Source organism: Balaenoptera acutorostrata, chromosome 4 (genome assembly GCF_949987535.1).
Source record: "Balaenoptera acutorostrata chromosome 4, mBalAcu1.1, whole genome shotgun sequence".
Taxonomy (NCBI): domain Eukaryota; kingdom Metazoa; phylum Chordata; class Mammalia; order Artiodactyla; family Balaenopteridae; genus Balaenoptera; species Balaenoptera acutorostrata.
The window spans coordinates 93,465,680-93,609,858 of record NC_080067.1 but is presented as its reverse complement, the minus strand read 5'-3'; the positions used below and the strand labels follow the sequence as shown (position 1 = coordinate 93,609,858).

Sequence of the window (144,179 nt, the reverse complement as noted above, 5' to 3'; positions counted from 1 at the left end):
CCTATCACACGCACCTTCCCTATGTCCTGGAAGAGAATTTATGTCCACTGACCTCAGCTGTATTTCTATGTGCTCTCTCTCTTTTTCTGACTAGATCTAATCCAAAATTTCCCCTAAATCTAACATTTTACTCACCCAGAATTTTAGGGATGTTTCTGCAGATAGGAAACCACATGACTAGCCTCAAGCTTCCAGAAGTGATTATGCTTCTCACATTCTCCTGAATCCTGTAAAACACTCTGTACTACTCAGAAACACAGGTTACACTTCAAAGAAGTAGATTCCAAATTACACAAAAAAGCATATATACATCTATATCAATGAGTTTCATAATTATGAGTCAGATAGCTGGGTTCAAGTTCTAATATATAAGAGATTAATGGGCAAATCAATTACCTACCCTTGCTCCCTCTTCCTCACCTGTAAAGTGGGGGAAAATTATCACCTCCGCATTGCGATGATCAAATAAGATAAAGTATAGTTAAGTATTGCCTATACTGTAAAGAGCTGGAGAGAAAATACCCCCAAGGCAACCATTCTAGGGTTATGCTTTACCAAAGCTATTCTCTGGCCAAAATCTTAAAGAGGAAAGGGTCTGGATGTTTGTTTTTGATAGAATTGTACAAGTTAGGGTACAATTCACAAGCAATTATGGGTAGAGACAACCCTGAAGAAATAGATTACATGGTGAAAATTTTAATAAGAAAGGGGGAGGATGTTGTACCTCTAAGGCAGCTGGGAAGCAAGGAAAGGGAAGAACTGGGAACTGGTCTAGGTAGTGAAAACATAACAAAGAGCTGGGCCCCTGTATTTTCCCAGCAGTGCTACACAGGTAAGGTACAGTTTTTATATTACTTTCAACAAAGAGTTCCATTTACCCTAAAGATTTTGCTTTTTGTTCACCTCATCTGCCCAGAAAAACTTTCAAAGTGCTAGGCTAAGCATTGTTTCCTTATGAGTTAAAATAAGTAATTCTCTTATAAATATTTAAAAGAAATCACCATAGTATGCCTTAATATAGCAGTACACATATCGAAGGAAATTTCTACAATCACAAATATAGAAATGTATGTGTAAATGTGCTCCAAGTCCTCCAGAACTACATAAGTGCTACAATAGCTTTAAATACATTCTATCAATTTCTGGGACAAGAATCCCATTACAAAAACACAAACTGTGTTATTTAAAACAAAGACATCACTCAACCAAAGAAATGAGTCACTTCTTCAAAAAAGTAGATCACTGACATGGAAAGCTGATACACACAGACACACACACACACAAATATCTGCACACACTTGTATATTAATTATATGTCTATATAAATACATAGATACAGATGATATATAGATATTACATAAAAATCTAAAAATTAAAGTACATTTGACCCTTCAACAACATGGGTTTGAACTGCAGGGGTCTACTTATACATGGATCTTTTTAAATAGTAAATACTACAGTACTATACACATGAATCTGTGGCTACAGAGGGCCAAATATAAACTATATTTAGATTAACCCCTGTGTTGTTCAACAGTCAACTCTGTGCACATTTCTTTTTTCAATTCCATAATCCTTTAATGCAATTTTAAGAAAAGATGTTCCTTTTAAAGAAGCACTTGGATAGACATTAGAACAATCTGCTTGAGAAAAGGAAGCAGTAACTATTCTTAAGAAAATTTATAGCCCATATTTTTTGATTCAATGAATATACAGTCTTGTTAATCTGGTGAAAAATTAGACAAATCTATGTTCCCTTAAAACAGATGATTGTCTGAAACTAATTACAAAGTCAAGTGTTTGTGTAATTGTGTAAACATTTCTTATAAATTAGTCATTTTTCCACACTGTCAAACAATCTGAGACTTAAATTTTCAGGTTTCCATCCCCTGATTGGCAAGTTATTTACCAAAACAAAACCCCCAAATCACTATACACTGTAATTAAATGCTTGCATATGCTTTGAAGATAAAGCAATGATTACAAATTATTCAAAAGCATTAATTTAGGAATAAGTCCAATAAATACACTGATGCACAGGTGTTTCAGGTAGAAATATGCCACTTTTCCTAACCTGTAATAACAGCTGTAGTGATTACAGCTAGTTTTAAACACTTTCTGTTCTGGAAAAGGCCAACAGCAAGAGCTGGTGGCTCCTTGAAATGTAAACATATTCTAAGATTTTGCTGGTTCTGTTTTTACTATAATTGTCTTGTCTTTTCTCTCCCTCTTTCCCTTCCTCAGAACAAGATATCAAATAGGTTGGCGTGACCGGAAAAAATAGTCACCTGACAATCAGAAATTCTTAAAGTTGGTGGGTAAATATTCAGTATTAATGTCATTAATGTTTTCATTCACTTATTCATCTATCTATGCATTCAGTCACCAAACATTTATTGAACAACTCTTACAAGTGCAAAATTTTTGAGCCCAAAAAGATGTTCAGTTTTTTATCTCAATCAAGTCACACTCTAGTATGCACATAAGGGAGGAATACTATCCAATCACTGAAGAATTAAAATGATATTTAATTATTGATATTTTAAAATTAAATAATCTGGGAGAGACCTTCAAGACGGCAGAGGAGTATGACGTGGAGATCACCCTCCTCCCCACAAATACATCAGAAATACATCTACATGTGGAACAACTCCTACAGAACACCTACTGAATGCTGGCAGAAGACCTCAGACTTCCCAAAAGGCAAGAAACTCCCCACGTACCTGGGTAGGGCAAAGGAAAAAAGAAAAAACAGAGACAAAAGAATAGGGATGGGACCTGCACCTCGGGGAAGGAGCTGTGAAGGAGGAAAAGTTTCCACACACTAGGAAGACCCTCCAATGGTGGAGACGGGGGATGGCGAGGGGGGGAGCTTCGGAGCCACGGAGGAGAGCGCAGCAACAGGGGTGCAGAGGGCAAAGCGGAGAGATGCCTGCACAGAGGATCAGTGCCGACCAGCACTCACCAGCCTGAGAGGTTCGTCTGCTCACCTGCCGGGATGGGTGGGGGCTGGGAGCTGAGGCTCGGGCTTCGGAGGTCAGACCCCAGGGAGAGGACTAGGGTTGGCTGTGTGAACACAGCCTGAAGGGGGCTAGTGCGCCACAGCTAGCTGGGAGTCTGTTGGGAAAAGGTCTGGAGATGGTGAAGAGGCAAGGGACTTTTTCTTGCCTCTTTGTTTCCTGGTGCGCGAGGAGAGGGGATTAAGAGCGCCACTTAAAGGAGCTCCAGAGATGGGCCCAAGCCGCGGCTATCAGCGCGGACCCCAGAGATGTGCCTGAAATGCTAACGCTGCTGCTACAGCCACCAAGAAGCCTGTGAGCAAACACAGGTCACTCTCCACATCTCCCTTCCCGGGAGCCTGTGCAGCCCGCCACTGCCAGCGTCCCGTGATCCAGGGACAACTTCCCCGGGAGAACACACGGCGCGCCTCAGACTGGTGCAACGTCATGCTGGCCTCTGTTGCCGCAGGCTCGCCCCGCATCCGTACCCCTCCCTTCCCCCGGCCTGAGTGAGCCAGAGCCCCCTAATCAGCCGCTCCTTTAACCCCATCCCGTCTGGGCAGGGAATAGATGCCCTCAGGCGATGCACACGCAGAGGCAAGGCCAAATCCAAAGCTGAACCCCAGGAGCTGTGCGAACAAAGAAGAGAAAGGGAACTCTCTCCCAGCAGCCTCAGGAGCAGCAGATTAAATCTCCACAGTAAACTTGATGTACCTGCCTCTGTGGAATACCTGAATAGACAACGAATCATCCCAAATTGAGGAGGTGGACTTTGGGAGCAATGGTAGACTTGGGGTTTGCTTTCTGCATCTAATTTGTCTCTGGTTTTATGTTTATCTTAGTTTAGTAATTAGAGTTTATTATCATTGGTAGATTTGTTTATTGATTGTGGTTGCTCTCTTCCTTTTTTTTATATATATATATATATTTTTTCCTTTTTCTCTTTTTGTGAGTGTGTATGTGTATGGTTCTTTGTGTGATTTTGTCTGTATAGCTTTGCTTTTACCATTTGTCCTAGGGTTCTGTCTGTCCATTTTTTGTTGTTGTTGTTGTTGTTTTAGTAAAGTTTTTAGCACTTGTTATCATTGTTATCATTGGTGGATTTGTTTTTTGGTTTGGTTGTTCTCTTCTTTCTTTCTTTCTTTTTTATTACTTTTTAACTTTTTTATTTTTAATAATTTTTTATTATAATAACTATTTTACTTTATTTATTCATTTATTTTTCTTTCTTTCTTTTTTTCTCCCTTTTCTTTTGAGCCATGTGGCTGACAAGGTCTTCGTGCTCTGGCCGGGTGTCAGGCCTGTGCCTCTGAGGTCGGAGAGCCGAGTTCAGGAAACTGGTCCACCAGAGACCTCCCAGCTGCACATAATATCAAATGGTGAAAGCTCTCCCAGAAATCTCCATCTCAACACTAAGACCCAGCTCCACTCAATGACCAGCAAGCTACAGTGCTGGACACCCTATGCCAAACAACTAGCAAGACAGGAACAGAACCCCACCCATTAGCAGAGAGGCTACCTAAAATCATAATAAGGTCACAGACACCCCAAAACACACCACCACAGACGCGGTCCTGCCCACCAGAAAGACATTCAGCCTCATCCACCAAAACACAGGCACCAGTCCCCTCCACCAGGAAGCCTACACAACCCACTGAACCAATGTTAGCCACTGGGGGCAAACACCAGAAACAACGGGAACTACGAACCTGCAGCCTGCAAAAAGGAGACCCAAACACAGTAAGTTAAGCAAATGAGAAGACAGAGAAACACACAGCAGATGAAGGAGCAAGGTAAAAACCCACCAGACATATATTGTATATCAACTATACTTCAATAAAAAATTTTTAAGAAATAATTGAAAAATGAAAAAGAAATTTGCTTTTTAAAGTACACTATTAAATACTGAAAAGACAAGACAAAGACTGGGTTGAAATACATGAAAAACATACAAATCCAAAGGACTTGTGTCTGTAATATATAATGAATTCTTACAATTGAATAATTAGAAGATAAGTAACCCAATAAAAATGGGCAAAAAAGTTAAAACATACTTCACCAAGAATATTGTATGGATAGCAAATAAGTATATTAAAATGTGCTCAACATCATTGGTTATTATAGTGATGTAAATTAAAAGTGCAATTAAACACCCACTAGATTAACTAACATTAAAAATTTAATCACACCAAGTGATGATGAAAATGTGGACCAATTGGAACTCTCAAACTACTGGTGGAAATGTAAAATGTTACAAGTGCTTTGGAAAACAGTTTGGAAGTTTCTTTAAAAGTTAACTATACAGAGTCAGTGTCACGATGGCGGACTAGGAGGACGCAGAATTCGCATCTCCTCACAACTAGGGCACCTACCAGGCACTGGTAGGGGACCACGGACACCTAAGGGGACGGGAGGAAACCCCAGCGACTGGTAGGATGTGAAGTGTGAGGGGGAGTGAAGGGGGAGGAGAAGTGGAGGAGGGATGAGACTGGCGCCCCTGAAGGGCAGCTGGGAGAGGGGAAAGGATCCCACGCCCGAAGGGGGAAATTGGGGGACCATTGGGAGGGCAGAGGACCAAAAGGGAGCATGGCCAGGTTTCCCCTGCCCACTTAGACCCCCAGGAACCTGTTGATATCCCGAGCCTGATCCTCTGCCCACCTAGGCCCCCTCCAGCCACACAGGCCCTGAGGGAGTGGGAGGGAGGGAAGGGGGAGCAAAAGTAAAGGCCGGACCTCCAGGACCAGCACCCCTGAGAGGTGGCTGGGGGAGGGAAGGAGTTCCTACACCCAATGGGACCCACCCACGGTTAGGGGTCCAGCGGCAATGGAGGAGACCCTGGAGGAGATGGTGGGGGAGAGGGGCACGAAGGAATGGAAGGGAATGCAGCCAGTGCTTTCCCTGTCCACTTAGGCACCAGGAAGCCTGCTCAGCTCCTGGGCCTAATCCTCCGCCCTGCGAGCCTCCCTCCTGCCATGCAGAGCCCAAGCCCCGCCCCTACACCCCCACCCAGGGCCCCACCTCTACACTTGGAGACCCCCCCTCCAATGAGCTGGGCCTAAACCCCACCCACACACCCTCATGTAGGGCCCTACCTCCAAACTCCAAAACTCCACACTCTAGAGGCCCTCCATTCAACATGCTGCCTCTCCCCTTCTGCGCAGGTCCTAAGCAGAGGCCCCGCCCCACGCTCAAACGTCACCCCCCACCCACCTAGGTCCCGCCCCACACAAAACCTCACCCCTGCCTAAGTTCCACTCCCCACCTAAACTCCGCCCCCATAGCTAAGGCTTTTTTTTTCTTCTCTTTTTTCCTCTCTTACACTGGGGTCCTGGTTTACCTTGTTGATTCACTGTTGTTGATCCCTTTCTATTTTTATTTTTCCTAATAACTCTTTTATTTTTCTAATTTTATTTTATTCTTTATACTTTGTTATTCTTCTGTTCCTTTTGGCTTGTTACCCCCCTTTGTTTTTTCTTTTTTCTGTTGTGGTTATATTTTACTTTGTTGCAGTTGTTTCAAATACAGTTTTATTTTTCCTAATATATTATTTATCTTTCTCATTTTATTTTGTTTTTTATTCTTTGATATTGTACTGCTCATTTTTTCTATTTCTTTCTTCCTTTTTTTTTTTTTTTTTTTTTTGCCATGATATGAAGCTTGTGGGATCTTGGTTCCCAGGTTGGAGGTCAGGCCCGAGTTCCTGTGGTGGGAGCTCTGAGTCCAAACAGCTGGAATAACAGAGAACCTCAGATCCCAAGGAATATCAAGCAGAGTGAGGCCTCCTGGAGGTCCTCATCTCAGCACCAAGACCCAGCTCTATCCAACTGTCTGTAAACTCCAGTGCTGGATGTCTCAGGCCAAACAACCAATAAGACAGGAATGCAGCACTACATATCAAAAAAAAAAAAAAATGAAATGACAAAAAAATTTCTTAGAGACGAAGGAGCAAGGTACAAACCTACAAGACCAAATAAATGAAGACGAAATAGGCAAACCACCTGAAAAAGAATTCAGAGTAATGATAGTAAAGACGATCCAAAATCTCAGAAACAGAATGGAGAAAATACAAAAAACATTTAACAAGGATCTAGAAGAACTAGAGAGCAAACAAACAGTGATGAACACACAATTACTGAATTTAAAAATACTATAGAAGGAATCAATAACAGAATAACTGAGGCAGAAGGACACATAAGTGAGCTGGAAGATAAAATGGTGGAAATAACTGCCAGGGAGCAGAATAAAGAAAAAAGAATGAAAAGAATTGAGGACAGTCTCAGAGATCTCTGGGACAACAGGAAACGCACCAACATTTGAACTATGGGGGTCCCAGAAGAAGAAGAGAAACAGAATGGGTCTGAGAAAATATTTGAAGAGATTATAGTTGAAAACTTCCCTAACATGGGAAAGGAAATAGCCAGTCAAGTCCAGGAAGCACAGAGAGTACCATACAGATAAACCCAAAGAGAAACATGCCAAGACGTATATTAATCAAACTACCAAAAATTAAATACAAAGAAAAAATATTAAAAGCAGCAAGGGAAAAGCAACAAATAACATACAAGGGAATCTCCATAAGGTTAACAGCTGATCTTTCAGCAGAAACTCTGCAAGCCTGAAGGGAGTAGCAGGACAAATTTAAAGTGATGAAAGGGAAAAACTACAACCAAGATTACTCTACCCATCAAGGATCTCATTCATATTCGACGGAGAAATTAAAACCTTTACAGACAAGCAAAAGTTAATAGAATTCAACACCTCCAAACCAGCTCTACAACAAATGCTAAAGGAACTTCTCTAGGCAGGAAACACAAAAGAAGGGAAAGACCTACAAAACCAAACCCAAAACAATTAAGAAAATGGGAATAGGAACATACATATCAATAATTACCTTAAATGTAAATGGATTAAGTGGTCCAACCAAAAGACATAGACTGGCTGAATGGATACAAAAACATGACCCGTATATATGCTGTCTACAAGAGACCCACTTCAGACCTAGGGACACATACAGACTGAAAGTGAGGGGATGGAAAAAGATATTCCATGCAAATGGAAATCAAAAGAAAGCTGAAGTAGCAATTCTCATTTCAGGAAAAACAGACTTTAAAATAAAGACTATTACAAGAGACAAAGAAGGACACTACATAATGATCAAAGGATTGATCCAAGAAGAAGATATAACAATTGTAAATATTTATACACCCAACAGAGGAGCACCTCAATACATAAGGCAAATGCTAACAGCCATAAAAAGGGAAATCAACAGTAACACAATCATAGTAGGGGACTTTAACACCCCACTTTCACCAATGGACAGATCATCCAAAATGAAAATAAATAAGGAAACACAAGCTTTAAATGATACATTAAACAAGATGGACTTAATTGATATTTATAGGACATTACATCAAAAAACAGCAGATTACACTTTCTTCTCAAGTGCTCATGGAACATTTTCTAGGATATATCATATCTTGGGTCACAAATCAAGCCTTGGTAAATTTAAGAAAATTGAAATGGTATCAAGAATCTTTTCTGACCACAATGCTATGAGACTAGATATCAATTACAGGAAAAAAACTGTAAAAAATACAAACACATGGAGGCTAAACAATACGTTACTAAATAACCAAGAGATCACTGAAGAAAGCAAACAGGAAATAAAAAAATACCTAGAAAAAAATGACAATGAAAACACGATGACCCAAAACCTATGGGATGCAGCAAAAGCAGTTCTAAGAGGGAAGTTTATAGCAATACAATCCTACCTCAAGAAACAAAAAACCTCTCAAATAAACAACCTAACCTTACACCTAAAGCGATTAGGGAAAGAAAAACAAAAAAACCCTCAAAGTTAGTAGAAGGAAAGAAATCATAAAGATCAGATTAGGAATAAATGAAAAAGAAATGAAGGAAACAATAGCAAATATCAATAAAACTAAAAGCTGGTTCTTTGAGAAGATAAACAAAATTGATAAACCATTAGCCAGACTCATCAAGAAAAGGGAGAAGACTCAAATCAATAGAATTAGAAGTGAAAAAGGAGAAGTCACAACTGAAACTGCAGAAATACAAAGGATCATGAGAGATTACTACAAGCAACTCTATGCCAATAAAATGGACAACCTGGAGGAAATGGACAAATTCTTAGAAAAATACAACCTTCCGAGACTGAACCAGGAAGAAATAGAAAATATAAACAGACCAATCACAAGCACTGAAATTGAAACTGTGACTAAAAATCTTCCAACAAACAAAAGCCCAGGACCAGATGGCTTCACAGGCAAATTCTATCAAACATGTAGAGAAGAGCTAACACCTATCCTTCTCAAACTCTTCCAAAATATAGCAGAGGGAGGAACACTCCCAAACTCATTCTCTGAGGCCATCCTCACCCTGATACCATACCCAGACAAAGATGTCACAAAGAAAGAAAACTACAGGCCAATATCATGGATGAACATAGATGCAAAAATCCTCAACAAAATACTAGCAAACAGAATCCAACAGCACATTAAAAGGATCATACACCACGATCAAGTGGGGTTTATCCCAGGAATGCAAGGATTCTTCAATATAGGCAAATCAATCAATGTGATACACCATATTAACAAATTGAAGGAGAAAAACCATATGATCATATCAATAGATGTAGAAAAAGCTTTCCACAAAATTCAACATGCATTTATGATAAAAACCCTCCAGAAAGTAGGCATAGAGGGAACTTACCTCAACATAATAAAGGCCATATATGACAAACCCACAGCCAAGATCGTTCTCAATGGTGGAAAACTGAAACCATTTCCACTAAGATCAGGAACAAGACAAGGTTGTCCACTCTCACCACTATTATTCAACATAGTTTTGGAAGTTTTAGCCACAGCAATCAGAGAAGAAAAAGAAATAAAAGTAACCTAAATTGGAAAAGAAGAAGTAAAGCTGTCACTGTTTGCAGATGACATGATACTATACATAGAGAATCCTAAAGATGTCACCACAAAACTACTAGAGCTAATCAATGAATTTGGTAGAGTAGAAGGATACAAAATTAATGCACTGAAATCTCTTGCATTCCTATACACTCATGATGAAAAATATGAAAGAGAAATTAAGGAAACACTCACATTTCCCATTGCAACACAAAGAATAAAATACCTAGGAATAAACCTACCTAAGGAGACAAAAGACCTGTATGAAGAAAACTCTAAGACACTGATGAAAGAAATTAAAGCTGATACAAACAGATGGAGAGATATACCATGTTCTTGGATTGGAAGAATCGACATTGTGAAAATGACCATACTACCCAAAGCAATCTACAGATCCAATGCAATCCCTATCAAACTATCAATGGCATTTTTCACAGAACTAGAACAAAAAATTTCACAGTTTGTATGGAAACACAAAAGACCCCGAATAGCCAAAGCAATCTTGAGAAAGAAAAACAGAGCTGGAGGAATCAGGTTCCCTGGCTTCAGACTATACTACAAAGCTGCACTAATCAAGACAGCATGGTACTGGCACAAAAACAGAAATATAGATCAATGGAACAGGATAGAAAGGCCAGAGATAAACCCATGCACATATGGTCACCTTATCTTTGATAAAGGAAGCAAAAGCATACAATGGAGAAAAGACAGTCTCTTCAATAAGTGGTGCTGGGAAAACTGGACAGCTACATGTAAAAAGAATGAAATTAGAACACTCCCTAACACCATGCACGAAAATAAACTCAAAATGAACTAAAGACCTAAATGTAAGGCCAGATACTATAAAATTCTTAGAGGAAAACATAGGCTGAACCCTCTATGACATAAATCACATCAAGATCCTTTTTGAGCCACCTCCTAGAGAAATGGCAATAAAAACAAAAATAAACAAATGGGACAATGAAACTTAAAAGCTTTTGCACAGCAAAGGAAACCATAAAAAAGACGAAAAGGCAACCCTCAGAATGGGTGAAAAATTTGCAAACGAAGCAACTGACAAAGGATTAATCTCCAAAATATACAAGCACCTCATGCAGCTCAATATCAAAAAAAACAAACAACCCAATCCAAAAATGGGCAGAAGCCTAAATAGACATTTCTCCAAAGAAGCTATACAGATTGCCAACAAACACATGAAAGGATGCTCAATATCACTAATCATTAGAGAAATGCAAATCTAAACTACAATGAGGTATCACGTCATACCAGTCAGAATGGCCATCATCAAAAAATCTACAAGCAATAAATGCTGGAGTGGGTGTAGAGAAAAGGGAACCCTCTTGCATTGTTGGTGGGACAGTAAATTGATATAGCCACTATGGAGAACAGTATGGAGGTTCCTTAAAATCTAATAGAACTACCATATGACCCAGTAATTCTACTACTGGGCATATACCTGGAGAAAACCATAATTCAAAAAAGAGTCATGTACCACAATGTTCATTGCAGCTCTATTTACAATAGCCGGGACATGGAAGCGACGTAACTGTCCATCGACAGATGAATGGATAAAGAAGATGTGGCTGATATATACAGTGGAATATCACTCAGCCTTAAAAAAAAATGAAACTGAGTTATTTGTAGTGAGGTGGATGGATCTAGAGTCTGTCATACAGAGTGAAGTCAGAAAGAGAAAAACAAATACCATATGCTAACACATATATATGGAATCTAAGAAAAAAAAAAAAATGTTCTGAAGAACCTAGGGGCAGGACAGGAATAGAGACCAGACCTAGAGAATGGACTTGAGGACACGGGCAGGGGGAAGGGTAAGCTGGGACGAAGTAAGAGAGTGGCATGGACATGTATACACTACCAAATGTAAAATAGAAAGCTAGTCGGAAGCAGCCACATAGCACAGGGAGATCATCTTGGTGCTTTGTGACCACCTAGAGGGGTGGGATAGGGAGGATGGGAGGGAGGGAGACGCAAGAGGGAGGGGATATGGGGATATATGTATATGTATAGCTGATTCACTTTGTTATAAAGCAGAGACTAACACACCATTGTAAAGCAATTATACTCTAATAAAGATGTTAAAAAAATAAAAAAAATAAAATCTAAGCAGAGTGTTTGAACATAAAAAAAAAATAAATTAATTAAGTAATCTGGTATTTTCTATAAGATTTACCAGTACAGGAAAAAATGATTACAAAAGCTTAAAATAACACCTTGATATTTAAATATTCTTCTTGGTGTACAATTTTATTACCTACGGATGTTAAAAACAATCCACTTGCATAGGTAACAGCAATGATGTGGATCAGGATCAACTTGCCTGATAGGAGTTAAATAAGCAATCATTGTTGGGCTAATTCTGCCTTCCATTCCATCCCCATCCCTCAAATGGCAGATATAAAAAAGATTTTTATATTAGTTAGAAAGAGCATCCTCTTTTCCTTTCCTGGTGACCTGGTTTTCTATCTTTAGAGATCATATTTCAAAAGTAAAATTAAGACCTCTCAATGTAAGTTAGAAAAAAAAAATTTTTTACAAAAGCAATCATTCTAGAAATTTGAAGTCACACAGAAAGGGATATTTTGGTATCAGTTTTCCACCATCCAATAGGGGAAAAATACTAGAGAAAAATGAACAATTTACAAGTTCATCTTTGAATTATTATGTATGTATTGTAATTGCCAGATTTTAAAATCATTGCCAAATCAACATAACAAATATAATATTGTATAATATCTTTGTTAAAAATTTCAAATTCTGAAACAAAATTTTCTCTTTAATTTGTTGACGTGGTGTAACTTAGTAGAGACTTGACCTCCTATTGCTGTAAATGCCTTTACAAAGATAATAGATAACCAGTTTCTATAAATTGGGCTCTGGCTACCTAAAAGTAATATTCCCTACTTTTCTTTATTCAGATGCTTTTATGAAAGATGAAAGAATCAGGTGGAGTAGGGAATATGGATTTGGGAATATGCAAAGAATAGTGATTATGTGGGGCACAATAGGATGGAAGGATGCAGGGAAGGGAGAAACTGCATTAGCCTGGACATTTAATTTCCATTTGGAAGAAGGAGGAAAACAGATCATTATGAAGTTTCCACCACATGTCAGGCCCTATCATAATCTTACTTAATGTTCGTGGCAACTGTGTGAGAGAGTACTTTTTCCCATTTTACAAATGAAAGAACAAGGATAAAATAAAACATTCAAGATCCCATAGCGACCAACCTGGGAATAGAATCCCTATCTGTATGATTCCAGGACCTGCCTCCATTCCCTTCTGGATAGAAGAGGGATCTGATAAGAAGAGATTATTCCAGAAAACAGGAACTATTTGTATGCTGGTACCAGAAGACTCTGAACAAACTACAGAAATGTAGTTTATTCTTCAATGACTCAGTGATGTTTTAGTCAAAATACTGGCTATTACATTGAATATTATTTTTTGCACTGATCTTTATGTTCTAGCATGGGAACTTTCTCAATCAATGTAACCATTGTTAAACCATCAAAGGAGTTAAGAATTCTTGTTCTACTCAAATAGCTCCTTGCTCTAACTACAAAATGCTTTTCATAGCCTGAGAAAATTCTGAGATATTAATGAGTGTATGCATGTGACGTCCCTTGAGTTCCTTGCAAAAAAGGGCTAAGTATAAAAGTTATGTTATTCTCTTTTTTCTCCTTTCATTTGATGTCTTGCCTAAGTGACTGTGACTTGTTGATTCTGCTAATCTCCAGAAAAATGAAGCCACCCTTCAATGCCTAAATAAAAACAGAGGTCAGTTAATGGTTTAAGTTCTACCTCCCAGCTTCCAGGAACAAAGAGAGGGGCTTTGATTTCATTTCCATAAGTTTAATGTGTATGCATTGTCAGATTAACTTAATAAGAATTCACAAACTAGCGTTAAGAGCAGGTTATGTGAGAATTAGAGAGATTGTCCTGACAAAATCTGAGAGCTACCTTTCAAGAATCCAGGAGGTAAAGAGGGGGAGCTGGGGAAATAGCTGTTAACGGAGCCAGCAATATTCCAAGTGAACATATTTAATTTTATAAAACATTGAAGATTTCATCAATGTGGTGACCCAGAAGACAAACTCAGAGGAAAAAAATGTCTTTTTGACAGGGAATGGGTTGTTTGTAAATGGATTTTAAGTTCACTAGATTTGTATGCATTTGTTATAATATTACTTAAAAAGCTAATCATGTAATTTATAATTAACAGGAGATAGTCCCTCTGGATCAAGAAAAGAATTTTAACTCAATATGTAGAGCCGTTGATTCTATTTTTCAACTACACTCAGCCTCTTTTTATCCTGTTCTCTCTGCTTTCTCACCAGGACCTTCAGCCTCTTTTTCTACTGGTTTCTTTCCATCAACATTTAAACATGATCAATGTGTCATTCGTCTAAAACAAATAAGCAAATAAAGCCCTCTCAATCCCACAACCTCCTCTACTGATTGTCCAATCTAATCTTTCATAGCCAACTTTTTCTTGAAAACATTTTCTTTGTGTTTTATACAGAGTAAAAAAATATGTATTTCTCTTATGAAATAATGTTCTGCTAGTACTTGATGCATTCTTCTATTATAACCTTTATCACATTACATCATGATTGTTTCCATCTATATGATGTATCAAGATTGCTTTCATTCATACGTGGTTTGTAAATCCATAGTCCCAATCTATCCTTTTGTCCTGCAATCTAACCCAAGATATCTCTAACTACCTATTGGACATCTTTATTAGGCATCTCATAGCACTCCACACTCAGCTTGTCCAAAACTGACTCATCATCATCCCCCACCCCAAATTTACTTTTTTTCTCAAGTCTTCCCTATCTCAATGAAAGACAGCTCCATCTACTCCATTTTCCAATCCAGAAATCTAGGTATCCTTTATTTCTTCCCACACTTAGTAGCTAACCACTACATATTGCCAATTTATCCCCTAAATACTGCTTGGGATACCCATTTTCCTCCATCTCACTATCTCTATTCTAAGGCCATATCACCACTATTTCCCTGAGTTACTGGAACTGCCTCCTTACCCTCCTATCTACTTTACAACTTGCTTTAGAATGATCTTTCCTTTCACTTCGCTGCCAAAATCCTTACCCATTGCCTGTATAACAAATGATCGATTCTTTAAACATGGCTTGCAAGTCCCCACCTATATCTCCAGTTTCATTGCTTATTTCTACCTCCTAGACAAGCCTATTCTAAAGTGACAGAGATTTTTTTCTCATTCTTTGACCTACCACATTCTCATGGTGAGACCTGCATTTTTGTAGTTCCCACTCTTTAGAACATCCTTCTCCCATTCTCCCCTCCAACCTAAGAAATCCTTAACATCCTTCAGGTCTCTGCTTCTTTCTGGAAGCCTCCCCTTGGTGTGTAGACAAGTTTAGGTTCTCTTCTATATGGTCCCATAAAACCTTTATTTCTTCTAAGTTACTACTCATCAGATTTTATTTTAATTCTTATGTAATTCTCTAGCTTTTCCAATAGAGTTCATATTTTTTAAGAAAAGAAAGCATGTCTCTTCCTGATCTTACTCTATCCCCAGCTTCTAGCACAGTGCCTTACAATTAGTAGGCACTTAATAAAATTTGTATGTAAAGGATCATATCCAAAATAAAAAGTAATATTATTTAAGCATACAAATTCTTGATAGTTAACTGTATCACTTTCTTATATCAGAGAACACAGATTCAGATCCCTCTGAATAGCATGACCATATAATTGTTGATCCACACCAGGACATTTTTGACAGCAAAGGGGATAATATTGATGAATTAAAGATCAACACGGGTAAACTAAGACTGCTGCAGGCAAACCAGGACATGTGGTCACCTTCCCTTAGGAGGAAGGCTGATAACATAAATAAATAAAGCACAAGCATGTCTGTTTTGTCTGGTGGTGGGTTTTGGGAATGTTCTATTGATCTGGAGATTGCAGTAACTATGCAGCTCCTGATAATTGTCGCCGTGTTGGAATTCAGACCTAGTCTTACCAGATCTTCTGATTTATCAAGAAAAATAGAAAATCCTGATTTTATCTGAAATATCCTAATGTTTTAATGTTGTCAACTCATTTTAAAAGTCTTAAAACAAACCTTCTAAGTATGGACAGGAGTTAAAATCAAAATATGTAATCACCTACATAATCCAGACACACAGACATCAGTGAAAGCCACTGCATAGGAGCAGGGTACTCCAGGCATTACACATTTAGCTGCTGAGTCGTAAGGAGGTTCAGAAAAATCCCAAGAAAGGAGCCCAGGCAACCAGGATATTAGGAGGATACTCAGGAGACCTGAAAGCATCTCAATATTCTAAATCCAGTAGAGCCACACCTAACTATCATTCCTGGTATAGATATAAGAAATATTTCATGAGAACCCCTAGAATGTGTTTGTTAAAACCCAAATAACTGAGTTACTTCCACATTAGTGTGTTGATTTTTATTTCCTACTCATTCATCACAATCACCCCCTAAATGCTGTCTGTGTTTGATTTCCCCTATATTAGGTATTAAAGGTTCAGAATTTCATGCTCCCTGCCTCTACTACAGAGTTTTACTAGACAGCTGCAAAACAAGTACCATTAGTTGCCAATGCTTAAATCATCAGTTTGATGGATATAACTTTGGTTGGAAAGATTTAGCACAGCTTCTACTTCCCCATCCACGACTCCTCACCCACAATTTGCCCATTAGTGATATCTGTCTAATATCATAGTTCAGTCTGCAAACTTTTGCTTAGTCTGGTAATAATGCATTCGAAACGGTTTCATGATCAAGGACTGGATGAGTAATTGATCGAACAGCTTGTGTTATTTATATTCTCCAAATGTTTATAAAACAGATTTACAAACATGATTATGCTAAGGATATAATTAAAGAATGAGTCACAAAGAATCTCTGAGATCATCTAGCCCAGCCTCTTCACTTTACAGCTGAGGAAACTTCACCTGGGGGAGGCTGAGCAATTTATTGAAGTCACACAACCTGCCAGATGCAATGTTTAAGTTCTCTCAGTGCCAACAAAGAGTTCGCCAGTGACAGAAGTTTCAGCATATGGGTGGGGATGGAGGTAACAGGATTTGGGAGAGGAATTTGGGAACCAGAAGTAGTTACTAGCTGGTTACCAGACAGTATCTTTAAAGAGACAAATAAACTGCCAGTGACCTAACCACAGAGCTGAGGCAGACTTCCTGCTGAGGGATTAATTCCTTCACAGTCATCTGAGGAACAAAGTGGCATCCACCAGGAAATGCTTCTGATCACAGATCCACTGGGTAGTGGAGATTTTTCAGCCTTAATTTTGTTATTTTATTTCTATCTCTAAACTTCATACTCTAGTCATTCACCTCCCCTCACAGCCTCATTTCCATTCAGTTTTGATCTCCCCTTTGCCTTTTGCTTTCTCCTTAATGATGTTTATCTCATTCCTTACCACCATGCCCTGGTATTCCAAAGAAATGTTCTAGTTCCCTTAAATTTTCCCATGGAATACTCCATTTATCTCCTCATCTCTACTGAAACCTGGATTTCCTATAGCAGCACCACTTCTCTCAACAGCTTTCCAAGTGAGCACTTTTTATTCTCCTTCTTGCTTCCTGTTCCATGGCTCACCAAGTCATCCGAAGCCCAGGTCATTCTTGAGTTATCTTGGGGTCCTGTCTTCTCTGTCTCCAAAACTGTGTTTCAAAAATAACTTCAGAGGCCATCTCCTCCTCTTCGTCTCTATAACCACTGCCTAGTTCATGCACTTAAAGTTTCTAACTCAGAACATTGTAATTGACCCTTGAATGATCCCTCCACTTCCAGCTCCTTCACATTCAGCCCATTCTCCACAAGGCCACCAGAGTTTTCTGTCTAAAGCACAAAACTGATAAAGTCACTACAGCACATGTGTCCCATCATTTACCAGATAAAGTCAAAATGGCTTAGCAGTAAAAATACTTATATGCTTTGACTTGGTGAATGAAATTAGAGGAACTTATTCTTAAATAATCAGATATATGGAGAAATGTTTATTTTCAATAATAATGTTCTCTGTAGTGTTTTTAGACAAAACTCCCCCAAAATGAAATAAACCTGAATGTTCCCAAATAGAAAAACTGTCCTAAATTTTAGAATATTTATAGGGTGGATTATAATGTAACGATTAAAAATTATGTTTATAAAAATTTCTATTGCTAGCCAAAATGTATAAATCTACTATAACCTAACTCCCCAACTGATTACAGCTAAAATCTCTGGACAAAAATACAGAAAGTAATTACCTGAGGATGCTGAATAGTGTACAAAAGCAGATTAGGGAGGGACAGTCAAAGCTAGAGGAAGGAATCCATATGAGTGTGAATTTCCCAGGATTTTTCTCCTCTTTTCCCTCATGATATAAATTTGTGAGTGTACCCCAATCATAGAAATGTAGTGGTGACACCTAAGACGCCAAAAGAAACCTAACCTTTTGGACCAGTGACCAGGGCTAAAGGTCCTCTGCAAGACAGAAAGTGTAGAAGAACCCGATAGAAAAGAGAGCTGAAAAAGGGAATTCCTTAATTCTACGTATAAATCAGCAAAAGTCCTGAGCTCATGTCTGAGTTGTGAGTGCATAGGGAAGACCCACAGTAATGTAGAAAAAGCTTTGAGACTTGAACTATAATATAAAGCACCATCCGAGTCCCTGACTTATCCCTGCATGGCATATAAGTGGCACAGACCCAAAGCAACGTGGCAAAGGTTTGCAAACTAAGCTGATATTGAAACCACTACTAAATAAGGTGAGAAAAAAATTAGGATCTGACCCTAAACAAGTTAAATGCCTGCTCAAACAACAACAAAATTAACATTGTCAATAGAATTTTAACAGAACCCGGATTCTCAAAACATAATGTTCAAAGTGTGCAGTAAATATCCAAAAGTACTCAACATACAAAAATTCCAGAAAATATGATGAATTAGCAAAAGAAAAAACAATCAACAGTTGCCAAGCACAAAGCAACTTAAAAATTGTAATTGTATAGAATGATTATTCCTCTATTAGTTAAAAGTAAATACACTTGAAATGAATGGAAAAATAGAAGTTTTCAGTAGAGAATTAAAAACTAATAAAAATGAAAACTTTACAACTAAAAAAATACAATATGTAAAATTTTTTTAATTCACTTATGAGTTCAATAGGATGGAGACAGAAGAGAATCTGGGAATTTACAGAGATACCCAACTGAAATTATCCCATCTAAGGAATGGAGGAGACTATATTGAAAAAAAAAAAAAAAAGCATAATAAAGCTTTAGATACCTGTGGGACAATATCAAAAGTTCTAACACTTTGTCCCTCAAGTCCTATAAGGAGAGAGAGAAGAACAATGGTGTAGAAAACAATACTTGAAGAAATACTAGCTAAATTATCCCCAAATTAGTGAAAGACATAGATTGAGAGATTCGAGAAGTTTAGTAAACTCTAAACAAGATAAACTCAAAGGAAATTATGTCCAGACATATCATGACCAAACACAAATACCAAAGATAAAGGAAAAATCTTCAAAGTAGTGAGAGGAAAATGATAAATTATATTTAGGGAACAACAATTCAAAGGACTGCAGTTTTCTCACCAGAAAATAGTAAAACAAATATTTTAGATATTGAAAGAAAAGAACTGTCAACCCCAAATTTTATTGTCAATGAAAATATCCATTAGACATGAAGGTGAAATAAAGATATTACCAGATGAAAGAAAACTAAAAGAATTTGTTGACAACAGATCTGCTCCAAATGATATACTAAAGGAATTTCTTCATATTTAAGAGAAGTAAAGCCAATCCTACACAATCTCTTCCAGAAAATAGAAGAAAAGGAAACTCTTCCCAAATCATCTTATGAGGCCAGAATTACCCTTATGCCAAAACCAGACAACAACACTAAAAGAAAATTACAGACCAATATCCCTCACAAACATAGATACAGAAATTCTAAACAAAATAATATCAAATTGAATCCAGCAATATATGAAGAAGATAATACATCATAACCAAGTGGTGTTTGTCTTGAAATGCAAGGCTGGGCAAACATCTGAAAATCTATCAGGGTAATTTACCATACCAACATTCTAAAGATTAAGAAACATATGATCATCTCCATAAATGTAGAAAAGTCTTTGAAAATTTTCAACATGCATTCATGATCTCAGTAAGGAATACAAAAGAAATTCCTTAGTTTGATAAAGGGCATTGTGATGGTTAATTTTGTGTTTCATATTGACTGGGCCGAGGAATGTCCAGATTAAACATCATTTCTGGGTGTGTATGTGAGTGTGTTTCCAGATAATATTAGCATTTGAATCAGTGGACTCAGTGAAGTAGATTGCTCCCCTCCCAATGTAGTGGGCATCACTCAATCCATTGAGGGCCTGAATAGGACAAAAAGGTGGAGGAAGGAGGAATTTACCCTTTTTGCTTCCTGCCTGTTTTCTTCAGCTGGGACATCAGTCTCCTCCGGCCCTTGGACTGGAATTTACACTATTGGCTCCCCTGGTTCTTAGGCCTTCAGACTGGGACTGAAATTACACCACTAGCTTTCCTGGGTCTCCAACTTGCAAACAGAAGATCATGGGACTTCTCAGCCTCCTTCCCTCATAATTGTGTGAGCCAATTCCTCTAAATAAACAAATAAATAAATATGTGTGTGTATATATATATCCTATTGATTCTGTTTCCTTGGAGAACCTTGACTAATACAGTCATCTACCAAAATACATACATACATTCATACATACATACATAAAACCATAGCTGACATAATACTCAGTGGTGAAGCCTGAATGTCTTCCTCCTAAGATCAGGAACAAGGCAAGGATGTCCACTCTCACCACTGCTATTCAAGGTCATACTGGAAGTCCTGGGCAGTGCAATAAAGCAATACAAAGAATTAAAGGGAGTACAGATTGGAATGGAAGAAATAAAACTTTATTTTCAGATATCATTTCCTACATAAAAAATATCAAGAAATTGACCAAAAAGCACTTATCACTAACAAGTATAACAGTCATGAAATACGAGGTCAAAAATGCCTAGGATCATCATCCTCAAAACTAAAAACACTAAAGAAAGAATCAAAGATTGAATAATGGAGAGATAAGTCATGTTGTTCATGAATTGGAGAACTCAGTACTATTAGGATGTCAATTCTCCCCAGACTGATCAATAAGTTCATTACAAACTCAGTCAAATTCCCAGCAGGATTATTTTGCAGATAACTGACAAGCTGATTATAAAATTTATATGAATAAGCAAAGGAACTAGAAGAACAAACTTTTTGAAAAGAAAAACATGAAAGTTGCATATGGTTTGATTTCAAGATTTACTATAAATCCACAGTAATAAAGACAGTGTAGTATTGGTGAATGGATACACACATAGGTCAATGGAATGAACAGAGAGTGCAAAACTAGGCCCATACGCCTATGGGCAATTGACTTTGACGGAAGTGCAAAGCTGATTTGATGGAGAAATGATAGCCTATTGTACATATGGTGGTAGAACAATTAAATACACATATGAAAAATAATGAACCCTATACCTTCCTCACATCTTATATAAAAATTAACTCATAGACCTATATATGAAAGCTAAAACTATCAAACATAGAAGAAAGTGCAAGAGAAAAACTTTGTCCTGTGGGTTAGACAAAGGAATTTTAGATATACCAAAAGCACAACCCATAAAAGAAAAAAGTTATAAATGGACCTTATCAAAATATAAACTTTACCCTGTTAAGAGAATGAAAAACAAGCCACATACCGGGAGAAAATATTTGCCAATCACATATTTGACGAAGGACTTGACCCAGAATATCTAAAGAATTCTGAAAACTTGATAATAAGAAAACAGACAACCCCATTTAAAAAATGGGATAGAGTCTTGAATAGACACTTCACCAAAGAATATGGATCCAAATAAGCACGTGACAAAATGCTCAACATCATTCATTACTCATCAAGGATATACATATTAAAACCACAATGATACATTACACATCTATTAAAATGGTTTCAAAATACTGTTACTGTCAAGTGCTGATGAGGATGGACAGCAACCTGAACACTCATACCTTGCTTGTGAGAATGAAAAAGAGTATGGCCACTTTGGAAAACAGCTTGCCAGTTTGTTATGTATCTAAATATTAATGATCCAGCCATCCCACGCTTAGGTATTTATCCAAGGGAAATGAAAATTATGTTCACACAAAAACCTATATGAATATTTTAGCATCTTTGTTCGTAATTGCTGAAAACTGGAAGCAACTCAGATGTCCTTCAGCCCATATATGGATGAGCCATCTCTGGTGCATTCATTTAATAAAATGCTAATCAGTGATAAAGTGGCAACAACATGGGTAACTCTTAGATGATGCCATTGTATGATATTATGGAAAAGGACAAAATGATAATTACTGGTTAGTGATAAATTAGTGATTGCCAGTTTGGGGGCTGGTGGAAGGATTAACCACAAAGGAGAGGTATAAGGGAATTTGCTGGGGGTGGTGAGGGAACTGCTCTGTATCTTGATTATGATGGTGGTTGTACAACACTATGCACTTATCAAAGCTCACAGAACTATACATCAGAATGAGTGACTTCTACTGTATGTAATTAATAAAATATTTTAAATTAACGTGTTTGGAAGAATGTTTAATTACATGGGAAGTTGTCATTAAAAATCAAGAAACAAAAGTATTTCCCAATTGTGTGAAGAAAGAAAATCAACAGAAAAAAAAATACTTTAAAACATTAGCCACAGGAGGTGTCATGTCACGATGGACAATTTATGGATGAATGTTATTTTCTCCTTTCTCCTTATTTTTCCCCAAACTATCTACAAAGAACATATACTGCTTTTAAAATCAGAGAAAAATAGCCAATGCTATTTAAAATGAATGATCTTGGCTCATAACTGTACATTAGATTTCCCATATATCCTATAGATTTCTCAAATATGTATACGTATACATGTATAAAGGTAAATCAATCCTCTCTCTGTCCCCAAATCTTCTTAGTCATCTTTGCTATCTCAGGAAAGGTTCATCATCCATCCAGTCTCCCATTTCCCCAGACTAAAATTGACCATTGGCCCTCCCTGTTTTCCATCCACCCTCCCTACTCTACCCACCTTCCAAATTTCCTGTTGCTTTAACCTCCAAAGTATCCCTGAATTCACTTATTTCCACCTCTACTGGTACTGCCTAGGGCTAAATATTTTTCACTAGAACACTGCAACATTCTCCTATTACATTTCTCTTTGTTTAAAGTGACCTTTTCCCAATCAGACCTCCACTCCGCTATCAGAGGAATCTTTCCAGAAAACAAATTTGACCATGTAGTTCTTCTTCTTAAAACATACTGGCGGCTACCTATTGCCTGTGAAATGAAGTTCAGACTTCATTGTACGAAGTCCTTCATTACTTTAAATAGTTCACTAATGTCTTATAATTAAATAAATGAATGGGCAAATAGAACATATTACACTTGGAAGATATATTTGCAGAAGACATAAAAAGAAGATTTGTTCTGGTCCCTTCAGCCCTATTCTCCCCACCCCCTCAACTTACAAGCTTCTCTTATGTTTCAGGAGGAAGCATTTAAGACCACAATATGAAATTCCTGCTAGAAGAGGTTCTGTACTCAGGAAAATCAGTCAGCTCAGTACTTACTCTACACTCTGTTCTTTTTAACTTTCTCCCCTCAGGACTTTATTGGGGAAGGAGATCCAGAAACAGACCTACACATCAATTGTCCATTGTAACATTCATACCTCTCTAAGCACTCTCATGAAGAAGGGGTGAACTAAAGAATGACAAAAATGTATCTTCATTTTCTGTGCAAAGTTAAAAATTAAGGTTGCTATGTGCTTTATAATTCTACTTATAATGATGTAGCATTTATACTTTGGTCTATTTTATTTTATAAATTTATTTATTTAGTTAGTTAGTTAGTTAGTTTTGGCTGCATTTGGTCTTCGTTGCAGTGCACGGGCTTCTCGTTGTTGTGGCTTCTCTTTGTGCTCTAGAGCCCTAGAGCACGGGGTCTAGGGTACGCGGGCTTCAGTAGTTGTGGCACAGGGGCTCAGTAGTTGTGGCTTGCTGGCTCTAGAGTGCAGGCTCAGTAGTTGCGGCGCACGGGCTTAGTTACTCCGCAGCATGTAGGATCTTCCCGGACCAGGGCTCGAACTCATGTCCCCTGCACTGGCAGGCAGACTCTCAACCACTGTGCCACCAGGGAAGTTCCTATACTTTCTTTGGTCTATTAAAATAGCATTTCACATACTTATTTCCATTTGCAACCATATGATCTGATAAGACCATCATAAAAACTTGGTTATTGTAAGGTATTATATCAAATCAGGTACTGTCTCTTTGTATTATATATTTAGGTCTTGTGGGCTTCCCTGGTGGCGCAGTGGTTGAGAATCTGCCTGCCAATGTAGGGGACACGGGTTCGAGACCTGGTCTGGAAAGATCCCACATGCCACGGAGCGACTAGGCCCGTGAGCCACAACTGCTGAGCCTGCGCGTCTGGAGCCTGTGCTCCACAACAGGAGAGGCTGCGATAGTGAGAGGCCCGCGCACCGCGATGAAGAGTGGCCCCCGCTTGCCGCAACTAGAGAAAGCCCGCGCACAGAAACGAAGACCCAACACAGCCATAAATAAATAAATTAAATAAATAAATAAAATTTTTTAAAAAAATACAATATCTGTTTTGAGCACCCTAAATCTGAGACGTCTATGCAGCCCTCGGGTGGATCTTGTCCGTAAGCAACTGGGGACCCATAAATGGAGTTCAGTCAAGTGATTTGGGCTGGAGATTATATTTTGGGGTGGTCTGTATCAAGAATGAATGAATAAATAAATAAATAAATAAATAAATAAATATACTATTCAATTTTTTTAATATACTCACAAAGTTTTTAGTTTACTCACAAGTCATGCAACCATGACCCTAGTGTAATTTTTTTAACATTTTCATCACGCTTTTTAAAAACATGCCCATTAAATCACTTCTCATTCTCCATTCCCCCATCTCATCATCCCCAGCCCTAGAAAACCACTAATGTACTTTTCCATCTCTATAGATTTGCCTTTTCTGGACATTTTATACAAATGGAATTACACAAGATGTGGGGTTTTTTGTAACTGGCTTCCTTCACTTAGCAGAAAATTTTCAAGTTTCTTTCATGCTGTAGCATGTGTTAGTACTTCATTCCTTTTTATTGATGAAGAATATTTCATTCTATGATTATACCACATCTTATTTATCTATTCATCAGTTTATGGACATTGGGGCAGTTTCCACTTTTTGGCTATTATGAACAATGTTGGCATGAACACCCATGTACAAGACTTTGTAAATGTACTTCATTCTCTTGGGAACGTACATAAGAATATAATGACTGGACTATATGCTGTTTGTATAGTTAACTTTTTTTTTAAACATCTTTATTGGAGTATAATTGCTTTATAGTGTTGTGTTAGTTTCTGCTGTATAACAAAGTGAATCAGCTATATGCATACGTATATCCCCATATCCCCTCCCTCTTGTGTATCCCTCGCACCCTCCCTATCCCACCCCTCTAGGTGGTTGCAAAGCACCGAGCTGATCTCCCTGTGCCATGCAGCTGCTTCCCACTAGCTATCTATTTTACATTTGGTGGTGTATATATGTCAATGTTACTCTCTTACTTCGTACCAGCTTACCCTTCCCCTCCTTGTGTCTGCAAGTCCATTCTCTACGTCTGTGTCTTTATTCCTGTCCTGCCCCTAGGTTCATCAGAACCATTTTCTTGTTTTAGGTTCTCTATATATGTGTTAGCATACGGTATTTGTTTTTCTCTTTCTGACTTACTTCACTCTGTATGACAGACTCGAGGTCCGTGCACCTCACTACAAATAACTGTTTCGTTTCTTTTTATGGCTGAGTAATATTCCATTGTATATATGTGCCACATCTTCTTTATCCATTCATCTGTCGACACTTAGGTTGCTTCCATGTCCTGGCTATCGTAAATAGTACTGCAATGAACATTGTGGTACATGACTCTTTTTAAATTATGGTTTTCTCAAGGTATATGCCCAGTAGTGGGATTGCTGGGTCATATGGTAGTTCTATTTTTAGTTTTTAAAGGAACCTCCATACTGTTCTCCATAGTGGCTGTATCAATTTACATTCTCACCAACAGTGCAACAGGATTCCCTTTTCTCCACACCCTCTCCAGCATTTATTGTTTGTAGATTTTTTGATGATGGCCATTCTGACTGGTGTGAGGTGATACCTCATTGTAGTTTTGATTTGCATTTCTCTAATGATTAGTGATGTTGAGCATCCTTTCATGTGTTTGTTGGCAATCTGTATAGCTTCTTTGGAGAAATGGCTGTTTAGGTCTTCTGCCCATTTTTGGATTGTACACGTGTACAATATAGTGATTCACAATAAAGAACAAATGTTTTTAGTTTTGATGAAGTCTAATTCATCTTTTCTCTTTTATACATCATGCCTTTTGGAGTACTATATAAGAAACTTTGTCTAAGGGCTCTAAGATTTTCTTTTTGTTATCATTTTTTTCTAAAAGTTTTATTAAAGTTTTAACTCTTAGATTTGCATCTATTATCCCTCTGGAGCTAATTTTTGTTTATGGTGTGAGGTAAGAGTTAAGTCCACTTTTTTGCATGTGGATATCCAGTTATTTCAGCACTATATGTTGAAAGATGATTCTTTCCCACTGAGTTGCTTCAAGCCCTTTGTCAAAAATCAGTGCACCTACATGTGTGTATTTCTGGACTCTATTCTAGTCTATTGATTTATACATCTATCTTTCTGTTAATACCACATTGTGTTTGCTGAAGACCAATAATAAATCTTGAAATCACATGGTGTAAGTCCTCCAACATTGTTCTTCTTTAAAGTTTTGTCTATTCTGTATCTTTCACATTTCCATATAAATTTGAAAAATAGCTTGTCAGTTCTTACAAAAAAAAAAAAAAGCCTGTTAGAATTTTGATGGAGACTGTTGAATCTGACAGATGAAGACTGTCAACTGGGGAGAACTGTCATCTTAATGTTGAATCTTCCAATCTCTGAGCACCGTGCTCTGTCCATTTATTAGATCTTAATTTATTTCGCTCAGCAATATTTTGTAGCTTTCAGTGTATAGGTCATGGAAAGCTGCTTTATCAAATTTATAACTTAGAATTCCATATTTTATGTTAATGTAATTGCATTGTCTGATTATTCTTCACTAATGTATATAGATAATACATCCTGCAACATCACTAAAATTATCTATTAGTTTTAAGTACTTTACTTGTAGGTTTCTTAGGATTTTCTACATAGATGATAATATGTTCTGTGGATAAAGATGGCTTTTCTTCTTTCTTTACAATCTCTATATTTTTTAATTCCTCTTCCTGACTGATTGAAATGGCTATGACATATAGTAAAATGTTAAATAGAAGAAATAAGAGTGGACAAACTATTCTTATTCCTTTTTTTTTTTTTTTGGAAAAATCCCAAACCTTTCATTTTACTCCTCGCCTGGTTCAGCCCAGACGTGAGACACCTGAGCTTGGCAAACACGGTACAAATGTCCGCCCAGGCCCTCAAAGAGTCAGGTTAAGTGCGTGCAGAGGCGGCCCCTCCCTGACACCCCTCAAAGTGCATCGAGGATGGCCCCGTGTAGCCCCAAAGCGGGGCCCATCACACTTCTGACAAGTCCAGGGCCAACAGGCGGGGGGCAGCCACTGCTGGGGACCCCAGGCCAAGGGTACAGCTGCGAGGTTTGGCTTTAGTGCAAAAGGCCAAAAACTATTCTTATTCCTAATCTAGGGGAAAAGCATTCAGTCTTTCATCATTAAATATAATGTTAGCTGTAAATTTTTCAGGAAACCCTTTATCAGGTTGAGAAATTTCTTTTTTATACCTAGGTTGTTGAGAGTCTCTTCATCATGAGTGGATGGTGAATTTTGTTAAAGGCTTTTTCTGCATCTATTGAAAGATCATATAGTTTTTCTTTTTTATTCAGATAATTCGGTGGATTACACTGATTGATTTTCAAATGTTGACTCCAACTTATAATTTTGAGATAAAACCCTACTTGGTCAAACAGTTCTTGCTTCCCATGCCAATCAACATTAACCCTACCCTACTACTCTAGGCCCAGGCCTTGTATAATATCTACAACTGACCTTATATAACATCTGTAAAAATCCCTGCAGGCATATTTATAAGCACTTGAGTCTATAGTTCCTTTGAATCTTTGCTTCTACTTTCATGATGGTTGGAGGAGAGAATATGGTCCTCGAGGTACAAGTGGGAGAGAAGAGGAAAAAGGAAATACACACAAGGAAGCAAGATTCTACTTTAAAATGCAACCTGCCTCGGTATATTATACAATAGCAATACATGTATTATAATCAGAATAAAATAAAATATAGAAACAGTATTTACATGTATTGGCCATACATAACAGACACACACACTCAGATTTATTTAGAGAAAGATCGTGAGACTGTATACAGCTTTGCCTAATAATCTCCTTTCTTGCCTTTTTTTTTGCTTTGTTTCAGTTTTGTTTTTGTTTTTCTAAATAGTATCAACCGTTTTTAAGTGCACAGTTCAATAATGTTAAGTATATCCACAATGCTGTGAAATATATCACTAGAACTTTTTCATCTTGCAAATCTGAAGTTCCATACCCATTAAACAACTCCCTGTTCCACCCCACCCCCAACTCTTGGTAATCATCATTCTACTTTTTGTTTCTATGAATTTGAGCATTTTAGACACCTCATATATGTAAATTAAACAGTATTAGTCTTTTTGTGACTGGCTTACTTAGCATAATGTCCTCAAGATTCAACCATGTTATTCATGTTGTAGCACATATCAGAATTTCTTTCCTTTTTAGACTGAGTAGTATTCCATTGTATGCACTTACCACATTTTGTCTAATCTTTCATCCATCAATGGATATTTGACTTGCTTCCATTTCTTGGCTGTTGTGAATAATGCTGCTATGAACATGGTGTGCAACCTCTCTTTTAAATACTATTATCGGGGACTTCCCTGGTGGCGCAGTTGTTAAGACTCCGAGCTCCCAATTCAGGGGGCATGGGTTCGATCCCTGGTCAGAGAACTAGATCCCACATTCAGGCTGCAATTAAGAGTTCACATGCCACAACTAAGGAGCCGGCAAGCTGCAACTAAAGAGTCCACGAGCTGCAACTAAGGAGACCGTCGGTCGCAACTAAGGAGCCCGCTGGCTGCAACTAAGGAGCACACGTTCCACAACTAAGACCTGGTACAACCAAATAAATAAATAAAATTAAATCAAAAAGAGACTGCACATTGAACTACATACATGTCTAGTGGCCATCATTCACATCATAGTTACAATAAAATTGCATAAAAAATAAATAAATAAATATTTTGATAATATCTAGCTCAATGTAACAGAGCTGTATTCACCTCTTTGACAAACTTCTTCTACTGAATGGCCAGTCTCTCTATTTAAAATTTTTTATTTATAATATTTAATAGATTAATTGAGTGATTCTCAATCAAGCGTGGTTCTTTATTCCTTAGGATATTTGGAATCATGAGAGGAAGTTTTTGTTTTCACAATGACTAGAAAGCACTACAGGTTTTTATTGGGCAGGGCCAGGATTACTAAGCACCCTGTGATGCAAGATAGCCCTAGTGAATGAAGAATAAAGACATACCAAGAGTTCCAACAGCACTTCCCTTGAGATATATTAGCCATTAACCATGTGGATTTAAGTTCATTAAACTAAACAATGTTTAACTTTTTACTATGTCTAATTATTCTGTTGGTAAGTTTTCAAAACTATTTTTTTAAATAACCATTATTTGCTTTGCTGGCGCACAGGTTGCTACCTGCAGGGAAGATTCTTCCTAACAACAGAATCATTTCTTTGTGAATATGTCCAGGGAAAATCATATTTGTATTATAGGAAGAAGAAAAGTATGGGACACCTTACTTGTCACATATTTTTATAAATGATAATTCTGGCAAAAAAAATTTAACAGCAAAGTCAGCTTTGATAACTAGAGCTGGAGCATACACTGAATATGAATTGTTTACAGGTAGTAATTGCAATCTCCTTAAGAAAACAGGCCATGTTGGTTGGGATCATCACTGTATAACCAGAGCCTAGCCGACAGAGATACTTAAAAAATATTGAATGTTGAAATAAGAAATAAGGAAAAAGAACAAGATAAATAGCAGACTGGAAGGATTACAAGTGAGAGACGTTCCAATTAGTCACTGATGCATTCTCCTGCTGGGTCCTGGGTTCTTCAGAAACACTGATGGAGGAAGGATGGAAGTGAGACCTAAAGGCCTCCATTGTCGGTATTTAAGTGCCTGGGGAAGGAGTTTCAAACAGGCAAGAACTGAAGCCTGATCCTGTGATGGAGCCTGGCACTGGACTTCCAGGGGTGTCAGGTGGTGAGGCCCAATGGCTCCTCCCAAGGTTTCCTTAAGCCTCGGAAATGGGCATATATTTGTGAAGAGTTTATAATACTGATCTTTTGAAGATAGTTCAGGGTTCCAAAAGTTGTGAATGTTAAAGTACTTTGAAGATAATAGTGTTGGGAGACTTCAAGATTTGCAGATGATGGAAACAGGAATAACTTCTATAGGCTTGTGGATGACAGGACATTGATATTGCTACCTGAATATTCTGCAGCCATGATGATCACACTTACTTTGTAGGGAAGTACAAAAAAGAAGCTTTTCAGGGAAGCTTTTCAAAAACTGCAAAGCTCAGAGATTCTGAATGAACTGGGGCGGGACCCAGGCATCTATATTTTTTGAAGTTCCCAGTTGGTCTTTAGGTTAGGTGTACTGGTGAATGCTCAGAAATAATGCATTGTGGATCATGAGGTCTGTGGCTGGACCTAAGAGCATTAGAGAAAGTACCTAATGTTTGGGGGTAAGAATATTCGGAAAGCAATAGCTGGATAAAAGAGAATGTAGGGCATTTTTCATAATTTTATGAGTTATATTTCAAGTACTGGTATTTTCCACATCCTTTAGAGGCTAGTAGATTTGTGGGAAAAGCACAGAATCTGCAATCATATACCATGGATTTAAATTCAGTCTTGTCCACTTACAAACTGACTCACTTTTAATAAGTTACTCAAACTCTCTCAACCTGATTTTTATCATCTGTAAAGGGGAAATAATAATTTAAAAACTGAAGAGTCACTGGGAAAGGAGGAATCACTGTAATGCCCATGCTAATGCCACTTATTGTTAAATTCTGAAAGGCCTTCCTAAGCTGAAGTCATTTTCAATTTAGGAACTTTGTCCACAGATTTAATTCCAAAATAAGAGTAAAGCTGGTCAGGAAGCATGGTGACGATGAGAGCAGAAACGAAGGGGTATGGAGGCAGGAATCTGAAGTAAGATCTCCATGATTCAAGGTTAAGGGGCCAAATAGGAGAGAAAAGTAGAATTTAGATACAAAGAGGATTTGAGGCTAAAAAAAGATAACAGGACTTCCTCTGAGGCGGTTCAAAGATTAGATAAATGGAAGTTACAGAGACTGGAAGAACTGAGTCACTCCAAAGCTGGGCTTTTCCTCTTCGTGAAGTACCTCGCAGGGCCACCCGTCCCACTTACCACCCCACTTGTGCACAAAGCTCCATATTCATAATTGAAGACCCTACGTTGGATGTTTTAAAAAGACAAAGGAACCATCATTTCCATTATAGCTTCAAATGAGGAAAAAATTTCTTTTCTAAACAACATGGCCAAAAAATTTAAACACGAGACTCCAGAAAATAAACAAAGAAAATATAGTCTTGCCCTAATGACCAGGAAGCACCCCAGCAGAGGACTAAAGCAGTTTATGTTTTCCAAAAGCTTGCATTGCCAGCTTGGCTACCTTAAAAACAGGACACTGTGTCTGTGAAATTGAAAATAAAAAACAAAACATATTATGGCCTGTTCATTTCAGACTTCTACTTTGCACTGAAGCATTTAGTTGAAAATAATTTGACCTTCCATCTGTGAAGCCATTGTTTTCCATGGACTTGGTCATACAACTATTCAGTGGTGGTTTTAGTTTCATCACCTTCTTTATTATAGTTTAATATCAGTGTTTTATTATCTATGTAGAAAGTAGGACTGAGAACTGTGACCACATTCATCACATTTCTACGATGAGAAAGCGTTTAATGAGCTTCACATGAAATGCTACCTTGAGGAAATGTCACAGTTAAAACTGTACATATTCAAAATATGTGAAATCTCCCACCAAAAAAACAAAACCAGGTACACTTGGAGTATTGTCACTGAGGTTGGCATTATTATGACTGTTGTTCAGTAGCTCCACCTCCCCCATCTCCTCATGTCCGTGTATTGCTCACAGCTAGCACTGCATGATCACCCACTCAGTAGATGAAAAACATTGTACGAATATGAAAGCTCACCCTGTGACAACACTTAACACTCTTAAAGTCCTGCTTATTTATTATCTGCCTGCCACTTCTTACACTTCAAGCCCTTGAGCTTAAAAACCTTAAAGGAAAGTTTTTCTATACCCCACCTTCAAGATATTTTGTGAAAGGTGATAATATTCAAGAATATTATATGATACACATTGTCTTTCTCTTCACTTGGCTAGAGGAAAACAAGAGATATAAAATAAATTTAAAGGAAAGAAAAGTAAGATAAATAATACCATTGAAGCAGATTTCAGGTGGGATATCATCTTAGTCTCCTGAAACAGACACCATCCCTGCCACTCCATGTGTGGGGTGTGTACAGAGCCTAGGAGCTAGCTGGGATGCTGGCACTCTGGCACAGTTTTTTCTGACTCTGATGTCAACCTGCAAAATAGGTCAGACTCTGAGGCACACCAGTAGCATGCATATAATCGTTACGGGAAATTTATGAGTTATTTACTCAGCAAGCTTGAAAATATCAAAGGATGAATTTGGCTCTTATTAGCATGAAGCCTTTTAAAATGACACTCAGGAAATTCTTTTCTGCTCTTTCATTTGCAATTCATCTCCTGAGTACCTTTGTACCACATCTTGAAATTACAGAACCACCCACAAATTTCATCCTCTTCTTTTAGACAAATATTTATTTTGCCTGTCCTTCTATGCCCAAATATTTTGGGTGGGATGGAAATGAATGTCACATACCTCTTTCAGGCTGTAAGTACTTAATTATGAGATGTGCTCGGGAACTGTGGCACTAGCCATAGCGTCAGTCACGAATTTTGGAAGGCGGGGTCCAGATGTAGGGAGTAGCTTTATTATTTTTTAAGTTCGTGCTGGAAAACTAAGGCTCAAATGTGGTGATGTGGCATGAGGACTGAGAATGTTGTCACACCGCTGAAGAGCAAGGGCTTTCCAAGTGCTCTACCCTCAGACAGCCTTCTGGAAAGTGAGCTGCATCAAACGGATTCGGGCTCCACGGCAGAGGTTCTGTGTGGACTCTCCTCTGGACAGTGGCCCCAGGCACGAGAGCTGGGGTTGAAATGGGCTTCCCCACAGTAGCACCAGTTCTTCCCAGGAATCTGTACCCCCTCTCCACCCAGCTGTGTGCAATCCACAGAAGCTATGGGAAGGAAGGATACACATGTCTCGGGAATTAGCTTAGAGTTATCAGAAAGAACCCCTTCTCTTGGGAGATGGAGCATACAAAAAGGAAAAGGCCACAGAGAGGAGAAAACATGAAAGTGAGCTAAATAAAAATATTCAAATGCTAAGCAGAAGAAAAAGACTCAAATCTTGCCTGGCAAAGCAATCATCTGGAAGAATTTGAAATACTGTGGAGGGTCGAACAGAGTAAAGGAGGAAAGAACTCCAGTTCTCCTGTGACTCTGAGACCAGTTTAATCTTGGACAAATCAATTAGCTTTTCTGGGTTTCATAATGTGTTCCTTAATAACATTTGTGAAGTGCTTTAGAGCTAACAGAATGTTTTTATACACCTTTTATCTTGTAATCATCACTATACTGCCATGGAGTGAGGATGAGAGAAGGAGGAGAAACATCATTCAGTTGTTACTATAAATCAGGTTCTGTTCTAAGTGCTTTACATGTGTTCACTTATGAAACAGCAAGTATTATTAAACCCATTTTGTAGAAGAGAAGTGGAGGTGAATGGGGTTACATAATATATTATACCTGATGACCCTCTGTGAGTCTTGATAGAAATCAAACTGAGTCAGTCTGGTTTCAGAGTCCAAAATCAAATGTATTATTATTGCTATGTTCACAGGTCAATGCTAAGAATATGATGACAGAGAAGCACTATAGAAAGAATTCTGCAGAAATTAAATCCTATTTTCTCAGCCTCCAAACTGCTTTCCTCCTGTAAATGAAGCATTGTTGAGAGCGCCATGAACTCATGTCAGTCAACCTATGTAGGAAGTGTCATCAAAGAACTCACGCACTTTGCAAAAGTACTTCATACTACCCAGAACACTGGGAAAAGTCACTGCTATTATTCTTATTGTTTGGTTGATTAAACCAAGGCTTCCTATTTCTTATTCACACAAATATAATGAATGAGGTGAACAACTATAATGTAGTTAAATCTTGGTGATAGCGAAACACAGTGTAATGTTCCACAAACACCTTTTGGCTGAGTTGAATTCAGAATTTCCCCCTTATTACATTCCCTGGAAATTCAATTTGTAGGAGTCATTAAAACTCTTATAAAATACTCTGATTTTCTCTTTCCTCTCACATGGTCCTTGAAGTTAGGCATAGCCATGTGACTTTTTTAGCCAAATAGGAGCGTAAGTGACATATGTCTTTTCTAAGCAGAAGTTTTAAGAGTCAGTGTGTGATTAGCCATGTTCTCCTCTTTCTCTATGTCATGGAGACCAGCAAGGCTTTGCAGGGAGTGTGGTAGGACCTTAAGTAAGGAGACATGGAAGAGTATGCCCTGCTGACCTGCTTTAGATGTTTAGTGTGAATGAGAAATCATCTTTTACTGTGTTAAGTCACTGAGATTTGGGGACTGTTGTTACTGCAGTATAATCTAACCCTTCCTGACTGATACACAGCCTATTAGTCAGAGTTCAGTGCAAGAACCAGAAACCACTCTACATATTATTTTAGCATAAATGTTATTAACAAAGTGAATAAGGTGCTACAAAATCATTGGGAAGCTTTAAAGAGAAGGGTTTAGGCCAAAGGGTACCAAACTAGCCTTCAGAACAAATCCATCCCTGGCACCTGTTTTTATAAATAAAGCTTTATTGGAACACAGCCACGCCAATTTATTTATATATTGCATATGGCTATTTTCAAGGTACAGCAGAGTCGAGTAATTGCAACAGAGATAGTATGGTCCACAAAGCCTAAAATATTTACTCTCTGTTCTTTATAGAAGGTTTCCTATCGCTTGCTTAGGCTAAGCTTTCTGGAATGGCTTCCAACAAGATTCAGAACCTACCAACTTAGGAAGCTACTGATTCTGAGGCCACAGCTGAAGCTCTGCCAGAAGAAATAAGGCAATTATGCCCCAACTCCATCTGCCCAGAAACAGAGAGAAAGCTGAAGAACAGACACTGGAAAGCTGATGTATGAAAACCTGCCTATTTGACAGAGCTGCCAAAGATAGCATCTGCTTCACTTCTGCCTCCAAAAGTGCATGCAGGTAAACCTAATTGGTGGAACCCACTTATCCAGAATTTGAGCTTTTTGGCTGTAAGAAAGTATAGAGTGAATTTTTTAGCTTTCTAATTTCTTTTCTAGAAGTACAATGAAAGAGGGATTGAATGAACCAATCCAGAGTATTTGGCTTACAGAACTGTTTACTGTTCTCCTATTTCTGGGGGAGTCCATCCCCTTTATAACTGCACATGAATCCTTGCAATACATACTTCCTTATTTAAGCTAATTTGAGTGCATTCCTTGTCATCATTAGAACTTGAAATCAAGTTACAAATAAATGAGTACTATCTCAATTGTATAAAAATATACATATATGTATGCTTTGCATATTCAGTGATGTATCATTCACAGCAGTTACTAGGTAACAAGTGGTTAATGATTGTACATTACATTAACTTTTCAAAAACCTTCTCAGTCTATCCATTTCTCTCTACATCAAATGAAATTCTCTCCATCTGAGTTTTAAGACAGTCAATCTGGCCCTATTCTATCAAACCATGTGACTATTAACTCTTAACTAGGTTTCCCTGACTCTGATCAGACTGGTCGGACTGCTTACCTTCTATAAACTGTGTCTTCCCCAATGTTTTCCTTCCTTTCCCCTTTCCTTTCCCTCCAGCCCATCTAAATTCTTCAGAGCCAATTCTTGAAGCAGCTGTCTATGTTTGTTGTCTCAGTTCCACCCTGACATCCAGTTCCATCAGTCCTTGGGACAGCAAAGTCATCCACATCATTGAATTAGTGGATGTCATAGTCCTCCTAGTACTTGACCCCTCAGCCACATTTGAAACTGTCAACTAGTCCTTCCTTGTGACAATACTCTTTGCCCTAAGCTTCTGTGGCAACACCCTTGTCTGCTGTGCTCCCCTCACCTCTGCTGGTAAGCTTGCTTTCATCCTTTCTTAGTCAGAACGGGCTGCCACAACAAAATACCACAGACTGGGTGACTTAGACAACAGAAAACAGAAATTTATTTTCTCACAGTTCTGGAGGCTAAAAATCCACGACCAAGTTGCCAGAAAATTCTACTTGTGGTGAGAGCTCTCTTCTTGGCTTGCAGACAGCTGCCTCCTTGCTGTGACCTCACATAGCCTTTTCTTTGTGCATTTTTGAAGAGAAAGCTCTGATGTCTCTTCCTCTTCTTGTAAAGATACCATTCTATCATATTAGGTCCCACTTTTATGACCTCTTTTAACCTTAATTACCTCCCTAAAGGCCCTTTATACCAACACTGTCACATTAGGGGTTAGGGTTTCACCATATGAATCGAGGGAGGAGAGACAGTACACATTCTAGTCCATAAAACTTCCATCTAGGTACTGATGGTTTCTCAAACCTCTGACCTAGGCTCTGCCCTCTCTGTATTCTCTTCCTTAGGTGAGTTTGTCCAAGATGATAGAATCAATTACCGTTCTCACACTGATGATTCACTGTGGTTTATGGTCTAGACATGAGGAAGATTAGTCTCCCTCACTCCTTTTGTTTTCTTCCATACAGAGGATGCCCATTCATAAAACACTCCTGGCTTCTCTATAATCCCTTCTTTTTGTTCCCCAAGGAAGGAGAGATTATTTTTCAAATGCTAATTTTGAGAAGAATAAACCAGGAATGCTTAGGTCAGCACTTTTTTCTTTCTTTTTAGAAACTAGACAAAAAGAGCACATATTCTGTTCTCTTCTTTGGTTCTGTAAGTTTCCAGGCATGGGGTCCACCCATGTATGGTACAGCACTACCTGGGACAGGTGGAGTAAGTTCATCTATTTGTGGGGTTCACTATTAATAAACAGTGCCCACAGTAAGAAGCCATGTTCAGCAATATGTCTTATTAGTTAGAAAAACAGTTTAGTTCTCCATCTTACCTTTAGATTTCTCTCTCACTTAAATTTGAAATTTAATAAGGAAAGTGACTCTCTATATTGGGCCAACAAACAACTCTCATAGAATGCGTTCTGTTTTCAGATCATCCACCTTACACACTTCAAAAATTTTTATTGAACTATGTACAGATACTATACTATGTACTGAAAATGCATACATACATTCTCAAAGAATAAGAAAGCTAGCTCTTGCTTATTCATTTATTCATTTGATCAACAATTATATGTTGAGCATCTGCTCTATGTGCTTGAGATACATAAATTAAAACAAATGGATTATGACAAAGAGGGTTTTTCCTATGTTTTCCTCTAAGAGTTTTATAGTATCTGGTCTTACATTTAAGTTTTTAATCCATTTTGAGTTTATTTTTGTGTATGGTGTTAGGTAGTGTTCTAATTTCATTCTTTTACATGTAGCTGTCCAGTTTTCCCAGCACCACTTATTGAAGAGGCTGTCTTTTCTCCATTGTATGTTCTTGCCTCCTTTGTCATAAATTAGGTGTCCATATGTATGTGGGTTTATCTTTGGGCATTCTATCTTGTACCATTGATCTATATTTCTGTTTTTGTGCCAGTACCATACTGTCTTGATTACTGTAGCTTCGTGGTATAGTTTGAAGTCGGGGAGCCTGATTCCTCCAGCTCCGTTTTTCTTTCTCAAGATTGCTTTGGCTGTTCAGGGTCTTTTGTGTTTCCATAAGAATTGTAAAATTTTTTGTTCTAATTCTGTGAAGAATGCCTTGGTAGTTTGATAGAGATTGCACTGAATCTGTAGATTGCTTTGGGTAGTATAGCCATTTTCACAATATTGATTCTTCCAGTTGGTGCTTTGTGATGACCTAGAGGGGTGGGATAGGGAGGATGGGAGGGAGGCTCAAGAGTGAGGGGATATGGGGACATGTGTATGCATATAGCTAATTCGCTTTGTTGTGCAACAGAAACAACACAGTATTGTGAAGCAATTATACTCCAATAAAGATATATTAAAAAATAAAAAAAAAATTTAAATGGAAACAGATGCATATACTTGTGGAACTTTATCTTATTAGGTGAAGAGAAACAACAAATATAATAAATGAACTACATGATATATTAGATAGTGTTAGGTGAAACAACAATGAAAAAGAAACAATAGAGGAGAGTTAGGAGACCAGGATAGTTGAGACTGTGTTGTGATTTTTAATAGGTTGATCAAGGTAAGTGTTGTTGAGTGGTTGACATTTGAGCAAGAAGTGGAAGGAGGTAAGGAGTTAGTTAGCCTTGTAAATACCTGGAGAAACTGTATTTAGACAGAACAGCCAGGGCAAAGGCCTTGGACGACAGCATGTCTGGCATGCTGTGGGAACTGTAAGGACCTATGTATCTGGAGTAGAGGGAGCAAAGGGGAGAAATACAGGAGGTGTGGGTAGATACAACCTTGAGGCCAGAGCGTGTCATGCCTTTCAGGCCATTATAAGGACTTTGGTATTTAATGGAATCACTCTGGCTGCTGTGTTAAGAATGACTCATTGCAGGGAAGATAGAATCTGGGACACCAGTTAGGTGGCTTTTTCTGAGAGAGGAGAGTGGCTCAGGCCAGGCTGGAAGCAGTGGAGGTGGCAAAAAAATAGTCAGATTCCGAGTATAGTTTGACATTAAAGCCAGCAGGATTCCCTGAACAATTGGATATAAGGTGTTAGAAAAAAGATATAGGTGAAATCAAAGTTGCTTTTGCTTTTGTTTTTCAATTTTTAGCGTTCCATCTTATTTTCTCTTTTGGCTTTTATTTTGCTCTATTTCTTTGAATCAATTACTGTTTTACTTGTTTCTTTAGGAATTACGATACGTTTCCTTTATTTATCACAGTGTATTTAGAATACTATTGTTATCACTTCACATGAAATGTAAGAACGTTTGAACAGTATAATTCCATTTACTCCCATCCTTTATACTACTGACATCATAAGTTTTACTTGTATCTACATTGTAAACGTCATAAGAAAAAAAAAAAATTTTTTTTTAAGCCAGCAGTTGTCCATTAAAGAAATCACAAGAAGAAAAACATAGATACTCGTTTATACTTACCCATAGATGTACCATTTCCCAAACACATTATTCCTGCCTGTAGATCTGAATTTCCATCTGGTGTTATTTTCTTTCCTCCTGAAGAACTTCCTTTAGTATTTCATGTAGTACAGGTCTGTTGACAACAAATTCTGCCAGTTTTTCTTTATCAAAAAAAGTCTTTATTTTACCCTCATTTGTGAAGGATGTTTTCAGTGACTATAGAATCTGAGTTGACAATACTTTTTTTCAGCACTTTAAGGGTGTTGTTCTTATCATTATTCCCCTGTATGCATTTTTTTCCTCTGGCTATTTTTTATGATTTCAAAGGTTTTTGAAACCTTTTGTTTTTAGCAGTTTGATTGTGATGTGCATTGGTGTGGCTTTCTTTTTATGTGTCCTGCTTGGGGTTTGCTGAGTTTCTTACATCTGTAGGTTAATGTTTTTATCAAATTTGGGGAAAATTTGACCATTATTTCTTTAAATATTCTTCTGTCTCTTGTTCACTCTTTCCCTTCTGGGACTCCAATTTCATGTCTATTATACTTCCTGATATTCAATAGGAATAGTTGCAATAGGTCACTGAGACTCTATTCCTTTTTGTTGTGGTTGATGATGATAATCTTTTTTTCCTCTCTCCTATTGCATCATTTTATATTATTATTTCCTATAAATTCTTATTAAAATTTTTTCCAAGTATATGTCATGTTTAACAATCAATCCCAACAGCCAAACATTCCCTAGTTTCCATGGTGGTATGGAGGAAAGACTTCTAAGAAAAGCACCTAGAAATTTTATAGCTGCTTTTGGAAGAAGATAGTTATCTCTTTGCCAACAATGAACTAAATTAAAGTCTAGTGTGAGAATTTTGGCAAATATGTGAAACCTTGTTGCCATGGATTTGAAGGATGCTTCAAATAGCAAATTGAAAGACATTTCTGTATTGGGTATTCTATCCAAAGTGTAGCTCAATTAGTTATACAACTGCATTCAATGATATTTTACTTATTTTGCCAGGATTTGAAGTAAGTAGCCATTAATTTGTAATCTATTATTATAGTTACAAAAACCTCAAAATATTTTCAGTGGGCACATTCTGATAAATAAAACAACATTCATTAAAAAGAAAAATATTTTAAAAAATAAAAAGAAAAATATTTACTTCCTACCCTCAACCACCTCCTTTCATTCTCCCAAATTGCTTCTTATGAAAGGAGTTTTTGTTGCTAGTTGTTGTAGTAGTGATGCAGGCTTGCTGCCTAATTCTCTATTTCTCACTTGACTCTCAATCACAGGGCCCAAATAAGGTGATTAAAAACAAGACTAAAGCCCCAGTGTTTCTTATGCATTACAGAGTCACTACGTGATCTAAATCAGGAGAGTGCCTCTCTGAACATTATTTATCAACAAGGCCCTGAAGATGTCATCTTGGATTTTACCTGATTTAAGCGAAGTGTTGATTTGTTGCTATAATCACAAGAGAGGATTATAGAGATGGGGACATCCAAAGGTTAGGAATGAGAGTGGAAATCTTCTCTGAAGTGAGTGTGGGAATCAGGCTGTTAATTCATTGTTGGATGATTATTGCAAATCCAAAGTATGTGAGTTGGGAACGGCGGGGCGGGGGTGGTGGGGGGAGGTGGGAGAGAGCTACTGAACTACATATGTCACTAAGGGACTTAAAAAAGGCATGAAAGACATGATTCTTGGCCTTAAAATTCTCAGAATCTATTAAAGGAGACAAGACACATGCAAATACACACAAGGAAAAGAGACAAAGAAAGCTGTGTACAAAATCGAGAATAGAAAAATATTTTAACTCGAAAAAATAGATTAAAATTCTAGAAGAATTTGTTTTTCAGTATCAGAATTATAATTGGTGTTTTTAGCCTCTCTTCCAAATTATGAGTAATGTCTTTTATGACAGAAATAATACATTTATCAAGATTTTTAAAAATTATGAACTAATGTATCAAAAGCATACATTTGCATAATAGAAATCAATTAGTGAGTATCTGTTGCAAGTCTACTCTGTGCCTAGCATGTGCTGGACACTGAGTACTACTGAGGAGCAGAAGGGCCAATCTCTGTTCTCAAAGAGCTTACACTCTCGTAGAGGATATAAAGCTAGGAACACCAGAGCAATAAGGCATCCTGTGCAACAAACTGTAAGTCAAGGGGGTAGAAGATTCATTCATTGATTAATTTTCTCACTAATTATTACATACCTTCTGTAGCTATAAAAGAGTTGCAAAAGAGTTGATCCTGAAACTCACGGAGCTTATAGTCTGGTAGATGTAAACTGATGTTGACCAATTAACCATAATAGGTGAATGTAAGCTCCACTTCCTCCCTTGATTTCAGTATAAAATCTTCTTAGTTGTTTTTCCCTACCTCACTGATCACTCATTTTTAATCTCCTCTCCTAATCCTTGAGCCTCTTTTCTTTAAAAAAAAAAAATATGCTTGGTCCCTACTATGGGTTGAATCACGTCCCTCTAAAATTCATGTTGAAGTCCCAATCCCCAGTACCTCAGAATGTGATCTTATTTGGAAATAGGGTTGTCACAGATGTAATTTAGTTAAGATGAGGTCATAATGGAATAGGGTGGGCTCCTAATCCAATATGACCGATGCCCTTATGAAAAGGAAAAATTTGGATGTAGACACACACACAGGGAAGATGTCATGTGAACATGACGGCAGAGATCAGGATGATGGATCTACAAGACAAGGAACACCAAAGACTGCCAGCAAACACCAAAAGCTAGGACAGAGGCATGGAATGGATTCTCCCTTACAACATTCGAAGGAACTAACCCTGATCACACCTTGATCTTGGGCTTCCAGCCTCTGGAACTGTAAAACAATAAATATCTGTTGGTTAAGCCACCCATTCGGTGGCATTTTCTTACGGCAGCCCTAGCAAATTAAGGCAGTCTCTAAGTAATCCCATTTGTTTCACAGTTTTAAATACCAGATCTATGCCACCACTTCCCAAATTTACATCTTAATCCCAGAACTTCCTTCCATCCTCCAGACTCATGTACGTAACTGCCTACTGACATTCCTATTGGAGGTCTTAAAAACATCTCAAATTCAACATGCCCAAAACTGAAATTTTCATCTCCTCCTACAAAACATGTTCACCCACAGCCTCCCCTGTCTTACTAGATGGTGGTACCACCCTCTTGGTATTCAGGACAAAACCTTGGTGTCATTTTACTATAGACTGAATTGTTTCTCCCAAAAAGTTATGTTAAAGCCCTAACCCCCAACGTGATATTATTTGGAGATGGGGCCTTTAGGAGGCAATTAAAGTTAGATGAGGTCATGGGAAAGGGCCCTCATGGTAAGATTAGTGCCGTTATAAGAAGAGACACCAGAGAGCTTGCTTGCTCTCTCTCTCCCTCTCTCTCCACATGAGGACACAGCAAGAAGGCAGCTGTCTGCAAGCCAGGAAGAGAGCTCTCACCAGAATTCATCCATGCCGATACCCTGATCATAAACTTTTAGCATCCAGAACTGTGAGAAAATAAATTTCTGTTGTTTAAACCACCCAGTCTATGGTATTTTGTCATGTCGTCCTGAGCTAAGGTACCACCCTTGACTCCTGTCTCTCATACTTCATAGTCAATCTTCCAGAAAGTCCTGTTGGGTCCACCTTCAAAATATATCCTTCTGCTCACTACTTCCACTGCAGTCACCCTGATCTGAGCTACCGCCTCTCTACCCTGGATTCCTGCAATAGTCTCTAACTGATCTTCCTGCTTTTACCCTTAACCCCCTCAGTCCATTCAACACAGCAGCCAGAATGAACATTTTACAATGTAATTCACATGGTATTGATCCTCTGCTCAAGACCTGCAATGGCTCCTTATTTTCTTCAGTGGAAATGTCAAAGCATTTGCAATGGCCTAAGCCAGGTGTTCTGACACCAGATTTTTCTACGCTGGCATATTCTCCTCTACCACATTGATGGAACAATGAATTAAAATATCTCAGATTCTAGAAGGTATTTTGAGTTAGAATTGCATTAGTTGAATTGTCATATCTGTGAGCCTCAGTTTCTTCATCTGTAAAACAAGGAGGTTTAAATAATCTGTAAAGATCCTTCCAGCTCTAACACTTACAATTTTTATTAACAAAAGAATTTACTCTGCTATGTGTAGTGCTGACAACTGTATTGAAGGACCCCAAAATGAAGTGACTATTTTGTAATTATTGAGTTGATCTAATCAAAGCAGACAGCACACTAGGTAATATAATCCCTGAAGTGAACTGTATTCAGTGAAACTTATTCAGTTTACATTCAAACAAATCAGATAATTAGATAACCTCAGCCACTATGTAAGAAACTAGTATCTTTAGACAACATGCATGTTCATAATGGGCTGACCACATTTCACATGGATCAAGAGGACATACATACATGCAAGAACACCCACATGTTTATACTGATATGACTAGTATGAATATGTTAGACTTCACATCAAGAAAAAATGGCTAAAAAAACTTGACTCGGGCCTTTTAAGACGGGAAATATTTTTTAAAGGCACATTTAGTTAGCATTAAATTAAAAACAAGGTGATAAAATTCTTTTTAATTTGCTAAAAATGTTTTCATAAATACACTTGTTTTCCATTTATTTCATCAACTTAAAGATTGTTTTTAATATTTAAGCATTTCTTTATTTCTGAACTTGAAAATTGTTTTAAAGAATCTCTATTAATCTTCTCCTTGCTCCCTCCTCTCCAGGTACACTACCTGCTTCTTATTCCTGGAGCACATCAGGCACACTCCTACACAGGGCCTTTGCACTGGCTGTCTTCCTTCAGATGTACGTATGACTATCCCCCTCACTGCCTTGAAGCATTTGCTAAAATGTCACTTTCTCAATGATATCTTCCTTTCATTCCACACTCATGATAACACTTATTCTTTCCTATTTTTTACCCATAACACTAAACACCTCATAACATACAATATAATTTCTATATTTTTATGTTTTTATTTATTTTTGGTCTCCCTCTCCTGCACCAGAATGTTAGTTTCATGAGGCATAGACCTTTGTTTTCGTTCACTGATATATCCCAAGTGCCTAGAATAGCACCTGGAATATAACTGGTGTTCAACAAATATTTGTTAACTGAGTGAATCTGACAATGTTCTAAAGTATTTAAATCTAGATGATGGCTAATAAAGTCTTTGAAAATAGTAAAGTACTGGAAACAAATAAATCAGTTTGTGATAGGGTGATATTTAGATTGAGAAAATATTTACAAATATTACACTAATGTTTTTATTTAATTTTTTATTGGCGTATAGTTGATTTACAATGTTGTGTTAGTTTCTGCTGTACAGCAAAGTGAGTCAGTTATACATACACATATATTCACTCTTTTTTAGATTCTATTCCCATATAGTTCATTACAAAGTACTGAATAGAGATTACTGTGCTACTCAGAAGGTTCTTATTAGTTATCTATTCTATATATAGTAGTGTGTATATGTCAGTCCCAATCTCCCAATTTATCCCTCCCCCCAACACTAATGTATTTTAATTGCCTCTTTAACTTGTGATTCCTAATACCCTCCCACCCCAATGCTAAACCTTGAATATTATTGTCCGATGAAAAGAGTGGGCAGATAATTGACTTATTTATTAGTATGATAATAAATAGGCTTGAAAACCAATTTGGAAAAAGAAATAGTTTTTTCTAAATTTCACTTCCATATTTAGCCAAGCATACTCAGACCATAGAGTTCGTATCATGGAAAAGACCACTGTCCAGAAAGTAAGGTTATGCCAAGGGTTTTGGTGCCCTAACATAGACGGAAAGAACCTTCTCCACGCTTGACACCAGGAGGTATTTTAGATAAGGGAAGAGACACACTGAGAGCAGATACTACTTATTTATGAATCGGGAAAAACAGCCTGAAAGAGAACAGTTCTACAGCCATCCATAGCGTGGTTAAGAGGGTGAGAAAACATGACAGGCAAAGAGAGGGTCAAGTTGGTACTCCTAAAATATCCTCAGTTTCTGTGTGGTATTTTTTCCTTTTTTTTTTTAAGATTTTTCTTTTTTACTGAAGTATAGTTAATTTACAATGTTGTGTTACTTTCAAGTATACAGCAAAGTGATTCAGCTATACATATATAATATATATAATATATACATATATATATACACATACATATATATGTATATATACAATATATATTATACATATATACATATATAATCATATATAATCTTTTTCAGATTCTTTTCCATTATAGGTTTTTACAAGATATTGAGTACAGTTCTCTGCTATACAGTAGATCCTTGCTGTTTATCAATTTTATATATAGTAGTGTGTATGTGTTAATCCCAAACTCCTAATTTATCCCTCCCCCGCATTTCCCTTTGGTAACCATTAATTTGTTTTCTGTGTCTGTGTGTCTGTTTCTGTTCTGTAAATAAGTTCATTTGTATCATTTTTTTAGATTCCACATATAAGTGATATCATATGATATTTGTTTTTCTCTGTATGACTTACTTAATATGCTAATCTCTAGGTCCATCCATGTTGCTGCAAATGGCATTATTTCATTCTTTTTTATGGCTGAGTAATATTCCATTGTATATGTATATACCACATCTTTATCCATTCCTCTGTCAATGGACGTTTAAGTCGCTTCCATGTCTTGTCTATTGTAAACAGTGCTGCTGTGAACACTGGGGTACATGTATCTTCTCAAATTAGAGTTTTCTCTGGATATATGCCCAGGAGTGGGATTGCATTAAGCTCATACAGCTTAATATCAAAAAAGAAAGCAAACAACCCAATCAAAAAATGGGCAGAAGACCTAAATAGACATTTCTCCAAAGAAGACTTACAGATGGCCAAAAGGCACATGAAAAGATGCTCAAAATCGCTACTTATTAAAAAAATGGAAATCAAAACTACAATGAGGTATCATCTCACATAGGTCAGAATGGCCATCATTAAAAAATCTACAAATAATAAATGCTGGAGAGGGTGTGGAAAAAAAGGTGCCCACCTACACTGTTGCTGAGAATGTAAATTGGTGCAGCCACTATACAGAACAGTATGGAGGTTCCTTAAAAAACTACAAATAGAGTTGCCATATGATCTGTGTGGCATTTTTGATGAAATGAGAGGAAGTAAATCTACGAAGATTACCGTGACCTTCACACTCAAACTAATCCTCCATGTTTTGCTGGCACTTGCCTTTACCTACATCAATTAAAAGAGAAATTCTCTGTGAAGGTCTCTCATATGTGTTCATAAATCATCCAATTCTAGGTTGCTTCTGTGTCCTGGCTATTGCAAATGGTGCTGCAATGAACATTGGGGTGCATGTGTCTTTTTGAATTATGGTTTTCTCTGGGTATATGCCCAGGAGTGGGATTGCTGGGTCATATGGTAGTTCTATTTTTGGTTTCTTAAGGGACCTCCATACTGTTCTCCATAGTGGCTGTATCAATTTACATTCCCACCAACAGTGCAAGAGGGTTCCCTTTTCTCCACACCCTCTCCAGCATTTATTGTTTGTAGATTTTTTGATGATGGCCATTCTGACCCGTGTGAGATGATACCTCATTGTAGTTTTGATTTGCATTTCTCTAATAATTAGTGATGTAGAGCATCCTTTCATGTGCCTCTTGGTCATCTGTATGTCTTCTCTGAAGAAATGTCTATTTAGGTCTTCTGCCCATTTTTTGATTGGATTGTTTTTTTGATACTGAGCTGCATGAGCTGTTTGTATATTTTGGATATTAATCCCTTGTCAGTTGCTTTGTTTGCATATATTTTCTCCCATTCTGAAGGTTGTGTTTTCATCTCATTTATGGTTTTCTTTGCTGTGCAAAAGCTTTTAAGTTTAATTAGGTCCCATTTTTCTATTTTTGTTTTTATTTTCATTACTCTAGGAGGTGGGTCAAAAAAAGATCTTGCTGTGATTTATGTCAGAGTTTTTTTCCTATGTTTTCCTCTAAGAGTTTTATAGTGATCAAAACTACAATGAGGTGTCACTTCACACCAGTCAGAATGGCCGTCATCAAAAAAATCTACAAACAATAAATGCTGGAGAGGGTGTGGAGAAAAGGGAACCCTCTTGCACTGTTGGTGGGAATGTAATACAGCCATTGATACTATGGAGAACGGTATGGAGGTTCCTTAAAAAACTAAAAATAGAACTACCATATGACCCAGCAATCCCACTACTGGGCATATACCCTGAGAAAACCATAATTCAAAAGGACACATGTACCCCAATGTTCATTGCAGCACTATTTACAATGGCCAGGACATGGAAGCAACTTAAATGTCCATCAACCGAGGAATGGATAAAGAAGATGTGGTACATATATACAGTGGAATATTAATCAGCCATAAAAAGTAATGAAATTGGGTCATTCGTAGAGACATGGATGGATCTAGAGATTGTCATACAGAGTGAAGTAAGTCAGAAAGAGAAAAACAAATATCATATATTAACACATACATGTGGAATCTGAAAAAATTGGTATAGACGATCTTATTTACAAAGCAGAAATAGAGACACAGACGTAGAGAACAAATGTATGGATACCAAGGGGGAAGGTGGGAGATTGGGATTGACATATATACACTACTGATACTATGTATAAAATAGGTAACTAATGAGAACCTACTGTATAGCACAGGGAACTCTACTCAGTGCTCTGTGGTGACCTAAATGAGAAGGAAATCCAAAAAAGAGGGCATATATGTATACGTATAGCTGATTCACTTTGCTGTACAGTATAAACTAACACAATATTGTAAAGCAACTATACTCGAACAAAAAAAATATCAATCAATCAATCAGTCATCCACTCCTGTCCTTTCTCTCCGGCCCCCATACTGATGATCTTGGCTTGCTCAGATGCTTGACGGCACCAGCTTACCACTGCCACTTCTGCCAGGAACCACCAAAGGGAATTCCAAGGGTACTTTTTCCTAATGTTCACAGAGCACCCGACCCTCAGTACTCCAAAGCCTCTTCACTGAGCTAAACCATCAGCACTCCACTGTCCCCACCCTACTCATAAATCTCAAATTACTGAGATACCACTGTGTAGGCCTCAAAGTCATAGCCAAATGGCAGAAACTGAAGCAATCAAAGACATATAGTTGGTATGCATTCCCACATATTTTCAGAGTGTGCTGGGATGACTGCAGTAATCATATATGCATGACTTTAATGCAGAAGAAAAACAAGGAGGAGGTGAGTTTTGAGACAAATTCTTAAGGAAGATTGTAAAGCAGGAAGGAGTTTGGACATTCCAGCCAGTGGTAATAAAACAGTGCAAGCTAGGGGTCAGTTATCTGAGTCGTATAGAAGGAGCACATTTGTTTTTCTGGAGTAGAAACTCCTTGTCAGATGGACATAGAATCATTATACAGTAAAAACTGAAGGCAGCTGTGGAGGAATTATTTGATATACTTTCCTTAAGGCCAAATCTCCCTACCTCACAAGAAGAGTATTTCACACCTCTGAAGCAAAACTACATCCAGTATCACCTTTCATCTGAGATTATATATAGAAGCATATTTACTTTTTAACTATTTCCTCAGAAGAATTTTATCCCTTGGGAGTATTATTAAAACTATTGTAATGAAACTTCTCTACAACTGTAGCTACATTTGTAATGCTTGAGTAGTGCTTAGCTGAGGTACCATGACACCAGAAAACACAACAAATCCTTTGAAGGGACAAGGAGTGGCCTCTATACTTAGCAACACTGTCACTACATATATCAGAGGTTGAAAAGCCTCCTGGAAGAAGCTTTGAATAACAAGGAATTTGATTGACCTTTGCTGAAAACTCTGATAGGGTGGCTGAGTTTGACCTGCTGGCTAAGGCAGCGAGTATATTACGACAGAAGTATGAAATATGTGTGTGTGTGTGCATAGAATTGATTAGATAAATTCTGTATATAAAAGCATACGCATGTGCGCACACACACAGACACACGCACAAACATATCTATGTATTTGTGGGTGACAAACTCACTTTTGTTTGAGAACTTTTGGAGAGCAACTACCTCAATGACTCTAGATCAGTCAATCAATATTTATCGAAAAATACGTATATTATGTGTTACGTGAGGTGGGAGCTTAAAACACTATTTCAGACCCTCAGAGAACTATAATCTTTGTTTCCTTAGTGCAGCAAAGGCAGGAAGACAGAAGATGGGGCTTGGACCTGGCACACGTGCAGCCCGATGTTCACAGAGCTTGACAAGATCAAGCATGCTTCAGGCAATGGTGAGCACTTTCTTGCCAAGAGAAGGTCGGAAGTTTCCAACAAGTATGCACTTTTCCTCCTAGGAAATCCAAGGCAGAAACACTCACGGTGTGCCTTCAGTGATGGAGGTTTATGCCAGGATACAAGAACACAAAGTCACACGAAAGTTACCCCACCAGCCTAAGAATCATACTGAGATTCAAATGTATAGGACATTCAGGAAGCCCATAGAAACCCAGAAAATATGTTCAACATCTGCTAGAGGACATCCTGAATACTGGGACTCTCCCAGAAGTTATACATCTCAAAATAATAGATGTCAATAGGATGGTTTGCCATCATTATCTATCGTACACTCTTTGGGTAAGTTTTACTCCAAGCCACCTTGGAGGACCCTGAGCTCCCTCATATGCACCCTTTACATTTACCTCATGCCTCCATCTCTAACTCAATTGTATCTCATTAGTGTACCAGAGCTATTTTTGTTAAAAATCCATACTGCAGGAAAGAGCAGTTTCTGGCTACTTTCTCTTTCAAAGGTATTTGCATATGAAACAAGCCTTTGAGGCGACACAGCCTCCACCAGCCTGAAATACCAGACAGCACAGAATGAGAGGTGGGGAAGAATCCATGAGTTCACGCAGCAGGAGGTCACTTAGATAGAAGTCTGCCCACGGGTGACCTCATTCCATGAAACTGAAGGGAACGGGTATCACCTATCAGGAACCCGAGCAGAATCTCAGTCCTGGAAAGTGAAATGACAAAGCAAAGGTCATCAGTGGGGCACCAGAGCTCAGCCAGGTTATAAGCAATGTCTTGGGTAGGGAACAGTTAAATCTTCAGGGGAAAAGATGGATGAACTTAGCCGAAGAGCTGGGATGATAAAGGCAGCGGAAAAAAGATAAAATTAAAAGAAGCCAAATGGAGAAACTACAAAAGCAGGTGAAAAGCGAAATACCAGTATGGGCCATAAATCACGATTCGTGGCACAAGGGTCGTACTGGTGCTCTTCAGTCCTCCTCCAGTCACTGCCACTGCTGTCACCACTGGACCCACCATCACAGACTAAGCTTAGGCTTAGTCATGAATGAATAGGCACTCGTCAGGCAGTGGGGGAAAAATCAATGTGACTACAGCATAGGGTGGGCATAGCATAGTCGCAAAGATAAACCTTGTATGAAGAAACAAAAGATGAAAGTAAGTACACCACTGGAATAGACTTTAATAAAGCGTACCTCAGCTACATGAGACCTAGGTGAGAAATTCTTACTTCATGCCCACATTTATTTGAACAGTCAGGAAGAACATTCAGAAGAAAATTCATAATCACATTACATTCTTCACACTAAACTTAAAAAATACAAGACTCTCCAGACGTAGTCAGTGTTAAGTCGGCCTTAATGAGGCAGGGCAGAGTCTGTCAACTGATTCTGAAATTGAGCACTCCCTGCCCCCCGCCCCACCAGCCAGGCATGTCAGGAAAACACTGCATTAGTTGTCTCAGTTCATCAATCTAATAAATGAGTTCTCAAATGTCATTTTCCCTCCATATGCAGCAAACATTTCTCTATTATTTAGTTATGCTGTTTTAACTGGGTTAACTCTCAGTGCACCAGCACAGTTCCATCTGTGAGAGACGCTTATGCCACTTAATGTAGAGAAAGAGAGCGGCAAGAGAAAGGGGAGGACAGTTCAGAATGACATGTGGTATATGCTTGTCAGGATGGAAAAGAAGCATGCTAAATTCACATTTTTCAATTAGAGATCATAAAATCCGCTGGTGATATGCCTTTTATTTCATTAAGAGAAACATTATTCATCTAGAATATCCTTCAAAGCAAAATAAGCACTTTAATTAAATCCTACAAATGGGATAGTTTCCTGGTCTATTTGCCATAGGTAACAATTGTAATGGAGTTACGGAGAGCATTTGAGAAAAGAGTACAAAATGATACATGGAGGGTTTAAACCTGGGTGAAGTAACTACAAGCTGGTACACGGAATTGAAGGGTAACAGAATATGCCACCCCAAAACATGCTACTTTGGCATATTGATTATTTTTAGCGAAAGACAATTGAGAAGAAGCAGACATAAGAAAAGCTCTCTGCCCTTCACCTATTTGCCTAAAAGCAGGACATAAATTTGTAAAGATGTTCCCCCTCCCTTCTCTACCACAAAGGATAGAAGTTAACCACTGGAGACAACTCTAGACCCTTATCAACGCAGAGGAATCTACATAACAAACCTTGATAAAACTAGCCTTTAGCTACCACTAGTTTACCCATATTTGCCTTCCCCCAAATTTGCCATCCCTAGAAACTCAAAGTCCTTTTCCTTTGTCTTGTCATCTCTCTACAAAAATTATTTTTCTTCACTAAGATGCTATGTCAGCTCAAGTGCTAATCACCCCTCTGAGTTATTCATCACTGAGTTCTCTCCCATGTTTATGTGCAATCCATCTGTTATTAAACTTCTGTTGTTCTCTTGTTAATCTGCTGCGGGGTTTATTTCCAGTCTAATTTCAGGGCCCCAGACAATGAACCTAAGATGGTAGAGGAAAAATAATTTTATTCCTCCCTACGGAAACTTCTCATGTGCAGCAAAAATCCTGAATAGACAACTTAAAATGATTATAAATTTAATTATTAAAACATTGTGCTACTTCAGAAACGGTTAAGTCAATAGAAGAATATTTATTATTGCAATCATAAACTAAAAAACATATTCATGTAAAGAAATTTTGCCAAGCCCCAAAATGTATTAACTTTTTAAACTTAAATTAAATATGTTGTAAATCATTTTGCTTTATCATTATGAATCTGAATCAAGTTTTCCCGGCACTTGGTGGCTTTTCTATACATGAGCTTGATATACCCACCACTTTCACATGTGTAAGTATTGGGTGTGTATGATTCACATGAAATGTGGATCAATCCATTCAGAATCTACAACTTGACTGCAGATTGCTGACTTCTCACATAGGGACCATGGTTACCTAATCACGCAATTTATGTGATTAATATAGACAGCCAAACTGAATAAAATGCACTTCAGGGATTGAATCACCTTGTTTGGCTGCCTGCATTGATCAGATTTACCGTATAATTATAAAATAGTAATTTCAATTTGCACTAGCTCAAATATATATACAATATACACAGTACATTACCTTGTTCACGAAAATTATATAATTTTTGTGTTAGAGGGAACTTAGAGATTAACCCCTTATTTTACAGATGAAGAGACTGAGGACTCAAAATTTGCCCAATTCAATTAATGTAGCTAAATCAGGAGCAGAACACTTTCTGGACTCTGAATCATCTCAACTAGATTTTTAGAACCAGTGTGGTAAAATAGCATGTTATGCCACTTCGTTTCTAATCTTGAAACTACTGCTGTCATGATTTTAGGCTAGATGTTCTCATACAAGACGGCATGAATGGGTGAAGAAGTTGATCCTTCAGGCCCTAGCATGCCTGGGCAGAACCTTAGGCAGCCTGAACTGCTGGGCCAGCTGCCCAAGCAAATGTGCCTATTTATCCAAGTGAGCCAAACAAACACTGTCATCTATTAGTGCAGTGATGTGAAAGAATTGGAAAGAACTTGATCTTTAGTACTTGAGGCAATTAAATCTAACCTATCCATACCTCAGACACCTCCCCTGTAAAGTGATGGACTTGGACTATATTACTTGCACAAATACTTACCAAACAGTTCTTTCATTTATTACATTCTGCTAGATTCTTGGGATGATACTGTTATGAGTAAGACACAGTCCATTGTATTTGTCAGAATATGCAAGGGTATGCTGTGGTAACAAATACCAAAATCTCAGGGGCTTAACCTAACTCAAACCAATGTAATTCGAGGTGCCCTCCTCTATCTGGAACACGTGGCATCTGAGATGATGGCAACAGGGGAAAAGAAAAATGCGGGGGACATACCAACTCTTAACTGCTTGACTCAGAAGTGATGCACATTAATTTTGTTCTCATTTCATTGGCCAGAATTAATTACATGTTCCTATCCTAATTGCCAGGGTGGAAAATACAGGGAATCACATAGATATTTGGTGACCACTAAAAGCCTCTCCTTTATTCATGAAGAAAAAGATAGATGAATATACTTTATTTTATACCAACTTTATTCTAAGTTAAGATGCTGTACTTCTGTTTTTCCTTATACAGCTTCTAATAAGCATGATATTTGTTCACCCAATGAATCCTGGTTTATCAACCTCAAAACACATGGCAGTTGGGGGGATTCCTATCATAAAAACACAGTCCTTTGATTAGATGAAATATGACACTAATAATAATGGCTCACATCACTATAGCTCTTTGAATTTTTAAAATTTTTCACATATATGAAAATAACACCAACCTTGTATGAATCTGCAACAATAAAAATTTAAAACATGTTTAAAACACTTAACACAGTATCTAGCCATGGAAGGGCTAAATAAATATTAGTTATTATCACTGTCACAAGTGACATCATTATTGTTTTGTTGTTAGGTCTCATTTGATTCTCTGCAAGACATGTTTAACCTCGCTAAGGGAAGTTAGATTCAAGAGGCTGTCATTTGCCCGAGAATACACAGCTTAAATAAAAGAGCAGAGCTGTAAATCTAACTACTCTGATACCAAGTCCAGTCATCTCTGCACTTTTTAACAGGAAGAAGCAAAACAATTCTTTGTTTGGAGCCCTAGTTTATCTTTCTGATTGCTGAACAATATTTTAGTTGCACAAGATAGTGAGTTAACTAGGATATAGTTTGAGTCCCTTTCCTATTCTAAGATTTTAGCAATATCCAATTATTTTAGAATCATATGACTAACAGCACAAACATAACAGGTATAAAAGTATTTTATAAGGAGTAATGAACAAGAAATGGTTTCCTCCATCTTACCTGCTCATCTCTCCCATATTTGTAGAATAAAGTATTATTAGGGTGACTGTCTGGCACATAAGAGAAAATGGCCAAGGCAGCATGGGCACAAGATTGCTGGGGTAACATAGAAAACAAACTTATGGTTACCAAAGGGGAAAGCTGGGGGGAGGGATAAACTGGGAATTTGAGATTAACAGATACATGCTACTATATATAAAATGGAGAAACAACAAGGACCTACTGTATAGCACAGGGAACTATACTCAATATCTTGTAATAACCTATAATGGAAAAGAATCTTAAAAAGAATATATATACAAGGATATATATATTCTTAAAAAGAATATATATATACATATATATGTGTGTGTATATCAGAATCACTTTACTGTATACCTGAAACACTGTAAATCAACTATACTTCAATTTAAAAAAACAAGATTGCTGGGGTAGCATTCACTGGAAAAAATTCACAAAGGCAGGAATCGCCCACTTTTTCTGGGGTAGTGAGTGGAGCCCTTGATTATGAAACACTAAGTGCATGACTACGGGTGTGTCAGTCCTTCCCTGGTGTGATCAGAACTAGAATATAATAGCACTATGATGACAGAGGATGCCTGGTCCTTGGAAGAAGCCAGGAAGCTATGTTGCTGGTCATGGTTAGCTTGTCCTCAACCTCCACATTGAGTACAGATAACGGCCCTGTTACACTTTTCAACTAGATACTTCCAGGGCTACTCAATTGATGGCCCTTTCCACTCTGCCTTAGATGAACATGAACTATTCTTGTCAGTTATTACTCAGCCATTCCTAACTGTCCTCTAGTGTCAAACACAGTGATGCTGTGACTAGCCACACAACTCTTAGTTTAGAATGATAGATTATGATGCCTAAGCACCACTTCTTGATTTGGGGAAAGAGGAGAGAACTGAGTAAAAGGTTAACTTGACTGATCCTCTGAATGCTAGTCTCACATGAAAAGAGTTGATCTCTTGCAAAGTCCCATGGAAACTGGCCACAGCCAGTGACTGATGGCCAGATTAAGGCCATCAGTCACTGTCAACTGCAATGACTTGGTCAGGCCCAACAAGTCAGGGAAGGGACTGATACTACACCCAATCCAAAACTCACAGACATGGCAGGATAAGGCTGTAGTCAATGTGCTGCCATGTCATGCAGCTTTTGTATCTCAGCCTCTGAACACACCAGAGGAGCTGGCACTTCACTAATCATGCAGTTTAAAAGCCCACAACCCAAAGGGTGGGGATACCTCTGATGGAGTCTGATGAAGAACCCTGATAGATTTTTGTGCACTGTCCTAAGAAGAATGGGTGTGAGAGAAGCACAGCCCACACATCTGCTATCTGTACATTGGTACAGATCCTGTACCAATGAATTTTCCAGAATGCTACTCTGGTAGGCCTTATGTGACAGCTGTTTTGCAATTCATCTTTATTTGCACAACAGAGACATTACAATTTATCATTGAAACAAGAACATGGTAAGGGTGAAAGAGAGCATTTTTACTATTTACACCTGGACAACAGTACTGTCTCTGGAAATCCAGGCCATGTGGTCACCTTAGACACATTACCTTTCAGAGGAGAAAAATCAATCAGTGAAAGGCCTGGAATCCTGGAAATCATATCAGCACACTGAAGACATTCAGATGGAGAGAAATCTGATAGTCCAAGGCCATTTATGTGTGTTTGTGTACACTGCAGACAAAGGAGGACAACATACACTTACTCAAAGGGCCATCAAATGGCAGAGTGAAAGGTTTATTCTCTCTTGCTCCAAAAAGCAGAATTATGATCAAGATGCAGATTCAGGCTCAGTATAAGGAATCAAGCATCAGAGCTACTCAACAACAGAAGAGGCTGCCTCACCAGAGTACTCTCCTCATACTCCGGAAGCATTCAATCTGAGGAAGAGTAGATACCTTTCATGGGTACAGTGGGATATTTTCTACAATGAGCAAGGAACTATATAAATAGCTCCTAAGACTCTTTGACCATTGTAATTTGCAAGTGGCTACTATCATGAAAAAAATATGGGATCTTGTTGGTTTTGTAATATCAAGAATCTCATGCATTAGTAAACAGTCTACACTCAAACCAAAGCAGAGAGATAACCTAATGCAGGAAAGGAAAATGAGAAATTTTCCGGTGTGTGAGACTGGTCATCCAGGACAGGCCACAAAAGATAATACAATTCCGTGTCTGATTTGCATGCATGAAGGATAATCATAGCAATATATTGTTACCAAGGATGTAATTAACTGGTATTACCTAAAAAATGTGAAAGCTCAGAATTCCATTCAAAATCTCTATTTACTTACATGAAATTAAAAGATTTAAGCACTAATTGAACAATGATGAAATTTTATTAACTCCTGAATCCTTTAGCTAAATGGCATATTTGTATATAATATTAATTCTTTTGAAATAGAGTTGAACTTTGGCTAAATTAGCAAAGTGGTAAAATTTGTCTTCAAATAAACTTCACCTCCTTATTCTCCACATTGTCCTCCTTGAGTCAACCCTTCTCCAAAACTTCCTAATGTTTCCCACTTCTCCTCTTTTCTCTTTTACTCTCAGGAAAGGATGGAATCAAATCAGGTTCCCTACAATTAAAATGACTAAAAAGGGTGACATCTATCATCTGTCAATTATCTTATATTTTAAACACATTAAATTCAGTGTGATAAAATTCTAATAATGGAATTCCAGGAATCAGTCTTATCAACTAAGAGCTGTTTGATGGAGAATTCTTGGCTTCTGAATTTTTGCCATGTAGGAAGTTACCAATTCTTCATACTAGTTAATCCTATCCTACATTTATCTACTCCAGTAACACCAAAGTAAGGCTGTTATGGTCTTCATTGATTAATAATAATAGCTGGGTATTTATTCAGGATTCTATGTGCTAAGCATTGCACTAATCTTACATATTATCTCATCCTTTAATCTTCACAACCATATAAATTATATATTATTGTCACAGCACAGATAAAACTAAAGAAATTTAGGTGAAAAAAAAAAGGTCGAGAAATGTGTTTAAAATTATATGAGCAAGTGGTATGGTTGGAACTTATCACTCGATGTGTCAAATTCCCAACACTGGCCTCTCAAACTATGGGTTCTATGCCACATTAGCATGCTGAAACTATCCACTAGTATTTCAAATGTGGGTGTTGAGAAAAATGCATAAAAATGAGAGAATGCTCTTTCTCTGTAACTTGTCCAATGTCTCATATCTTGTTTTCTTCCACTGATGCTTATGCCTGTGGCAAACTTAATCAGAACTCAGCAGATATTGCAGGACCAATTAGAGACTATTAAGCCCCTCTCAAGCTTCAATACTTTCTCCTTCCATACCACACACCTTTCTCTCAGAAATACATGAGTTTAACATCTCATTCTTCTTTTTGATTAAATTCTTTTAGGTGAAAGTGATTTCTTTCTTCTGAAAATTGAAACCTATGATTTCCTTCCTTAACTGGTCATTTTAAATAGAAGTTGGGTGATTTAACAGAAGAACAGAATCAGTTATCTCCATATTAACCCAGAGGGGAAGATAGTAGAAATGGAAAAGTTCTAACTGATCAGTATCGAACATCTAACCAAATTGTGTGGTCAACTAGGCACTAAATGGTCCTCCACTTTATTGCCTGGTAATGAGGAGAAATTGAAGAGATGGTTGCAGATTGAATACCAGAAAGTAAGTTTAAAGACAGATGTCCATGAGGGGAGGAGGGAGACTTGCTTGTCATTCTCACAGTCTGCCTCAGGTTTTATCCCCAATGTAATAACTAGTAATAAGATTCATCCTAGGTAAGCACAAGATGGTGTCCCCTTTTAGACAAATTACAGAGAGGCACACCCACACTGACTGTAAAAGGAGGGAAATTTGTGACCACTGTAGAGAGAAAGCAGGCAAATCTTTAGAACCTTAACTGGGTCAAGTGGCAGATGACGGAGGGAAACAAACAGTGCTTGGTAAGAAAGGATGGCAACAGCTGGGCTGTATATGGCTCAGCCCCTCCTGCAGTCTGATATGGCAATCTTAGATCCATTCAAAGGCAACAGGAATAAGTCTCAGAGATTTTTCTAGTGGATCCAGGCTGCTAAAGGGAGCTTTGGATCTTCTTAGGGAGATTTCTGTGAGGAAGGCAAACATTTGTAGGAAGACATGAATGAGGCATTGACTGGTATCCAGGCTCTTAGTGCCCTGGATTGAGTTTACAATGTTGATGAAGGAAACTCACTAGACAATGAGAAACTGACCCAAAGAAATTTGGATAAATGTTTGCCGTCAGCCCTGCTGCCTTGGAAGACTCCCCTAGTTCTATGTTGAAACCAAGTGAGAACTTAAGAGAATTTGGTGATGTGGCAATAAGTACTACATTAAGGTAGACTTCTTTATAAAAACTGTCTTGGTGAGAATAAAGACCAAGCCAGGCAACAGGCATAAGCCCCGAGAACCACAAATAGGAATTCATGTGTCTGTGGTTGTTGAGTTAAAGGGTCTCCAAAGCTGATATTGATGTTGTTGGTTATGATGACCTTGCTGCTTGATAATGGATTTTGATTGGATCAAAAACATTGGAGGTTCATTTGGTTATGTGTAGCTGCTACACCACTCAAAATGGAAAGTAAATATGACTTGTTCACTGGAGCTGAGTCATTTTCTCCCCTACAAGACCCTTGATCCTCTCTCTTCCTCTAATCCAAATTCAACTGCTTTAAAGAGAAAGCTGATTAGGGGTACAGCCAAAGTCTCCCTGTTCCCAAGGGGTACCAAAAGCCATATGCACCAGCCCAAGTATGCTGAGGAACAGTGGAGAGAGAAGGACCCAAAGTTGTATGCTTCATTGGTTACATAGAACAAGTCACCATACTATCCTTTCTCAAGAGGGGAGGAAATGCCCGGATTTAGATCATGGGGTTTGGGCAACATTCACAGAGAGGAAGGGAAGCTAATCTGACCTTGTAGGCGGGGCCCTTTGGGATGATTCAATGTATTGTCACTGTGGCTTGCACTGCAGAATGTATAATTGGTATTGATATTTTACATGCCTGTACTATGAATGCTTATAAGCACCAAAAGGGATTCTCCTATTCAGGAACTACTGCATGTAGAGAAATGCTAGAGAAACACGTTAAGTCACTCTCCAATCCATGTTCCCTCCCAGGTGTTTGAACAGAAACAACAGAATTCCAGGAGAAAAAGAGAAATTACAGCCCTGATTGAGGACTTAAAGGCAGCAGGTGTAGTGAAAGATGCTACATTCCTGAATGGCTAATGTGAAAGACCAACATGAGCTGGAGGTTTAGAGTAGCTTCATTGTCAACGAATTCAGTAGTTGCTCCCATAGCCCTGGCTGTTTCAGACACTGTGACTGGAACTGAATCTACTGCACAGACTAATGACACTTGATATGCTGCCTAGGATGTTGCCAATGCCTTATTTTCTAGTCACTGGCGCCTGATTGCCAAAACCAATTCATATTCATGTGGCCTCCAATATATATTGGTCAGGGCTAACTAAACCCTGCTGCTATTTGCCACCAATGAGTGGGTCAGGATTTAGCACAAGTGCCTCTACCTTATGGTGTCCAAAGCTTTCACTCTATAGTTGATGTCCTGTGGGTGGGCAAAGCAGAGCCTCAGTCTAAACAGCCCTGACTGCATTGTTTTCATAGCTCTACCAGTACGGGTCGCTGATAAACCCCAACGAAATTCAGGGGCTTATTCATCAAGTGAACTTTCTTAGGACTACGTGGACAGATTCACAACACAATCTCTCAGGCAGTCAAGGAAAAACTGTTGTCTCTTTGCCTCTCCCATCCCTCCACCAAATAGAAGGCTCAGCACTTTATTTACTCTTTGAACATTGTAAACAATATGTACATCACTTGGTCCTTTTATCTGCAAATCTGCAAATAAATATCTTCTGAATGGGGACTGACTGGAGGCTGTACATCAAGGTAGGGCACATTCTCTACTTTTGGGGCTCCCAAACAATAATGACCTCTTTGAGCTACAATTTTCGGTGGCTGGTTGGAGCCTCTGGCAACGGGCATCTATAAAACTGTGGCAGGCTATCTTGCTAGCCTGCAAGTAGGGTAAAATTTTAGACCCTTTGCAGTTTATGATACCTAATTGATCTTGAATCCTCATATTAGAAGTTTGTGAAAATATACACTATACTTATTTATAGTTTTGAAAAAGCATTGCTTTTGGGGGGTGGAACATTCCAGTACACTATTTTTTCAAAGCAACGTTTACACAGTCACTCAATTTAATTAAAGCTTCTATCTCAAGTCTCCTCTGGTAGAACAGAAGTTTACGTATCAGAATAAATTGAGAAAGATGTAGAAATGGGCATGGAGGAGAACAGCAGAGATCTTCACCTTATTCTATTTTTTAAGAAGCATTACTAAAGATAAATGATTAAATATTTTATAGAAATTACCATTTTAATTAAAATGCAGACTGGAGAACTTAGTATATGAAGAGGAAACACTGGGGGCTTAAAATCCTTGAAAACATCAGAATTTAAAGCTATTAGTTTTCATATTATCTTTTGAGCCATCTATTAAGTTCCTAGCTGAATATTAAAATATATTAATAAAAGAACAAAATATTGAATCCCTTCATTTAGTGTATAACTACAGATTATAAATAGAGCTGAGAATACATTTATTTCCCCAAGTCTGTTACATTAAACAGTGCCGATGATCCAGATGAATTTCTACTTTATTTTATTTACAAACAGTGAAATTCACTTTTTTGGATGTACAGTTCTGTATGTTTTAACACATATAGATTCTTTAACCATACTGCAAAAGAATGCAGACGAATTCCAGCAACCAAAAGAGTTCCCTCAGGCTGCCACCTGTATTCGCGCCCTTCTCACTCCTAAGCTCTGGCAAACATTGATCTGTTCTATTCCTTTTTAGGGGGTGGGGGAGCATTTCCAGAAAGTTATGTTAATGGACTCACACAGTACATAGCCTTTTGAGTTTGAGTTCTTTGACTTAGCATAATTCTCTGGAGATTCGTCCAAGTTCTGGCATGTATCAACAGTTCATTCCTTTTCATTGGTGATTAGTATTCCATATGTAGATTACCACAGTTTGTTTCTGCATTCACCCATTGAAGGACACCTGTGATGCTTCTGGCTCTAGATGATCATTAATAATGCTACTATAAACATTTATGTACAGGTTTTTACATGAACATGAACTTTCATTTCTCTAATATACGTACCTAAAGGTGGGATTGCTCAGTCACATAGTGTGTGCTTAACTCTTTGAGAAACTGTCAAACTGTTTCCCGAAGTGACTGTACCATTCTACATTCCCATCGGCAATGTATGAGAGCTCCTTTTGCTCTACATCCTTATCAATACTGGACATCATCCGTATTTTTTATTTTAGCCAAGGTAATAGGTATGTAATGCTGTCTCATGGTGGTTTTCATTTTTATTTCCCTAATGATGTAGAACGTCTTTTCTATTTGCCATCTATATGTCTTTTTTGGTGAAGTACCTGTTTAAATCTTTTGTCCGTTTTTTAAAATTGGGTTCCAGTACAACATTGAAAAGAAGTGGTGAGAACAGACATCCTTGCCTAATTTCTGATGTTAAGGAGAAAGGAATCAGTCTTTCACCAGTAAGTACAGCGTTAGCTGTAGGTTTTTCATAAATGCCGTTTATCAGATTGCAGAACATTTCCTTCTTTCCACATGTGCTGAGAGCTTTTATCACAAATTGGATGTTGAATTTTGTCAAATGCTTTTTCTGAACATATTGATATGATCATTTGTTCTTTTTGTCGTTAAGTCTGTTAATACGGTTTCGCATATTGACTGGTTTTAGATAGTTAAACCAGGACTGGAGGAATGATCTGACATTTCTAATATCTGGGAGTTTCCCCAGGATAAACCTCACATGGCTGTGATATGTCATTCTTTTTATATATTGCTGGATTTGACTTGCTGATATTTTGTTGAAGATTTTTATGTCTATGTTTAAGAAGAATATTGGTCTGTAATTTTCATTTCTTGTGCTATCAGGGTAATGCTGGCCTCATAAAATTAGTTGGAAAATGTTCTCTCCTTTTCCAACTCAATGAGAGGTCGTTAAGAATTGATGTTATTTCCACCTTAAATACTTAGTAAAGTTTTCCAGTGAAATCATCTGGTCTTGGAAATATTTTTTGAAGGTGTTTAATTATGAAATAGATTTTTTTCAATAGATGTAGGATGACTCATCTATTTCTTTTTAATTGAGTTTTGATATTTGTGTCTTAAGAATTGATCTATTTTGACTAAATTGTAAATTTATGTGCTTAACGTTGTTCATAATATTCCTTTATTATCTTTTTAATGTCTATTGGGTCTTTAGTAATAGGCCCTCTTTCATTCTTGATGTTGACCATTTGTGGGCTCATTTTCTTGGTCAATCGCACTAGGGGTTTATCAATTTTATTGTTTATTTTTTAAGGAAGCAAATTTTGGTTACATTGATTTTTATGGTTTCAATTCCTTTGACTTCTGCCTTTCTATTTGTGTTGAGTATATTTTTCTCTTTTTTAATATTTTAGGTAGAAGCTTAAATTATTGATTTGAGACTTTTCTTCTTTACTCATATAAACTTTTAATGCTATAAACTTCCCTCCAAGCGCTGCTTTAGCTGTATCACATAAATTTGGGGTGTTTATATTTTCATTTCTTTCAGTTCAAAATCATTTCTAATTTCCCCTGAGGTTTCTGCTTTGACCCAATGATTGTTTAGTAATGTTTTGTTTAACTTCCTAATATCTAGGAGTTTTACAGACATAAATCTGTTATTTCTTTCTAGTTCATTTTTTTTATGATAGAGAACACACTGTCAATAATTTCAATTCTTTTCAATTTAATGAGGTTTTGTTTTGTGACTCACAATATAGACTATCCTGGTAAATATTCCATTTATGCTTGAAGAGAATATGTATTCTGCTGTTGTGAGGTGGCATGTCCTATAAATGTCAATTAGGTAAAGGTGGTTATGGTGTTGTTTAAGTCTTCTATAAACTTTTTGGTTTTTCTTTGTTTGCTTTTTTTACACATTTTCTCTTCTCCTTTTACAACATAAATATTAGACCTGTTGATATTGTCTCACAGGTCCCTGAGTCTCTGTTCCTATCTCTTTCTCTCTCTTTTTAGATGGGATAATTTCTATTGCTCTATCACTGACTCGTTCCTTTCTCATCTACTTTCTGCTTTTGAGCGCCTCCAGTGATTTTAAGATTTTTCCATTATTGTAATTTTCTGTTTGAAAATTTTCTTCTGATCTTTGGGGTATAATTTCTATTTCTTTGCGGAGAATGTCTATCAATCCATTCTTTTCAAGAGTGTTTCCCCTTACTTCTTAGAACATGGTTATAATACCTGCTTCAGAGACTTTCTGATAATTCCAACATTTGGGTCATCTTGTGATTGGTATCTGTTGATTTCCTTTTCTCTGGATAGTTGCTCAGATTTTTATGGTTCTTTGTATGTTGAGTAGTTTGGGGTTATATCCTGGACATTTAAAATACCATATCATGAGACTGGATCCTATTTAAATCTTTTGTAGAACATCGATTTTTTGTTTTCTTTTGTTTCATATTATTTAACAGGCAGTCAACACATATCCTGGCCCACTTTCTGCCTTTCAAATGTTGATTAGTTTTCAAAGAATTTGCAATGATATATGGTGCACAGTTTGTGAGCCACCTACAGTTCAAACTGAAACCTGAGCAGTGCTTCAGTGTTCAAAGCTTTTGCTAGCTGATTCCATTTAGTTTCACGTGTGCATAGACCATAAGTTAGTCCCAGACTTTAAACATAGATTTAAATGCTCATTTTCTGCAGCTACTTTCTCTCCACTATCCTTTCCCTCACTGTGGTTTCAGGGTTCCATCTTCTTGGAATTCTTGTTAAAAAGATGAGAAGTTAGCCTCCTCACACTGATGCTAAGGTGTTGCCCTACAAGGACTGCCTCTGCCACACCAGTGAGGGGTTTTTTACCATTACACTGTAAAGCAATAGGGCTAGGCAGTTGTACAAGTATGGCCCTACAGTGTTTGCTTTTGACATGCTCTTGGCAAGGTAAAGGGGTCTCACTTCTTTGTCGCCATTCACTTGGCATATAGGGTATAGAGTAAGAAGAGTCCACAGGCCTCCTCTCCTCAGAGTTTGCCACCATGAGCTGATGGGGAGGGAGAGAGGTATTGAAACTCATTGTCAGATCATTCCTCCAGTCCTGAGATCCTTACCCAGTCTGCACGCTTTTATGCATCTTTCAGTCTTACACTAGTTGCTTAATGTATTTTATTCTGGGACTTTTAGTTGTAGTTAGTGAAAGAGATAGTGTGGAGTGTGTGTACTCCACTATGTCTAGAATCAAAAGTCACATTTTTTAAAAAATTTCTAAGATGTGAATAACAGAGGGAAAAGGAAACCTACTTTGTGGGAGTACGTGTAGCAAAGAAAATAAATGATAGAATATGTTCTGCAAGCTATCATGCTAAAAATAGAGTAATGTATGAGAGGACAGGGTGAGGCACTTTCTTCCACTCCTGCTGTGCCCTCCCATGTAACACACATGCTTCTCTCTTCCTCCTTACCTACTACTCCCTAAGGAATTAGGAGGGAGTTAAAATCACTGGTGAGTTTGGAAGGAAAAGCAGGGCATGCACGGCCTAGCCACATGCACGTCCCCCTTCTCTAGCCCACAGAAAGCTTGTGTTCTTAATTTCTCTAAGTTACATGATAAACTTGGTGGCAAAGGCCTTGTCCCTATGGAGCAGGTATGCAATGGTGTAGCACTTATTGTGACTCACTGAGTTGGTTTCACTAATTCTGGAGTTCAGTATTGGGAAACTTACAGATATAAGCCACATTGTTTAATTTCAGTAAATTACATTGGATATTTTGGTCTCTGTATGATTTATGCGTTCATCTTGGTACTCCAGTGAGGGGAAAAAAAGGGGGTTAATTGCTGGGCCTTCTTAAACATGCCAACATACACTAGTAAAATTAAATTATTGAAATAGCTCCCTTTGAATAACAGGATACAGTTATTATGTGACTATAGGGCATGTTTCCTAATGCTTTATTTCAAAGGAGGCTAATTCACCTTTTTATCCCTAGTGCTTAGCACACTGCCAAGTCCAATGAGCGCACAATAAGTGCTTAATGAGTACCAATCAAAAATCAAATAAATGATTCAATGAACAAAAGAATTCCAGTATACATAATGTTAAATGTACCTTTCATAGGAACAACATTCTTATTTTAACGGTGGTGTTTCTATCTCAATTAGCTCCTACTTCCTCATAGATTTAAGACTTTGGTGAATATCTAGTATTTACTTTACCCCAATTAAAACAGTTGCCAACTCATTTAATCCACACAAAACTCTTTTGAGGCAGATACTATTACTGTCCTTTTTTTTTTTTAATAGATAAAGAAGTGATGATCAGAGAGAATAAGTGACTTACCAATGGTCTGAGAGCTAGTAAGTGACAGATCAGTGATTCAAACCATGAGAGCATGGCCCTGAAGTCTGGACAGATATTAAACACACCAAACCATCTCTGAAGGCAGACTTTACAAAGCCCTCCTCAACATCTTACTCATGTGTGGCCCGGCCCTAGGCTTACAGTCAACAAACCCACCTCTCTTTTCCTTCAGTCCTCCAACATTAGCGCTCCTTGGAACCCAGCCTGGCCACATTAACTACACCATTCCTCCCCGTGCTTCTACCAATCAGGGCTACACAACCACAGCCAACACTCCCTCCACAAGCTATTAAGTCTCCATTTCAAAGGATTAATCTCCCTCCCTCCCACAACTACCAGGTCTGCTGCAGGGCTATTAAAAGCCCTTTGGTTCTTCGGGTCTTACCAATTAAGAATAGGACCCAGTTAAGAATAGGACGTAGGGAATTGAGAGCAAATAGCCACTTGGACAGGAATGATAAAGCATAGTGCTGATACAGCAGTAGAGAAGTTGGAGCACTATAACATAAGGCCTTAAATTTCTCAATACGATTTCTCTTGACTTAAATACCTGTATACTTACAAACTTTGTGTGTCACTACAGAAAGCTGTGATATTTTTCATCTGCTACCAAAGTCAAAAGAAAGGTGTAACAGCTTAAAATGAAATCATTAATAGAATTCCCAATCCTAATAATTTGGTCATTTCATAAATTAATACAAGTATAATCTAAGTCAATTTTGAATATTTTCTAGAATATTTATGCAAAAAGTAAAATGTGAACCAACTAAGCCAGAAGCAAAATGGGTTTTATACGTTTCATGTAGACCACAGACTCTAGATGAGCTCTGACATTTTTAAAGGTATAAATGTTTTCCATTCAAGTGCCATGGTCTCCTTGGATATTGTATGTATATGTTATCTGCTCCAATAGCTCTCAGACTTGGTGTCTATCAGAATCACATTTGGGAAGTAGGACAAAGAATGATGTTAAAAATACTGGTTCCTGAAGCCTAGCCTCAAAAATCTTTGAGGGTAGAGCCCAAGCAAAAATATTTTGAAGAAGCTTCTTCAATGATTCTGAAACCCATAAAATTTGAGAAACACTGATACATACTTGACTTTCAAGGCTGAAAGATCCAGGGATAGGTGAAATTTAAATTAATTAATCTTTATAACATCTCTACTCCAACATTAAACTCTTATTCATATTGACCTTTGTGTTGATGTCTTTCCTAATTTTCTAGTACTTAAATACCTCTTTGGAGAAAAGTATAGTGGTGATTCTCCAATATATATATGTGTTTTCTCACAGTCCTTCCTAGAACAAAATAGTATATAAAAGCATATTTAGGACTTAAAGGAGAATCTGGTTCTAATTGATACAGATAAATGTAATACTCCATTTTATTTGTTATTTATTTACTTGTGATTTACAATCTTTTTCATCAATTTATTTTCTAGATATAGATATATATATGTGTATACACATGTATTTGAATACACAGGCATTTAAAAAGATTGGCATCCAGACAATTAAAAAGCTTTTCTTACCACGTAGCCTTTTGGCTTTTTATATATCATCTGCTAAAGCTCAGCCAGCTAACAAAAACAAAAAAACTGTGCTGAAATAATTGAAGAAATACTGAAATATGCCATGTGCATTTGCTTCAAAAACACCTTTAATAGCTCTATTAATAGTTGTCAATCACCATGTGTTCTTGATCTTCTTGGTTATTTAAACATAATTTCCAGTTCCTTGTTGAAGTCTTTTTCTAGTATCTTTAGTACCTTCTACATAACTGCACATTTTCCATGTTAAAACCAAAATTCCTTTCCATTTGATTGTCTTCATAGCCCTTCAGTTGCTAAAGTTGCTACTACAATTCACAAAATAATCAAATTTCAAACTTTCTTGTCATTTGATGAATCAAAACACTCACCTGAATGCTTTTTGAATAATTTTATTGTATGTTTATTTCTGCCAGGCAAATCATTTCAGAATGCCTAACAATAAATTACCACCTGTCTAAAGAAGTCATGCTGTTTGAAGGGTTTTTCTAAGCTTAACTCCTTAAAGTAAAATTTAACAGGTTCATTTAACATTTCTTCAGAAAGAAGAGTACGCACAATGTAAAACCAAACTGTTTATATAGTATGTCATATTAGTATCTTAAGACATGTTACCATGAATTTTCTGAAAGCAATGGTAGTCATTGAAAAACAGAAATGGAACTTAGAATATAATTAAACTTGAAGAAGAGAGGCAGAGCACCGAGCTTCAAAATAACTCCTTTTGGAGCATGCTTCCAAACACAATATTAAGTGCATTCAATCAGTTCCAGGTCAGAGGTTAAAGAATTTGTGGAACTCACAGAAAATGTACAATTTTCAACTCCATAAACTGTCATCACTACAAGGAGATGAAATAAATACTAGAAGTTTGTTTTCAATCTCTGCCTAGTGTCAGGGAGAGTAACCCCATCTGCACAATTTCTATGCCCTGGCAGCATCAGAAGGTATTGAAATTGAGGTGCTGTAATCAAAGCAATGCCTTTAATCCTGCATATAAAATTGTCTAGGCTCAATAAGTTATCAGATACTAATCAGTAAATAGCGAGAAGGCTTAAATGACATTGGCAGTCATATGATCCTACTCCTAGGGCTCTGCCTCAACCCTCCTAGGTAAATGAGCCCACAGCTCTATTCACAGAAGTGCCCAGGTAACGAGATAAAAATCCTACTTTCATTGCATGTTCCCAATTCTTTATGTCTAGCATTTTCCATTCTGGTCAAACTATCCCCGTCCTGACAATAGTGGTCAGACATAAGGTACACATAGTTGTCACAAAGACATCATCGTTTAACTACCCCCGATTCTTCATCAAGAGGGTAAATTATTAAACAAAAGAAAATTATGGAAGCATACAGTATCAGTTAAAATAATATAATTGTGGAAAATGAATGATGGAGTGCTTTTCAAAGGCTAGTAAAGTAAGAGACCAATCATGATTATCCTCTCCTTTGCCAGGGCAGATTCTGTCTGCCAGATTAACATTTCATAAGGAGAAAAGAATTGCCATGTTGAATCGTAACTTGTCTTTGACAATCTTCTTTGGGTGGAAGGAAGCAAATTGAAAGTAACAAATATATTTTGAAGAAGAAAATGTATTGTTATTGGTCTCTCTTTTCCACCCCAAATCCTAGACAGAGAAAGGATATGGCTGTGGGGGAAGCTATCACTTGTATGCTATTACTTCATTAAACAAATCAATAGCAGTTCAGTTGCGAATAAAGCAGATGCAGGTGGAGACTATGAAAAGTCATCCAGGCCAGCTGGCATAGATTTTAGCAAACTGATTTTGCTGGGTTTCCATGCAAAGTCCTAAAATAGATAATTTTAAAAACCATTTAAATGCCTCTCCTCTGGCAGAGAGGTCAAAGCTGCTGGCATTTGATTTGCTGAATACTGCTCTCAGCTAAACTCTAATCTGCCTTGAAGGAAAACTGCAGTCATTATTTATATTTCACCTGTGAGAGCGAAATAAATATTTACTAACAAAGAATGTTGATACATACTTCAGATATAGGTTTTCCTACAATTTTCCTGTCTACTTCCAATTTGGTGGGTAAGATTTTTCTGAGCCTTTAGTCATGATGGAAAACTTTGTTCAGTCACAGATAGAGAAAAATTAGATTTAGCTATTCACACTCTGCTATATCAAAGGAGTCATAGCTGTAGGTCCTTGATTGTTCAGAATATCCCCTTCTGGTATTAAGAGACACAAACCTCCAGTTATACAATACATAAGTCACAGGGATGTGATATACAGCATAAGGAATGTGGTCAATAATATTGTAATAACTTTGTATGGGGACAGATGGTAACTAGACTTATCATGGTAATCATTTCATAAGGTATGCAAATATCAAATCACTATATAGTACACCTGAAACTAACATAATATTGTACATCAACTATATTTCAATTAAAAAAAAAGAATATCCTCTTCCACTGGCATCAACAGGACAAGGTGAGGACTCCTAACTTTAGTTTTTAAATTGTTGACACTCAGCTCTTCATGCTAAATTACCTAAGCCAGCTAACGCCCCCTTCCCTTTGTCCTATTCATACTGTTGGGAACTTTCTTCAAAGGTAAGTTCCATGGCACAACTTACATGTAACTGAAACTGTCTTTTCCAAATCTCAACAAAAACGTCTTCTTCATTTGAATATGACTCTTCCAGAAAATACTTCCTACATACCAGAATATTCTTGTCACTTTGGGACCTTTGAAACTTGAATTAGTATTTCTCTAAGCACTAACTGTACTTTCTCCAAGGAGACCACAACAAGATCTCCCATTCCACACACTCTTCTTACAATGTGACATTGACACTCCTCCTCTGGAGCTTGGGGGGCGGGGCAGGGTGGGGTAGGGGGTGGTATGGGGAGTGTCTATATTTCTTTGAATCTGGTGGTCTATAATAGAATTGACATTACCTGCTTTCTGAGACTAGATCAGGAAACCTAGCATCTACCTGGTTCTCTTGGGACGCTCACTCTTGGATCACAGCCACCATGCTGTGATGGATGACAGTCTATGAAGAGACCCCATGTGGAAAGGAACTTCGGCCCCTGGCCCACAGCATGGCTGAGCAAGCAGACGACAGACAGCACTAATTTGCCAATTATGTGAGTGTACCATCTTGGATATGAAACCTTCAGTCAAAAATAGAGCTGCCCCAGCTACGTTGCATAGAACACAGAAGAGACTTCCCTGCCAAACCCTGACCAACTTGCAGATTCATGAACTAAATGTATGTCATTGTTTTAAATTGCTAAGTTTTGAGGTAGCTTGTTATACAACACAACCCAAATTAATAAAGGGATATTGTAACTGTGCTGTATTTGTGTTTTGTGCCTGTGCAAGTGTGTTGGTGTGTGTGTGCACACGTGCATTTTAAAGCAAAGAACTGAGACTGTTGAAAAGAGGAATGCATTAGTTCTTCTTAATCACTGAATATAGCAGTTCTGAATCTATTTTTTTAATCAGCCTAAAGCTGATCCCATGCTCCATGCCACTTAACTGATGAAAACTTCATACTCAGTCCCTCTGGGGGATCTCCCACTATGTGTCATGATCTGAGAGTTGTCTTCAGTGCCAAACACTGCAAAAGCTATGAGAGAGAAACAAAATGTTGTTTGTGTGAATGGCACATTTAATTTTGCATATACTGAAATTCTGTTCTTCCGTGAATTGTGTACTCATTCACTTGACAGACATTTACTGAGAAGTTATCGTGTGCTTACCGTGCTTGGCACTGTGCTGAGCACTGCGGATAAAGGATTAATTAGACTCCTTCACAATTAGATGCTAAGAAACATACCCTATAGTCACGTGATACCTATCTTAACACAGAGAATCTCTTCAGGTGTGGTGACGAGCCATGCGCAGAATGTTTGGTGAGGCTGGGAGCCGCTACAGTTAGGGTCAGACTCCCCAGAGACCTCATGCAATCCTCCCCCTTTGAAACCTTAACACCTCTTCCCATGCAAATCAGTATTCTAAAAAGGATCCTGCCCATCTGATGACAACAGGTTCATATTTGTTGAGCTTGCACTTTGTGTGCCAAGTTCTAAGTTCTTTAAATGTGTTACCTCATTTAATTCTCACCAAAGCTCTATGATGAAGTATAACTATTCTTTTCAGATGAGCAAATCAGGGCACACAAAAAAAAGGAATATGAGGTACATAGTTACTAAGTGGTAAAACCAGGAATTGAACCCAGGCTCTGTCTGCAGTGGGATTCTCAAATACTAGGTTGTACCGCTCTGTTGCTGTCACCGGCAAAGCCCATTAACAATTCCCAGGAAATAAAAATAGAAACTAGATAATAAAATAAAGTCTAACCTTTTCTTTCCCTTTGTGCTTAGTCTCATTTCACTAGCTCACAGAATGCCGCGTGCAGAGGCCTTGCACCCGGCTCTTCAGCCCTGAGTTCCTCGTGTGCAACGGCCGTGCCCTCACCTCAGCTCGGCGACTGCATGCAGAAGCGCTGCACTGCAATTCAAGATGGCGGTGGCGGGCCGCGTGCAGAGACGCTGCGCCCGCCCTGCGATCTGCAGCCAGGGCAACACACCTCTCTCCAATCGGTGAGAACTCTGCCCCCGCCCCGCTGACGGGATCGCTATAAAGCATCCCCGCCCCCCAGCCTGTCAGGAGAGCCTGTGCTTTAGAGCGAGAGAGCTCGCACCTCTCCATTCTGTGACCCAAGAATAAAGCTTTCCTTTTGTTTCTGAACTGAACTCCATCTGCTTCTATTCGCAGCAGCGACACTGGACAGAAGGACCCTTCCTGGAGACCAACTCTGGAGGGTCAGTAACATTACCTCATGAATAAGCATTTAGTCGTTTCCACCAAATGTATTGTTTAATTTTTGACTAATGTAGAATGTGAAACCTAAGTCAGATCATGATTTTCTACATTCTTCATAATACAAACTACTATGTGTTTTCACATAAGGGTTCCTTCATAAGAATTAGTTTTATCTACCATTCTTACAAAAATATATTATTCGTGGCACTTCCCTGGTGGTCCAGTGGTTAAGACTTCGCCTTCCAATGCAGGGGGTGCAGGTTCGACCCCTGGTCAGGGAGCTAAGATCCCACATGCCTTGTGGCCAAAAAACCAAAATATAAAACAGAAGCAATATTGTAACAAATTCAATAAAGACAAAAAAAATGGTCCACATCAAAAAAATGTTTAAAAAAATTATATATATATTATTTGTAAGCAAGTGGTAAAAAAGAGGCAATCATCTAGCCCAAATGTATAGTAGAAAGCAGCTAACCAAACAACATATTCTCAGAGGTCACTGCTGAATTTAGGTTAATGCCCTTGCATATCTCTACTCCCACACTTGCTCCTTCTTAGGCTTGCTAACTTGCGCAATGTTACCTCCTTAGAGAAGATCAAGAATTTACAATGGCTCTCTCTCAACTATGAATCAAAGCCAAGTATAGAATACAATAATGGGGTTCAAATGGCCCCATCTTATTTCTCATTACTTTCCACCACACATTTCTAAGCTACTCCATGTCCCCCATATATGACCTAATAATGCCACATTTGTATCTTTCTTCATGATATCCTCCATCTGAATCATCCACTTTCATCTCCTTCAATGTTATCCACCGTGTTTTCCTTTGGAGGGGACCTTCCCCCTAAAATGCTTCATGACCAACACACCATAGCCCTTTCTACTGTTCAGATAAACGCCTTAGGCCCTCTTTCTTCTCTCCTGTGACTACCTCTGTACCATTACTGCCTTTACTCAGGGCCTAACTGTGTAGCTCTGTCTTCTGTTCCTGACCCATCTTTTAAACTGCCTACCCTTGAACAAAGGACTCGTCTGAATGGCTTCACCATTTCTGCCAGCTTTCTATTGGATCTGGTCACACCTGTGCTCTGGCTCTATCCAGCCTCCAGGACTCCATCCAGTAAAGTAATTTTAACTTTTTGGCTGTGGGACTGGATAAAATCTAGACCATATTCTTCCCTCAAATTGAGCTCAAAATTTACCTATTCAAAGATGGCATCTCCTATATTCCACCTTGCAATATCCTTCCAATACAAGGCATCCTATCAGTTCTTACTTAAACATTGTCAAATGCTCTCTTAAGCTCATTTGGATACTTTTAATATTGTTTGGTAGTCACAGTGTGAGCACTTGTCTTATTTTCTCTGAACAGTCTGCAAATTATTTGATAGGACAGACAGGTTCTTCTACTTTTTATGTACGTTTTCTTTGCTTTACTTTGAGATAAAATAGCTTCAGCTTAGGCACATATGTTCCATATATGCTTATTGAGTAGAACAAAATAAAATTTCAGATCACAGACACTGGAATCTAATGGTCCTTTACATAGTCAGTCTTGCAGTAATATTCAACAGATAGATAAAGGAAATGGTAAAGGAGGTTATTAAAATACAGGGGAGGGGGCACTTTTCCCAATGATAATGTCTCCAGAATTCTAATATAGCTGGTACGTGTCTCTATCATCATTTCATTAAACATTCAATAATCATTGCTGTACTGAAGTATTGTTATTGACAGGATATCTCCTATCATTTAGGAGGGTTTAAGCAGAAAAAGTTAAGAACCACCACTCTATTACAGCCATTGAATAAACTGTCTTTACAATGAAGTTTTCTTAGAAAATGCTAATGACATAAAAAAAGATGTTGCATTAAATCAGTTTATGACTAGATGAGTATCTATGCAGCCCTACAAAAAAGAATAAAGGCCCTCAAGAGGCACATGAAAAGATGCTCAACATCACTAATTATTAGAGAAACGCAAATCAAAACTACAATGAGGTATCACCTCATACCAGTTAGAATGGGCATCATCAGAAAATCTACAAACCATAAATGCTGGAAAGGGTATGGAGAAAAGGGAACCCTCTTGCATTGTTGTGGGAATGTAAATTGATATAGTCACTATGGAGAACAGTATGGAGGTTCCTTAAAAAACCAAAAATAGAATTACCATATGACCCAGCAATCCCACTACTGGGAATATACCCAGAAAAGACCATAATTTAGAAAGACACATGCAGGACTTCCCTGGTGGTGCAGTGGTTAAGAATCTGCCTGCCAATGCAGGGGACACAGGTTCGATCCCTGGTCCAGGAAGATCCCACATGCTGCAGAGCAGCTAAGCCCATGCACCACAACTACTGAGCCTGTGCTCTAGAGCCCATGAGCCCACGTGCCACAACTATTGAAGCTCACATGCCCAGAGCCTGTGCTCCACAGCAAGAGAAGCCACTGCAATGAGAAGCCCGTGCACCACAATGAAGAGTAGCCCCCACTTGCCACAACTAGAGAAAGCCCGTGTGCAGCAACGAAGACCCAACAAAGCCAAAGGTAAATAAATAAAATAAATAATTTTTTTTAAAAAAGACACATACACCCCAATGTTCACTGCAGCACTATTTACAATAGCCAGGACATGGAAGCAACCTAAATGTCCACCGACAGATGAATGGATAAAGAAGATGTGGTACATCTATACAATGGAATATTACTCAGCCATAAAAAGGAACGAAATTGGGTCATTTGTAGAGACATGGATGGACTTAGAGAGTGTCATACAGAGTGAAGTAAGTCAGAAAGAGAAAAACAAATATCGTCTATTAACACATATATGTGGAATCTAGAAAAATGGTACAGATGAACCGGTTTGCAAGGCAGAAATAGAGACACAGGTGTAGCAAACAAATGTATGGACACCAAGGGGGGAAAGTGGGGGGATGAGTTGGGAGATTGGGATTGACATATACACACTAATATGTATAAAATAGATAACTAATGAGAACCTGCTATATAGCACGGGGAACTCTACTTCACTTCGCTGTACAGTGGAAACTAACACAACATTGTAACACAACTATTCTCCAATAAAAAAACAAACCAAAAAAAAAGAATAAAGGCTGAACTAATATTGATTTCACAGATTGTAACAATAAAGGGGTTTTGACTTAAATTCTGAGATAAAAATTTTCTCAAGAGACACTCAAATTGGGAATAAAGAAATATGAAAACTATTTGCTCCACATGGTACCCCCAGAAATGAACTTAGTTCTCTGAGAAGTAAAGATTGCCATGCATTGCTTACCCTTGTAGAGCACTTAGTGAAGTTAATGTTTTGTTTTGTTTTCTAAGAATTCAATAAGCATTACAATGTCAAAAGCTTTCTACTACAAAACAGTCACTAGACTTTTTCAGAGATATTATCTCATGAAGTCCTCAAAACCACCTTTGGGGTGTTACTATCTTCCATTTTTAGGTGAGGAGACCAAAGATTAATGAGTTTAAATAAATAGCCAAAGTTACACAATAGCAAATGGCAAAACCAGGATTCAGTATTTAAATTTTTCAACTTTTAAATCCAGATTCAGGCAGATATTTCCCAACTACTTATTATATAATTATGTAACAGGTAGAATTAGACAATTTACAGAGTTAGATATAGACCTTTGCTTCATCATTTTAATTTTAAAATGAAACCAAATTTTAAATTAAGATGAATGGTAGCTTTTAGGAAAGGGGTTATGGGATAACCATATGGGATCTGTTATCTTCTATACATAAATTTTATCCAGAGATTCTTATTGAGCATCACAGACCAAGTAGAAGCTTTGGTACTAAATGCTGATTGAAATGTACTCTTTTCCTTATTTTTACAGTCATTATCATTCTTTTTTCTTTCAAGAAAAGGGACAGACATTAAGGGGCTATTTCTCACAGCAGTTATTAAAAATCCCAGTTACTGTTTCATCACTGTCTGTGAATGGATCTATTGTCCTGCTCACCAGAAGGGCTACCATTGTAATGAGCCAGAACTGTGTATTTTCACAGGCATCCAAGAATCAGAATGGTGATTACAACCAGGAAAGAAGTTCACATTAGAAATCATTTGTAATAGAATCCCAGAATTCTGAATTTATCCAAAATTATGTAACTTATTTAAAGATTCTTTTAATCTGTTCTGGGTTTTGTCTTCATGTAGACTATAAACCTCTATAAAAATAGCGTTCCTCTACTAAAATAGCCTTCCTTGAGTCTCTTACCAACTGCAGGACTGATTCTAAGGCACGGGGGTTGGTGGGGAGAGGCGGAACAAGGATCCTAGTCAAAGACTTACTTCCTCTAGCACTGTGAACCGGGAGGGTTTTAACCATGTGTCTGAGACAGTCCATCACAGAGCTTCCATGATGGGAGCAGTGCTGCAATTCTTTATAATTGACAGAATATAGTACAAGAAATCTGTACCAATCTGATCTCCCATGTACAACAGCTGTCCTCATGACTTGAATTTGAAAAAATGAAGAACAACATTCCTTGGCCACACAGTCCAGTGGCTTGAATCTTCCAGTTTTGTTGTTCTTTCCTTTTGTCTTGAAAGAGGCCTTGTCAAATCAGAATGAAAAGAATGTTTTAAGGCGTGAGAAAATTCAAATTTCCTATTTAAAGCCTGGAGTTCATTAGCAGGAGTATACTCACTTATTTCAAGGGTCACTGGGTTACGTAGAAGAGCCTGTCTCTCTGCTACCCACGTCCCAAATCATTCACCTGAAAATGGGTTAGAAACACTCTCAAGTCTACTAGCTCTCTATGGGACATAATTCACCTTTGCTGTGCTTTATCTTGTGACCCTGTCAAGTGAAGGGCCCTGCTTTGATTGTGTACTATCCCTTTTATCCTTGATTGTTTTCCAGGTAAGTAATTGTCTAAGCTTAATTGGTTGTAATGATTAAAACTTTGTTTATATTACACTGCAGTTTTCTTTTATCAATGATATTTAGGTTAACTATTTTATTATTTACTACCTAATATAGAAATTGTACCTGGAAGAAATAGTCATATTAATTAGACTCTTTTTATTGGACTATTTTTATTGCAGATGTATTAAGGTTAAAATCTAAATTCTGGCAAATAAAAGAAATTGCCTGTTCTTGACATTACAGAGTTAGACTAGAAACAAAGAGATTTTATAATATTATAATACTGAGAGGTAGAATGTAATGAGTACAGGCTTTGGAGACTAACAAACCTGGGTCTGGATTTCGCATCAAGGCTTATCAAGTTCTGGGACCTTTCTGAACTTAAATTATCTCATCTTTAAAATGAAAATATTAATATCAACCCTACACAGATTGCTTGAAGATCACAGATGATACATAAAAAGTACAATATTTAATCTATTAGCTATTACTTGTTTTAGCTTTGCCCCTAACCAGCTATGTCATCTTGAGAGAGCTACCTGTGTTTCAGGTTCCTTGGATAAACAGGAGGGTGGGACTAGACAATTTCTACTTTTTCTGTCAAAACTCATTTTAATAAGTAAATCAGTTACAGTCTCTGTTCGTTCTTTGTACAACTTTACATCAGCCAGAGTTTTTTCATGTTAAAATTTTCCAGGTAAGTAAAGATGACATTAGTTGGCATTTGGACAGTAATGTGAGGACAAGGTGAAAAAAACAAAACGGTTAGCAGGAAGTGTTTCAGTATGGCATGCTGCAACAAGAACAGAGCAAAAGCAATCACACATAGAAAAGAAAACCATAGATTTGTGGTTAAATAATCTGTTTAAAGAACTTGTATTATGTTTCCCTATCAGATTTAATGAGTGATCTTAGGAAAATCACTGGAAAAGTTTAATTGACCTGCTTAATCTCAACTTAATTGACCTATAGCAATAAGTACACCTGCCACCTACCTAGTTCTTAGAATTCCCATGAAAAAATAGGGAACTAAACACATTAAATATGATCATTTTTATACTTGTCAATTATTTCTGTTTACAACACATTTATAATATGTTTATCTGCCTTGCTGGAAAACAATTTTAAAAAATGACCCCTAAGCTTTATCTCTCATCAATAGTAGTAGATTTTATTTTTTAATTTCTTTTTACTTGGATACAGTTGTACTAACTTTCTAAATATATTTTATAAAAGCAACTTTATTAAGCCATAAACCATGTTTAATAACTCAAACCAAAAAGACAGCAACACAAAATCTGAAACCAGAGAACATGCACTTCCTCATTTACAAATGCATCAGAAGAGAGGTGGACACCCTTTCTCCTGTTTGTGAGCAAGGGGTCAAGACACATGAGCAGAAGCGTTTCAAAACTAAGTGCTTATACAGATCTTTCCTTATCTGAAACCTGTCCTCTAAATTTGGAGTAAATAAACCTTATGTGAAAATCAGTATGGGAGACGGGTTGGAGATATGGCGAACTAGGCTCCAACTGATAGTTTTTCTATGATAAAAAACAATAAGAGTAATAAAGTATTAATAGCAACACTAATATCTACCTTCCTTTGAGCCTTTAATAATAGGCTCTGTGACTCAAGACTTTATGTACATTATGCCTTGCCTGTATTAAATTGAGAAAACATGCACATAAATATAGTTTGGATAATTTGAAATTCATGTAATAGCTTGAGCCCATTTATAATGGTCTATTAACTCTATTAAAACTCCATACTTTCTAAAACAAGAAATCAATGACTTGTTTAAAAAAATAAAGGTTTCAAAGCATGACTGACTTTAGAAATGGGCCCCATTTTACTCCAGGCACTGAGTATGACATTTAGCAAAATTCCTAATTCTAATCTGAAATCCTCAACACACCATAACACAAAAGACTTTTTCAAGGTCAATTTTTACCAATTACCTCCAAGGGAGTCTTAAGGATCTTTGCCACTGCTCTTGCAACTCATTCTATTCCCTTCCCAACTACATTCTCTCAACAGTACAAAGCCCTGTTCCAGGAGAGAAAAGAACAAAACAAATATATTGGTCATCTTCTCTAATTCCAATATAGTAACCATCAAGGTCAGTCTTAAGAAAGCAAGAAAATATATAACTTCTTTCCTATGCAGATCCTTTACACACTTATTGATATTTCTACTTTTATTTATCTTATATGAGTTGGGAAACTGGGACAAGTAGGAAATAACAATAGGTAATTAAAGCTACAGAGAAACTCTCAAACTCTTCTTAAACCTACTCCCTCCTCATAGGAGGGTATAAGATTAATTTAAACTCTATTTTCTATCCTGGGAAGAGGATTAACCTAGCATACCAGAACAAGGGGGAAGTGAAATGATCTAGAACTTTTTTTTAAAGTACTTATTGTATTTGGGATTCTCAGAAGAACTCAGGATTCTGTGAGAGTCTGGCTAAAGAATGACAAGGAAGGAGCATTACCTAGTGTGACTATGTTTTCAATACAGAGAGAAGACCACAGGCACACTTCAGAAGCCAGGTATCTTACTAACAAGTAAGAAAAAGAAAACGAAACAATGCTTAGAGATGGGAGAGTAATTGTGGCATCATGTGAAAGAACAGTAATAACCACCACCCACTGATTTGGTATAGCCAAATCAAGTAGAAAGTGGCAGAATTTCAACAAAGTACTGAAAATGAAGAATGCAAAATGAATCTCTAGCTAAAGGTTAAAAAGAAAAAATGAGAGGAGCTGGGCATAAGAAGTCTCCACTTGGTGATAGATATCAGGAGACATTACTCAAAATGATGAAACTGTACAACTTCCATCCTCAGGGAAGTTAAAGAAAATTAGGCCAACTAAATACATGAGTGAAATATGCATGAATTTGGGAACCACTGCTCCAGAGTGAATCCTACTTCAGTCTAATGGGAGGAAGTAAGAAGCAATCCCACTCCTGGGCACGGTATTAAAAGCCTCAAAGTTACTTTGCTTTTACTACCTCTATAGGCTTGAAGATCTCAACTTAAAAGCAGCTCTTTTAGACAGACAAGAGCTCAACTAACAGGAACAATGACACAGAGAAAACTATTAAACTAAACACACGGGAAACCTAAATCAATTTCAACTTGCTACAGACTTTAGTGAGGCTGTACTTTGTTTTTGCCGAGAACTCTCAGCAGACCAGGTCTCAGAGCCTTAGCGTCACCTCCTGTCTCAGCTTGCTTGGTGCCCTCTCTTCCAGGAGATTCCCTCTTCCTAGACCTTGAGAAGGTCTGGCAGACACAGCTTAAAAAATGACCAAAACAGAGTGGTGGTGATGCCGAGGATGTCATTGCAGGAGAGGAGGGCCCGAGCTCCTGGGACACGGAGAGCTCACAGGGCTGGATCTGACATTCCTGATGCATCCTACAGGTACCTTCATCCTGCTGACTCTGTAATCTGTCCTGCAAGTAGAAGAAAAAAGTTTAAAAGCCCTCAATGCGAACGCACTATACAGAAGGAACCTGACCTTCGGAACCAGTTCTTTCGTACTCTATCTGGGCCCAAGGATCCTAGTTTGTTTCTCAAGTTCCTTATCCCCAGCTCCTCCCACCCCAGGTGAAGAGTTGTCATTATTTTCCCTTCTGGAGTAACGCAGGATCCCCCATGGAAACTGCATGCTGAGGTTGGCAGAGGCACCATCAGCCTGGATCACTGAATGGCTTTGTGGTACCCACGCCCTCTTCCTTCAGCCTCCATCCTGGAACCACTTAGAATTGTTATTTGGGAAAGAAATACACTTTTAGAGTGTCGAGCCATTATACGTTTGGGTATATGCTTGGTGTGTGTGTGGCAAGACCAGAATTTTTCTACCCCATGCCTCATCCCTACCTCATTGGGAAGGTCAGGATCACTTTCCTTGGCACTGAGTAGGGTCAGCTTTTTATCTACCACCTCATCTTCTTCATTTTGGGGTGGTAACAAAGGCGTTGGAAGAATGCCAGGGCAGTGGGTCTCCACTTTCTTCTTCCTCTTGCTCTTTCTCATTCTCTTTGTCCTTACAACCTTTCTAAGATGTCTGTGTTTTTTTGGAATTGGATCTAGCTTTCTCTTCTGGACTGGAAGCCTGACAGGATCTTGTGAAACATCACCCACATGACTTCCAGATGTCCCCTCCAATGGCTCTGATGATAATTCCAAACTTCTCTTCAGAGGGTCATTCTCCCATGGGTGGAATCTATCCTCTGTATCTTGAGTATCTGGTGATATGCCCAAGTCATCAGCGACATGGTTTGGGATGCAGACTGGAGATTCCCAACCTCTCTCATCTAGGGTTTTTTTTTGACCCACTATGCTGACCCCAGCCATCTTTGCAGAAACAAGGAGCTCACAACAAAAGGACCAACAGTCAAATACTAATGAAAGTAGTTAGTTCCCTGACTCCAATGATTTACCCTCAGCTATCACAGACAAACAGCTGTACTGATCTCAGATTTCCCCTCTGGACTTATCTAAAGGAGTTCAATGGCCTTCAGAAATGGAGTCCTCAGGTTGTTCTTCTTGGCCTGGGAGATCTCAGCTTCCCTAAAAGGAGAGAGAAAGTCACTGAAGTAATTGCTCCATGGATAGTGGAGTTCCTCCTGGTCACACAAAATCCATGATTTAATAAGACTCAGCCAAACCTAGCATAAATTCCTAGGCAGAAACTTGCCAAATTTCCAGAGCAGTATTCTCCATGTATACCAGAATCACCTGGGGTACTTTTTGAAAAAGCAGATTTCTGGGTCATACCCCAGACCTACATTCAGAATCTCTAAAGCTGGGTTCCAGGAATTTACATTTTTTCCTAGTAACTTAAGTGATTTTCCTGCACTCTAAAATTTGAAAACTACTATCTTAGAGGGACACTAAATCCAGTATTCTATGGAGTCATAGAGATGACTATTCTTTAAAAACATTCCACTTTCCCCTATAGGTTTTCCCTAATCATCTCAGCCCATAATGATTTCTCTCCTCTGAACACCTTTAACAATAATCACTAAATTTGGAATGTTATCCTTTATTATTTTCTATTATAATTTAACTTCTGAACATTGTAACTATGTCTCTAACCAGATTATAAGCTTCTCAAGGGCAGGGATTCTCTCAGACTTGTTAGTTTTCTACAGAGGCTTGCCAGGTGCCTAATGAATTGAATAAGTGAATGAAAACATGAATAGGTTTATATCCCAGTGTACAGTGATTGTATTAGATGAGGCTTTTCTGTGGGAAGAGCTATAGAGTAACAGAATGCTAAGAAGGACATGGGCCCTGGGGAAAAACCTAATCCAATTCCTAAAGTTTACAGATGGGGAAGCTGAGACTCAAGTAAGATAATGACCTGCGTAATGCTGAGCTTGGAGTCTTTTTTCCATAAAGGACCTAATAGTAAATATTTTAGGCTCTGTGGGTTATATGGCCCTGTTACAAATATTCATCTCTGCTATAGCACGAAAGCACTCACAGTCAATACGTAAACAGATAATCATGACTGTGTTCCAATAAAATTTTATTCACAAAAACAGGTGGTAGGCCAGATTAGGCAGCAGGCTGTAGCCTGCCAACCCCTGGCCTAAAGTCATACAACTGGTCAGCAGCATAGCTGGGATTAGAAATCAAGTCACCTAACTCCCAGCAAGTGCTCTTTCCATAAAAGAGTAGAAGATTATAGAAAGAGAAAGGCCTGCTTCAATTAAAAGCAGGACTTTTAAGTAGGAAAAGATCAAAATATGTCTGGGTATGTAGTACTTCTAAGATGGTCTCTTATGACCCTTTACACAAACAACTAGTAGCTAAATTCTGAAACTGGGTCACTTTTCAAACGGATCCATCAGTTGGGAAGTGGGGGGAGTACACTGAGTATCTTCTATCACACCTGCCTAGAAAAGCATACTATTTGGTCCCTTTTCGACTGAGGAGAAAATCCTACAGAAAGATAATGGAAAATACTTTCATTATTCATTTCTTGAAATTATCGTGGCCTGATGAACATAGTTCCACAGTCCAGTGATCAAAAGCTTCAAGTAACTACCAGAGAAACATGGAGGCAAAGATAGGAGAGGTTATCTAAGAAGCTAAAACTTCACTTTCTCAACCAAGATGCTTTTTTTTTTTTTTTTTTTTTTTTTTTTTTTTTTTTTTAAGAATTTCTACAGTTACAGAATCTGCAATCACACTGCTTTTTTTTTTTTTTTTAATTTTATAGCTACTTTATTTATTTATTTATTTACTTATTTTTGGCTGTGTTGGGTCTTCGGTTCGTGCGAGGGCTTTCTCTGGTTACGGCAAGTGGGGGCCACTCTTCATCGCAGTGCGGGGACCGCTCTTCATCGCGGTGCGCGGGCCTTTCACTATCGCGGCCCCTCCCGTTGCGGGGCACAGGCTCCAGACGCGCAGGCTCAGTAGTTGTGGCTCACGGGCCCAGCTGCTCCGTGGCATGTGGGATCTTCCCAGACCAGGGCTCGAACCCGTGTCCCCTGCATTAGCAGGCAGATTCTCAACCACTGCGCCACCAGGGAAGCCCAAGATGCTTTTTAATAATGAAAATGACCCTAGTATTAAAGAGTAAGTTGTCCAGAATCTTGAGGTTATTTTTACATTCTGGACTTTCTGAGAACCATGAGCTACACCCAAATTCTGTTCTATTTTTATTTCTACCCCTAATGTGTTCCTCCTTTCATTCCTTTGCCTTCACAAAGTAGATACTCAACCAATATATGCTGACTGATGGATTAATAGATGGATGAGTAAACGTATGAATGAATGAACTAAGTGCTTTTAGAAAGTTCCTTGCTTTGTAGCTGTAAAGAATAAAGCAGTGTTGGTACATTCTGCAAGAGGTCACTCAGTACTTTTTATGTTACCCTTCAGTAAAGCTAACAGTGCCTTCACATAGTAAATGTCAATAAAAGTTTCATGAATGAATTAATGCATCTGGTGTAAGCCACTTAAATTACATGTCAAGTCCAAAGAATTATGCTTATCACAAAAGATGGTATCTAAGGACAGAATTTATTTACTAGTATATTAACATAGGATTCTTTGTAATTAGCTTTAGTTCCACACTGTTAGGAAAGTTTGTAAAATCTTTGAGAGACAAAAATGTTCCATGTAATAAATGAGAGAATGTAGGCTCAAGTTCTAGCTATCTGCTGTATCAGAAGCAACTATGGAGACAACAACTATAGAAGCAGCAGCCAGAGCAGCCCCCAAAGAGGTGAGGATAGAACTAAAAAAGAGAAGTCAGCTGGGCAAAGTCAAGAGTCCAAAAGTCAACCTGACTTCTCCACTGCCTTGAAATGGCCCTGAGTCAAACCCTCACCATGCCTCAACTATACTTTGACAAGGGTCTACTCCCTCTAATTCACCCTCCACAAATGAGCTAGAATAATCTTTCTAAAATAAATCTGATCATGTCTCTCTCCTATTTAAAGCTCTGCCGCTCCCTATTCCCCCAGAAAGATACAGGTCCTCTGTGATCTGTCTCCACATCACCTGTCCAACTTCAGGTCCACCAGTCACCTTCAGGTATCTTCTGCTACTGTGAAAACGTAACATTTGCCATTTCCTGAGAGCACTATACTTCTTTAGACACTCTTCATTTTGCCTGCAGTGCCCCTTCCCCTCTTTGCTACCTGGCCTAGTGATAGTATCACCTCTTCTAAGAAGACTTAGCTGACTTCCTCAGGCAGAAAAAACTGATTTGATTCAGGTAACATTCTGTATCTACAAAAATCAACCCACTGGATTATAATAACCTGTTTAGATATCTGTCTCCTTCACTAGGCTCGGCGCTCCCTGGGGGCAGGAAGTCTTGCTTGTCACTTCATCCCTAGTGTCTCCAAGGTTCTTGGCACCTGGAAGGTGTTCAGTGTTTGTGGACTTCAAAATGCAGGTCTTTACAGGCTGCCTCCCACAGCCTGGGCTCTGCAGTTCAATTCTCCCCTCTCTCTGAACGAACTGAAGTTTGGGGTACAAAACTGAGCAGTGCTGGCCAGGACTCAGCTGTAAATCCAGCTACCAATCTGGAGCCTGTGATGTCAGTAGCTGGCTTCACTCAGGAAAAAAAAAAAAAAAAAAAAAAAAAGCTACTCAGGGAGTGGTTAGCACTACTCAGCACAACTCTAGACTAGCAGCATTCTCCCACCCACTTCCCCCCTAGAATCACAAGGCATGCTACCCAGGGAGGCCCTACAGTTATTCAGATCCCTGGGTCCCTGCAGGCCCATTTCCCTCCCATCCCTACCATACTTTTTCATCTTCCTGGTAGAGTGTCAGCACACCCTGGCCATCCTTACGTCCCCACCCTGCTTCATGCAGGGCCTCCCCCAAATTTCAGTGATCCCTGGACTGCAAGTTTTTACCCAGAATCTGCTATTTAATTCCCATAGGACACATACACAATTTCAGGCCCTGACTCTCCCTTTTGATGCTCCAACCCGAGGAACCTCTCCACAAGAGCTAGATGAGCTCATATGCAGGGATGCTGTTCAACCCCACCCCCAGAGGGCACTTGCCTGACAAGATGCAAAAGAGATTTGTACCACATGAATGTCACTAAATCTCAAGTCCATGATTCCTCTGGATTTCACAAATCAAAAATTATCTGGGTATATAATACACATGAATTCACATGTCACAGTATGAACCCCTTTGTCTCCATAAACCTATTGCACTTTAAAATTCTCTGTGATTGATTTTTCCTCATTTTCACATATTACTTGAAGCAAAGCTGAGAGTATTAAAGCCCTTGGATGAATTTGCTGTCTAAGCAGACTCAAAGCCAATTTAGAAGTTCTAAAACAACAAATTTGTGGCCATTGAACTTCTGGCTGGTCCTGCAGAAGAGATTAGAAAAAAAATTCACTAATCATTATTGACAGTGAAGTGACTATCCCTCTTTAAAAATGGGAAAGAAATAATTGGCATGAGCCAACTTTGCTTCTCAGTGACTTTCCAGAGAATTAAATAACTGAAGCATCAGACAACGATTTTCTTTGAAGATAACCTTTCATATGAAATAAAAGGCTGAAAAGCTAATCTTAAAGGGAAAGAAAATGAATAATCTGAGGGCAACTACTCATTCCTGAGTATACAGTTACAAAGGGACTAAAATATGATAGTAAGCATTATAGAATGTAGCATTACAACTTAAGTATATTTTCATTTTCAGGGTAATATTTATTGAGAGCCTACTATGAATCAGACATTGGGAAAGTCACTCTTTGATATGGTTACCAAAAAGCATACACTGATCAACATAAGTCAGTTGTTTTTTAACTTTAGCAGGCATGAAAATTACATGGAGGGCTTTTAAAACAGAATGCTGAGCCCCATCCCTAGTGGTTCTGATTCAGTAGGTCTGGATGGACAAGTGAGAACATATACTTCCAACAAGTTCCTAGGTGATGCTGCTGGTCTGGAGACTGCACTTTGAGAACCATTGAATTAAATAATCTCAGGTGTAAAATGAGACACACTGACTCGTAATAAGCTAAAAGAGGGAGGGGTCACTCCTAACCACTTACTATGACTAATGAAGACATATAGACTCTGAAAAGATTATTTGCTGGGTTGAATCCTCCAGCCATGCTGCCTTCCCACCCACATTTTGAACTTTTAGAGGGATATGGCCAGAAGGCACTATGCTTGAAATGTGGACACTGGGTTTGCCAACAGGTCTTTTCTCTCCATGAGCACCTCTGTCCCCCTACAACTCTGCTTCCAGTTTCAACCTCAGACTAGTTACAAGCTTCAGAATGTGAACGTCAAAGAAGTGAACTATTAAAAAGCTAGGAATGCACATATAAAGTAGTCATGAAAGCTTTATTTTTCTAAGGAAAATAATTGAGTATTATCCTTCTATTAAGTTCTTGCTCTTTTCTAAAATTTCATCATCTCATTTTAAAACTTTACCCCTCTGGGCTGAAAATCAGTGCGGAAAAAGAGATGTGTGACCTTTGATTTAGCCTAGTAAAACAGTAACAAATAACACACTCAGTGGGTGGTTAAATCTGATAATATTTTGTGCTGAATTTTCTGTAGTAATTCAATTAAAAATCCTACGGCCAGCCAACAGAAAGCATACAAGAAAGCACACAAATTACCAAAGTTTTATAGAATTGCATATTTAGTCTTAAAACATATTAAGCTTATATTAATGTAGTGTCTTTATTTATTAACCTAAATAATTCAAGTAGAGTTTCTCCCTAATATAATTTAGGATAACCATTTATATTTGTGCTGTTTAAAAACTTCAGCTGGCTCACATCATTATGGTGCTTAAAATTCCTATTGAAGAGGGAGAAATACTAACCAGAAAGAGAGTACATTACAAAAGCTGTATTAATATGACCACCACAATATCACTGTTTCTTAAAGGTTCTGGGGAACTAATTCATGCCGGCTCTTCTAAGTCCTCCTTCAAGCAGCAGGACCCCTGGAAAAGGAACACTGCCATGCAAAGCAAGCTGAAGCCATTCAGGATCACCGAGTCGTTTGGTCACATCTAGTCCTGCCAGGGTTCCTAGCCAAAGAGTCAATGATCCTGGGCTGTCTTCATGCCTTCTCTAATGACAGCCTTGGAGCATTCCAGAAAACTTCAGCACTTCCTTTTTTTAACTATAAATTGCACATAACTCTTCCAAATTCTTAGTCTATAATTTCTCATAAAACTCTCTGAGATCCTCTGGTGAAGATAAATAGCAAAGAATTATTGGACTTTAAATTGTTATCCTTCAATGTTATATGCACTGGATCATAATTCTATGGCTTTGGTTCCCCCATAAAACTAAACCGCGAAGCCATTCTTTTCATTTCAAGCTTAGCAGCACACAGGCCCATGGGTGAAGCAATATAAACACTCCTGAGTAATTTCTCAAAACCAAATCTCTTCTGCAGAAACACACTTGCAACTCAATGGTGTAAAATCCTGCTGTGAAGTTTGTAGTTCTCAGGCCACCCAAGTAGAATGGTGAGAATGATGTTCATGTGTTAAGGTGGGACAGGCCTGGGAACTGTCTGGAATTACAGAACTTAGGTGCAGTCAGTCCCAGCTCCACCACTCTGTTGCCCTAGATAAGTTACCAAGTTAGGTGATTGTTTTGGGGGAGAAAGGTGAGACCTCAGGTTTACAGAATTCTTTTTTGACCTCAGCAATTTAATCAAAATTGCTGGTTCATGACACACTCTCATCATTGCTCCACACATGGCTTTTGTTTTACTTATTGTCTTAAGTGTTCAGTTTCAACATATATACTCTTAGGTATATACCTAAGAAAAGGCTATGCAAAACGTGCACTAGAAATATGCATATAAATGTTCACAGAGGAACTACTTACAATACAAAAAGCTTGAAAAAATCTAAACGTCCATTGTTAGGATAATGTGGTAGAGTCTCACAATGGAATAGTAAACAATAGTCAGGTAAAGAAGCTACAGCTACCTACGACAATATGGAGTCATCTGATGTTTCTGTTTTGCCATCTTAAATGGAGACAACAATAACACACCTTTTTCTGAGGATTAAGCAGATATTGTATGTAAAAATCCTCAGAAAATTATAACTAGTAAACGTTAGTTATTTTCCTCCCACATTCTCTATTACTTCCTCGGTTATACAAAAATAACCTGGAGACATCTTAGTGAAGAACAGGAAAGCAGAGGATAATCCAGAGGATACAAATTTGGACCTCACTGCAGGGAAGCATATCTCTAATCCAGCAATCATTTTGTGCGTGGACTCAGGTAAATTAATTAACCTCTCTAAACCTCAGTTTTCTCTCATGTGAAGTGGAAACAAAATTAGTACCAAATTAAGGGGGCCTTAATGAGGTAATTCAAGTGTCCATCATACTGCCTGATACAACATAAGTATTCACATAATTGATAACTATTATATTAACAGGGATCCCTTTTTACATTTGTCAAGTGAATGGAGTTGCTTTGCCCTGCCCTTTCTCACCGTTCACTCTCTCAAGGCGTGTGCACAGGCGCACACACACACAGCCACACTCGTGCACAAATAGATTTTCTTTGCTTTTGCCTATTCGATGACTCTTCACATTTAGTTTAGGATTGAGGGCAATAGATAAGCATAATAATTAGGCCCAGGGTTCCTCCCATGGACAACAGGACAGAAATAGGCACAATTTCAATAGATCATATCACTCTTAAATATAAAGTTATTCTCGGAAGAATTTTGCTCGGAATGTCCATTAAAAGCAAGGTTCATTTGCATTTTATTATTTAAAAGACCTGCAAACAGGTAAAGGCAACCATTTTCACAATCCACATAGAATAATAAAAAAGTGTGGAAATAATTCTTTAAGTGTAACACAACCTAATTGGAGTAAAAATGATTAAACTACAGTATTTGAAACATAAACATTTTAAAGGACATATTTTACATTTGTTGAATTTGTTAAGCTCGGCCTGGGCAGGTCATAGTGGAAGCATCTGGGACCTGAAACTAAACCTGCCACCGGGGAGGATGGCCCAGCTGCAGGTGCTGGTAGGATGTCCAGTCTGGCAGACAGAACAAAGTAGCTGAAGAATATGGCAATACATAAGAGTTGATGATGCAGCCAGGAAACTGGAATCAGGAGACAAACATAAAACAGTGGAAGTTCACTCAGTGCAAAATTACAGCATGGTGCCGAGAGATCCAGAAGTGAAAAATGCCCCAGGATTCAGGCAGGCAGCATCGTACTGCCTAATCTGTGACAGTGGAGCCTCAGTCAGCCTATGGTGCAGAGGCTGGACCCTGGTGGCTGAGAAAGGGGAGGAATGGCAAGGGTAAGGTTGAGTCTTACGTGTCCTTAGAGGACTTGGGCACACCTGGCAAATTCCTAAGACAGGAACTCAGTCCTTGGTAATGAGACAAAAATCTGGGCACAAGAACTAAAGTACAAGGTAGATACTGAATCCAAGGAACAAAAGACATATACGATTTTAGAAATATGGCAGAAGCCAAAGGCAGACTAGAAGCCAAACTAACTTGATGCTGCGGAACAGAAGTGTTGGGTTAGCATTCCTTGAATGCCTCCTCTCCCAGGTCAAGACTGGCCACAGCGAGCTTAGAAGGCTCAGTCATGGTGAGAGGAGGGCGGCAGAAGCTGGAGAATAGGAAGGACCTGACAAGAACCAGATCGGGAAAACCAGGCCCGCAGTTCGGAGATTACAATCAATATAATTACCCTGAAACTTTCTAAACAACAAGTAGCAGCACTTTAAACCAAATCCCAGCACAACAACCACAAAACAAAAATTAGGAAAGTCCATGTGAGTTCATCTTAAAGAACTTGATCTAGAGTAAAATGATAGGCTTTTTAAATTTGGTACAGCTGCCCTGCCCACAGAAAATGAAAAAGCATCTCTTTTCCTATTTTCCCTCCTTTTCTTTAGTATGTGAATTTAACCTATAAGAATGAAGTACCTTTTGAATTTCTTCTCATCTCTGAGACACAAAGGCTTTTTTGTCCTTGTCCTCCTTCTAAAGAACAGGAAAGAGATTTTTCCAGTCTTGGCCATTCTTTTGAGAGAAACAGATTCTAACAAGGCCCTAAAGCATTAAACTCTGATAATAAAAATGCAATATAAAAGTTATTTATGTATTTAGCACACCACTATGATCTGCTGCCTGCCACAAAGTGACAAACACACACAAATGTCTGTCACACCCATGGCCCAATTCGTTTAGAAGAAGAATCACCACAAAGCCATCCTTGGAAGTCAAGAATCTCCTCTTTTAGATGTGAACGTTTGTGAAATGGAGAAAGAGTATCCCTTACAAGTGCCATGACCACCGGCAGCCTGGACCTCTAGACTATGCAGATGCAACCAATCAACAACTGGCAAATGTCTCCATAGTTGATGTCAGCATGTCCTAATGAGCGAGGGATCTTTATCTAAATAGGTGTTCATGAACAACTGCTCCTGGAATGCTCCAAAACCTGATAATTAACAGCTGTGTGCTGCAATTAATTTTTATTTATGCCTTAGATATTCGGGCAAGATATTATTTCTTGGTTATGACAGATTCATACTTCATGCCGAGTCTCAAAGCAGCAATAAGAAAACAATACCAATTTTGTTTTTGTTTTGATTTTCTTCTTAATTCAACTGCTCTGCCATTTTTATCTCAAAACACCATGTTGCCTTGTGTTCAGCAAGCAAATTCCAGAGTCCATGCAAAGGACCATGGGGAAAAGGCTGGCAAAGGCATCCAAGGCTTTCCCCAGGCATTCACAAACCCTTAGAGGGTGCCAGAAGGGACCATCTAAATTAAGGCAATGACACTGAGGTCTCAGCAGTCTTAATTCACCTCTGTAGCCCCTGAGGGCATGTTACTTCATTCAGCAATTGTTAATTGAATGTCCACTATGCACACGGTACTGTTCAAAGGTTTGCAAAATGAAGACGCTGGATAGTATTTTTCCAGGTCCTTTCCAGTTTTATGATTTCGCAAGTTAGTAAATCCAGAAAACACACAGACCAGGACCCCAAGGAGTTTACAATTCTGAATGTGAAATCAGATCACACTAACAAAAAAAACATAATACAAGGCAGGATCAAGGAGCACCAAATACAAGAGGCAAGCGTCAGAAGACTGTAGAGGAGGGAGTGCTGTGAATGCCAGGCTGTCCTCAATGGCAAACTCCAGCATGCATCAGTGTTTATTAAAACACACCAGTGGACCCCACTACCAGAGTTTCTAATTCGTAGGACTGAGATGGGGCCACCAGATTTACATTTCTCACAACTTTCCACGTAATGCTGATGTGGCTGATTCAAGAGCCACGTCTTGAGACCCAATGCTCCGTGGGTTTACTGCACCAAAGTTTACTGCGCAGGAGAAAAACATGATGGAAGCAGTGTTTTTGTTAAGTTAATCTAGAAAGAGTGGGTAGGATCAACTAGAAGGAGGCTGACAGATTTACAGCAGGCCCCAGGAAGGGCATCGGTACAGACCAGAGGACTTGGATTTCAAAGAACTGACCTGACTAGCACAGAATTGACTGGACTAGCAAATTGGCTATTTGGTAACTTTAGCTCAAAAGGATTCCTGATGCACAGGATGGAACCTTGAAGAGGTTAATTTAGCAATGCTGTGTCCCAATCTCTCTAGGGATAAATAATCCCTTGGAAACCACATCTAGCCTTAATATGGAGCTGTCCAGATTGTCCAGATATGAGAGGTTCAGCGGCCCCAATTCATTATTTCTCTCAAGGTTCTCACTTAAAATTCCCACCACAAGTCACCACTTAGGTCACGGTGCTGACTCCCTAAACCCTGTTTAAGTCGGTGTGTATTATCGTGCAACTCAATTAGAAACTCTTGCTCCTCTGTTGCCACCAAGGGACAAAAGTGGTTTTTCTCTTGAAACCCTAGCTTTGGGAGGGCACATCTCCCTCATGCTATCTTTCATAGTGAGTCATTTGGATCCTCACACATTCCAGCCCGTAATTTAAGATGTAAAAATCTCTGCAGCTTTACTACATGGAGAGGAATTTTGGAACACAAGTTATATGCATGTCAGCAAACTGCAGGTATGTGGTGGTTACTGAGTTGTCTTCTCTAGCTTGTCTTCGAAGGATCTTCCCTGCTTTATTGTTTCAGGTCAGGCAGCCAAGGCCTCTGAGCACCCACCCCATACCATCCACCTCTTTTCTCAGTCTCTCCAGGCCAAATGTCCCAAGAGCTTTAGTTACTTGATTCCCATTTGCCCTTCCCCACACCCCAAACCCAAAGGTCATTCCTAACAGAGTTTAAGCCCAGTAACAAAGGAGTTTATCTGAAGTCACACTGAGCCTCTTGTTCCCAAGGCCTGGCCCCTCCTTGCTTTGCTCACCTGTTCTGGTAATTCAGTATATACCAAAGTCCCTGTCTCTATTTCTGGCGGAAATGGGGCCTACTGACTCTGATATTTGTCACTTTGTCAGCCCAGGCCCTGTCCCAACCCTTTCTCAAACATTTCAGAGTGAATTTACAGCTATCTGTAATCCACCCCATTCCTTTCCCAAAAAAAAAAAAGCAATAAGCCAAAGAGCAAACACAAAGCTTCCACAGTTCAGTAACAATGTGGAGGAGATTCCAGCCGGATTCCCTAGCCCCCTCTACCAACTCCTCCCCAATTTGTCCATATTCTGACAGAGTCTACTCAGTCCCCTTTTGCCCAGGTCTCTTAAGGTTTCTCTGTCCTTTATTCAGGCATCCTTCCCTAGGGAGAAGGGAAAGGAGCTCTATTCTGTATCCTGGTCAGCTGGCTTAAGGGCTTGTTTCTACCCTGTTCTATTGGTACTTACGAAATGTCAGGCCTTAAGCCAGACGCTGAGGATCCAGAGATGAATTAAGAACCGACAGACAAACATCATTCCTACTTTCATAGAGCTTTCAGTCTAGTGGTCAGGTACCACTGCCCTGACTTCCTAAATTTAGATAAAAGACCAGAAATTAATGTGGAAGTGAGAATCTTAATACTATTTGGAAATAAGCCAGATTTTAAAAAATAATCAATGTGTATCTCAATGTATAAGAAGTCTGCTTGAAAATTACTTTAAAAAAGAAAAAGAATTTACACCTGTTGCAATCTGTTTGATGGCACAAACAGAAAAGTATTTCTAAAGATTTTGTCACAGTGTAATGCAATCTCCCTTGATTGTTGCCCCAGGTGCCTTTCCCTCACTGAAATCTATCATTAAAAGAGGCTCCTACATGTCAGATGAAGTGAAATGGGAAGAAGAATAAAAGAAGGTCCTTTTCCAGCCTTCTGGAGTTGGTGCTAGTAAAAAATGTATTCATGAAACTTTGTTTCTAATACAAACATCAACTTTACACCAGCAGCATAGTTAAAGAACTTTGCTTTCTTTCATTTTCTTGCTAACATGTTTCTGATTACAAAAGTAATACATGCATATTGTAGAAAATTTAGAAAATACAGAGAAGTATAAAGAGAAGAAAACACCTGTAATCTCACTGACTAGAACTAATCACTTTTATATTTTGGTTTATTTCCATCCAGTGTTCTTTATTTTTCTATTTACTCTCACCATTAGACAAAAGAACATGTCCTTGTATAATTAAATATTATTTGAAAACATCAGCAAGGCTAATCTTTATATTTATAATGAGGTTATTTTTCCCATGAATCTAAGCCCCAATCTTTTGTGACAGAGAGAGACCTACTTCTCATTTACTCTAAACTTTATCTTAAGATCACACCAGAAGAAAAAGAAGAAAAGAAGAGGAAAGTACTGATAATAAAATCTCTAAAATGAATTGAGGAATAAAACACTCCCGCAGCCGCACTTTCCTCCCTGAAAAGAATTCCAATAAACTCAAGAGAGGTGAGGGTGGTGTCCAATTCTCTCTTCAGACCTAACAGGTAAGTCGTTAAGATTTTGTAGTAGTCCAGTCTCCTGGCTATTGACCCTCATCCTGGAAGCATGAAAGGTTTTTTGTTTTTTTTTTAAAGTTCAAAATTCTAGTTTACAAACTCAAGGTAACCTGGCTTGGCAAAAATCTATGTTAAAAAAAAATCAGGGATTTTTATTAAATTGACATGAGCTTGATATGAGCCAATGTGTGATATGTTTTTCCATAAAAGCAAGAGAAAAAAACTTTAAAAACCTAATAACTTTTATTTTATATGGAATTTTCAGGTAACAAGCCATTTTCTTTTTTCTTATTTTAAAATATATCTTAACATTTAAATATTATTTTTAACATAGCTTCATAGCTATGTTGATTTGGTCATAAAAGTAGCAGATAATTATTCAGACTGCTTTCTTTTATATTTTATCCTCTGAACAATCCTAGGAGGTGAATGGGTAGACAGAGGAAGATCGCTATCCCAGTTTCAGAGATCAGTCATCCAGCATCTGGATATGCTAGATGACTCATATAAGGTCATGCAGGAAGCCAAAGAACTGGCAAACTGGCATTAGAAACCTTTCTTTTAACTTAAGTGCATCATTCTTTTCAGATAATCTATTTTGAGCATTTTTTATAGAAATATGTTTTGTCTATATTCTGTCCTACTCAGAAATTTATAGCATTCTATCCAATTCTGTCACAAGACACATTTGAAGAGGAAAACTGGTGGTATCAAGTTGGATCCAGAGGAGGATGACTAAGATTGTGAGAACTATAGAAACCATGTTCTATGACCAATAATGGAGGAAGGAACTTGGTATATTTAGCTTGGAAAGAGAAGATCAAGAGGAGATAAGAGAGCTCTTCTAATGTTTAAAAAGTCTGTGGGATGGACGAGTAAGTAGACTTGTTCCATGTTCTCCAAATAGCAGGCAAGAACAACAGATAGAACTTCAAAAGAAACAGATTCCAACACAATAAGAGATTTGTCTTTTGAACCAATGGAACTGTTCAACTGTGGAGAAAACTGCTCTCTCTATAAGATGGTGAACTCCTCTTTACTGGAGGTGTTGAAAAAAATTGCCAGACATGCTGTGATGACTTGTTTGGTTCTGTATCTTCAGTCTACTTTTCCTTTGTTTTTCTTGGCTCACCAATACAACATATAGTGCACAGATTATGACAGAAAAGAAACTACTATAAGCCAGGTGCCTCCAAACTGTGTTTCCCAGATGATAAGAATCTCCTGGGGCAGGGGGTGCTGGTGGCCCCCAATGAATCAGCAGGTGCAGAGGCCTCAGAGGATGAGCCTGGGAAACTTTTGGTTTTAACAAGTGCCCCCAGGTGATTTTTATCATCATGGAAGTTTGAGAAACACTTTCAAAGTATCATTTTATCCATTTAACTCTCATAACAATCCTGGAGGGCAGAAGAGAAACTAAGGTTCAGAGACAGTTAGCAATGTGCCCAAAGTCACATGGCTCTGAAGTGGTAGAGCACTCAGGGGATTGCACACTTGGGGAGTTTGGTCTGGACCCTGAGATCTTTCTTACCCTCCATGAGAGTCTGAAAGAAAGACATGAAGCAAGGAAATGGGTACCTTGAAGAGGGGGGGGGGGTCTTATTAGATGTGCATTTTGGATTTTTTAAAACTAAGTCATGAGTCCTTGGTGTGCATGGTAAAATTAGGAGGCACATAATTGGTAGTGTTCTGATTTAGGCAAGGACTACGTTGAAATTCCCATTTTTGTCTTTCATGAATAATTGTGAAAAGGGTGTACAAACCAAATAAATAATTTCAACGTGATTACAAAGAGAACAACATTTTAATGTACTTAGCAGAAGCAATTTACATGCATACAATTAATGTGGTAATTTCAGTGATCTTTAGCTATTCATTAAAACAGGCCTGGCAGGTCTTGCACTTGGCAACACTTTGTTAGTCATTTCCTGCCATTATTTTATGTACTCAGAAGTAATCAGCCATCTATAATTTAAGACTTTTCACTAATGAAATAGCCCTTTCTCTAATTATGTCCAAATTAGAGAGGTTGGTATGTGGATAAATATGTTTGTATTTGGTACATGTATTCAGAGATTGTGATTTCTCTGTATGTGGCAACAAAAACCAATATGTGATCTACAGTCTTTATACACAGTAGAGGGAAATGTTAGAATGCATAAGAAAGACCTTTTGACTTAAAGTCTGAGCAGCAGAGGAGAAGTATTCTCTTTGAGATGGGCTTTATGTTCAGCCTTGTAAACCTAGCAAAGTCTGGATTTGTTGACCTTCAGGGAATAATACAAGGATCATCTGTTTTTTCAGTTCTTTGCCCGAGAGATGAAATGGAATGATGGTTCAGAGAGAAAAGGAGTTAAAGGTTGTGTTTGCAGGAATGTGTTTGCTGACATTGATCAATGGGTTAATTTTGTGATTGTAGGTTTATTCACAAAGAGGGTTCAAAAAACAGATCAATAATAAAGCAATGGTGAAAATGCCAAAGAAAAGGTGATTAATGAAAAATATGGTGGAGGTGCAATCTGCCATGCAGGATGAACACTCCTTCATTCAGCACCCTATAAATAAATATGCATCAGATGGAAAGAGAACATTCCCTTGGAATGTCGTTAGCACCAGGCAGAATCTCATCAGAGCCCATGCTTCAAAGAGTAGTTCCGCATGTCCATAGAAGCAAGTTTAAATTATCTTGTGTAAAGTCTCTGTAAGCAGTTCCACTCTTGCATTATGCATGATTCTAATGTTCTAATAGTGATTTCCAATTTTATTTCCTGTGTTACATTTTAACGATGCTATTTAGGTTAGCATTTTCCTTTGGCCACATAATATCTTGTTACATTTCCTCATATAGCATTTAATTATGGTAGCAGTACTGTAACCTAGTAAGGCATGGACAAGGATTTAGTGTAGCCTTTAAAGAATTTGTTGCTTTTAAAGCCAGTGCTTTGTTCCATCATTTTCATTGTGCTAATTTAATATGTAATGATGAGTGTTAGGCAGGATCCCAGCGCCTTACACCAGGGAACTGATAATAAGTAGTAACGAGCTGTGCTAAAAGTGGATACCAAAGTCTAAGACCACCAAACATGACAGGAGGTTGTATGCCTTTCCTAGAGTGAGAACACTCAAGTTCTTAAATGTGAAACGCCAGGAATGGTCAACCCTATGAACCCTACGTAAACTTGTGAAGAAGCCAAAAACTTCACTCTTCCCCTTCTTGTATCTCCCTCTTCATCCTCTTTTTGCAGAAGCCCAGGCTTTTCTCCCTGCTGACCTTTGCCCTTAAAAAATGATCTGAAACCAGTCTTCAGCATCTAGATGATATCATGCCAGGGAATATCCTCTCCACATTTCATGTATCTAAGTCTAATTTATTATTTTGCAATGCCAGTCCCCTATTTATGTTATTTCATCAGTCCATAGATAAGTCACGGATGGTATATGAGTAGCAAATGTGAAACCAGTTTTCTTTCCAGATGTCGTTTTTTAATGGTCCAGAGAGGCTAAATCTATACTGCATGAAGGGTAAAATTAAATGATTTCAATTAATCTGTTAATTTGATCCATATATCACAGCATTGAGAAATGCGATGATTCTTCTTAAACTTTCACTGGGCAGTTTACGCATCTTCACTGATAACCGAATGACTACCAAGTACTATCCTCTCCATGAACTGTGATAGATACATATAAGAAGATTATGTTCATGTGTAATATGTGTTATGTATGTAATATACTGTATAAAAAGCAACTCATATGCCAGGTGCTTTACACACATTATCTCATTCAAGAACTCTGCATATACATGTGCCCTGGACAAAGGAGTCCAGATGAGCAGACAGAACTCAGGGCTGAAATCCAGGCCAGGTTCTCCTTGCCAAATTTAGGAAGACACATGGACAATGTTACCCAGCCCCCGACACCCCGCAGTGGGGCACCTTTTTCTAATGCACATAAAGGCACTGTGTGTGCTAGAGTTTGCCGGATCTCATTTCATACTCAGAATAACTCCATTAAGAATGTGCTTATAGGTGAACACAAGAGTTAGAGGGGTTAAGCAACTGGTTTCAAGCCCCACAACTACTAAGACACATCAGAACTTGAAATGAGACCTTTAAATGCCTGCCTTTAAATACCATGCTTCTTTCCAAAAAAGGGAAAGTGGGAGGAAACGCACACATTTCCTTTATCATTGACCGCTTAGCTCAATTGTTTGGAGCATGGTCCTTATGAAACTACAAAGGTTTAGTGAAAGGCGGTGAACTACACTTTGTTCTAAGTCATGGCTGCACGCTACGCTTAGAATGCAAAGCAAGGACAGGAGGGCGTTGGATAGCATAGTTCAGGGGTTCTCAAGCTTTAGTGGGCTTCAGAAGCACCTCGGAGGGCTTGCTGAACACAGATCGCCAGGCCCCCTCCCACAGAGTTTCTGATTCAGTAGGTCTGGGATTGCCCTGAGGATCTGAACTTTTTACAAGTTTCCAGGTGATGCTGATGTTGATCCTGCTCGTCTAGGGACTGTACTTGTGTAGTTACTTGTACAGGATCCATTCATTCAAAAATCTAAAACTGTAACTAAAGAAAAAAGCCACTAGTCTGCAAGTCAGGAGTATTATCTAAGAACCTAAAAACAGCACAGGTCTTGGGTCTCATTTTTCTCTCTGTTCAAATGAAACTGCTTGTAGGATTATAATGGTATCTCTAGCTTCCTACTTACAGCCAAATAGTATTAAAGATTGAAATAACAATAAAAGATAACAGGGTACCAAACTGACTAGTTTGGGTGCTTAATATTATTAACTTTGGGAGAAATGGTACTAGTAGAAATGTTAGAAAATGAATAAAGAATTGGAAGCTTGCCCTACGAATTGCATATTCATTTTTGTCCCTTTACTCATTTTTCATATGTGGGCAATCACAGTTAATCACAAAGCATTTCTCTCAGGATCATTCCTAAAGTGTGAAATAAATATTCCAATAAAATGTTTAGTAGAGTGTATCCAGTTTCCAATTAAAGAAACATGCTTGTATGGTGTCATGAATTCCTTCCACAAAACATTTCCTTTGTGCAGAAACACTTTATGATAAATCTGAAAATAACCCTATTTTGTCAGGATAACTTAAAGCAGAGTGTCTGGTGAATCCCCCTATTGCCACCTCCCCTGCCACACATCCTAAGAAATAGCCTATGCAAAATAACTTGCTCTTGTCTGTACATGTAGTCAGCCAGTGAGAAAGGCACTATCAGTCATCTTAATAATCTATACATGTCACTCCATAATCAGTATGGCTCGTGTACCACCTGAGTGATCACGTAAACCAATTCTGTCAACACATCCTGAATGGTTACCTAGGGCCAGCATCCACTTGTCCGCAAGAGATCCAGAATAGCCTTGTCCTTACTTTCTTTTTTTCTTTTTTTTTTCTTACCCTACTTCCTTTTGTCCCTTCCATATTTTTAAACTTCTTTTAAAGAATCTCAATTGTCCTACTCCACTAGTAACATGAAACAAAACAAAAACAAAAAACAAAACACAATGAGGCCATCCATTTTCTGAATGGTGGAACAGGAGATCCACAGCATTTAATTAGAGGTCATTTAAGAGTTTTCTTAAGTCTTCAGGACCAAACCCCTTAAGGGAAATAGTGATGCAATTGTTTGATGTCTTTCACTCAGCTGGTTGGTTTATCTTTGGAGCTCTTCGTTACATCTGGGAAGAAAAATTCAGACAGGTGGGCTAGTCTTGATTCCCATGTAAGCAGCATTGCCCTGACAGTTCGATCACAGTTCTGAAAATCAAGTTTTTCTGGCTCTGAGTTGCTAACGAGTCTGTCTCTGGCTTTAAGGACAGCCTTGCTTGGAGAGTTGTCTTCTTTGATGAGAATGTCAAACTAACAGTGATAATACTATAACAACAGGCTTTTTCTCCCTTTATTAAAGCCACGGGTAGAAGGTGGTTATCTGGTTTTCATATGAACTATGACAAATGAGAATTTCCTAAGGCTTTTTTAAAGGGACAAACTACTGAGAAATTTTTAATTAAAAAAATATTATAGGGACTTCCCTGGTGGTCCAGTGGTTAAGAATCTGCCTTCCCATACAGGGGGTGCGGGCTCGATCCCTGGTCAGGGAGGTACGATCACACGTGCCTCGTGGCCAAAAGACCAAAACATAAAACAGAAGCAATACTTTAACAAATTCAATAAAGACTTGAAAAATGGTCCACATCAAAAAAATCTTTAAAAGAATTATAATTATGGTCAACTGATATGGACCTAAAATTCAATATATCATACAAGAAAGCCTCATTATAAGGCTAGGACATCTTCTTGTATATGACAGACCAAAGCTAGAATGGTAATTGACTTAAGTACAGGATTTTTAAAAAATCAGACTTGCCTTTCTCTCAAGTTGTCTTCCCAAGGGGCTATTTAGCTCAATTCTGAAAGAACAATAATAAGAATAAAAATAATAAGTGTAGAGGGATGACTGGTAAGGCAGAACTTTAAGTTTTCTAATGAGAGAATATGTATTTTAAAAACTGCCAATCCCTTCAGCTTCTACAAGGGAAGACATCAATTAGCTGTGGGAAGAACCGTTTTTCATTAAGTGGTGTAAAACAAATAGGCATCCTGTGTTATGGGGTAAAAGTATAACAGGCTTCCTTTTTCTTTTTCCCCCATGACTGAAGCTGCTCCACCATAAATCCCTTGGAATCAGGAGCTCTAAGAATGCTGAGATAGGGACTTCCCTGGCGGTCCAGTGGTTAAGACTTCGCCTTCCAATGCAGGGGGTGCAGGTTCAATCCCTGGTCTGGGAGCTAAGATTCCACATGCCTCACAGCCAAAAAACCAAAATGTAAAACAGAAGCAATATTGTAACAAATTCAATAAAGACTAAAAATGGTCCACCTCAAAAAAAAAATCTTTAAAAAAAAAAATAGAATGCTGAGATAGAAATGTACAAATTGCTGAGGTGATTTCCGGGAAAAAAAGAGATGGAAAACTTTACCCTTGCTTCTTTTGAGGTTGCAGGTTATTCAAACACCTCTAGCTGACTACGGCTGACATGGCTGAGGTTAGCTGGTGCTTTCGTTGCTCAGAGAAAACTTGATACAAGAAACAGATTCTGAACTAGAGAGCCAGATTCCAGACCTGGCCTGAGTTGTCTTAGGCGTGTATTACTTCTGTGGAAAACCTGCCTGAACCCGCCACCCTGACACAGTGGGTTTGCCACAGGGAACAACAACAACAGCAAAAAGCTGTGTGAGCAAGTTTAAGTGTGTGTGAGTACACAAACCTAAATAGCTGCCTGATATTGGAGGTCCAGTCATCTGATGGCACTGGGTGACCGCCATGGCTGGGATGACCCTGGCTAGGAAGACTTTCTCTCCCCCTACAGACCTGCACCCTGAGGCACCTCAGCAGGGCACAGTGGAAAGGCAACACAGTAGTCTCTTCTTATCTGCAGTTTCACTTTTGGCAGTTTCAGTTACCCACAGTCAACCACGGTCCAAAAATATTAAATGCAAAATTCCAGAAATAAACAACTCATAAGTTTAAAATTGTGTGCCATTCTGAGTAGTGTGATAAAATCTTAAATCATCATCCCCTTGTCTGGCGTATCGCACACGTTAAGTCACTTAGTAGCTGTCTTGGTTATCATATCGACCATCACTGTACTACAGTGCTTGTGCTCAAGTAACCCTTATTTTACTTAATAATGGCCCCCAAATGCAAGAATAATGATGCTGGCAATTCTGATATGCCAAAGAGAAGCCATAAAGTGATTACTTTAAGTGAAAAGGTGAAAGTTCTAGACTTACAAGAAAAAAAAAAAATCGTACGCTGAGGTTGCTAAAATCTACAGTAAGAACAAATCTTCTTTCCGCGAAATTTTGAAGAAGGAAAAATAAATTCATGCTAGTTTTGCTGTCATACCTCAAACTGCAAAAGTGATGGTCATAGTGCATGATAAGTGCTTAAGATGGAAAAGATTTCAAATTTGTACAATAAGATATTTTGAGAGAGAGAGACAATATTCACATAACTGTTATTACACTATATTGTTATAATTGTTGTATTTTACTATTAGTTGTTATTGTTAAGCTCTTACTGTGCCTAATTTATAAATTAAACTTTATCATGGGTATGTATGTATGGGAAAAACATACTACATACAGCGTTCAGTACTATCCATGGTTTCAGGCATCCACTGGGGGTCTTGGAATGTATCCCCCCACGGATAAGCGGGGACTGCGTTACCATTTTCAACAGTGAACACCTACTCAGTGAGGCCAAAGGATGCAGACAACTAACCAATTTCCTCTCGATGGGATTTGATTATAATCCCAACTAAGCACAAGATCTAAGATAGCCTCTGGGTTCCTGGGCTCTGACAGGACAGAGTTGTTCTTACAATGCCAAAATGGCTTCTCCAGGTCATACTGAATAGGATATTGAAAGAAACATGACTTTATTTTGTTCTGGGGTTCATAACTGCTGGTGAGTCTGTGTAAAAATACATCACAACATTTATTCAAAGCTTACCAGCTTATGCCAAACACTGCAACAAGCCCTTCACACATATTAACTCACTTAATCTTCACCATGTCTTACTCTACAAAGGGACCCACTTTGACAAAAGATCATACGGTTATTAAGTGGAGAGCAAGGATTCAAACTCAGTCCCATTTGACTCAATAACAGTTTAGCAATATAGAATTCAGCTAGCATTACCAATCTCAAATTTCAGATGCTATTACGAAAATCTCTTAGTAAAGAAAATAATAATTAGCTGAAGCCCTGTTCATTAAGGAGTTAGCTACTTAATCTTTTAAAACAAATCCTCTAGAGACGGTACTGATTTATTAGAGAAAAATGAATGCAATTCCATATAAAGGTGACATTTTCAGAGAATAATTTCTAACAAATTCTGAGGGTAGTCAATGATGCCCATATACTTAATACGTTACCTAAGTGTTTTACACTGTACAACCCACTTTCACATACCTAATCTTTTTTTTTTTAACACCTTTATTGGAGTATAATTGCTTTACAATGGTGTGTTAGTTTCTGCTTTATAACAAAGTGAGTCAGCTATACATATATATATATCCCCATATCCCCTCCCTCTTGCGTCTCCCTCCCACCTTCCCTATCCCACCCCTGTAGGTGGTCACAAAACACTGAGCTGATCTCCCTGTGCTATGCGGCTGCTGCCCACTAGCTATCTAGTTTACATTTGGTAGTGCATATATGTCCATGCCACTCTCTCACTTCGTCCCAGCTTACCCTTCCCCCTCCCTGTGTCCTCAAGTCCATTCTCTACATCTGCATCTTTATTCTTGTCCTGCCCCTAGGTTCCTCAGAACGATTTTCTTGTTTTTTAGATTCCATATATATGTGTTAGCATACGGTATTTGTTTTTCTCTTTCTGACTTACTTCACTCTGTATGACAGACTCTAGGTCCATCCACCTCACTACAAATAACTCAGTTTCGTTTCTTTTTATGGCTGAGTAATATTCCATTGTATATATGTGCCACATCTTCTTTATCCATTCATCTGTCGATGGACACTTAGGTTGCTTCCATGTCCTGGCTATTGTAAATAGTGCTGCAATGAACATTGTGGTACATGACTCTTTTTGAATTATGGTTTTCTCAGGGCACATACCTAATCTTAATTGCTCTCAACAGATGGCCTTTACAGGCCTTGAGATTTGAACGGAAATTAAAGTTGGCCAAGTTGAAAGATTTCTTTCTAAAAAAGGACATTTAGGAAGATTTAGCAATAATCCAAGCAAAAACTCCTTTCCCCTCTTGATTTTCCCACTTTTATTATTGGTCCCACCATCATCCAAGCTTAAAATGCTGAGGTCACTTCTCATTCTCCCTCCTCCTTCATCTTTGGAGTCAGTAAGTCACCAAAGCCTGTGACCCTTTCCATACATGTTTACTTATTTATTTATTCCCACATTATTGAGGAGGTTTTTCTTCCTAGATCAACCATTAGCCATTATAAACTCTAGCAAAGCTCACCCCACACAATATTCCAAGCCTCTTAACTGGCCGGCCTATTTTTAGTCTCACCTCCCTGATCCATCCCTCACAATTGCAAGATTGACTCCCCAAAACACTAGTTTGTGTATATCCAAGAAAGTACATTTCAAAGCCATCATATACCAATTGTTCAAAAAGGACTCCAATACAGAATAATCCAGGTTCAACGGTGCTCTTTTTGACTGTTTGAGAATATATAAAACCCTTAGCCTAGCACTCAAAAGAATTCATGACACAGCTTCAACCTGCATTCCCAGGCTTCCCTCCACTGCTCTCCTCCTAATTCACCCCTCTGCTCCAGCCTAAACACTCTGCCAGCAGTCCCTCCCTTCCCCTCCCCTCCGCCACCCAAAACACCTGGTATTTTCCTCTTTTTTGTTTTTTGTTTTTTTACTTCATATCTCTAACAGAAGAGTTCCTTTCTTCTTACTATCAACCTATACTCACTTTTCCCATCTTTCAAAGACCAGCTTAGATCGCATTTCCTATAAGAAACTCTCCTGGCCATCCCAAATAAAAGGAATAGTCCATCCTAAGTGTCAAGTGTCCCTTCCACTTATTTGCCATGGAATTATTGCATGGAATTACCAGTTCCTTTTCCATGTGTATATCTTTATTCAAACTAGATTGTAGAAAGTTGCAAGTAGGAACTAACATCATATATGTTGTTAATCTCGTGTGGCACTTCTTGTTACATATATATTTATACTCATAATATTATATATCAATATTCATACTTCTGCCTCACAAAATTCTAATTAACTTATTTTGGGGAATCCACTCCTTTGTGAGGATTTGTCTCCATGACCCTAAAAGAAATAAATAGACTAATGGCAGCAGACTGGAACTAGTCAGGTCAAATTTAGCTTCTATTTTGGTTGTTACTTAACATTAAGCTCTTTTTCTTAGAGCCCTAAGGTGAGTTACCTGTCTAGTGGCTAAATCAGTTCTGTTCTTCCTCATGTGCTGAGTCTGTAACTGGCATAAATGTTCATGGCATAGATGTACCAAGGGTCACCTGTTTGACTTCATGACTCAGATAGATTTTACAGCTCATACCAAAGAAAAAAGGCTCTTTGATGACCAGTGACATCCTGTAAGCTGACAAATCACCTCCTTGTTATCCCTGGCATCTCCCACACCTAGCCCACTAGTAAGTGGCAGCTCTAAGAGATGCTGAAGGTTGAAGCCAAAAACGAGAACCAGTACAAGTCCTTTAAATACTGACAGGCTTTAGGCAGACCAGATTTTTAAATTAGCCATTCTGAGACAGATATAAGATTTTGTTGTTAAGATAAAAAAAAAAAAGGTTTAAGTCTCATAGCTTTCTTGTGTGGCAGGTTTTAATGCCTGAGAGAAGTTTTAACTGTGACTCAGGTGGTGGACATACATTGTGCCTTACTCCCTCCTCTTAAATGAGTTAACATCTTCCTTAACTTCACTCCGATGAGTATTACTGCTCTAAGTTCTGCCATTTCAGATTAAATGAGCATTAGCACAGGTCCCACAGATGAGAGTCAAACATGCTTGGGGAAATCTTATAAACTAGAGACTTGGCTGCTAAAGTTTATTTGCCAGAGGGACTCTGGAACCTCTTGGAAGATTATTTTTTTCTAGGAAAAGAAGGAGTCAGACCCAAAGGCTCAGCTGATAAAACCAGCTTGGTTTCTGGCATTTCAGCCCTCCAAGGACTCAGATCTGGAGACCGAAGCTATGAGTAAAAACCAAAAAGACACTGGCATGCAAGTTACTACTACTTTGAAAGAATTTCTAATAAAAGATAACCCCCCAAAAAATGGGAGAGAGGCATTCCCCCCACCCCAATTCACTATATAATAACCCCCTGCGTCAGTGGCAGCCCCCAGCAGAAGAGGCCCAGTGAAGCAGCTCCATGCAAATGTACCATATGATAAATACTCAATCTTGTTGAGACTGAGCACAAGAGAGAAATACCCTTGTTGCCTTCTCAGAAATACTGAGCTGGGGCAGTAAAGCTGTTTAGAGGGCTAGAGTCCAGCAATGACCTGTAAAAACCAGTGAAATATGGTAAAACTATCAAAGTGACTCCATTTTTACTCAGGATTCCTTGGGTAGAAAAAAATATAGTTAATGTTTACTGAGTGCCTTGAACATGCCATTGCTTTTGACTTCCTAGTTTACTTGATCCTCAAGTCAATTCTGTGAGGCAGGTACTAATATTTTCTTTTTTATAGATGAGAAACCTGAGTCTTAAAGAGGTTAAGGTCCCAAGGCTACAAGCTGATCAGTGATAACCTGGAGATTCAAGCCCAAGCTGTGAGGTTCCAGAGCCTGATGGGTAACCACTAAGGTACACAGACTACTTGCTTGCGCTATAGCAGGAACCAGGAGGGCTTGCTGTGAAGCTAAATGAAAGTTCTGTGTTCCAACAAAGGCCAGAATTGGTGCAGCTGTTTAACATTAGCTGAGAATCCACTACAGCCAGGTGGGGATCAGGACCCCACTTTCTAAAGTGAACCAGGGAATCTCCAGAGCCTGACAAGAGGACATCCCAGAGCAGACAGCCTGACATCCAGCCAGACCAACAGAGGCAGGTGCAATATTCTTGACAACTCCTGCAGCTGCTGCCACCCCATCTTTGAGACTTCATGGCAAGTGCTCACAGAGGTTAGCACACTGGGGTAGTTCTTATCCCCTTCATTTGGACACGGGGGGAGCGAGACAGTGGCGTACTCTCTGCATGCTGGGAAGGCTCATTATTGCTACTGTCCTGGGCTAGGCTTTAGGAGATTAGAATTCTTCTTCCTGATTTTTTCCTGGAAAAGCACTTCCTCACTCTGAGTATCAGTTTCCTATGTTATAAAATGAGGGAGTTGGAACAGCTTACCTCTGAATTTCTCTGTTTGACTAAGACTTTGAGTTAGGAAACTGGGAAAACAGGTTTTATATTTGTATTGTAAAATTTTACTATGTAAAAGGAAGGAGAAGGGGAAGGGGAGGAGAAGAAGAAGAAGAGTGATAAGAAAGAAAGAGAGAAAGAAAGAAAGAAAGAAAGAAAGAGAAAGAGAAAGAAAGAAAGAAAGAAAGGAAGGAAGGAAAGAAGGAAGGAAGAGAGGACGGGAGAAAGAAAGAGAGAAAGAAGAAAGAAAGAAAGAAAGAAAGAAAGAAAGAAAGAAAGAAAGAAAGAAAGAAAGAAAGAAAGAAAGAAAGAAAAGAAAGAGAGAGAGAAAGGGAGAGAGAGAGGGAGGGAGGGAAAGAGGGAGGGAGGGAGGAAGGAAGGAAGAGAGAGAGAGAGAGAGAGAAAGAAAGAAAGAAAGAAAGAAAGAAAGAAAGAAAGAGAAAGAAAGAAAGGAGAAAGAGGGAGGGAGGGAGGAAGGAAGGAAGGAAGGAAGGGAACATTTTAAAAATAAACCAATGGAGGGAGGGCTTAGATTCTGTAAGAAAGGTAGAACAGGTAACAGAAAACAAGAAAGAGAGAGAAAGAAAGCATCCCAGGGTTAGTAGCTCTTGGAGAGGACTGAAAGGTTTCCTCCAGGTTTTAACAAAAATAGATTAAACCTTTTATCAGTGTGTTAAAACATCCTGCAGGGTATTTTAGGGTCCAAGATAAGTCAGTGCCTTCCCCATTCAAGATCCAACGTACAAAAAGAATGAGATAAGAAACACTAGGAAGTTCTGAAAGTGACTATGTCGGCTGACACTCAAGGACACATTTCTTGACATTGTAAACAATGGGATTTTCAGATTCATCTCCTTTAGAAAAGAGTGAAACCTTTGTTCCTTAGAATGTTTTAAACTCAGCTAGACAAAGAGTGTACTGTTTCAGAAATGTTCTGTATTGTGTCAAAGAGCCCATGGTTGAGAATGGTCTGATGGGGATCCCCAGGGTACAGAACTGGGTGACCTATAACTTCTCGACTCTTGTGGATTTCTGCTATCTTAAACCTTTTGCTGCAAGCAGCCAGGTCCCTGAGGAATGGAGAATTGAAATACAACAGGTGGCTTGGCTGGCTCTTCCCAACAGATGTAGAAGCATGCCAAATGTTTTATCACATCACCCAGTGTGCTCGCACTCCCCCCCCCCCCCACCCCCGGCCCCTGTCTCTTTCTCAGACACACATAGCACACATGCACTCATCACCCACACCTTTTCGCCTGCACTGCACTTCTGGAAGGGGCCTACATAGGCAAAGTGAGGAAGAACACTTCACTGCTGTGCAGTGCTACAGCTCCCCATAAAGCGGGGCCCAGGGAAGAAACCAGTCATGCTTTTTATCTCATCACTGCCCTAACAATGTACCCAAGTTAGATCTACCTGCAGGTGGTCATAGACAGAAACCTAACCTAAAACAAGAAACCAAAGCATCCTGTAATGTAATAACAACCTAAGAATATGTTCACTTAGGAATGATTCAATTCTCTGATCCTAAGATACAAACAAAAACCAAAACAAACCACTAAGTAGACAAAATGAGTTGAGATGATGCTACTGTCTGTCACAACTTCAGTGTCATATGTATTTATAACATCAGATCTTAGAAACTGCCTAAAGATGATTCTGGGTACAGAAAATTGGAAGAGGTGGGGCAGAAGTATTACATAATTTCCACTTTACTAAATGCCATCATATTTTTACTGAATGTTTAGTATGCAATAGGCTAAACAATGCCCCTGCCCTCAAGGGGCTTTCAGCTTACTACAGAAAGTGGACACATAAACACTTAATTGTAATAAAAGAGAGTACCTTTATTATTGAGGCAAAACAAGTATGGTAACACATAGGAAGGAAGGACTCTCTATGAGGTACTGATGAGGGTCATCAGAAAAAGCTTCACAAAAGAAAGAGGCTGAGGAGGAAAAGGAAAATACTTTTTTTCTCACTTAATAATCTTATATTATCCCTAATTTGCAGAAGAGGAAATTGAAGTTCAAAGGGATCCAATAACTCGCAAGAGAGCTAAGCTGTGAGAGGTAGCACTTGTGCCCAGGACTCTTTATGTCTGCCATGTCCTTCCACCACACCTAGGTAGTGACCCTTGAGTTGATCCATCAGGATGTAAAGGGTTTGAATAGATGGAGACTGAGAGACCAACATGAGTCAAGACACAGGGGAGTGAAAGTGCACTGCAAACTTGGTGAACTTCAAGAAATCTAATGAGCTTAGAGCATCAAACACATGGGTGGATACAGAAAATGAGATCGGAAACATTTTAAAATGACAAATGGAGACGCAAAAGGTTCAACTCTTTAAAAAAGTAGAAATTATAGGTCACTCTCCCAGCTGCTTATCTACGTCTCCCTTTTCCTCAGATCATTCTTGGTTTAAAACAATTCCCCTACATTAGCAGCATGTATGTTAGATACTCAATATGACTAAGATGGTGACTTTTTAAAAATAATCTTCTAACAATCAGATGAGAAATTAATGGTATGTTTTTAAGTTTGACTTATTATGTGACTTGAAGAAAGAGAAAGGAAGGGAAGAGGAAGATCAGAATAGGAAAATGAAGAGCTTAGAGAAAACAAATCCACAGATTATCCTAAATCTACCATGTACTTATATAATCCTCAAGGCACTTGAAATTCTATCACTGGCACATGTTAACCTATTGCCAAAGCTTTATAAAATGGGGTAGGAGGAAGAAAGGCATCTGGTGTACATAATTTGTACCAAAAAAATTAGCAAATGAATCTCTCTTTGGTTGCTGCCAGAAATTGAACTTTATATGGAACCTTTAAATTCAGCCTAATTTGTAGACTTCTCAAAATACTTTATCTCGTGACTCAATTTATTCTCAGGCTATGATTACACCAAATCTGTGGTCTACAAGCTGTATGTACAATGTGATCACTGTAGTAAACCATATCCACACTACATGATAAGATTCTTCTGTACATGATAATCAAATTAACTCAGCATATGTCCAATATTTCCTTTTCAAAGACTATGTTTTTATTCAAAGAATTAAATATGAATGTATTTTTCCTTAGTACTACCAGAATATGGATGTTCTTGTTTATATGCTTCATTATCCTTATAAAATATGAAACAAAAGTGCTTTCTGTATTTCCCTGCCAAGTCAAAGAGAAATCCAGAAATTTATTGGGTTTCTATTGACCCAGTAAATGTGAGACAGAAATCTAAATGCTCTTAACATTGTTTATGCTGAAAATGTATCAAATTCTATTCTGAAAGTACACTGACCTATAAAAAGCATTTGTCTTGCTCTGGTAAATAGGAGCCCTAGATATCTCAGCTCGAACTGAAGTTTACTTTGTTCTAATCAGAACTAATGTATCAGATCACTTAATAATGTCCTTGTTACACAAGAGAATCATCCATTCCCTAGTTTGTTTGCACTGCAGCATAAGGTACTCCACCAAACTCAAAATGAATAAAGAAAATAGAAATTTTTAATCCTACTAAATTGATAAATCTCTCTGAAGACAGATAATAACAAAAAGATACTTTGTTGAAATTGTCACTCTCAAAAATACATTGCTCAGAAATAAAACTAAGAAAACAACTTTCAAAATGAACTTTTACAAACTTGTAGCCCAGAAGATCAAGAATATAAGGCATTGTGGATATTCAAACTCCAAGATTAGCAATTCTATCAAACCTGTGTGACCTTCTACAAGACTTAAAAGGGTATTAAGAATCTGCATTTTCATTTAACTTTTCAGAGTAACTTTCTTTCACTTTCTCTTGCCCTTTGCTCCATGTACACCAAAAGCGTAATGTGGATTAAGATGTCCCTTTAAGACAGCTCAAATGTCACCTCTTTGGCAAGTTCTCCTTTAACTACCAAGTTCCATTTAAACATCTCTCCTCTGTGCTCCTATAGCCCATTACACGCAACTCTATAAAGGTGCAGTTACTTATTCTACCCTGTAGGCTTTGACATACATATCTATTTGTCCTTAAGAACAAGAAGCATTACTTACTCAACTTTGTTTTCCCAATGCCTAGCTCAGTATATGGGACACAGTAACTGCCCAATAAATGTTTATTTGATTGAATAAGCGACAAATGAACAATATCTACTCGTATAATAGGAAGATCATTCTGTACATACGTCCAAAATTGCATCTTCAGATCTATCTATTCCCTATCCTATGCAGGTATATACCTCATTTTATTGTGCTTAACTTCACTACACTTCAACAGATAGTGAATTTTCTTTTACAAATTGAAGGTTTGTGGCAACCATGCATTGAGCAAGTCTGTCAGCACCATTTTTCCAATAGTATTTGCTCACTTCACGTCTCTGTGTCACATTTTGGTAATTCTCACAATATTTCAAATGTTTTCATTATTATTATATTTGTTATGGTGATCTGTGATCAGCGATCTTTGATTTTACTCTTGGAATTGTTTTGGGGTGCCACAAACCATGCCCATATAAGACATGAAGTTAATATATAAATGTTGTGTGTTCTGACTACTCCACCAACTGGCCATTCCCCCATCTCTCTCCTTCTCCTCGGGCCTCTCTATTCCCCAAGGCACAACAATATTGAAATTAGGCCAATCAATAACCCTACAATGGCCTCTAGTGTTCAAGTAAAAGGAAGAGTTACACATATCTCACTTTTAAAAAAAGCTAGAAATCTTAATGAGGAAGACATGTTGAAAGCCGCAAAGATAGGCTGAAAGCAAGGCCTCTTGCACCAAACAGTTAGCCAAGTTGTGAATGCAAGGAAAAATTCTTGAAGAAAATAAAAGTGCTCCTCCAGTGAACAGAAGGATAAAAAAGCAAAATAGCCTTATTGCTGATATGGAGAAAGTTTTAGTCGTCTATATGGAAGATCAAACCAGCCACAACAGTCCCTTAAGCCAAAGGCTAATCCAGAGCAAGGCCCTAACTCTCTTTAATTTTATGAAGGCTGAGAAAGGTAAGGAAGCTACAGAAGAAAAGTTGAAGGCTAACAGAGGCTGGTTCATGAAGCTTCAGGGAAGACGCCATCTCCATAACATCAAAGTGCAAGGTGAAGCAGCAAGTGCTGGTGTAGAAGCTACAGCAAGTTATCTAGAAGATCTAGCCAAGGTAATTCATGAAGGTGCCTACAGTAAACAACAGATTTTCAATGTAGACAAAACAGCCCTATACTGGAAGAAGATGTCATCTGAGACTTTCGTAGTGAGAGAGAAGTCAATGCCTGGCTTCAAAGCTTCAAAGGACAGGCTGACTCTCTTATCAGGGGCTAACACAGCTGGTGACTCTAAGTTGAAGCCAATGCTCATTTACCATTCTGAAAATCCTAGGGCCCTTAAGAATTATGCTAAATCTACTCTGCCTGTGCTCTATAAATGGAACAACTAAGCCTGGATGACAGCACATCTGCTTACAACATGACTTACTGAATATTTTAAGACCACTGTTGAGACCTACTGTTCAGAAAAAAAGATTCCTTTCAAAATATTACTGCTCATTGACAATGCACCTGGTCATCCAAGAGCTCTGATGGAAATGTACAAGATTCGTGTTGTTTTCATCCCTGGTAACACAACATCCATTCTGCAGTCCATGGATCAAGGAGTAATTTCAACTTTCAGGTCTCATTATTAAAGAAATATATTTGTAAGGCTTATAGCTCCCACAGATAGTGATTCCTCTGATGGATCTGGGCAAAGTCAACTGAAAACCTCCTGGAAAGGATTACACCATTCTAGATGCCATGAAGAACATCTGTGATTCATGGGAAGAGGTCAAAATATCAACATTAACAGGAGTTTGGAAGAAGTTGATTCCAAACTTCATGGATGATTTTGATGGGGTCAAGACATGTGGCAGAAGGTATATAATACCAGTCAGAATCTTGGATCTACAGAAATAAATAAAGAGCACTGGAAATTGAATATTTTAACTACTCTAAATGATAACTGACTGCCTAAAACAATGTATTGTGTGCTTATAGCACATGTAAGCACATTGTTGTCTTATTTTAGGAAATTGCCACAGACAACCCAACCTTCAGCAGCCCCCATCCTGATCAGTCAGCAGCCATCAACATCTAGGCAATACCCTCCACCAGCAAAAAGATTACGACTCGCTGAAGGTAAAGCATTTTTAAGCAATAAAGTATTTTTTAATTAAGGTATGTGCATTCCTTTCAGACATAATAATATTGCACACTTAATAGGCTATGGTGTAGTATACACATAACTTTTTTATTGAAGTCTAGTTGATTTACAATATTGTGTTAGTTCCAGCTGTACAGCAAAGTGATTCAGTTACATCTATATGTATATAGATATTCATTTCAGATTCTTTTCAATTATAGGTTATTATAAGATATTGAATATAGTTCCCTGTGCTATACAGTAGGTCCTTGTTGTTTACCTATTTTATATATAGTAGCGAGCATCTGTTAATCCCAAACTTCTAATTTATCCCTTCTCCCCCTCTCTGCTCCATAAACATAACTTTTATATGCACTGGGAAACCAAAAAATTTGTGTAACTCTCTTTATTGAAAGATTTGCTTCATTGTGGTCATCTAGAACCAAATCCACAATATCTCCAAGGTATGCCTGTATTTTAACATACAAAGATATGCTAATTTTGCCTTCTGTGCATAACCTGGCTCATTTTGACTTTCGGCATTTATGATTTCCATCAGGCAACACATCTCACTAAAAGTGTAAAAAAAAAGTTACAAAATGTACATATATTTTACCTTAATATTGCTTGAAACAATGGCATGGGCTTATGAGCACAGTGATGAATTTATAATCTGAAACTCAGTGACTGTGTTACACTGTGACTTGGGTACATAATTCATTCTTCAGGCAAGGGGCTGTCAATAGGCAGCTTCAAAAAATAATGAATGTTTGCAGTAATAATTTCATGGGTTGACTGAAACTTAATAGACTTTATTTCCAATTTAGGCTTGTGATATGTTCCAGTAGAAACAGTCTCAAATGAAATATAGTCTATTACAATACTATTTAACCCTCTCTTATTCTGTTAGTCCTTTGTTGCTCTTTTATTTGGCTTTGTGTTTACAGCTGAGGCAGACTGTTAGCCACCTCACTTTTCACTTTACTGCATCTGTCTCAGCCTTTTTCAGTCTACTCTCCATTACCCAGGAAATGGATGTCCAATGACTACTTATCTGAGTGATGAGGATCCTTGCTTCAGCTCACTACTGCCAACCTCCCTCTTGGCCCTTTTATTACTCAGCATTGGGTAAAGGAGGAAATAAAAAAGACTAAATCTAGATTAATTCATCCTGCTATCGCCAGAAGATCAAATTAGGGACAAGGTTAAGGCTCACATATCAATAAAAGTCTTTGATATTCATAGTTATGGAAACATTTGACTACCAGGAATAAATAATTCGATGGGCTTGAGTTTGCAGGCCCACATGTACAGAGACAACATGTACAGAGTATAATCTTAGAATTTAAGAAAGAAAAAAATGAGACAAAAACTAGGAGAGTATTGAAACCTTTCGGTTGCTGAGTGTATGATATACACCAAAACATTCTTTAAAATAATGGCTCTTATTCAGGGGTATATATCAGGTTCACCTGAGATGGTTTTTCAAAATTACACATAGCTGGTATCTACCGTAGAACAAATGAATCAAAAGCTCTAGAGGTGGCCTAGACACAAGTATTTTAAAAACAATCAGTCAAACTCCCCAAGGGGATCTGATGTGCATTGCTGGCAATAATAAATCATTGCTTACTTATTGTCCAGTTAGTACCCAAACCAATTAATTTGATGAGAAAAAAATGAATGAAATGGTTTAGGGTAGTTAAAAATTCATTGGCAGGACTTTTCCTTTGGGTCCTCTGTCATGGTGCTCAGAGCAACAATGGCTACTATGCTTTTCATGATACTAATGCACAGAGAAGTGTCTAACACCACAGACTCGTTCTGCAAAACAACAGGCCAACTCAATGAGTATAGTAATCATCTTCAATCATCTCTTACTAAACTAGACTTAAAAATTACATATTTCAGGGCTTCCCTGGTGGCACAGTGGTTGAGAATCTGCCTGCCAATGCAGGGGACACGGGTTCGAGCCCTGGTCTGAGAAGATCCCACATGCCGCAGAGCAACTAGGCCCGTGAGCCACAACTACTGAGCCTGCATGTCTGGAGCTTGTGCTCCGCAACAAGAGAGGCCGCGACAGTGAGAGGCCCGCGCACCGCGATGAAGAGTGGCCCCCACTTGCCACAACTAGAGAAAGCCCTCGCACAGAAACGAAGACCCAACACAGCCAAAATAAATAAATAAATAAATAGCATTCCCTTTAAAAAAAAAAAATTACATATTTTAACAAAATTTCACCAAGAGCTTATTTTTAAACTCAATGAATAAACTATAGGAGATAATGAGAATTCGTTCAAGTGTTACCCTTTGCCTGCTCTAAAATCAAAGAGGTGCTTATACAGATCTAGTAACTAGATAATCTATAAAAGTGAAGTAATAATTATACTAAAACTACGTCATTTCAAAATATTGTAGATACTAATAGGAAAGATGTGGATGAACCAGGGGATGTTTCTTTTCTTCTGGAGTTGATACAAAAGTAATTGAGAGGAAAGAAATGAGAACAGCAACATCAGAAGAAAGAAATTTTCAATGGAAACATAACATCTGAGGTACGATTGACAGAAGAAAAAGGTTGGTCTCTTTGGTTCAGGTAAAATGACACCTCTGCAGAGTTAAAATGTAAGGGACAAGAATGCCAAAGACTTGACTTCTTTACCAGAATAAATGATTCCCTGGACAGAAATCAAGAATGCTTCTATGTTCTCAACAGTGCTCATCATCTTGCTGCCTTCAGTCAGTGTTAATAATTATAGCATGTCTGTCCCTACTGTGACCTCTGAAAGAACTTATCTTCCAAATCCTTTCTCCTGAGAAGAGCATCCCTTTCCCTCTGCTCGAGGGCCAACCCACTTCCTTAGGCAGGGATGGCCCTCATCCAGATCCAGACCATTCCTGCTGGCAGCCCTTGTCTGGATCCAATTGGCCTCAGCTGGAGGTCCAGATGGCTCATTCCTTATTCCCCAGCAGGGTTTCAACAGCATCCACCCCTTCCTGGTCTCTCTGCCATTAGTGCCACCAGGCCTTGAATGTTTTCCCTAAATCCTAACAGCAGATTAGTAAAGCATGTAGATTTTATTCCCATGGAATAGAAGTCGGCAATAGAAGGAAGACAGCTTCAGAAACAGTACAATATCTTTATACAATGTAAATGAGCAAGATCCAATTGTGAAGTATTCTGAAAGTTGGTTTTTATTCATGGCATTTCCTACATGTATAATGACCTCTACATCTATATATGAATGTCTATCAACATCTATTGATCCATCTATCAATTGACAGATAAACAGATACGTCAGAGTAACAGATGGATGGAAACTGTTTGAAAAATACCATATGTAGATAGAGATATAGACATAAAGATAGATAGATGAGACAGATAGATATCCATATCTATAGCTGCATCTATACAGATATCAAATTTTTCAAACAACTAGATAGACACCCTGTTTAAAAAGTTATAATAAATAAATCTGTATCCATATTTATCTGTCTATACAAACATTTTTAAAGAGTTTCTGACAACTTGTCAGTTTACCTGCAGTTGCCATACTATATGAGATTTTCACCAAATTTGAAAGGTATGATTAGGATGATCTGACTTAAAATACAGACTCTGTGTCAAATGCAAAGTTCAATCTGGGAGACTTTCTAAGGTAGCCAAAATTGAGGATATATTTTCACCTCATTTGAAGTATACATTTGGGATGGCCTGACTTAAGACTCGGGTTATACAGGATATACAAATTTCACTTTGTGAACCCCAAAGAACCTATCTGTCATCTTCCAGAACAGGTGAATTGAAAAAATGTATTAGTTTGCTAGGGCTCCTGTAACTTATTAGTACAATCTGAGTGGCCTAAAACAACAGAAATTCATTCTCTCACAGGCTTGGAGACTAGTGAAATCAGGGTGTTGGCAGGGCCACGTTCCCTGTAAACACACTAGGGAGGAATCCTTCCTTGCCTCTTCTAGCATTTGGTGGTTGCTGGCAATCCTTTGCATTCCTTAGTTTGTGGCAGCATAACTCCAGTCTCTGCCTCAGCATTCACATGGCCTTCTTCCTGTGTCTTCTCCGTGTCTTCAAATCTCTCTCTCCTCATAAAGACACCAGTCACTGGATTTAGGGCCCACCCTAATCCAATATCACCTCATTTAACTTGATTACATCTGTAAATGCCTGATTTCCAAATAAGGTACTGAGGTTAGAACATTAACCTTTCTTTTGGAGGGACAAAATTCAACAAACAACAGGAACCATTAACCAACATGGGTGGAGAACTCTGCTATGGCAGACGCTAAATACCCATCTGGAGAGACAGGACCCAGGCTGTAAGATGCTATGAACACAGAAAACAAACAGAGCTGCAACTAGGACCCTAAAAAGAATTTTTAAAAATTTATTATCCAAACTAAAATACATTTGATAGTGAAAGTGGGTGCGATGAATGATTATGCCAAGACAACAGATATAAACCAGCACTATCCTGAACAAACTGTAATATATATTTGCCTTAGTCCTAAAGAAAAATCACAATACCAGACTCTTGAATCACAAGTATCATTTTGCATTTGAGTTGCTTCTCAAATGGGCAACTCCATATACTTAAGGTGCTCTAGGGCGGGGCACACAGGGATTTGTGTATTTAATGATGGATGATAATTTCTTTAGTGAAATAAACAGTTGAAAGAAATTGTTTATAAGTGTTGAGGTGTTTTAGTTTATCTAACAATCTGTAACTCTTTTTGCTGTGAACTTTTTCATGCACTTATAAATAGACTTAGCTAAATTTAAGCCTGACTCTCATCTTCAATTTATGTTGGTTAGCAGCTCCCAAAGAACTTTCTCTATGTTGTCTTCCCTCAGTGTATTTGATCACAGTTGGCAGGAATGTTACTGGTTATCTTCCCTGAAGCTTGTTTCTCACACCACCAAAATTAAACCCATCGTCTAAATCCTTATGAATAGAGTAAGGGACTGTACAATAATTGCTTAGCTATCCGAAGTCACTGAAATTCAAATGCAATAACAGAGTGAGAAATTTGGGGTTTGTTTTGATCTTTCCAGAAAAAAACTGTGGGAAAAAAAAAAAACTCAACCAGCTGATAGTTTACCATAAAAAGTAGGTCAGCTCACAGAATGAAAGGATGACTGTTTAATTAACTAGAAGCTTGAAACCCCAAAGTGGGTAAACCACTGTGTTTGTCTTTTTAGAGATTAGCCTTTTCGACATCTTATATATCTGCCTGAGTCCTAGATAATAATAATCAATTACATAGTTTGGAACCCCTAGATTACCTACCCATAATGTTAGATATTAGGGTAACTATATGGAAACAAAACGCCACAAGTCTACAGACATTTTTGTCGCGTATTCAGCATATACTTACATGTATAACTAGAAAAATGCAATAATAAACCAGTGACCCCCAACTAAAATTAAGAGCATCTTAAAGCAGGATGTGACTCAGTGTGGACTGGAATCATAAAGAAATTCTCAGAGTGAGTGTTATAAGTGCTGTTCCTTGAAGGTGAGAAGATAGAAGAGAATATACCAAGCAGAAAAGAGAATGTGCAAAGTCACAAGCAGAGGCGAGAGGAAGGAACGAACATTTATTGAGTAACTGCTATGTGCTGGTCAGAGTACTTCATACCTCACTTATATTATCTAACGTGACCCTCACAGCAAGCCTGGGAGGTAAGTAGAAGTGACAAATAAATCACTGTAAGTGACACAGCTAGAAGGCAGCAGAGAGAATATCTGAGCAAATATTTTCGGATTCCAGAACCTAGCCTTTTGTGCCAGGCTCCCCCAAGGCACCTATTCTACATAGTAAGGAGACTGGCCTCGCAGGAGGCCGGACAGGAGCAGGATCTCCCGAGCAAGGACAGCCTCAGCTCTCTGGAGTCCCTCTTCAGGAAATAGTCACCGCACTGAGGTGAAGTTTCCTAATTTGGAAACTGGCACACAATCTTCATTTTCTCCTCTACAGCTATTTAAAGGAATTACTCTAAGACTTCGTTTATTACAAGGAAATGTGTGGGGGAAAAAAATGACTTTGCACAGCTGCCTGTGGGAGTAATTTTTAGCAGCTTGAATTTATATTAAAATAAGCTACAATGTAAGTGTAAATGTGATAAGTCAGTATACTGCCATTTTGTACATTTCAGGGCCTTTCTTTACTGTTTTGACATGAGCTACCAGATTTTTTTCCCCTTTCACCTACAAAGGACCTCGCAGGAAAAAATAATTATGTAACTATTCGAGAAGCTGTTCAGCTTGGCTACCCACTCAGGGGTCAAAGTTTCAAAAGTATTCAAATAATAATTACATGGATAGTCTACATAGGAATGTCTGTCAGAAGGCAGGAAAGCCTCCTGGATAAAGAACAGCCTTGGACTAATATAACTTTTGATGTGTATTTTCTCATTAGTGGATAAGAATCTAGGGGTTTCTTAGTTCACAATGATAAAAGGAGCTATTGATGCCATCTCTTTACCTCTACACACGGGACCTTGTTTCCATCAGTTAATTAGTATTGATAAAGCCATGTGAAATCCTAAAATAAAAAGTCTATATATTATACACAGGAGACATTGGTGAATGTGTCATCAGGAGCATTATTTGAGTTTTCTTAAAATGAAATATGAGTTCTGCTAAAGGTGCTTCATATTCCTTAGGATGAGGGTTTTAGCAAGGTAAGTTTCATACTCCTTAAACTCAAGGTTTTAAGCCAGGTAAACCCAAGTAGCTAAAAACATGTAAAGATGTTTTTCTCCCTTGGTTAAAGTGGGCAGAGGTGCAATGTATTAACTCTTAGAAAGGTTAAGAGCAAAACAACTTTCCTTCCTCTGCAATTTGCTCGAGAAAACTGTCTAGGAAAAGAAAAAAAGGGGAAGTGGGAAAAAGGTAAATGCTTTTGCCAGGTCGTTGGACAGAGAAAAATAAGAGCCCCCGCAATCTAGACCACTGGTTCATTGGAAGATTTTTACTATGTACCAGACTCTGTGCCAGGCGTTCAAGGTACAATCTGAACATGACAGACACAGAGCTTGCAATCTCGTCAGGACAGCACAAAAGTAAATCAATAAGGACAGAATACGGTAAGTGATGAGGAGATTTTTCAGACTTGGAATATCTAGGAAGATCCCTTGGAAACAGCATTGTCTAAGCTAAGACATGATATATGAGGATGAGTTATCCAGATGAAAATTTGGGGTGAACTGGGATGGGAGTTGGAGTGGGGGAAGGGTTTATATTAGGGATGCTCCAAGCACGGGAAACTGTGCATTCAAGGACCTATGGTATATTCATACTGTATTCAAGAAACTAAAAAAAAAAAGTTCAGTATGCCTGTGGCACGGAGGGCTCCTTAGGTAGGGCCTGCTTCACACAACTACATTGAATGACATAGCCATGAGCCTTACCCTCAAAGACATTAAATCCACTTGGACAGACAAAACTAAACTGTGAATCAGTCAAGGACCAACTACATAGAAAAGAAGTATTCTAAGAAGAGCAAATCAGTGGTGGGGGAAACGATACCTTACTTCTCTGCCTCCTCTCTTCAGTATCCCTTGTGCACGTGAAAGTTTTGTGAAAATGAAGAGGAGGATATTCATAATGGCTCCTTGGAAGAGGTTTGCCATTTGTCTGAGTATAAGCATGCTCTTTGGTTCTCTTGCAAGAGGAAGAGGTAAATCAAAAGTGCACAAGGAAATACAAGTGAGTGTCAGTATTTGACTGAGGGTAGGAACATGTGGTAAAGAAGACACATGGTAAAAGCATCAGGTAACCTAGGAGAGGGCAGGAGTTGGTCAAGAATTTAGTGAGTCAATACATACGGCCCTTTGATCTGAGTGGGAGTTCAGTAAGTGGACCAGAAAATTACAACAGGAGGTGTATACAGTGCAGAGATTATTCTCTAGGGAAATTCTAAGACCTAGTCACAAAACCACTGGGGAAAAAGTGAGCTCCTTTTAGATGTCGAATCCCTTACAACCCTGTGCAAGTTGTAGTCAGAAACTCAGCTGCTTCCATAACCAGGGAAGACACAAATTAAGATAAGACTGAGGCAGCCACGTTAATTTTAACGCACTAGCCACTGTAATGTTCAATCCTCAACAAGGCTTATATATCACTCTCAAAGTGGTCATTTTCCATAAGAAGATTATTAGAGACTTGAGTTAGTCAAGAGGTGGAAGACTTCATGCTCCTTTACTTATCCTCCTTTGGTGGTGTAGACTTACTGCTCTTTTGGTACATATGGGAAGGTCCACCAGCAAGCAGATGGGTAGGGCTTGCTACGCAGGGGTCTTTTTTAGTGTACAGTTTAGATAGTCACGTGTGTGTGTGTGTGTGTGTGTGTGTGTGTGTGTGCACGGTAGAAGTAAGATAATAGCACAAGGATGAGGAAGGAAAAAAGTGAAGGGACTGGAATAAGACAGATATAAGTATAAATGAGGAGAAAGCATATGCAAGAAAAGGAAAGACAGGGCTACGAAAGTATAATATAGAGAGCAGGGAAATAATTAGTTAGGTAAAGTACACAAGGTTAACATTCATGTACCTTTTTACACATACAAAAAAGTTATATGTATCAGGGCTATATTTATAAGTAGTTTAAAAAAACTGACTGGAAAGATCACATCAGGTTCAGAGAATGGTTCTCTCTGTGAGGGAAGTAGGGAGGGAAATGGAACTGGTTAGGTGGAGGAAAGAAAGTCAACTTTATCTGTGCTTTAAGTTCAAAACAATGTGAATGAAAATCGCCCCATTTTTTAATTCCAGGCAGGTACATGTGTATTTGTTATATTCTCTGCAGTTTTATGGTAATGATGGTGTGTGTGATTTTTTAAAACAGAAAAAGAAAAAAGAGAAAGATGGACAGGGTTTTGATGACAAAGTACAGGGCAGCGGTCCCCAACCTTTTTGGCACCAGGGACCGGTTTCGTGGAAGACAATTTTTCCACTGACGGGGTGGGGGCGGGGGGGATGGTTCAGGCTGTAATGCGAGCCATGGGAAGCGATGGGGAGCGGCAGATGGAGCTTCGCTCGCTCGCCCACCACTCACCTCCTGCTGTGCAGCCTGGTTCCTAACGGGCCGAGGACTGAGGACCATCAGAGGACCGAGGCCCAGGGGTTGGGGACCCCTGGTGTAGAGCATTAAGGTACACTGTCTACCAGCTAATTACCAGCCATGTGAGACAGGCAAGTATTTAATGTCACAGCGTTCTGGGAGTGACTGGAGGGCAGGTGGTTTCCCACTCAGGATAAAGAGAATTATCTTTGGTGCTCCTTCGAGTCTCCGTATGCTTTTCCTAACATCACCTCTAGGAACCACACTGGCTGCTTAGCAGTCGCTCTCTGTGGCTCAGCTTTGTTTACTTTCTGAGGTTGCTGATTAACTGATGTGTTTTCTGTCAACTGAAATTTACAGACACATTACCATGTTTGACAGGCACTGTGAGCTACAGTACAAGAATTTCCTGAGGAGAAAAGTGCAGCAAGCTTTACTGGAAGGCTTTTAATTCCCTTCTAGCTAAGGCAGTGTTTCCTACCTCCATTAATACCATTGGTGTGAAATGTTAAAAATCCCTCACTAAAATTCTTGTTCACCAGGGGCCTGCATTTCCAAAAGGTAACTTTTCTTCTAAACCAAGGTAGACTATAATAGATACTTGCAACACAGATTCTTAATAACAGGCTACGTTGACTGAGCAAGAGAAGCTTTTCATATTTTATGAAGGGGAGCAGAAGTTAAAGCTTCCAGTCAACAAGTTACCCAGGCTCTGAATAAGTACAGACCTGGGAAAAGAGAAACTGAGGTGCTTTGGAAGACAAATGAATAGAAGCAAGTGCACAGAAAAAAAGATTGATTTGTGTATTTTATTGTGCAGGAGCTATACTAGCCCGAAGGTGTGGACAGGTTAATGAATTTCCTGAGGTCACACAAGATGAGGTTGGTAGCATATAGAATCAATGGATAACCCTACATCTGAAGAAGAAAAAAACAATGACACGTAGAATGACTTTTAGAAATCCTTCAGGCACAAAAGGAGCCATGAACATAAAATCCAGATAATCTGAGAAAGTGTCACTGAAGGTTAGAAGAAAGTGGGATTCTGTGATTTAAAAAGTACACAATATTTTTGTCTATGTATTTAATATAAGCCATGTCAGTACTCACTATCAACCCACACTGGCCCCAACTTACCAAAAACGAAACTAGGCAAAAAGTAGCTGAGGGTCACAAAGCACTGCCTATTATAAATGATCACTTCTAGGCCTGTGGCTTGGCTACCACACCAGCCTGTCTTCTTACCCTTATACTGCCTGCAGCAGCAGCATTTGCAGTTATTTAATTATACTTGAGCAAATTCTGAAGTAGAGACCAAGAAATTACTATATGGATACAATTAAATGAAAAAAACTCTTGAGTGTTTAAGATAAAATCTAGGGCCTGAGCTAGAGTCTGAAAGTACTGAAAGGGTAAGCTGTGGCTTTGGAGTATTTCTGGTTCATGATAGAGATTTCACTAGTAGAACTGAGAGCAAAGGAACAATTGATCATTCACCTGAAAGCAACGGCCAGACAGCACTAACTCTTTGGTGGTTTTGTGCTAAAGAAGAGACTGGTTTGTTTCCTGCTTAACAGGAATTGAAAGCTAAGTTGCCAATCTTCTAACCTTATTATAAATATATGTTATATACATGACTATGTGCATCCATCCATGTGAAATACATACACATGGAGAAATATCACTCCCAAAGATATTTACATAGGTATAAATTTATTAAGGAGGTACTAGTACCTTGTTTGAGATGTTAAGAGCCAAGTATTACACAACCCTGGTATAGTTTCTCTCATTACTAGATGAGTTGAAAAAAGAAAAGAAAAAAATAAGCACAGTGAAATTGAAGGAAGAACTGCAGCTCTGGCAGATGCTTCTCTTGTGTGAGCTTTCTTCTAAAGAGGATGAAATGCAGATGCAAATGAAAAGTGAAAGTTTAAATGTGTTTTGTATAAATGTGAGGAGTAAACATGTCGAGCAGCTAAATTAGTTGCATATGTGTTGAGAGAGAAGGGTGATATCATTTGAAGAGCTAAAATTGGAGGTGAGCAATGACAATGACCGAGAAACAAACTCTCTAGGTGTTAGTGTCAATATAGGAGATGAGAAACAGAACGGAGAGGCTAGAGAGGAAGCAGGGGAACAGTCTGATCAAATTATGTTTGGTCGGGTTTAAGAAGTATGTGCCTGAGAAAGGGAAGGAAAGAGGGAGAAGTTCATACCAACATACTTTAATAAGCAACCAAATAAATATAATTTTAAATTAACTTGCAATGGTGATATTAGTATACTGTTAAAAGGACAGATGCAAGCAGAAGATTAGATGAGGAAGAAGCATGCTATTTGGTAACTAAGAGAGAACTAAATATTTATATCATGACATCGAAGTTACCCAAAGTAGTATCCAGGAAGATGGAGGGTAGGTCATCCAAGTAAGTGAATATTTAGAATAATGAAATCTTAACCCGTTACATCTGATTACAAACAATGCAATCATTTTGTTGAAAAGCTCACTGAGATATATAGGACTCCTCCCTGCTCAAATAACATACACAATAGGATTTACCCTTTTCTTGGTAACACAGAAATCTTACCATGAGCATCCTGCTGATGTTCTGGATGTTGCATAGCAATTGAGGACTTCGGATTTCAGAATGGACTCACTGAATTCCTCCCACCTACTAATTTAGGCTAGATGCCAATTTTTAGCATCTCTTCCTCTGTGGCAAGTCTAATGATATGGGGGGCAGCCTTGTCACTAAATGTCCACAGACTGCTGCTCTAGTTATTTAAGCAGTTTCTTCCTTTATCCCTCGGCTGGCTTCCTAGCCATCCTTTGCTCACTTTCTGGGTGGAACCTAACATGAAGTAAAGACTGATAGGGGAAAAATTAGTTTTAGTCATTTTGAGTCCTTTGACTCACAAAGGAAAAATGTGGTTCTACTCGGCTAAACAGCACAATGTATGAGATTCATGCATAGGCTGATTCTAATTTCGAGAAATTTTATGCTAAATTTTGAGAGTGAAAATTATATACTGCTTGACAGGTAGAGGAAGAGTGCCTTGCTATTTCATCTTGCCTTCTCTCATCTGATTTTTGCCTTACACTCACCCTTGTGCACACTGTCCACACGCAGCCTTTAGCCAGTTTTTCACATTGACACTTCTGTGCAAGAGCAAAAGCTCCAAAGAAGTCCCACTCTATTATGTGCTCCAAGATAAGATATACACAAAAATTGCATTTTTTGGAAAACATGTCACCACCTTAAACACAAAATCTTCCCCAACTCCTACTTCTGGTCCATGATTCCTTCTTTCAGAAAGGAGGCAGGAGAGGTTAGATGAAATGAAGTGAGCATTTCCTCCCTTGAGAATCTGCTTGCTCAATATCGTAACCTTGCAACTATACTTAATATTTCCTTTGGATTAAATGTCATAGATATAAGATCCAGCTACACTAAACATGAATGTGTACCTAAGCTTAATACAAATGACCTGGATGCCTCAAGGGGAGTTTTTTATACTTCCCTCTGAAATTAGAAGGTGTAGATAAATGACCCCTCTTATTTCAGAGGGAAAGAGAGTTCTAGGTTTGTCATTTGGCTTTTTTTATGTTTGTCTCATTATTTAAAAGAATTAATGCACTCCCCATTTGTCTGCTCTGAGAAAAAACACAGATGGCTTCTTGGAATTGTGTAGATCTAAAGTGCTTAAAAGGGAGGGAGGGGATATGGGGATATATGTATACATATAGCTGATTCACTTTGTTATAAAGCACAAACTAACACAACATTGTAAAGCAATTATACTCCAATAAAGATATAAAAAAATTTTTTAAGTTTAAAAAAGTGAGTCTCATTTTGATTGAATTAACTAGAGATGTTATCTGAAAAGGATTAACTCAATCATATATCAAATACTTAAGACAAACAAGAATAAACTTTTCCTTCCTGTCTTCAAAAAACAAGGGAGGGGCATATATCCTTCACTCAGCAATCAGAAAAGTTTCTTCACTGCTTAGGGGTGATTGGATGTAATGACAAAGAATCAGAGATAAAAAGTTAGAATGGGGCTTCCCCGGTGGCACAGTGGTTGAGAATCTGCCTGCTAATGCAGGGGACACGGGTTCGAGCCCTGGTCTGGGAAGATCCCACATGCCACGGAGCACCTGGGCCCGTGAGCCACAACTACTGAGCCTGCGCGTCTGGAGCCTGTGCCCCGCAACGGGAGGGGCCGCGATAGTGAAAGGCCCGCGCACCGCGATGAAGAGCGGTCCCCGCACCGCGATGAAGAGTGGCCCCCACTTGCCGCAACTAGGGAAAGCCCTCGCACGAACCGAAGACCCAACACAGCCAAAAATAAATAAATAAATAAATAAAGTAGCTATAAAAATTAAAAAAACAAAAAACAAAAAAAAATATAGTAGAAAAATATTAAAAAAAAAAAAAAAGTTAGAATGAAAAGTCTTGGGTTTTCCAGTTTAAAAATGGTGGTGTAGAAGACCTTGAACTCACCTTCTACCACAGACACAGTGAATATACACCTACACATAAAGCAGTTCTTCCTCATGAAGAACTGAGGGCTGATAACAGATTCTGCACAGCAAACAATAGAGGGACCACACAGAGACGGGTAGGAAAGACAGAGACATGGTACCGATGGGAACCCCACACCCAACACAGCAATCTGCATTACGGAGGGATATCACTGAGAAGCCAGGTTGTAGACTCACTCACCCTGGGACACAGTGAAAAAACAGTGATTTTAAAGGGCACCTAGACTATACATTAAGGAAATCCATTTACTAACCCCAGAGCATCTGCCAAAAATGTGGGGAACTGCTGGAACTCTCTCTGTGATCAAAGGTTCCAGAGAGCACCATATTTTGCATTCCTCCTCCACCTTGATAGCAAGGTGGAAATATGGCTCACACTCTAGGTGGTCTGCCAAGGCTGCCCCAGTGCACCCCAGGCCCTTCGACCACACCTGCTACAGCAATCCCCTAAAGGTGGCCCCAGCACAGGGCACCACAAGACCCCATGCCTGCATTTTTCCAAAGAAGACATACTAATGGCCAACAGGCACATGTAAAGGTTGTCAACATGACTGATCACCAGGAAAATGCAAGTCAAAGTCACAATGAGATATCACATCACACCTGTCAGAGTGGCTATTATCAAAAAAAAAAAAAGAAAGAAAGAAATAACAAGTGTTGGCAAGGATATGGACAAAAGGGAACCCTTGTGCATTCTTGGTGGAAATGTAAATTCGTACAACCACTATGGAAAACAGTATGAAGGTTCTTCAGATTAAAAATAGAACTACTATATGATCCAGCAACTCCACGTCTAGATATTTATCTGAAAGAAATGAGAACACCAATTTGAAAAGATATATGTACGCCAGTGTTCATTATAGCATTTTTTACAATAACCAGGATATGGAAGCAACCTAACTGTCCAAAGAGAAATGAATGGAAAAAGAAGATGTGGTATATACATACAACAGAATATTACTCAGCCATTAAAAAAGAATGAAATCTTGCCATTTGTAACAACATGGATGGACCTAGAGGGTAAGTGAAATATGTCAGACAAAGAATGATAAAAAGCATATGATTTACTTATACGTGGAATCTAAAAAACAAAACAAATGAACAAAAATAATAAAACAGAAATAGATTCATAGGTACAGAGATCAAACTGGTGGTTGCTAGCAGGTAGGGGAGTGGAGAGATAAGCTAAATAGGCAAAAGGGATTAAGAGGTACAAACTTCCAATTACAAAATAAATAAGTCACAGGGATGTGATGTATGGCATAGGGAATATAGTCACTAATAAAGTAATAACTTTGTATGGTGATGAATGGTAACTAGACATCGTGGTGATCATTTCATAATGCATAAAAATATCAACTCACTATGTTGTACACCTGAAACTAATATAATCTTGTAAGTCAATTTTATTTCAATTAAAAAAAGAATGAAAAGTTTTACTGCCTTAATAACTAGACATGAGAATCTGGAAGTCCCTCCAACTATTGGACAACATATAACAATAAATGGATAACATGAAACTCAAGAAGAAGGCAGCATGATTGAGCAAAAAGAAGGCTAGATAACAAAAAAGCAAGAATGATATACTGACCTAGATTCAAACTGGAGAGATATTACTCATTCCTGAAGAAGCAGCTGGTGGTCAAAGTATAAACTATCCTTATATGATAAGTTTATTTCCCAAATGACTGATAACAAGATGCCTCCATCTTTAAGTTCTCCAATTTTCTGGGGTCACTCTTCCTGTAGTTATATTTTAAGTAGGTCAAGGCTTCATCCTTCATAATCCTCGGAGGATTTTACATATTTCACAAGAATTCTGAGAACTACTAGGGTCAAATGCTCTCATGGTCACCTCTTACGCTGCTTCCTAGCAAAGTGAACAACCTGAAATCAAATACTACACATCTTTGTTTTTAAAGTCCTTCAATCAACCTCTATTCTTCCCTCCCTACCACCATGGAAATCTCTCATTGGAAAAACTTTCCTCTCAAAAAGCCCAGCTTCCTAACACATTGCTGCATCAACCAGCATAAGCATCCTTAAATCTCACCTTTCATACTGTCCCTAACTTCTATCTCCCAGGCTACCTGAGTTACCTCTAGATTCTCTTTTATGCAAAGTTATTCAGCACTCAGCTTTGCCTTCTATTTCACAACATTGACTGTACATTGGAATCACCTGAGAAATATATAGCATACCAAAGACCAGGTCCCATCCTATACCAAATGAATTACCGTCTCTGTGGGTGAGACCAGAATATCATTACATTTTAAAAGTTCCCCAAGTGATTCTAATGTACAGCCAAAGTTGAAAACTTTTCTAGCCCAGTGCCTCTTGGGCTTTAATGTGCATAGAAACCACTGGGGGACCTTGTTAAAATACAGATTCTGATCAGTAGATGTGAAGTGAAGGCCCAAGATCCTGCATTTCTAATAAGCACCCCGTACTACCCTTTGAGTAGCAAGATTCTAGACCAGTAATTTCCAAACTTGTGGCACACTGAAATCATGCGGGGAGTTTTAAAAACTGATGCCTGGGCCCTCACCCCAGCCATCAGAATTTTTAGTTTTCTAGGTGTTTCCAAACCCCTGTTTTAGACCATGAGTTCAGGAAGAGTGAGTCTGTCATATCTGTTATCTCTTCCATTTCCAAACCAAAGCCATCTTTCCAATATCAATCTGGCTATTCCCCTTGTATGCAAAAGCTTTTGTAGTTGGCTCTTATTTTAAACAGCATTTTGCCATCCCAGTTAAAGAATGCTGTATGTGTGTCTAGGACAACTATTTATTAACCAGTATTAGTTACTCTCCACTAGGAATTTATACACAAAGACCCAATACAATAACACCTTTGAGTATACCTTTACCTAAATAGACATTTCTCCAAAGAAGACATACAGATGGACAACAGGCACATAAAAAGATGCTCAACGTCACTAACTACTAGAGAAATGCAAATCAAAACTACACTGAGGTATCACCTTATACCGGTCAGAATGGCCATCATGAGAAAGTCCACAAATAATAAATGCTGGAGAGGGTGTGGAGAAAAGGGAACCCTCCTGCGATGTCTGTGGGAATGTAAATTGGTGCAGCCTCTATGGAGAACAGTACGGAAGTTCCTTAAAAAATTAAAAATAGAGTTACCATACAATCCAACAATCCCAATCCTGGGCATATAAATTCAAAAACTCTAATTTGAAAAGATACATACACCCCAAAGTTCATAGCAGCACTATTACAATAGCCAGGACATAGGAGCAACATAAATATCCATTGTTAGATAAATGGATAAAGAAGACATGTTATATATATACAGTGAAATATTACTCACCCATAAAAAAGAATTAAATAATGCCATTTGCAGCAACATGGATGGACCTAGAGATTATTGTACTAAGTGAAGTAAGTCAGAGAAAGAAAATATCATGTGGTATCACTTATATGTGGAATCTAAAAAATGATACAAATGAACTTACAAAACAGAAATAGACTCAGATATAGAAAACAAATTTATGGTCACCAAAGGGGAAAGGGGAGGGAGGGATAAATTAGTAGGAATTTGGGATTAACAGATACACACTACTATATATAAACTAGATAAACAACAAGGACCTACTGTATGGCATAGGGAACTATATTCAATATCTTGTAATAACCTATAATGGAAAAGAATCTGGAAAAGAATATATATATACACACATATATATATAAAACTGAATCACTGTGCTATAGTTTCCCTGAAACTAACACAACATTTTAAATCAACTATACTTCAATAAAAAATTGTTTGTTTGGGGGAAGAAAAAAAAAGTATTATCTTTAGCAGGTATTTCTAAATCCAGGTGGACTTTATCAGCCATCAGATCTCAATAATAAGACCAACTGGACATTGCTCCATAATTGGTATCACGATATGGGCTCTTGCAAAATTGGTACTTAAGTACCAAGAGTGCCAAAGTCTTACCCTGGAGGGTAGTTAATGGGTTATTCACTTCATGGAAGCCCATCCGGATGTCAAGAGAATCACTGGTGAGTTTATATGGGGAGTCAGAGTCAGTGGTTGACTACACCACTAGCTTTATAGGCAGACACTCCTATGTTTAAACTCCCTCTTCAATTTTTGAGCTCATTTTTTCCCATCTATAAGAACTGGAATAATTCTAATTCTGCCTGCATTATGCACACATACACAAACACCACATATATATGGAGAGAGAAAGAGAGAGAATTTAAAGAGAAATATATATATATTAAATCATTGCCTGTCCATAACCCTTTGCTCAATAAAAATTAGCATCTTTCCTTTGTATATTACACTCCAACCAGTTTGCAATTATAATTGGCAAGTAAGATTTTTTTCAAATGTCAGTACTTTCGTAGCTTGATTTTATATCATTCTATTCCTAATTCTACTCCTAACACTATAAAGCAGAGCAGTATACTAGATGTTGTACAGAGGTGTGAAGGAAGTAGATATGTTTTAGGTATTTGAAAAGCATATAACTTACTGTCTTACAGGATAAACGTAAATATATGAATATATAAAAACATATACTTACACACACAGCTAGTTTCAGCTGTGCAAAGAACCAGACATGAGGTCTGTACTGTTGCTGAGAGACCAGGCCCTGGGGACATCTATCTGTGAAAGCTGCATAAAAATGATGAGTTAGTATAGAATTTTTAAGCCACAAAGGAAGGGTCTTGGTGTGACAGAAAAGCGAGAGAGAGAGCAGGTAGAACAAAGAAGACCACTATTTAAACAGTGTCATTGTCAGTGTTCAGTGGCAATACAATCCCATCAAGAAAACTACAGATCAGGATTTAAGGACCTCCATTTTTAAATAACTGAATATAAAATGAATTAGATTTTTAAAGCTTAAGGTTCAAAGGTACTATGGGATTCTCCTTTCTCTTCTCTGACAATTCTGTAGTGTTTTATACAAAAGAGACACAGTTCAAGGGATTTAAAGGGTATCCTATTACCTTGAAGATCAGTCTGATCTGCAATTGCCTTGCTGTTGTGAGTTCTTTCTGCAGAAACTGGAGACCTTTGAATAGTTTTCACCTCAGAGTACTGTTAAGTCTTTTCCAAAAGTGAAATGTGTGTTTGTCATGTGTATTTGGCAGGAAGGACAGGAAAGCAGATAAAGCTTTTATTGTACTTGATACTCTGACAATTTGAGTTTCATTCACATATAATGAGATGGCTAAATTTTGCAATAAATAATAGTTGCTCCATCCTCTGATCCAACCGGGCTCCATGCTTGTATAATCAGATGATGTAAATGAACAGACCAAAAAGTCAGCAGTCTCACCATGTATTATCAATGTTAAATTGGTCAAATACCCTTTAAGACTATCAGTAAACGGATGCCATGATATGAGAGAACTGAGATGGCCAGCAGGTTTTCCAGCACTGTTCAGCACTATTCTGAACTCACTTGCCTTTTTACCATTGTTCTTTTTTTTTTTTTCTGCTTTTTTTAAAATCACCTATCAAGGATACTTGAAAACAAGGATTATGGCAAAATCCAACTCTTTTACTGCATTGTTGCTACTCTAAAGGGGTCAAGAATCACTATTCCAACCTCTTAGACACAGAGCCTTAAATAGAAGTATCTTCTCTACCAGAAGAGGAACAAGAATTTTCAGTTTGGGAGCACTCCAACAGCCAAGTGCTATAAATAGAACAACAGTATAGATTGGCTGTCCTGCTTGAGTCCTTATGCCTTCAATACCTGCTTCAATTCTATACTCAAGGTGCAGTGGTTCAATTTTTAAGTTCCATATATTCTCACACTGAGTATGCAACAATAAAATGCTGGAAAATCTACAATACTTGAAGCCATCATTTGGCTGAGGTTGCAGGGCAACAAACTAACCTGAAATCTAAAAAAAAAATGCACTCCAAGGATAAATGGAAAGCAAGAACTTGATGACCTGGGGTAGATGCTCCTGGACACATGTAATAAGAATTCATCTAAAATATTTAAAGAATTGTTACAGGCTGAGTGTTGGCTAGTCAGAGAATATAGAACCCCTATGGGCTGCAAACATAAGGGGTAATTGCCCCCACTTGCAGACCCACTCTGCAGAGACCTTGCAGAACTTTCACAAAAACACTGTGAGAGTATTAAGTAAGCTTCCCTTGAGATGCAGTCCTGGTGAGGGAACAGTCTGTTGGAAAAGCACACCCCTACTTGGATCCTTTTCTGCAACCTCTCCTAGGATCAAAGGCCTTCAACTGTTGAAGAAGGGAAACAAGCCCTGTCTCCCTTCCCCTAAGGCACTGTTGAAACCCACTGTAGCTAAGGGACTGGAATAGAAAAACAACTCTCTACCTTTAAAGGAGGAGCAAGAACAATGCTGGCCCAGACGACAGAAGCTCTTCTCCAGCTAGGTGAGCAACAATATCATGAGGTCTCACTCCTATGACGCAGTACCCAGTACCTGCCTAAAACTAAATCTTAATCAAAACAACAGAGAATATGCCACCACAACCACACACACACACACCCCAACATGCAACTAGAGGTGAGTAGCAAGGAACACCAGTATGCTTTTGGGAAACAAGCAAGATCATGGAGGGAGACCCTCTCAAAGGGAACATCTAAAGCAGAGGGTAGAGCAGCCATCAGAAAAACCTGACAAACCAGCCTCCACTGTGGGTAGAAGGTAATGCTAAAAGATTCAAAGTTTGTGTTGCACAGAAGGTAACCATAGCAACAACAAAATACAAATGAAGCTCAACTCCTGACTTCACTGACCCAACCTCTCTCTATACTAAAGGCCTAGCAGAAGAAAGGTGTTACATCGTCCTCAAACATAAAAATTATTTATCTCAGTCTTTGCTATCCTATACAAGATATCCAAATGCCAATAAAATATTAGAAGGCATCAAACAAAGTAAATAAAAAACAATGCATTGTCAAGAAACAAAGCAACAAATATACCCAATCTCAGATATGATATAAATGTTGAAACAACAGACTAGGAATTAAAAATAACTGTGATTAATATATAAAAGGCTCTAGTGGAAAAGGCAGACAACATGCAGTCGGGTGGTAATTTCAGTACAGAAACTGAAACCGTAACAAAAAAAAATCAAATGGAAATGCTAGAAATAAAAATATAATAACATGGATGAAGAATGCCATCAATGGGCTCAATAACAGACCTGACTCTGCAGAGAAAAGAATAAGTGAAATTTAAGATAAGTCAAAAAAATTAACAAAATGAAGCACAAAAAAAAGGAAAATGGCTGGACAAACAATGAACAGAGTATCCAAGAGCCTTGGGGCACTATTAATCTAACATATGTGTAACCAAAATGCCAGAAGAAGAGAGAGAGGACAGGGCAAGAAAAAAAAAAAAAACACAAAACCTTAAAGAAACAATGACTGAGCAGTTTCCCAAATTAATGACAGATATCAAACTATAGATCCAAGAAGCTCAGAGATCACCAAGCAGGATAAATGCAAAAACACAAAAGAAAACAACTACATGTATCATATTAAAACTGTTGAAAAAGAAAAAGAAAAAATCTTGAACACAACCAGAGGGAGGAAAAGATATATACAGAAGAACAGAGTTAAGAATTACAGCAAACTTCTCATCAGAAACAATACAGGGAAGAAAAAGGTTGACTGGCATCATAAAGGTGCTGAAAAAATCCCTGTTAACCCACAATTCTATACCCAGTGAAATTTCTATCAAAATAAAAGAGAAATAAAACTTTCCTCAGATAAATAAACTAAGAGAGAATTAATGGCCAGCAGACCTGCACTATACCAAATGTTAAGAAAGTTCTTCAGGCAGAAGGAATATGATATCAGTCATAAACTTGGATGTACAGAAATAAATGAAGAGCACTAGAATTTGAATAACAAATGAAAATATGAAATTTATTTGTTTCTTATTTTTAATTGCTCTAAATGATAATTGACTGCCTAAAGCAAAAATAGTAGCAATCTATTGTATGCTTATAGCATATGTAAAAATAAAATGTATGACAATAGCACAGTGAGAAAGAGAAATAGGGGGTAAACTGTTGTAAGGTCCTTACACTACATGGAAAGTGCTGTAATAGAGACTCTGACTATTTAAAAATAAACATTATAACTGCTAGGGCAACCATTAAACAATCTTTAAGAAAAATACAAAATAATAAGCCAATAGTGATTTTTAAATGGGCTTATAAAAATAGTCTAAAATAAGGCAGAAAAGGGGTAAAAAAATAAATGGAAAGTAATAAATAGAAAACAACTGGCAAGATGATAGATTTTAGTCTAACCTTATAAATAATTTCATTAAATGTAAAGGGTTCAAACACATCCATTTAAAAGACAAATTGTCAAATTAAGATAAAAGAGCAAAACACAAATATATGCTGTCTAAAAGATACCCACTTTAAATATAAAGCCATAGATGGATTAAAAGGAAATGGAAAAAAAAAAGATATATCATGCAAATGCTAAAGATAGAAATCTGGAGTACCTATATTAATACCAGATAAAGTAGACATGAGAACAAAGAATATTGTTAGGGATGAGGAGAAAAGTTAAATAACAATAAAGGGGTTAATTCTCCAAGAAGACAAATAATAATCCAAAATGTTTATGGATTTAACAACACAGCTTAAAATACATAAGGCAAAAACTAATACAAATAAAAGGAGAAATAAACGAATTCACAATTACAGTTGGAGATTTATGTCTCTCTCATTAATTGAAAAAATAATTAGGCAAAAAATCAATACAGATATATAATAGAAGACCTATCAACCTTATTTAACTTCATTTATATTTATACAATACACTCCTAAACAACAGCAGAATACACACGATTTTCAAGAGCACATGAAACATTCAACAAGATAAGCCATCTTCTGAGTAATTTAACAAATACAAAAGAATTGAAATTACACAGATTAGATCTTCAAACCTCACATATAATCAAAGAATCGCAATTAAAAATAAAGATAACATTTTCTACCTACTCACTTGGAGATGATTTTTTTAATACTAAAATACAATCTTGGAAAAGACTGCTAGAATACACACTGCTAATGGGAGTGTACATTGGTACAGTCAAGAGAATTTATCAGACAATTTATTACAAACCTTAAATTTTGCAAAATTTGACTTAGAAATTCACCTTGTAAAAACTAATGCTAAATAAATCATAAGAAACCTGCACAAAAATATGTATAAGAATTGTCTTAAAGTATTATTACAATTGTAAAAACTAGAAATAATTTAAATATGTATCAATATATTAACTCATAACAAATAAATATCCCTTCATTGAGTACTATGTACCAAGAACTGCTCTAGGCGCTGAACAGGGAGGAGTAAGACAATCAAGTTCCCTACTTCCATAATCATAGGGAAAACCAACAATTAAAAAATAAATAAATATATGATATAATTACCAGTAGCAATAGAAAATTTGTGAATTCACCCAGTAAATTTGGTACATTTATACAATAGCATGCTATGTAGCCATTAAAATCAAATTGCAGGGGAAAAAAATTGATGTAGGAAGATATTTCCACTATATTGCCATTTGTAACATGCAGTAAGAGACACATATATAAACTGAATTGTACCATGTTTATCACAGAAAAAAAGGTGTAGCGTGAAAAGAATGATGCAAGAATATACCCTAAAATATTAATAATTATTATTTTTCAACTGTGAATTTTTTACTTTAAATTCTGTTTTCCAAATGTTCCAAACTGTAAATACACTACTTTTGTAATCAGAAAAACATGCTCTTCAAAATAAGATTAGGCCATGAAACAAAGCAAAAATATAAAACAATTGAGGGGAACGTTTTTATGCTAGTAGTTGTTTGTAGTTCTAATTTAGGATGGGGGAAATTTAATAAAATGTATAGGTCTAGGAGAAAGTAAATACAAAAAAAGATGGCTAAAAAAATGCAAGAGAGAGTGGTTGTTTAGACAAGGCCCCAAAAAAGATGGAGGATATGGCATCCTAGGCACAGTCTTGAAGAGGAAAAGAAACACGTATTTTTTGAAATAGGAAAGATTAGAAGATAAATAAAACTTCAAAGACAGTTTAGATGGTGCATAAAAGCACAAAGATAGTTTAGAAGGAAATAAAGTTGGGAAATTTCATAATAAATATGTGCAGTTTCCGTCATTAAGAGTTAACCAATTGTGTCAGCTCACACTTAAACAATCAGGGATGAGTATACAAGCTTGGCAGAACAAAAAAAGATTTGCATGGCTAAATGAGATCAATGTGAAAAGGAGTCAATTTAGATGAATAAAGGATTACTGAAGAACTATGAGGCACCAACTACATTCAGAGAAACCAAGTAATAGTGAGACCAACCAATATGGCCATGTGACTTTCTCCAGACTCCCTTTGTACTATGGAAACAGGAGCAGAATTGAGATTAAAAATGAACTGGTTGTCTCCACTAATCCTTGCAAACATTTTAAATTCATAGGTGAGTTATACCATAGGAAAGGAAATAAGGTTCTTTAGTGTTTTTTTATTTTGCAACAGCATAGAAATAAACTGTTTCCTAGGTGGGACTCTTCTTTTTTTCCATCTTGCCTTTAAAAAGAAAACCTTTTCTTATGTTTCTGAATGAAGCTCATCACTGATAAAAGGAGGTGTGTCACATATCTGAGATATATTTGAATTCGCATGGGTTGATTAACTCTAGGTGGAATCAGTAGAAGCCAGTGGTTTCACGTATTCATCTCTTAACTCCAAAACTTTCCCTTACCTATGGTAAGGAAAACAAGGCAGAAAAAAATATATTTCTGGGACTTCTGTAGTGGTGCAGCAGTTAAGAATCCATCTTGCAATACAGGGGATGCTGGTTCGATCCCTGGTCAGGAAACTAAGATCCCACATGCCATGGGACAACTAAGCCCGCATGCCACAACTACTGAGGCTGAGCACCACAACTAGAGAGTCTGCATGCCGCAACTACAGAGCCCACATGCTCTGGAGCCTGTGCACCACAACTACAGAGCTTGCGCACTCTGGAGCCCATGAGCCACAACTACAGAGCCCATGTGCCGCAACTACTGAGCCCATGTGCTCTGGAGCCCATGCACCACAACTAGAGAGAAGACCACACGTCACAACTAGAGAGAAGCCCATGCACCACAACGAAGAGCCCATGTGCCACAACGGAAGATCCCACGTGCCACAACTAAGACCCGATGCATCCAAAAAAATAAATAAATATTTTAAAAATATTTATATATTTCCTTCATATTACCTCAAAATATCTTTGATTAGCATAAAAGCAGCTATATCAAATGTCAATGTGCTACTTTGATTCTTTGCTTCTACAAACACCATATTTAATCATGATCATAATTGTCATCATGGCTCTACTAAACCCAGATGTATCTTTCTGTTTGGAATCTTCCACTATTTCCCTATATCTTACAAGTTCAAATTTCTTAGCTGCTATCATCTTTCTTACCTAAAGTTACCTTATGTATTCTTTGGGCCCTAGAAGAAAGCCAAGACTGTGATTTGCTTACCATGGCACAAAAGTTGGCGCATGGAAAACACTTAAAAAACACACCATAAACAAAAATTTTAAACACCAAAGAAAATCATATGCAGGTTGATCTTCTCTTGTTTGTGTCCAAGGCTTGTATATGTTTAGCTGATAAATCTTTTCTTGGGCTCCTTCCTGGCTCTGTGAAAAAGTGGTGGTTGAAAAGTACAGCTAAGAGAAGCACCACTAGACTGGAAGAGTAAGGACCTCTGAAAATCTACTCCTCCATAAAAGTTCCTCTAACAAAAGAACAAGAATACTGGCAAAAATTGTAAATATGAACTTTTTTATAACTCTGGAAAGTAACAAAAGGCTTTCAACAATCTGAGGAGTGTTTCATCAAGAAAAATGGCTGAATCTCAAGAATAACAAACTTCATGACATTTTAACTTGTGCTATTCCCATGTTTCTCTCCCAGCTGCCTGATAGGTTTATAAACCAGTAGTCTTAGAACCATGGTAGTTATAAAAAACCAGCAGCCTAGCAGCCACTTGGAGGAAACAAAATGGGTTTGGAGCTCCCCCAAAAGTCCCATCCCAGAGAGCTGTCAGTATTAGATTTATTTGGCAGCTCCTTAAGAAAGTCCCATTCACAGAGTTTGTCTTTATTTCATTTAATTGAAAATTTCCTCAGTGAGGAAAGCCTTATACCCTGGATATTTGTCAAAAATAAAATATTCTAAGAAAGTAGTATGAAAATCTTCTGTCAACAAATTAGACAACTTAGATGAAATGGACAAATTCCTAAAAAGATACAACCTACAAAAAACTGATTCAAGGAGAAACAGAAAATCTGAGTAGAACTGTAACAAGCAAAGACATTGAAATAGTAATTATAAAACTTCCCGCAAAGAAAAGCCCGAGCCAGATAGATAGCTTCAGTGATAAATTCTACTTGAGAATTAGAGAAAAATTGATACCAATTCTTCACAGATCTTCCAAGAAATATGAGAATACTTCCCAACTTGTTTTATGATACCAAAACTAGATTAAGATGCCACAATAAAACTAGATTAAGATGGGAAAAAAATAGATTAAGATGCCACAATAAAAGAAAATGACAGACCATTATTGTTAATGAATACAGATGCAAAAAGCTTCAACAATATACTAGCAAATGAATCCAGCAATACGTAAAAAAAAGAGATTACATACCATGGCCAAGTAGGAGTTATTCTAGGAATGCAAGGTTGGTTCAACATCCCAAAATCAGTGTAAAACACCAGATTAATTAATAGAATGAAGATTAAAACCACATGGAGGTCTCAATAGACACAGAAAAAGGATTTGATAAAACCCAACCACTTTCATAATTAAAAAAAAAAAAAACACTTAAACTAGGAATACATGAAACTTCCTTACCTTTATATAGGACATTTACAGAAAACCCATAGCTGACATACTTAACAGTAGAAGACTGTTTGCTTTCCCCCTAAAAACAAGAAACAATACAAGGATATCACCACTTCTATTCAACATCGTACTGGAAGTTTTATCCAGGAAAAATAGAAAAGAAAAAAAGGGGGGGGGGCTCCCAGATTTGAAAGGAAGCAATAAAGCCATCTCTATTTGTAGATCATGCAATCTTATATATAGAAAATCATAAAAATCCACCAAAAAAATACAGCTAATAAACAAGTTCAGCGAAGTTATAGAATACACAATCGATAAAATACCAACTGGAATTCTATACACAGCAATGAACAGTTCAAAAATGAAATTGAGAAAAAAATTCCATTGACAATAGCATCACAAAAAATAATAGTAATTAGGAATACATTTAGCAAAAGAAATTAAATACATGTACTCTGAAAACTATAAAACATTATTAAAAGAAATTAAAGAAAACCTACATAAATTTAAAAAACATTTTATTTTCATGGATTGGAAGACAGTTATTATTAACAGCAATATTTCCCTAACTAATCTACAGATTCAATGCAATCTCTACCCAAATCACAACTGGCATTTTTGCAAGAATTGATAAGTTTATACTAAAATTTATATAGAAATTCAAGGGGCCAAGAATAGCCAAAACAATCTTAAAGGAGAACAAAGCTGAAGGTCCCAGTAAAATGGGGGAAAGAACAATCTTTTCAACAAATGGTACTAGAACAAATGGGTATCCACACAGAAAGGAATTAACTTGGACCCCTACCTCACACCATATGCAAAAATTAACTCCAAATTGAGCACAGACCTAAATATAAGAGCTAAAGCTGTAAGACACTTAGAAGAAAATAGGACTATATCTTTGTGATCTTGGGTAGGCCAGAGTTTCTTAAATAATGACACCAAAATCACAAGCAACAAAGAAAATAAATTGGACTTCATTAAAATTAAAAACTTTAGTTGCAAATCACACCATCAAAAAAGTGATGTGATAACACAACCCAAAGAGTTAGAAAAACTATTTGTGGATCACATATCTGATAAGGAATTTGTATTTAAAATATAAAAGAAATTTTACAACTCTACAATAAAAATACAAATAATTCAGTTGAAAAATGAGCAAAGGATCTGAATAGACATGTCTTGGAAAAAGATATATAAATAGCCAATAAACACATGAGAAGATGTCCAACATCATTAGCCATCAGGGAAAGTCAAATCAAAACTGCAGTGAAATACCACTTCACATCCACCTGATGGCTAAAATCAATAGGACAGATGATAACAAGAATGTGGGGAAACTGGAACTCTCATACTTTGCTTGTAGGATTATAAAATGATACAGCCACTTTGGAGTACTGTTTGGTAGTTCCTCAAAAAGTTAAAGATATAGTTACTACAGGACCTGGCAATTCTGCTCCTAGGTATATATCCAGTAGTAATGATAACATATGTCCATGCAATAACTGATACACAAATGTTCATAGCAGCATTATTTGAAATCACCAAAAAGTAGAACCAACCCAAATGTCTATCAATTGATAAAGGGATAAACAAAATGTGGTATATCCATACAACAGAATATTATTCGGCCATTAATAAGAATGGAGTACCAATAGGTACCGCAACATGAATGAACGTTTAAAAGATTATGCTGTGTGAAAGAAGCCACACACAAAAGACCACTTATTGTATCATTTCATTTATATGAAATGTCCAAAATAGGCAAATCCAGAGACAGGAAGTAGACTAGTAGCTGCCAGGAACTAGAAGGAGAAGCAATGCAGAATGAGTATTAAAGGATACAGAACTTCTTTATAGTGCAATAAAAGTATTCTGCACGTTGTTGAAATGGCAAAATTTCATTCTTTTTTACAGCTGAGTAATATTCCATTGTGTGTATTTATGTCTGTATGTAAAAATACAAATAACTCAATTGAAAAATGAGCAAAGGATCTGAATATATTTATGGCACATCTTCTTTACCCGTTCACCTGTTGATAGACACTTAGGTTGCTTCCATATCTTGGCAATTGTAAATAGTGCTGCTATGAACATTGGTGTGCATGTATCTTTTCAAATCAGTGTTTTTGTTTTTTTCAGATATATACCCACAAGTAAATTGCATGGATAGATTTAGAGGGTATTATGCTAAGTGAAATAAGACAGAGAAAGACGAATACTATATGATATCACTTATATGTGGAACCTAAAAAATACAATAAACTAGTGAATATAACAAAAAAGAAAGAGACTCACAGATATAGAGAACAAACTAGTGGTTACCAGTGGGGAGAAGGAAGGGGGTAGGGGCAATATAGCGGTTGGTGATTAAGAGGTACAAACTATTATTTATAAAATAAGCTACAAGGATATATTGTATAACACAGAGAATATAGCCAATATCTTAATAATAACTATAAATGGAGTATAACTTTTAAAAATTGTGACTCACTATATTGTGTGCCTGCAAGTTATATAATATTGTACATCAACTATACTTCAATAAAATAGAAAACTTTTAAGTATTCTGCAAATAGATATTGTATGGTTGCACAACCTGTGAAGATACTAAAACTCACTGAATCGCACACTTTTAAAGGATGAATTTTATGATATGGAAGTTATATATCAATTAAAGTTTTACCAAAAAAAAAAAGAACATCCAGTACCTGAGATAGCCAGAACCAATATGATAAAGGAGTCAAGGAAAGAAGCTGGCAGCTTGAGTGATGGGGGAACAGCTACTGAACCACAGAAATGGTGGGGAATGACAGGAGAGAAAACTTAAAATGTAGGATGACGGTACTTAAAGGACTATGAAGATTACTCTGTATATGGTATAGAGTCCATGAAAGAGTTCAGGTGACTTGATTTCATAAACATAATCACGAGGATAAATAATAAAATTTAATAAAACACTACAGCATGTTGGAAAGTAATATAAAGGAAATAAATTACATGTTCTCTGGCTTTAAAATTCTCCAATAACAACAAAGATAAATTTGCAACCACAGTGAAAATTGAAAAAAAAGTTTTTCTTTTCTTTTCAATGTAATAAAGCATAGAGAGATCAGTTTGTTCATTGTTTGTAATGAACAATGTTTCATTTTTCATGTTTTGGAACAAACTACCAAAAAAAGTCACACAAAACACATGGAACTCAAACTAGGCCTTCAAGGGTGAGTAGAATTTAGATAAACTGCGGAGAGGAATTATCAGAGGGCAGGATATTAGAAGGTCAAGTCCATTTGTCAAGCCACAACAGATTTGGATACAGTTACGCACAAAGTCAATTTCTTGGAATCCACTATTATCTTTGTTTTTCACCATCTCTGGATATGCCCATGGGAATTGTCTCTTAAGTGCTAAACCTCCATCCTACCCCATTCAAAACTACAAGGTCACCAGAGTAATATTACTAAAACATCATTACCATAG

The 144,179-nt window shown here is 38.0% G+C and overlaps 1 protein-coding gene across 1 annotated transcript; it reads right to left on the bottom strand.

The window, feature by feature from the left end:
- Nucleotides 1-80,711: 80,711 nt before the first annotated feature.
- LOC130708166 (uncharacterized) lies at nucleotides 80,712-125,933 on the bottom strand. Its single transcript, XM_057546061.1, has 3 exons — nucleotides 125,820-125,933; nucleotides 81,497-82,189; nucleotides 80,712-81,069 (listed from the first exon to the last, which is right to left on the bottom strand). The coding sequence occupies exons 2-3, from the start codon at nucleotides 81,971-81,973 to the stop codon at nucleotides 80,764-80,766; spliced, it is 783 nt and encodes a 260-aa protein (XP_057402044.1). The 5' UTR covers nucleotides 81,974-82,189; nucleotides 125,820-125,933; the 3' UTR covers nucleotides 80,712-80,763.
- Nucleotides 125,934-144,179: the final 18,246 nt, after the last annotated feature.

What these genes read in the sequence shown, in the direction of transcription:
- LOC130708166 (XM_057546061.1), bottom strand. Translation starts at nt 81,973, where the DNA reads ATGGCTGGGGTCAGCATAGTGGGTCAAAAAAAAACCCTAGATGAGAGA. An exon ending in ATCCTGACCTTCCCAATGAG is followed by an intron (nt 81,070 to 81,496) that starts GTAGGGATGAGG and finishes TTCTACTTGCAG; the next exon opens with GACAGATTACAGAGTCAGCA.